Here is a 115,270-nt window from a genome sequence, read left to right on the forward strand (position 1 = left end):
ATGAAATTTGGCACACCGTGAGTTCTTTTATGTAAGTACAAAGAGTTTTTCAAAATAAAATTATGTACAAACAGTAAATGACCCCACTTAACGAAAATTAAATTGGGACTTGGGGAGGAACATGAATTTAATCTGGTTGGCATCAACTATGATCAATAGTCCATTTCACAAAATTTTGCTTTTTTCGTACAAACCAAACGCAGGCCATGACCAAGACTTTGAAACACAACAACCAAATACTGATCCATCAAAACACACATTTTTCTTTTCCAAATTCTCAGTTGAGATTAAATCTTGGATAATGATATTAATCTGAATATTCTAAATAATTCATATAATGACGAAGAACATTGATATAATATCGTTGCAAACCACACTCCTTTGGTTGTTTTGAAATAGTATATTATAAGATGTTTCATCAATAACAATAACTACATTATAAATTATTAGAAGACATATAATCAATCGAAGATGAGATGCTCAATAGTTTCGATTTCTCCTACAAAAGTACACCTATGCTATCATCTTCAATTCCACGATTCCTAAATCTGAAAAGCCTTCCCTTTTACAATGACTCTTTCACGAAATAAGCATTTATATACTCCCTCTGTTCAATAGTAATGGAGGCGTTTCTTAAACAACAATAATTCAGTCTGATAGACATTTTCTAATTCCAAAATAAGCATTTATATACTCCCTCCGTTCAATTGTAATGGAGACGTTTCTTTTCGGCATAGAGATTAAAAAAAATTGGGTTAGATAAGTTAAGTAAAAGATTAATAAAGTTGAAAATGAAGAAGGTAGAGGGATAAAGAGAGAAAAAAATAAGAGAGAGTAAAATAAGTGTAGAAAAATATATTGATTTTTACTAAAAAGGGGAAATAACTCTATTACAATGGAACATACCAAAATGTCAAAATGACTCTATTACGAAGAATATTTTATACAAATCTATACATACTAAATTATTCTGACAACCATATTTTATACAAATCTATACATACTAAATTATTCTGACAACCAATGACATGTGAGAATCATCAAAGTGGTTTTTCTTTTTAGTAAATTATTAACAACGTGACACGAAACGTTTTGGCGTTTATTACCAGGAAAAGGAATATCCAAATAACAATATTCTAAAAAGAGAATAGACAATCGTCCATTAAATTTCGATCTCCATAACTTTCATGTGTCTGCCCAAATTAATTATTTGGCCCACTATTTGCATTATTGATTCCGTATTGCCGTCTTTTTCAACTTCTGTTTTTTCCATGATCGGCGTCTCAACAATACTCCCTACGTCACAAATTTTTAACGATGGAACCACAATAAACTCAAACTCGTGATCTTTGGATCGAACATTAATCACTTTACTATTTGATCAACACATTCACATTATATATTTTTGTTACTAGTAATGAGTCATCTTACTTGACAAAAAGAAAAATAGTCATCTTGCTTCATTTACTTTCAAAATAAAATTTACTATTTACTTCCTTCCTCCTATAATAGGAGTCACATTTGATGTGAGCACGAATTTTAAGAAAGGTAAAAAATAGTGGGTTGAAAAAATTAATGAAATATGATGTCCACTTTTTTATATTGGTTTTTATAATAGAATGTGAGTGAAGTGAGTTAATGGAATGGGTGACCTACTCACTATTTATAATAAAAGTGAAATGTGATTTCTTATTGTTGACTGACTGAAATGACAAAATGTGATTCTTATTATGGGACTGGAAGAGTACTTTATTTTACTTTTCATTAAATTTCATGAAATTATCCAAACTCCCTAATTTAATGATTAGTAACCTTATGTAAAGAAAAGCAAAAATTGTTAGAAAATTTAAGAAAATTAGTCAAATTATGGCTCATCCTACAATTAAAGTACCGGTGAAAATAATAAAATTTAGATTTGTTCACAATTATATGGAGTATTCATCAGTGAAAGAATCTGGTCACCTATGTGGCTATGTGTAATATATTGTTGATGTTTTTCTACCATACAGTCTAATATTTTTTTGTAAATAGACTCCATCGTTTAATTCATAGATATTATATGATTTCTCAGCTTTCATATCAGTTACAAACTTACAATTCTACCAACGTTTTTCGTTGTCTAATGTAATTGCGAACAAATTCAAATTTCATAGTTTCTTGAGTAATTTTTAATTTTACATGGCAGACCCAAATTTAACTAAACTTCCTATTTAATTTTATTTTTGCAATTTATTATAAAGTAAATACCAGATTGTTTCCTAATCAATTAACATCTTACAAAAATTTAACCATCATTAAAATATTTACGCATTTTAATAGCTAACACTTGAATTAATACTCCACAAAAAGTTAGTACAAGTCAATTTTCCGCGTTGTGGAAATATTGAAATATTTAAGTTCACATGACAACGTTGGGTCGTGCGAGACTAAGTCTATGATGTAATGTCGTACTTGTAACGTATATAATTAAAAAACTATCTCGAATGCTTGAAATTAGTGGCCATAATATTTTTGGAGTTTTTTGCAATAAAGTTGGTTGCAATGGTGTGAATTAGACTAGTCACTAAGCAACTTGAACATGATTACATAAGTCTTAGAAACTACTCCTATTTGACCAGTATAATCAGACAAATATTTTGGGCTCATAAATGATAATGGGGTTACATTGATTACACACGAAATTCTTGGGCTTGAGACTAATACCCATGGGGTGGGGCTATTCAAGAATATAAAAATATTGGACTCAATCAAAATAAATTAAACCATAATATAGTAATTTAGTAGAAATGAAATGGGTCATCACTAACCTATATGCAATAAACAACAAAGCATTAAATAATGCTATCCTTTGCTTAAAATGAACTGAACTCTAAAAATGATCAAAAAGGACTGACTTTCCGGGCTAATCTCAACATACATTCAGGCACTAGGCGTCGCCGTGGAGGTGCTGTCACGTCTCTCTCCAGAGCTTCAGCATCGTCGCCGTGAATCAGTCTTATCAAATCTTCAAACAGATCATCATTTCCACCTCTCATAGGGTCCTACATTTTACAACGCAAATAGTCAGGAAATATTTTCCAACATGTATGTAGTAGTTTCAACTTTCAGAGCTTATAGTACTATTATTTTCTTGAATGTGGAATCTTTAGCTACCTGAAGAAACAGATCTGTGTGTGTCTTCTCCTCGTAGAGAATTGCCTCAGATTGAACTCCAGCATCTCGAAGAGCCGCAGCAAAACTTGTACTGCAAATATGCAATGTCAACATGAGTTTTTAGGCCTCTGCCCTATGCCAATGCTCTGTTACATTTCAATGTCACGACAAAATGAAAAAACAGTCTTCATTTATGTGATACATGAGAAACAGACCTGGCCTCAGGGGGGATTGAGAGGTCAGCAGTTCCATGGAATAGAATTATAGGAGGTAACAGAGAAACTGCATTCCTCCTGTTTGGATCCTTCACCACTACTTCTGGAGAATATTGATGTAGAGATTCTTCTCCCTCCATTATCCTGTGCAAGTGATATAAACCGGCTGTGAGATGCTAGACAGGAAGCATCTATGGTTGCAAGGAACGAGGCAAAGTTCATAGTTCATACCCTAGAAATAGTGAGCGGTATAAACCTCGGCTGTTGAAGTGGTCTACCAAATTGAATAGATTATACCTATCCATAAATGTTTCAAGCCACACAATTTTCAAGGAAAATGGATTGTAAGGTTAGAATGCACGCGTTAGTTGCATGAGTTACATGTTGCACTGATTCAAACTTCAAATCTTACCCTCCAGATAAACCAAAGTAGTATTTTATTTGAGATACGCTCCAAGTAATCGTCTCTCCAGCAGCCTCCTTGATTGCCTGCTGTAATATAGCACAAGAAGCAATGTGTGCACCAGCTGACTGCCCCATAATATAGATTCTAAGCAATGAGAGAACTAGGGATCAGTTTTTGTGGATCTGTAGCACACATCTAAGTGTGAGAAAAAGATTTTGATGAAAAACAAAACAACCTGTTGGGATCGCCTCCATAGTCAGCAATGTTTTTGCACACAAATGAGATGCCCTGAGCTGCATCTTGGACCATTTCACCAATTGTTCCTTGAGGAAAATTCCTGCATACAGGATAGCAATCAAATCATATTCTGTAGCATCTCCGGTAAACACAAGGAGCTTAGGAGAGGCAAGAATGTTAATTCCAGTAAAGAAATGCACTACCCAGTTGGATCTGCTGATTGTTATGCATTCGTGAAGCTTATCAATGCCATTTTTTTTGTTAAAGGAGATGATAATTCTTAACTAAACATGTTTTATCTGATTGAACAAGCATTAACAAAAAGATAACTGCACTCGTGTTACCTGTAATCTATGCAAGCGACTATGATACCTCTATCTGATAGCTGTAGGCCCAGAAGAGAACCCCATGCTTTATATCTGTATCAGAAGGCACAAGTGTTGGTCGGAAGTTAAGAAGACGTGATCTTATAACTCAATATTATGCATAGGTAGAAGTTCCTCCCTACATATTTAAGAAGGTCAACTATAATTCTTCTGTTACATACTTTCATGCAAATATGAGGACCTATGCAGTTCTTAGGCCTATGAAATTGTACATAATACTTCCTTAGAACCAAATTTCAGCAGTATATCACCATTTTTATAGTCGTTTCTGGTAAATAGAAAGATATAATTCATCTATGCCGGCAGATACATTAATTAGTTTACAAATGCGGAGAGAGCATACCCAATGATCCATGCACCACCAGTTACAAAGGCAACAACTGGCTTCGCCCCATCTTTGTTCTCTGGTAAATAGAGATCAAGCCTGCACTAGTAAACAAGGTAGCCATTACACAGTGAAATTAAACAGAATATAAAAAACATAGTAGTTGAATGCAGCGCATCAAACCTTACCTATTCCTAGGCTGATCTCCATAAACTATGCTTCTACGTACCCTACTCGAGTAGAAGTAATAGTATCCGACTGCAAGACAGAAGTAAATCTCATTTAGGAAACACCCCTTCCACCACAAGAATTTTAGAAACAGTCAAAATAGAGTGGCATAGAAACACAAGCGAACCTTGAATAAAACCAGGCATGAGCAGAAAAGCATAGAAACCAAGTGCCATGAATCTCATGATCCATCTGTAGCCTACCCTGAATAATCATAAACGATTAGAAACCATTTTACATCATATAGTACTTCTGAATTTATAACTGAGATTATATCCTTAAAAATGCACAAATTTCCCCCAAATTTCTAGGTTACAATCCAATTATAAGTAGAAATTACATTTCATATTGCAATTGCAAACAACAAATTATACACAAACACATTATCATTTAAAATCCGAAAGCATAGAGAAACATTTTACCCTAGAAGGGCCAACAGCTTGAAGGTGAGGCGAGTGATGAGAAAGGTTTCGGATGGCGCAATCGTCATCCGCCCGAACCTGCGGCGGGTGCCGCCGAGGGATAGGGTGACGACGGAGGTCTCGCTGAGGACGCGGCGCCGGCGCCGCTTCTTCTTCTGATCGGAAGTGGAATTCTGATTGGTGAAGCTCGGCGTTCTCGAAATGAGAGGCTTTGTCTCGATCTCGGACGAGGAGGGCATGAAAATCCTGGTGGAGTCGGAGGCCGAATCATGTTCTGATCTGAAGAGCAATGCCGCTGCATTTTTCATTATTCCAGACGATGATGATGATGATGATGATTGTGTGTGAAACGCTTTAGCTTTATGAGATGTGATGAGTTGGAATGTTGGATTGAGGATGCGATCTCAATAGACGTTAAGTTGGTTAAAATTGAACACAGATTTGGCAGAGAGAGAGAGAGAGAGTTGTGTACTCTTTAGCTTTCTTTTTTTATTGAAAAGGGATAAATAATGATTTTAGATTATTTACATAACTGATAATTCTATAGCATTTTGGCGGTTTTATCGACCCAGCTACTTCCACGTGTCGTGATAAAGATACTTGTTCTTTTCATAATGAAAACTTTGGAAATGGTCTAATTGCTAGATCTGTCTGCCTGCCGCTTTAGGTTTTTGTTTTTCAATAAAAAAGTGTTTTTTAACATAATACTCATATATCATCATGTCCTTTTTTTCATAATTGTATTATATTTAATTGCATATCTTATCTAAAAATTTAAATTAATTAAAAATAACAATAATTCTTAAGTTTGTAGGAGAATTAGATTCTAAGATCATCGCAATTTATTTTGACCAGATTCCAAGATCATCGCAATTATTTTGATCAGATTCTACGATCATCTCAATTTATTTATTAGATTCTAAGATAATCTAAAGAAGAGTTTCAAAATTAATAAAAAATATATAAAAATAATGCAAAACTACTAAATTTGTCTCTATTGTGACCAAGACTAGATCATTATCCTTTTTAGTACTGTAACTCAAAGTACCAGAATTTTCCTAAAAAGGCAATCAATATATATAAACGGTGTTACTTGTATGGAGTGGTCAGCCACACGGTGACATTTTTATAAATGATTATAATAGTTAATATAATAAAATAATAGTAATAGTTAATGCTAAGTTGATTTTACACGATAGCTCTTTTCACCTATTTCGATAAATATTAGGAGTAGTAATGACAAATATATACACCATTCTCTCTCCATATTAATGACAAATATTTATTTTCAAAAACAATCTTTAAATACTTTAAAACAAATATATATAGGGGAGGGGTCTTGTTAGGTTGACATTTATCAACCTAATTGAGAATTGAGATGCAATCTCAGCCACTCATCCAGAATATTTGTGAAATGTCAACAGCATGTAGTTTATGTCAACAGAGGGGCATAATTGTAATTTTATTAAATTTTTTTATTTTATTATTTTTATTATTTTTTTAAAAAAAAATTTAATTTTTTTTAATTTTTTTTAATTTTTTTATTATTTTTTATTTTTTTTTCAACTACATATACAATTCATGTCAACTACATATCAAATGACAACAACTTTATTCAATAAATACTACTCCCTCCGTCCCGGCTAAGATGACACATTCCTTAGCCGGCACGGGGTTTTAGGAGTAATTGGTTAATGTGTTTAATTGGAGAGAGAAGAGGTGGGTGGAAGTATTAAAATAGAGAGAGAAAGAAAGATGAATATTTTAATAGGGGTGGGAAAAAGTGGTTGAGTGTATTAATTGGAGAGAGAAAGTTCCCAAAAAAGGAAATGTGTCATCTTAGTTGGGACAAACTAAAAAGGAAAACGTGTCATCTTAAGCGGGACGAAGGGAGTATTTGACATGAATTGTACATATAGTTGACATTATATTGTGTAGTTAATATGAATTGTATATGTAGTTGACATGGATTGTACACATAGTTGACATTATATGTGTGTAGTTGACATGAATTGTGTGTGTGGTTGACATTATATGTGTATAGTTGACATTAATTGTATATGTAGATGAAAAATTAAAATTAAAAAATTAAAAATAAATTAAAAATAATTTTTAAAAAAAATTAAAATTAAAATTAAAAAAAATATTTATTGAATAAAATTTACCATGATATTACCATTCTGCCCTTTCATAATTAATTAATCTAAAGATATTTTCCATGTGGAAAAATCAGGACCACTCATTTAATAAAAATGAGTGGCTGATATTGCATCTCATTTCTCAATTAGCATAAAAAATCTCAATTGATCACAATCCTACAGGGGAGTGTTATATTGTTAACTCAATGTTTAATTGTTAATTACAATTCAATAATAGCCATTAGATATTCAAATTAAAAGCCTAGATCATTAACCACAAAATGTCAATACGATCAACAAAAAACGTCAATAAGACTATATGATTAATTCCAATAAAAATCAATAGGGGTATTAATGTCAAGTTAGTTATAACTAAATTTTTAAAGAAATCCCAAAACTTTAAATTCATATAACATATATCAAATTAAAGATAATTTTATAAGGATTCCAACGATATACTACATGCATATGTTCCGACGTCAAAATTTGAAAAAAAAAATCTAGAATTTTCGTATTTTTCGTACATAGGCTAATGTCAATACAGCTAAGATAATATGTCAATATAAAGCATATACAATGGCAATTCTAAATTTGTGTTGACATTCTCAAAGCATTGTGTTGATATTTTCGAAACACTATATTGACATTTTCATCCAAAATCCTAATTTGGCATTTTTTTTTATTTTTTTTATTTAATTAATTAAAACGAAAATTACACGTGGCAAATTGTAGACCACACGTTTTTTAAAATCATGTGGCCTTAAATGTTGTAGTTAGCAATTAAATGATGAGTTAGCAATTGATCACTCCCCTATATATAGATATATTAGAAATAAATCATATTGTACGCTTGCATATAGTTGATATATTTTACGCTACTAATCTTGTACACTATGTTACTCCTAGCTATTCTATTTTGTTAGCCATTTTTCATGAATATGCAATGATATTATATTGTATTGCATATCATAAAATTACTTAATATTATAATTGTATAAAATAATCGAAATTTTAATTTCATTTGTGTATGTCACATATTAATATTATAAATAACTGGTATATTTAAGATACTACTAGAATATTCCCACGATATATTATGTACTCCCTCCGTCCTCTATTAGGAGTCACTCTTTGACCGGACACGAGTTTTAAGAAATGTAAAGAAGAGTTGGTTGAAAAAGTTAGTAGAATGTGGGACCCGTTTTTTTTATATTGGTTTTATAATAAAATGTGAGTGAATTGAGTTAGTGGAATGTGGGCCTACTTACTATTTATGGTAAAAATTAAAAAAAAGCATGCTTTTGAGGGGAGAGTGTGACTCTTAATTGGGGACGGACAAAAATGGAAAAGTGTGATTCTTAATGGGGGACGGAGGGAGTAAAATATATAATATTATTACGTTACAAAAACTACTAGAATATTATATAACCATCATTATATACCAATAACTAAACTTGATAATAATATTAATAATAATAATAATAATAATAATAATAATAATAATAATAATAATAATAATAATAAAATAATAATAATAATAAAATAATAATAATAATAATAATAATAAAAATAAATAAATTAATTAAAAAATAATAATAATAATAAAAAAAAAAAACAACAACAACTTATGTAGATAACATGTAAATTTATATGCAACAACATCTAAAGGTCATGGTACTAATAGGGTGAGTTTGGCCATAAATCCGTAATGATATATTAGTAGCGTTATATCATTATTAAGTTTATTAGTTTCATATACTATTATTTTTATATTTTTTTTAGTAGCTATTATTATTATATACCATACCTTATTTGAATATTATGATATTACTTTCTATTGTTAGTTAACATTTTTATATGGTTACATTATCAATTATTTAGATAAAACTAAGATTAGTAAAAAATTACCATTAAATACAAAATCAAAATTAAATATTCAATCGAATGAAGTTTTTTAGTTTCATAAACCAATGGAGCATCTCAAATGGTAGATTTAATCTAAAATTTTAGAATGTTATTATAAAATTGTAATTATTTTAATATGAACATAAATATTTTATTTTAATGAATCTTGTGATTTTATTAAATTGAACATTTAATTTAATCATAATATATAAATATACATTGAAATAAAAAAATGAATAAAGTAGAAAAAAATACGATCCACGAATAGTCAAGGGCATAGATATGATAACTATGAACAGTTTTTATGATGTTGGTGTAAATGACCTATGGATAATAGTAAGACGTGGCATTGTAATATTAAACAATTGATGGCTATTATTAATTTTTTATATAATTAAACAGACATAGATTTAAAATTTAATTTATCAATTTTCTCTATAATTTCACAAATAAGTTGTGACTATGTGGCATTACTTTTTCTTTGTAGTGAGTAAGTAGGTTGTGATATAGTAACATCAAGGTTAAATATACAATATATTTAAAATTAGTTATAAAATTTAAAATTTAGTAAATAATTAAATTTGAATTATTTTGACAAATTATTAATATTGTATTATAGTATGTGTTTTGGTTAACATTAAATTATTTCACTATAATTAAACAGTAAATTAATATGTGGTATAACTAAAATTGAATTATTTTTATATCAATATATAGTTATATTTACATGTATTTTATTCACTAGTTACTTTAATAATGGGATAAGTTATAGTACAAACTAAATTAGTTTAAATTAAACAAGTGAAGCTAAACATAAATAATCACTAATAATAGAGATTGAAATATCATGAGTATATTTTATTAATACTTCAAATTTAATCGTATAGTACATATTAAATAATCTGAATAAGTAATTTTTAATACCTTATTTTGAATTATTAAAAATATGTACGTGTTTGATTACAAATAAATGCATGTTTGATTACTAAATAATTTTATAATAGTTAAAGATTAATATAGTTGAAATTGATCAAAATTATTAAATTACGTAACTAAAGTATATGGTTCAATGTTTTTTAAATGTAGGCATTGGAATATAATTAGGAAAAATATTTTTTTTCATCATGCCTTTGGATTTATTGATTTTCCAATCAAGTCGAGAATGAAGAATGGAATTTGAAGTCCAAATTGCCGTATTATTGATTGGATACAAATATACGATCGCTACTTATTTAAGTTACAAATATAATATATTCTACTACTACATATAACTATTACTAATATATGAGGGTATATTAGTCTTTAAAAAATTGTTACTCTCTAGATACATAAATTTCAACAATTGAGCATTACTTACACAGGATTTTAATAATTTTTTAATATTATGCCAGGCCATAACGTGGCCATTTAGCACTACTCTTATTATATTGAGTATTTTGATGATACCTAGGAATTGTTATTTTTGTTTTAAAAGAGGTTTATAATGATTGGAAAAGCGTGTGTTAAGTTGTGTAATTTAATTCTCAAAATGACTAGGAATCTGTTGTGTTAAAGTAACTGCTCTTTCAGAATCTTAGAGGCATATAATTTTTCTTGTTCTGTTGGAATTCTTTGATAACTGGAGAGAGCTATCTTTTTTCTTTAATATGAAGAAAATGACATGAAAAAAATTTCACCATTTTTGGTGATTATCTTATCGGTATATTAAAATGTCTTCCTTATTGGGCTTCAAGAATTATAAATAAAATATGGGCTCAAATATCTTCCTTATTTATTTCGAAGAAAATCGGCCCATCTCTGATGGGCCGCCTTATCATTGGGTCCTATTTGCAAGAGCTAGTGGCTCAAACTATCCTCTCCTTCAGCCCAATTATCATTTTCTTAAAAAAAGGAGTACTTATTATTGCGAAATAGTTTTAGGCTATATCATAAATTGAGCTTGCACAATTGGAATTCGACCTTCAATTCTAAATTCAATTTTAATAGCTCAAAATATTTGAATTTAAAATTAATTTATAATTCCAATTACAATTTGAATTTCATATTAAAACTGGAATTCCACGTCACAACTAAATATTGGAATTTCAAATTTATTAAATTGGGCACCTTGACACAGTATACGCACACACACAGTGCATACACGCACACACTCTGCACACACAATACACACTTGCGCGCACACTTCATATCAATACTATATCATTTTACCGAACAAATGATTTGGAATTAAATTATAATTCAATTCTTTTAAATTCAATTTTGTGGAATTCTAATTTCAATTCCAATCCCGTGTACGGAACGAATCCTTATTCATTTGTTTACAATTCTCATGTGATATTAGTATATAATACTCTCGCCGTCCCTAAAAAATAGACAACATTTGAAATGACACGAGTTAAAATGCACAATTGATAAAGTAAGAGAAAGATAGAATGAAAAAGTGATGGAAATATTGTTAGTGGAAAATAAGGCACACCTCCTTAGAGATAAAAAAGTTTCCTTAAATAGAATTGATCTATTTTAAAGGAACATCCTAAAATAGCAAATTTGGTCTATTTTTAAGGGACAGGGGAGTATTAATGAAAGCATAACGCAATACATAGTCGGGATCAAATAACTACACTACCCTAATGAGAGAAATATATTGAGCCTCTGCACAAGGAATTTGAACTCAAGACCTCTCGATTAAGAGTGTGTTATGAAGTCTCATAAGTAGGTATAGATAGAAACGTACATACACACAAGTAGATAATGGGAAATCATGAAATAGATCCATTATTTATAAGAAAATGATGGCCAATCATCGAACTTAGCCCTTTGGAGATGCGTGTGTATAACATGTGGATGCGATGTCAAAATAAGATGGCCTTAATCCACTTCATTTGATTTCATAAGACACCAAATCCATACGTTGCGTGATTTGTAGAATTAAGCAGATCCATCGCCGCATGCGTCTTTTGTTTTATTTTCTTTCCTTTTCCACTTTAAAAAAAGGGCAAGAGAAGTGACTGAGATATCTCAAAAGGCAAGATTTTATGTAACAAATAATCGCAAATGTGGACAAAAAAAATACTACAGTAGAACTTAAATTTGAATGTTATGAAAATGAAGCAAAAGTATAAATCTTGATTCCGACTAATGAATACGACAGAAACGAAATATTTTGTGACAGCTCAATCTTTTCTACCCACAATCATTATTCATATTTCATACTGTATAGAGTATTATCTAGTTTTAGTGATACGTTTTGAAATAGCATACGTCTTGATTATAAACGGCAATGACTAACGTATGTAGATTAAAAAAATAAATAAAGTATAGGAGTATTAAATGTATGAATCTAAGTTTTTGGCACATTAAGCAAGCATGGCTAATTTGCAGTTGCGTTTAACAAAGAAATAACATCGTGTAGTGGATGATAAGACTTCAACTATTTAAAGTGGCGATTTATAGTCATTGTAAGGATACGTACAACATCATTTAAGTCGAATTACAACGTGGTACAATCATCTAGCTAGATTGAATTTGAAATAGTACTAGTAGTTTTAAGATGATGGGTAACTATAATTAAATACAGTATACTTTTTGTATGGTAAATACACATCAACATCTAATTACAAATTACAACTTTCTCCATTTATATTTTGAATTGATGAATGAAATCAATTGCACGCTGATGAAGCATCTCCATTTTCAATTTCATGAGAGATTGCCATGTTTCTTGTCTGATGATGCATCATGCATGCTGCATGTCCAAATACAGAATAAAATATATTTAGTTCTCTTGAATCTAACATCATGGAACGACAAGAATCAAGTATAGATCAGGGGAAACACATATTTTATCCTGATTTTCAAATTTTTTATGGGGGAATTAATTGTCCTAGAAGTTGGCTTCAATCATAAATGACGTGTTAAGAATCCTAGTCTACAAATTATATTCCGATGTACTACTATGTGATTAAATGGTGCTACAGTTTCTTTTCATTTGATAAACTACACATGTTTAATCAATCAAATCTTGATTCATATTCATGTACACGTCCTGATTCACAGTTGGAACTTGTAAGATGGGTTTCAGAATATTTATGTCTTGGATCAGATTAGAATCCATATGAGTAGATATACGAATTTAAGAATATTTTTGTTCTCTTCTCATATCTTAATAGTACTATCATTTATTATATTTATTCGCCACACATACGTACCTATAGATATCCTTAACTATAAATGCAGGAATTTCAAGTATACTAGTACTACTTTAGTGCTTAGCTTATGCACGGTTAAATCGGAACTGTTAATTCGGCTCGAAACTGTATCAGCGGTTCCACACCTTCCAATTTAGAAGCCATCACTATGTCTCATGGGCGGAATCAAAACCGTTTCTATCGATCTGATTCCGGTTAGATAATTTGGAACCATACTCAACGCCGGCGGTTTCAATCCAAAATTTGGAAAAAGGAAGAATTTGTGAAAATCTATGAAAAAACGAGAACATTGATTAAAAAAACATTCCGACCCCACCGGTTTAATTTCTGGTTTAAAACCGGAACTACGGATTTTACTTAACCGGCAGGAACACTGAACATATAGTATATATCTTCAGTAGTGCTAAATAATTTTATAGAAATCCCATATATAAGAGTTAGGATACGTTGATTGAAAGAAACTGTATAGTAGACTTAATAAAATATGTCGAAACTTGTAACCATTATGGTGATTTGATTTGAGTTTTTTTTTTTTATGTTTAATTTTGCTACTTTAATGTTGTGTGGTTCTTGATACTTCTTCTGAATCAAATCTACACCAGCAATGTTCGCATCGTGGGATACAAACTGGAGAAGACACTCGTACGATTTTTTTATTTAAACTCCTTGCCATTTTCTTAGCTCGAATTTACAGTTATTTTGTTACTAGTAGTATAACTTTTTTTCCCGATAAACACAACACTATATATACTACGAAGCTTTAATTCTATCTTACATCTATCATACCAATTTGTGACACCTATTTGATCAGAGAAACTTCTTCCAGGGTCATGAAAAGATACAATTAATAACGAAGGAAAAAAAGAAAAGAATATATTGCATGTTGGCCACTATTTCATTTATTTGCATTATTATGATGAATCATGTCATCATGGCCACTATTTGAATGCATAATACAAAAGAATTTAGAATTACGCAAGAATTTTTACCGAATAGTTGTAAGCAGCATATATGCCTGAATGAATTACTAGATTTTGTGCATTGTATGATAATACTACTAATAATTATTAGGAATAATTTATAAAAAAACTTTTTAACTTCAGCATGTCTCAATAACTTTTGAAACTATAATATAAAGAGTGAACTACAAAATTATTCTAAACAATATGGTCTGCACATTTTCTATAAAACTTATATCATCAGAATTTCTAGACTAGCTACTTAAATTTCAAAAAAAAAAAAAAAACCTAAAATAATGCAAAAGTATCTCAAATCATGTATTTGAGGTACTTTTGTATTACTATCAATACATGATGAATATGAAATCAAACTTAATGTGAAAAAATCAAATATAATGTGAATATAAAACCATAACTTGTTATTACTACCATTGAAGAAATTTGATGCCACAATTTCCTGCTCATATGTACTTCATCGATCGAATTTGATTGCTTTTAGAGGATGAAACAAACGCACCATGTTTGCTGCAGGCGATGCACCTTACTATTGTTCATGTTATTTCTCTGAGATAAATATGCATATATACAGGGAGATGAATATATAACTAAAGTTACTATCAAGAATCCAAGATTATGACGAAAAAAAATAACTAAATTTTAATGCATATTCAAATAATCAATTGTACAGAAGTCTATTTTTTATCACAAGCATATCATTTCTAGTTCATACAAATACGAATGTCATTTTAAAATTGTTTTAGTTCATATTATGCAAACTATCATAACCCTATATATATTGGGCTTTTACTTAATCACAATAATAGTTACTAATTAAAACATGTATCTTTGAAATATGAATAGTAATAAAAAGATCAAACACAAAATAATAAAGGAATATGAAACGAAAAATAAAAATAACAATAACAAATCAATAAAAAGAAAAAATTAAGAAATGAGCAAAAGAATTATATACAATCTTCAGTTTAAGATGGATATTGCATATTTTATGATGAACAATATAATATAATTATTAAGTAACTAATAGAATAATGCTCAAGCGTATTTATTTTTTTTCAGAAATATAATGCTGACTTGATCGCAAAAAAACGTTACTAATGTTTCTTATCATGATTTTGCTTATATTATTATTATATGTATAATGTAGGAGTATATAATTAGTATAAATGTAGTAGGAGTACAATATAGATTATGCCAAGATTAATACTGAGAAAAGCAATTAATTAGGTATGCAAAAGTATGAGATAATTCTTCAATTAAAGTGGGATATTCTGAATTGATAATAATATTTTACCAATAATATAGGGGCATTTGCATGGAATCCTAATCCAGAATCATATGCTTAATATTGTTGACACGAGGAAGCTCAATGCACACATGGAGTATATATAACATCTCAGTATATTATATTTCGTCGTGGCATGAAGAATATTTTTATTAATTAATTATATACATCTAAGTATCTAACCATAGTTAGGAATAAATTAATTGTATTGCTATGTTTACTGTGGTTAAATATTCCGAAATTAGGGGAGGGTAAAAACGTAAAAGCCTAGGAGGCGAAGGGGCGGAATAAGTTTGGGCCCTGCTTACGTGGGCCGTGGGCGCAGTGCGCACCCACCAAAAGTTGACATCCTACTCAGACCATGATTCGCATAACTTTGTCATTGCATGTTTGGACTCAAAACTTAAAAAGTCTTAACTTTCGGGGTCTTTTTGTAATTCCCTTTTTTCTCTTTCCTTTTATTCGCAAATGCCATTGTACCAAACTTAGGCCACACAAAAACGAGATCAAGTTTTATGTTTCGTCCTTCATATTCAATTTATATCTTATTTCGTGTTTATAGATTTTCGTAATCATCATGCATTTTTCTGTATAAGATTCTTTATTTTTTTGTAAGAACTTCACACGTATTCCACACAACGCACATTACCTTATTAAATTGTGGAATAAAAAAATAAACTTTATAGTATAAACAATCAAAAGTAATATTAGACCTTCAACTATATAGTCTATATTGCATATATTGATTTGATTCTACGAGGGTTGTCAGGTTGTGTAACTAAGTTTATACTCACCTCACCCCAATAAATATGAAATATTTGGTTTTCGCCACGAGATTTTATGCAATGTTAATTTGTGAGTTAATGAAAAAAGAGTAAAGTGAGGGTGAGAGTGAGGAAAAAGTAAAGAGGTTAGATGATTTGTTTGTATTTTAGGAAACATTTCATTTTTAATGGGACAACAAAAAAAACGTTTCATTTTTAATGGGACAATCAAAAAAAAGAAAACGTTTCATTTTTAATGGGATATAAAGAATACTAAAATAATGCATGTGTAGTCACACGTGTGATGAAAAGAAACAAGAAAACAAGTTGGTCGCGCGTATCTTGAAGTCATCACCTCTGCAAAAATGGCGCTTTCAATTATCCACATATGTAACATCATTGCTATTGCAATTCCTTCTCAAGGGACAGAATAAATGGGTTCAGATTTTTTTTTATTTTAATTATAAGTGGAATTTTTTCATGTGAATAATTTGGTGGAATAGGTGGAATGAGTATTATTATACATAGGATAAGAATATAACTAATTCTCATTGTACTAACAGCATCTGTCACAAACAAGATTCTCAACTATTGCACTAATGTTACTATATATTGCATCTTTTTTAGTTTTAGCGTTTTTGAATTTGGACAAGAATGCAATGTCATTCTAATCTTTTCTTACATAAGAAAGGAAACCTTTTTCCTAAGTGAAAGTGGAGATTATTGCAAAGCTATCTCTCTTATTTTTTGTTATCTTCAATTTAGTGGATATCAGGCTGGTCTAATTAGAGGCATCCTTCGTGTGATTACAAATGATTTGACCAATAATCTTTCATTCCATAACAAGGAAATTATTGACCAAATGAACACAATCCAAATCCCGATTTTGCCCTCCACTCCATGCAGCCCCCATGCACATGCACAGGGACATGATAGGAAATTAGGAATTCCCATTACTACAAGGCACAACTTTAAATTCAGACCTCTTCAATAAAGGCTTTCATGCAGAAGGTTGTCTTAGAACCAAAAAATAAAAGAAAAAAGAAGCAGCAGTTTGGCAAGTCTGCTGCTGCAAAAGATTATAGTGGAATGAGCATAGGATAAAGATGCAAAGGATGTAAGAGAATGTGCTGTCGAGCATCCGCATCAATCAAAATTCCCTTCCTTCTCCATAAATAACACGATTTTAGTGCTCAATAGATATAACATTAGGCCATTTTTTTTCTTAATTTTTTTAAGTAGAAGTTATAAGCTTTGAGATGGTGAAGTTTTCAAAGCAGTTTGAAGGGCAATTAGTCCCTGAATGGAAAGAGGCCTTTGTGGATTATTGCAAGCTGAAGAAGGAGATCAAGAAAATCCATTTCCTAAACAATCTTGACACAAACAGCAAGCAACCCAAGGCCTCTTTTCCCCACACAATCATCTCGTCTTTGAGAAAATACGCGTTTCTTGAGCATAACCAGAGAGATCATGGGGTCATTCATGTATTTCCCCAGCCTCCATTTCAGTCAAAAAAAATTAGTATATTTCTGTCAATCTCACTGCATTGAATGTGAAATGTGTCGCGTCTCAATTTTCAGGTTCACCGGAAGCTTGCAGCATCGGATAGCAAGGGGGACATGTATGAGACAGAGCTGCTCGAACAGTTTGCTGATACTGATGCTGCAGTGGAGTTCTTTGCATGTTTGGATCATCAGCTTAACAAAGTGAACCAATTTTTTAGGACAAAGGAAAAGGAGTTTCTTGAGAGGGGTGATTCTTTGAGGAATCAAATGGAGATTCTCATTGAACTCAAAACCATGCTACAACAAAAGCGCGGTAAAGGCCCTTCTTCTGCAGAGGAATCTAAAGAGGATGATTCTGTTTCAGGCACCATATCATGTGGTAATCATCAGACAACTCTCTTTACCACATTCTTGATTATTTTTTAAGAATGATGATGTTGATTTTGTTGCGTTTGGCTGTAGATGAAGAGGTGTCAGAGCAAGGTTTGGAGAATTCTAGTGATGAAGTAGACAAACTTGGAGCTGAATTCTCGGACTCTCCGAGGTCAGGTGAAGTAGGGAAGCCATGTAAACTCAAGAAAAAGGACAGAAAAATGAGGTCTTTTTCAGACAGAACTGTGAGCTGCCGTGGAAAGAATCTGCGAATCCACATCCCTCTAACAAATCCAACACGCACGTTCTCAGCTATCTCGTACCTTCTCTGGGATGATTTGGTAAATCAGTCCTCCAAAAAATGTGGTGTGGACGGAAATAAGTTGCACATTAACAAAAAAAAGTTGCATCATGCAGAAAAAATGATCAGAGGAGCCTTCATTGAGCTCTATAAAGGATTAGGATACCTCAAAACCTATAGGTATAATTAACCATCTTTGGTAGTAGTATTACTTAAAATTTGTTTCTACTATTACACTTATAAAAAGAGAAAACTGTTGTGAAACATATCTTGTTTGTGACATTTCAGGAATTTGAACATGCTTGCGTTTGTAAAGATTTTAAAGAAATTCGACAAAGTAAGTATTTTAGCCAGTAGACGCGCATTATTTCCTTCGTTTAATCAGTATGGCCAACACTAGTTTTATGTGTTTCTCAGGTGACAAATAAACAAGTTCTCCCAATTTACCTAAAAGTGGTTGAGAGCTCTTATTTTAACAGCTCAGACAAGGTAAATCTCTAATCCTAAAAGTTGCAATATCTGGTAAAATATCGAGTGAACATAAACAACAATAACTTTTTATTCATAACTGGAAGATGATTGGATGTGTGAGTTGATAATTTTGGACAGTACCAAGTGTAATATGTTAGTTGAGGGCCTTTTATGTGTTTGTGTGTGTGTGCCTAGATTCCCATTTCATGTTGTCTGAGATATTCTTGTCTCACACTACAGCCAAAATCTGTCTGAAATCTAAACTAAGCTTCCACTAATATGACAGGTTTTAAAGCTAGCAGATGAAGTAGAGGAGCTTTTTGTGAAATATTTTGCTGATGATAACAAAAGAAAGGCCATGAAATACCTTAAACCGGCTCAGAAAGAAGAGTCGCATTCTGTCACATTTTTCATCGGTGAGTTTCTAGCAATACTCTACACCTAATGGAGAACAAACAAGAAATTGAAAAGATGAAGAAATGCAAGATAATGTTTAAAACTAATGGTTTCCTTTTATTTAAGTACTTTTTGTAGTGGAGATCTATCTTTAAGTAACAGCCGTTTTTCGTTTCAAAATTAAAGATTGATACATAAAATTTGTGACTATCAGACAAATTGATGACCATGAACCAGACATTGAATCCTCAATAAAAAATAATCATATAGGGTCCACTCTTTGGCAGTGGACAATAAAGAAAAGGTCATTTGAAGAAGCCATTATTGATTGAATGAAAAAAAATATATAGAAACTGTATGTGTTGCTATGGACAGATAACAGCAGAGTTCCATACTCTCTCTGTTCCTCAAAATTTGAAATGATAGTAATGAAAATCTAAGATAACATGATCTATGTCAAGAATATCAATATTGTAACTGATCTTTTGATTGTTCCTTTCACAAACCAGGGCTTTTCACTGGTTGTTTTATCGCGCTTTTTGTGGGATACATTATCATGGCACATATTACTGGGATGTATCGACCTCAATCCGATGCTATGTACATGGAAACAGTGTATCCAGTCCTTAGGCAAGTGATGAAAAAAAATCACTAATTTTGATTCATTACCAACTCAACTAATAAGAGATAACTGAACATTCAAATCTGATTTTTGCAGCATATTTAGCCTCCTGTTCCTTCATTTATTCCTCTACGGATGCAACATGGTCATGTGGAGAAAGACACGTATAAACTACAACTTCATCTTTGAACAGCCACAGACGAAAGAACTGAAGCACAACGACGTGTTCTTGATCTGCACAACATCAATGGCTGCTGTGATAGGTGTCATGTTTGTTCATCTCTCCCTTGTATCTAAAGGCTACTCATACGCTCAAGTTCAAGCCATTCCCGGCCTTCTGCTTCTGGTAACTTCTAGAACATCACGGTCAAATACCATGACGAAATTTTCCATTTTCTTTAAGTACTAATTATAGAAAATCATCTCATCTGGTGCAGGCATTCATCATAGTTTTAGTTTGCCCCTTGAACATAATGTACAAGTCAAGCCGCTACTGTTTCCTTTCTGTGATAAGAAACATCGTTTTATCGCCTCTCTACAAGGTTGTGATGCTGGACTTTTACATGGCAGATCAACTCTGCAGCCAGGTATAATTAGTACACATTACACCTTTCGAAACAAGAATTCTACACACTAAACATGGTACAATCCGTTCATTTCCTCAGGTACCGATGCTCAGAGATTTGGAAAACATCGCGTGCTACTACATAACAGGGAGCTACAAAACTCAAGACTACCAATACTGCATGAGAACCACCTACTACAGAGACCTCGCCTACGCGGTTTCATTCCTACCATACTACTGGAGAGCAATGCAGGTCCAGGCCTAATCCATCTTTCTCCAGCAAAAAAAACTAAACAAGAATCATACCAAAAACTCACTAAATCCCTTTTTTTATTGGTTTGGCAGTGTGCAAGAAGATGGTTCGACGAGGGGCACACAAGCCACCTGGTGAACCTAGGCAAATATGTGTCTGCAATGGTGGCTGCAGGAGCCAAAGTGGCGTACGAGAAGGAGAAGAGCGCGGGGTGGCTCTGCCTCGTTGTGGTGGTGTCAAGCGTTGCAACACTCTACCAACTGTATTGGGATTTTGTCAAAGATTGGGGCTTGCTGCAGCTCAACTCAAAGAATCCATGGCTCAGAGATGAACTCATGCTTAGGAAAAAGTTCATCTACTATATCTCAATGGTATATGCCTCTTCATCACAAGATTAACACCAACAAAAAATGATAATCTTTTCTTGACAAAATATGCATGTTTATTGATGAATGTAGGGATTGAACCTCATTTTGCGGCTAGCATGGCTGCAATCGGTGTTTCATTACAATTTTGGGAGAGTAGACTACAGAGTAACCATGCTGTTTTTAGCAGCACTTGAGGTTGTAAGAAGAGGGCAATGGAATTTTTACAGGTACAGAAATATCATCAAGATTTATCAATACATAAATGTATCAAGATTGTTACATATTTTGTGAAAAGAAATGATTGTTGTTGTGTTGAATTTTCAGATTGGAGAATGAGCATCTGAATAATGCAGGCAAATTTAGAGCGGTGAAGACAGTGCCACTTCCATTCCATGAAGTGGATGATCAAGATTGAATATTAGCTTATATTCCTACATTCTTAATTATCCAACTAGAAAAATCAGAATAAAACTTTCTTGCAAGTTGATGATGATTGATGAAGAATATTGTCTCAACTGTATTTCTTTTCTACTGTTGGATTATATTGAATAAATTTATACCTATAATTTTAGAGGATTTCGAACCTTATTAATCAACACGGTAATTATTTTCATATTTCGTTATGATATGTGTAACGTGTTCAATATTCTTGCCATTTTGCCAACTCCTTACATATGTCATAATTCGGAAATATAATGAGTATTTCTAACAAATAAAATAGAGTACTAAAACACCAAGCCCATTTCCCACTCTTCAGTTCAGGCCTATTTTACCGAATTCTTTGTTTTTTTTATCAATAGACAACAAGTACAGAAATACAAAGTCCAAAAAAACTATAAAAGCAAAATGGATATACGAGCAAAAATACAACACACAAGCAAACACACAAGTTTAAAACAAATCATCATTAAAACGGAACATCCGTCATCCACAAACCTGAAAAACCACTACTTACCGAGAATTGAAGGGAAAATACGGAAAATCGCCTTTACTTTATCTAGCAAGAAGATAATTGTCTTTGCAATTATGTTGGACCATCTTCTAATTATAGATAAACCCTCTCACACTTGTCCGGTAAATATGAAAATTTCAGACACCTTCTTTTAATCCATATCTCAAGCTTTCAAGTAATGCCATTTTTCTCGACACGTCAGTTTGCTACCTTTTCTTCCGAATATTACTTTATTTATGAGTGTCATTAGATGAACCATTTCACATACGTACATTTCTTTGATGTTATGGGTGTTTAAGAGTATTAATTGATTAATGTGTGTACTAAAGAGTCTAATATTATTGGATGTATTAAAAGGCAAAAGAAATATAATGTGATATTTTTAAGAGAGAAAAAGATAGTAATGAATATATTAAATGGAGAGAGAAAAGTGTTCAAAGTTGTTTTATTATTTCTAAAATAGTAATCCCTCCGTTCCATAGTAATAGAGACATTTCATTTTGCGCACTCGTTTTGAAAAAATAATTATAAATAGTTAAAATTGAGAAAAAGTAAAGTAAGAGAGAGAGTATTGTAGGTAAGACTCTTCTCTACATTATTCTTTCTCTTACTTACTCTCTCTCCACTTTAACTATTTATTATCATTTTTTTAAAATGAGTGTATAAAATGAAATGCCTCTGTTACTGTGGAACCGGGGAGTACTAACGAATAACAACGTTATTTTGTTGGAGATAAACTAGGTGGGTTTTAATATTTGGGCCCGAAAATTCGTCGGAAATAAACTATTTATATTTGACCGGAGTCAACATAATCTACAATTGCACGTTACGATAATTAATGATCATCTAATCAAAATTGATAATACTACTATTTTCACCAATTTTCCAATTTTTTAAAATCATTTATGTACCAATCAAAATCAATCCATATTCAGCCTTACAAAGGCATCGTTTGTTCCAAAAGAAATTTACGATTCAAATCACACGCACACACACATCTTTGAATTTGGGCACAATCATAATCTAAAAGTATGTTTTCGATGTACTCGGTACCTCCTAATTTATTACACGCTTGGAATAAAATCCAACTAAATATTTGACCAAGTAATATAAATACGAACTTAAAGATGCTATAACAAGTCCAACTGCCGAACATCTTATAAGTTAAAATGCAATCTTACATTATTTCAGCTAATTTATCGAATTAAAATAGAATGTTTGTACGTGCAGGCGAGATCAACCGATTCAGCATCTTTGAATGGTTCTAAACCCTCCTCTATGTAACCCCCAAATTCACAAAAAATATTATACATGTTCATTTATCACCTACACAAGAGAGATGGATAAATTTTGCACAATTCTACTTATTTCTTCATTTTTCATAGCAAGCACACATGCTACATCGAGCAAAGAGGCCGAAAAATGGTTCAAAAACATGCCTCATCGCAAAGAAAAATTCGTAAAACTCCATTTCTACATCCAGGACGCCCTAGGCGGGCCCAACGCCACCATTTGGGAGGTGGCGCGGGCTCAAGTGACGACCAACTCACCTACTTCATTTGGGCAAGTTAGAGTTTTGGATGACTTGATAACATCTGAGCCCGACCATAACTCAAAGAAGCTGGGACGGGCTCAGGGACTCATCGCATCTTCAGGCCTCCGCGAATCGTCTCTCACCATGAACATCAATTTTGTGTTCATGACGGGCCCGTACAATGGTAGCACGCTTTGTATTGCTGGCTCGAACCCTATCGAGAGGCTTAATCGGGAACTGCCAGTTATTGGTGGCACCGGAATTTTTCGGATGGCTAGAGGATTTTCCATCTCTAACACTTATTCGTATGATCCTATCAAAGATTTAGGGGTTTTGGAGTACACGGTTTATGTTTCTTACTTTTAGAGTTTTTATGTAAGAAAGAAGTGTGATTTAATTCATTATTTATAATTTTTGTACTACTAGTATGTATTATGCGTAAGTTATGTTTTGATTAATTTGTGGGATTTAAGGTATTTATGTTTATGTATGATTGTATGAGGAAACAGGGTTATATGTTTCTAATTGATCTTGAGTTATTAAAGATTTCTAGCAGCTACACTACATTGTGATTTAAAGATTTCATGTAGTTTTTCTACGTGGGGTATAATTTGAAAATAAATTTTAATATTTTATTTGCTCTCGATAGTAGGTATATACAATTTACATTGTTATACGAACGTAGAATACTATGAAACTAGTTCGGCTAATAAAGGCCCATTAAACGGCCCAATGTGGCCATAAACAGCACATGTTCTATTTCAATAAGTTACTACTTCTAACATCTAAACTATTCTATTAGGAGTAGTATTTAATCGTTTTATTTTACTTTCGCATAAAGAATATAATCCTAATTCTATCTTCCAAAATTGTTCTACATTTAATTGTCAATAAATTTCACTTTATATAATAAAAGATTGAATTTGATGGACAAATGACTAATTAATAAATACTAGTATACGTTAAAAACTGGACTAATTTTGTCAAGTCTAAAGTTGTAACAGATCCCAAGGTTTGTTCTGCAACATTCTAAATTCCAATATCAACTTTATTTAAAAGAAGACAGCCGGCGGTGGTGGCCGTGGCCGCAGTAGTCATGAATAAGCGTGCAGTTGATGGCGGAACAACATACAATATGTTTTAGGAGAGTGCAGTCAGCAGTGGTCCAATTGCTTTACTCACTTGTCTCACTCTCCCCTACCTCTCCACAATCACAACAAAATTGCATCAGACACTAAAAACCAAATACTATTATTCAAGATTTATAAATTCTTGTCTCTTCACCTTACCATTATTACTTAATTATCCCTTTCTTCACCACTGTCTAGTGTGTTTTGTTTTCTGAATACATTCTCATGTTTTCCTGATCCAGCTTGGTGGGGCTGAGATTACCTTCTTTTTGTCAGAATTCATTCTCCCACCATCAAAAATCAAATATATAAACCCATAAATTATTAGTACTTCAATGCACATTCTTCCTTTTTTCCATTTTACCAAGCTCACTTTCAACACAAAAAGAACCCATCTTTTCCTTTATAATTGTTTAATTGGTTGCTTTTAGCTAGTAGATGAAGCCAATCATGGCTAAAACCCCTCAAGACTCACTCTCTTCCTCCCGCAGATACTTCCACTGGACAAACAAAGCCTCCCAAGACGAAGACACCGAAATGGAAGAAATCTTGAATTTCACCCACAAATCCAAATCCAAACCCAAATCAGAAAACCCCAAGATTTTCCCAATTCACCAATCCCCACCCACCGCCACCGCCACCGCCGCGAGAGCGAATTACCGGAAAAGGGTATCAGTCAAGCTGCGGGCCGCCCTCGCATTCGGCCGGGCCCGAACGCCGTTTTCGTCGGGCCTAGGGGAGCGGGTGGTGGGAACCCTCTTCGGGCAGCGGCGCGGCCACGTCCGGTTCGCGTTCCAGGCGGATTTCAAGGCGGCGCCGGCGTTCCTGGTGGAGCTGGCGACGCCGACGAGCGCGCTGGTGAAGGAGATGTCGTCGGGCCTGGTGAGGATCGCGCTGGAGTGCGAGAAGCGGCAGCAGCAGGAGAAGAAGCTGCTTCTGGAAGAGCCCCTCTGGCGCACCGACTGCAACGGCAAGAAGTGCGGCTACGCCATGCGCCGCGACTGCGGGCCCGACGACTGGAAGCTGCTCAACGCCGTCGGCCCGGTCTCCATGGGCGCCGGCGTGCTCCCCGGCGACGGCGAGGTCATGTACATGAGAGCCAAATTCGAGAGGGTCGTCGGCTCCAGAGACTCTGAAGCTTTCTACATGATGAATCCGGATAGAAATGGAGGCCCTGAGCTCAGCATTTATTTACTCAGAGTTTGAGCATTTTCTTACCAATATGTAATGCCATTTTAGTTTTATTTTACTTTGTTTAAACATAGTGACGAATGGAGTGGTGAGATTGGTATAGTTAAGTTGTGAATATGTTGCTGTTTTTTGTCAATGGAAGAAGAAGCCATGACCGATTTCTAGTTTTTTTGTCTGAGTTTTTTAGATGAGGAATTCTGTCGAACACTTTGCATGCGTTTCTAATTTTGGATTAGTAAGGACAAGAGTGAACAATGATTTTTAAGGAAAAAAGAAGATGAAATGGCAATGATTAGGCATGATTTGGAGTCAGGGTAATGGTGACACACGTGAAGGAATGGATCAAATATGTTTCTTCAATTCTAAGTTTAGTCACCACTTTAATTATCATAGATCATGATGTATATTCAATTTTATCTTTCTTAAAAAATATTCTTACTAAGCAATTCAAACATCACCTTAAGATGTTATATAGGGTTATAACGGTTTAAGTGAGTGACAATTTGGGTTTGGAATTTATGAATTTGAAAATTTATTACTCCATCAGTTAAAAAAAATAGAGCAATTTGTGTATGACACGAGTTTTAATATAGAATTGGTAAAGCTAGAGAGAAAGGAAAAAAATAAGAGAGAAAGAGAAAAAGTAAGTGAGAAGTAATGTTAGTGAAATGATACGTACGATTATTATTTATTGAAAACTTTTCATAAATAAATGTGCTCTATTTTTTATGAATTGGATAAAAATGGTAATTGTGCTTTATTTTTTGTTGATCAAGAGAGTATTATTCTTGGTTGAAATTTAAAAAAAAAGGGACAAGTAACCTTCTTATCTGTCTCTCTCTAATGCAGGAAATGCTCACGAATGATGGTACTAATAATTAGTGATCGACACCATAAATTAGGGTCTTATAATTTAACCGAGTCATACAGACATTATAATACTTGCATTTAGTATTTTTTATGATATTTTTATAATTTAGTGAGTATAATTATTTAAAAGTCATATCTGTATAAATAGGTCAAAGTTATTTAAATTTAGCTTTACTCATAGTATAATTATTGCTAAAATTATTTGAAAGTTGTGTTGTTGGTAGTGTTATTTATCATGAAGTTTCTGCCCTATATTAATGAGTAATTGACTCCTGGCTCATATTAGTATACATATATCCTTTTAATTTATATGCAGAGATGATAATATATACTCATAATCATGTTATTACGGAGTACTACTTTTTTTAAGAGGATTAAATTATGTGGCGTTCGATTGTCATGACTAATAATCATGAGACTATCCATCTAGGATTAAGTTATAGGGTTCAATCTTATAAATCAAACATGATACATATTTAATCATGAGATTTAATCTTGGCAACCGAACACCCCTAATTAACTAATTAGTAAAACTTAATCGATTTTTACTTCAACTAAAATTAGAATGCATAGTCCTTGAAAAAAAGTAGGAGTACTAGTACTCCACTTGTTTTGTTGCCTTAAATTCCACACAATTCCCAATTTCAAGAAATTAAACAAATATTATAAGCACGCGGATCTTTAAAGTGGAACGTAGAAAATCAAATCAAGCCCGGCGGCTGCATATTAAACGTTCGATTTTTATAATGATCTCTCAAACAATTCTCGATTATTTAGAATGAGAGGGAGATTACTTTTGCCTAGTGTTTGATAGTCACAATTCATATGGCAGAATCTGAAACAATGAAACAAATTGTCAATTAGTATAATTGCTTGTTTTTGTCATGTAGTAATAATTTAAGGCAGCGAATGTATATCAGCGATTGTTGGTTGCAGCACTGGCAATTCTGCCTATTTGGATCCACTATTTTAGTCAAGTCTTATTTTCTTTCTTATTTTTATTGCACCACTCCAACACTACTTTTTCTTTAATTTTTTTTTTTTAAAGTTTTTGAGTCTTTTTATGCAACAAAGTCTGAAATTTTATCTTTACACAGCGATCATACCCTACTCTTGTGTCTTGCCTTCTCCATTTTCGTGATTTATCATATCTCAGTTTCAAAATTTATGATTTGGATGTGTACCTATTAACCTATAAGTATGATTTGTTACAAAGTTAAATCCTAGTATAGTAGTATTTGATATAGAAACTACTGTAAAAGTTATGTTACGACGGCTTTTAACACAAATGATTTTGCAATTTTTTTCCTCTAGTGGCGTCCTATAAATATGCCTCGTACGTTTTGTAACCGTAGTGTTCATTGAATGAAAAATCATAAAAGCACCAATAGGATGTGATCAAACGAGAACTCTAAATATTGTACAAACTCAAAACTATGATCTGGACCATTGAAAAATGTCAACAGATCACAAAAAAGCATCAATAGGAAAATGTCAACAGAATTTCAACGGTAGTCAATGATTGATGTTGTATTGATATTGTGTTGACATTATAATCTTAAAATTTTACACTGTGTTGATATTGTATTGAAACTGTGTTGAAGCTGTGTTGAAGAATTTTGAATTTGTACAATATATAAGTTTGCATTTTATCACTACCCAGCACCAATATTTATTTATTTACGCAAGCATAACTTTCTGCCTATAAGGTAGAGAATCTCATAGTATATTATAAATATATGGAAACTTTGTAAAAGAAAAATCTATATGGGAAGTTTGGGCCTATTCTTGTAAAAAAAGAATTATATGGCCCATAAGTTGGAATGAAATTCATAAACTAGTTTTCACCAGCTTTACTGAAAGACCAACTTTAATTAAGCCAGTAGGCCCATGATAGATTAGACCTATACGAGCAATTATATGTTCATTACACAGTAGAAGTACTATAAAAAAATATCATTAAAAAATCCAGAACTGTAATAACCAAATTTAATGTATACCAAAACAGCATATTTAATTTGAACTAACTACTAACTGGAAGCAGCTTTGTTTCGAACTACTAATTACTACAAAAAATAATAACTTTGCACCCTTTTGCTTTGTTTTTCTCTTCCCTCAGAGTTAGTGTTTTCAAATTTTTGTAGTACATTTTAATGACGTCAGCAAGCTTGTAGCACAAAAATGATGGCTAAGATTTTCTCTCTCAATTAGTGGCATCTAATAAATATGCCTCGTACGTTTTACGGCATATAGTTATTTCGAATAAAAACCATAAATATACTACGGCATATAGTTATTTATAATGCTATATGCAGAACTTTCTAAATGAAAAATCTATGGGAAGTTTGGGCCAATTCTAGTAAAAAGGCCATAAGTTGAAATGAAATAAAAACTAGCATTTCCTGGCTTTTTTACTTGAAGGCCCGATACAGTTGGGCCTAAAGCCAGAATAGATTGGCCCTGGATGAGCAATTATATGCTCATAATATAGATTGAAACAAGATATCAAAAAATGTAATTAATCAACAGGTAATCCACAACTAAATTTAATGTATCACAAGAAAAAAATAATAAACACGTGACTTTTGACCTATATATTCATCTGTAGAAAGCTAATGAAGACAACTTTTTACACGAACTCTTTGACTACGTACGAAAAATAAATATTCCACGACATTAAATATCCCAAGCTTTATTACATTTCCAATTAGGACCTATATATGAATTATGATATCACCCATTTGTGATGTTTTTTTCTTTTGAATAGAAGATGAAGAAGCAAAATGTAATTAAAAAAAAGTTTAAACAAGGATATCATCCTCTATATATATATTTTCAATCTTGAGGTAAAGAGTTGTGGTTCTTGGATGGACCAGAAGGAGGGATAGGTACCCCTTTTGGAAGCTTAGCAAAGTACAACTCCTCATTGCGTCGCTTTGCCTTTTCTTGAAAATAATTTGAAGCCATTGAAGAATGATCACTCTCCTTCACAATCAAGATGGATCTCCCCGGCCTAGTCGCAATGCAAGAACTCCATGTATTAATGAGAAGGAGAGCAATAATGATTAGAGTTTTGAACAACGAAGATGGAGAATAAGAAGAAAACGAAGCCATTGTAGAGTATCTTTTAAACATTTTTTTTTTTTTTTGCTTTTAGAGAATTTTTAGGAATGGTGTACAGCTTTTCTTGGTGATGAAGAAGATATGGATTTATATATACATATGTGGATGATTTATTGAGGATTTGTTTTTGCATGGGGAGGCCGAGAATAGGTTAGTTGGAAATGTGGTGTCAAGAGTTGAGAATTATCTAATAATTTTAGTAGTACTACATACATGAAAGTATTAAACACGCAAATGAGTGTTGAATTTTTTTAATTATGAAAGTATTAAACCGTGTATACAATGCATGGGTTCTATTGGATGCCGGCTTGAGTTTTTCATAATTTAAGTATATTTTTCGTGATAGGGTTTTCAATGTAGAATAATATTTCTTGTACGTCAAATATTGTTTCTCAATTATTTGTCTTATATAGGAATAAGTGTGAAATTGGTTTAGTTATAAATTTATACGTCTTATTGGATTAAAAGATTTTGTTGTATTTGTGGAGGTACCGATCACGTGACATATGGTAGTCTTATACTCATACTCTTACCCAATATGGTCATCAATTTTTAATGTGAACTACGTATTTACAGAAGATTAAGAGCATTACATAGCTACGCCTACGCTACGTATCTAAATCTTAAGCACTAATCTACCCAAGTGCTTATCTTTCTACATTCATATGTATTTAAAGGGAAATTTAATCTTAAGCACTTAACAATAATCATATTACTTTTTTTTAAATCTTGTTAAAATTATATTTTATGAATAATAAAATTAATAGTTTCATTAAATAAATAAAAGAACAATGCATAATTGAACTTACATAATTTCAATGAAAATGAAAATGAAACTTCAAAACCAAAAATGAAATAATACACTAATTAATTGAAGGTATATTAAGCATATGTATATGTGTGTGTGTGTGTGTATACCTCTGCCATTATGTGTATCTAACTACTTATACATGAGTTCCTTAAATTGCATGTTTGGTGCATTAGCATGAATTTATTGAAGGAAAAAGGGAAGATTAAAAATTTCAACAATGAACTTTTTTATAAATCTTTTGCGTGAGAAGCTACCAAAAGCTACACATGGGCCACTAATTACGATTAATAATCACTTTACTATTTTAAACTCGACAACGATAGTTATGTGCTATTATTGGTTCAAATCTTAGTACTATCAATCTAAATGAGACTTGTACGAATAATGAAATCAGTTCGGTTTGCAAGAATCGAAGTTGATTAGTTATAATTATTGTTTAGATTATGATACTTTAATTTGTTTGTTGTTATGCGGCAGCTTTATCGACCATATCATATTCATACAAAAACTCTCTTTTTTTTTAACTAAATACTTGTAATAAGTAGTGTTAAATTAGTATTTCAAAGACAATTAATGAACAACCTAAGTGAAAAATAGGGTGCCATATATATAAAGAGTAGTGATTTAGAGACATAATGTCTCCATGACATAATATCCTTATGTCTCTATGCCATAATTATATTTTATATGTGGACAAATATAACCAAATGCTATTTTTGGATAAAATCAATTAGCATGAATGCATGATCATTAGGGGGTGATCTAATTTCTATAATAAAGACTAATAAAGCTAACGGTGAAATTAATTCAATAGAGTATATTATATATTTTACATAGGAATAACATAAAAATAAATACTCAAAAATCAAACTAGAGTACTAATATTATAAAATACTTAAAATTAAAACAATAAATTTAATTAGTATTATATTTATTTTGACTAAAATTTAAAATTTGAATAAATTAAAATTTCAAAACTGAATAATTTAGAATAGTAAGTATGATATAAAAAAACCTACACCCAATTAGTATTAATATATTATACATATTTTCTTAATTTTATTTCATGATATAGTGAATTGAGCTAATAACTCAATTATTTATAAAGCAAAAGAGAAAATACCTTGTAATTATTTATTTGATTGAAGTTCGATGGTAATGTTCTAAAAATAAAAAATTTAAATAAATTAAAATTTTGGAAAGGAAAGAAGTAGTATAATAAAAATTACAAAATTCTTAAAATAAAAACTATAAAGTCAATTTACTATTATTCATTTTTAATTTATTTAATGATATACTGAATGGAGCTTAAAACATTAATATTTTATATAAGAAAAAAAGAAGAAAAATATAGGTATTAAATAGATTAGTTAGAAACATAAAGTATGATTTTGTTATCAAGGTTCAACTATAACATTCGAAAGAATAAGAACTTAAAGAAATTGAATTATGGAAGTAAAGAATTTAAATTTTTTGCAATCGAAATTGTTACTTAAAAAGAAATCTACTATATATTGCTTTTAGAGTAAGGTAAAAAGTGGTCATAAACATATGACCGAATTATGAATTTAGTAAAAAATATCCACCTTTTGAAAATCATGTCCTAAACAAATGAAATTGTCGTCGGATTGGTCCTTTTTTTAAGGTTGCGTAAAAAAACTGACGATCAACGCCCAATTAGTGATATTTTGACTAAATAATAAATATAAAATTTATAATTAAAATTTATTTTGAAAGTAAAAAGTTAAAATAAAAAATATGCAATTCATAAAAATATTAAATATAAAATTTATAATTAATAAATTTAACTATCAAAATGGCTTGTAACTAATTTTATTTTTGATCGAGGTTCAATTATTTTGTTAATGTTAAAAATTATAAATTTAATTGTCAAATGACTTGTTACTAAAAGGAGATAATTAATGATAAAATAAATATGTTGAACCTTAATCATAAAAAACTTATATAAAATACTAATAAAGAACATAAAATTATAATAACAGATATACTGTACTTAACAAACAAACCCAATATAGAAAACAATTGAGTTTAATAATCTTGACGTATAAAGACATTAAATCTTGAAAGAAATTAAAATGTTTAATATGCAGCATTCAAATCTCTAGAGATTAGTATGGTAATAATGGATTGAATTTGTTTTCTAAAAATATAATCATAATAGATAAAGGGTAAGAACGTCTAGTACAAAATGTGTATTTAAAATAATATATAGAAATAATAGAAATTGACATAATAGTCCCTATTATGTCTTAGACATTATCCAAAACATTTTTGATATATAAATTACAAATAGTTCTATTTATGCGATATCAAAATTCAGAAGTTACCATAAGTAAAAATAGAAATAGAATGATCCTTCTCATTTCATTAGTGATCTAATTGATGAAGCGTGAATTTTACTACTAATAGTTAATAGTCTTTTTTTAGTGTAGATATTTTGTGGGCGTTCAGGAATAGCTTGTTGTTGTCATTGTTTTTCAACTCTCTTTTTAAAAATTGAGATTTTTATGAGTGTTTAAAAATCTAAAAAGAAATTATTAATTATGAATTGGGGTTGTTTGTAAAGACTATAATAGACTACATCGTTAAAGCATTTTTTTGACGATTTGCTTAAGTTAAGATTAATTTGGTAATATTTGATCATTGCATGTAATTTTTGTGATTATTACTTTATTATTTCAATTAAATCTTGCAATGATGATCGAAGACGATGAAATTTCCTTACGTGCCCTTCTTATTAAAATTTGCAACCATTTTATTTATTTATCAGTTTTCTTACTTTAATTGTTATAAACCACACAACTACTAGCCACAACGTTTAATAAAAATTGAACGATCTTTATAGGTATTTAATGGAGTATATATTTCTTCATAAAAATGGAAACAATCGTCACCGAACAAAATATTCGCCAACCCAATTCAATATAATTGGTATAGTACATTAAATAAACCAATATTAGCTGTAAATTGTGGTAAAATGAATCACCCACCAATTTTGAGACAGCATATACATAGCCAGAACTGCCGGCCGGCCGGTAATGATTTTGGAAATAAATTCATGTCAGTGACATTGGAAGCAGCTATAATCTAAATTTCATGTAAAGTATAGAAAAATAAAATAGTTTATTTAGAATTAGTAAATCTTTGTGTTTTTGTGTAAAAAAATGGGATTATGCATAAACAGTTGTGACAGCTATGGGGTGGACCCTAGAGGCCAAAGAAATCCAAAACAGAACACTAAAATCTAAGTCACAATAGATACCTAGAGCAACAAACTCTGAATTAAATTTAACCACGTCTACAATTCTGACACCCTTGAATCACTCTGCATTACTGCCCTTTGTAATTTCTAGTATGATTTTTATCTTCAAATGGTCCGCCACCACTTCCCTCTCATCATCACCACAATCTCTATACTTTCATGGACCACATTTCTCTACAATCTATACATATACACATGCAATGCAATGGTGGATAGGGTCGTGGGGTCGAGCAACCCTATCACGAGCACTGTAGTTGTTGTTGACCTCACGGTGCGACGTCTCAGGGTTCCCTAACCCTTCATGGTATGATTCACTTTCGTTTTTCATCCAGTGACAGTTGCCGCACTACCTCTATCTTTCGACATTGGCAACAACCTTCGTTAATATGTGTATCCCTCGTGTATCCTGTTTTCTAGATCCGTCAGTGTTCACACGACTAAATTTAAGTGACCAGTGTGTGTGTGCAACAAATATTCTACCCATAGCACCAAAACATATCTACAGTTAGTTAGTTCCATTGCAATTGATATTTCGCTTTCGCAACATTAATTATCATCTCTACAATGACTGGATCAAGAAGGTGCTCTTGATAATTCCAATTTTATCTTTTCCCCTTTTGTCGTTTTTATTGGCTTTCAAAAGCCAAAAATTTATTTGGGATATTAATTAAAAGACTAATAGACAAAAAGGTAATGCAAGGAGTAAATATCGTTGGAAATATAATGAGTTTTTAATTAGCTTGATTACATATACAGAGTGACATTTAGCAAATTTTAAAATGTTGTTAAGCCAAGACTAAGAAGGCCTCAACAAGCAAAAGTAGCCCACTAACACTAAACACTTTGAATTCCAAAGAAGGCACTGATGATGCGGGGTGATGTGTCCAATTCTTGTCGAAATTTGAACTCGAATCGAGACCAATTTCGTACTTGATCACTTGAGGTCGACATAGCTTGACCCCAAAGGGCGCATAAGTGGGTGACTCGAGCTCAGCTTGATAGCAAAGGTTCGGGTTTCCCCACGCCCCGAAGCGCCGTCCCATCCGCCGGTAGAAGAGCTCCGAGAAATCGAGCTCGCCGGTGAGATTGTTGCCGTGGAGATAGATTGCACTAACATTAGGTAAAGTTGCAATCTTTGAGGGTATATCCCCTGTTAACTTGTTGTCATTGAGACCCAAAAACCTTAGACTTTTCAAATGTGTTAGAGACTCTGGGATGCCACCTGTCAAGCTCGTATTGGCCAGATCCATAGCAGTTATACAATTCAAATCTTGCCATCCAATACTCATTATGTCTCCACCAATGGGATTGTTTGAGAGGACTAATTCTTGCAATGACCCCAATTCTTGAATAGATTCAACCAATCCTCCACTTAACCTGTTGTTACTAAGGTCTAAAAGTGTGAGGTTCTTAAGATTCCGAATCTCACTCGGAATCTCGCCCTCTATTTGATTATCCCTCAAGTCGAGTTTTAACAGGGCCGTCAACCCTCCTAGAGTCACGGGCAGGGTGCCCGACAGCGCATTCCCACTCATATCAAGAATCAAGAGTCGGTTAAGCCCACCTATGCTGCTCGGGACCCTGCCCGTGAACGAATTCCTGGCAAGATTCAAACGCCTCAACGCCACCAAACTACCAATGCTCTCGGGCAGTTGCCCTATTAGGCCATTTTCCGTAATCACCAAAGATTGAAGATTCCCGAGCCCCCCAAAAGTCTCGGGAACTGTTCCGGTGAGGCCGGGATTTGACCGGAACTCGAGCGATTCCAAACTTCCAGAGAGAAACTCCCAATTCCCGGCCGGGATCGAGACGGCACGGCGGCGAGGCGCCACAAAGCAATTGAAGAAGGATAGTGATTTCAAATGCCTTAGTGCAAACAAATTGGGACTAAAATCCACATCTTGTCTACATGTTAAAGAGTTATCTTGAACAGGTCCAATGCTTAAATCAGTCACGTACCAAAATCCATCATACAAATCACAAGAAACTCCCTGCATTAAGAGTGATAGAAAAAATAAATTTCCATATGTAGACAATTTGTAGCAAGATTCATTTTTTAATACTTATTATAGCAGACAAATTGAGTCAGAGAATGAAGGAAGCTGCACAAGCGAAAGCTTTATTTTGTTTCAGTCTCTTACACAATGCAATGCATATAATAGAGAATAAAACTAGAAATAGAAAGTGGAAGTCTTGAATTTTAGAAAGCTTCTCCAAAACGACGTAGTTTTAGTCAGCAAGGAAGAGGAATCCACAGTATACCAAAAAAAGTTGCACAGTTCTGCACGGATTTGACTACTCTTGCAACTTAAAACGAGATCCTAAAATAAGATGGATATTCTACTTTCCAATACAACTTTAAAACTGGATAAAAGATTCAAAGAAAATTTATGGAAAGTTATTTTTTTTTGAGAGAGAGACCTGAATAGGGGTCCAACCGCAAGGATCTGGATAAAGATCAGAACCATTCCACCATTTTCCAACAAAATCTTGAATAGTATTATACAAAGCTTCTTGCTCAGCTCTCACCATCGGAGCTCCGACGCTCTCATCTTGTCCAATGCATGTCGCAGTGAAATGAATCAAACACACAACAAGAACTGAAAACCTCAAAGACTCGATTTTTATCATGGCTGTTTAAACCCCAGATTTAAAAAAAGCTAGCTAGAAACCAGCAACCAAGAAAATGCAAACAATGGATTCAAGAAATCAACAAATTTACAAGAATGCGAATGATAAAAGAGAAAAAGATTAGATTTTTATCGAAATGAAAGCGCAAGGATTAAACGCTGAGAGAATGAAATGCGGAAAGGTGGGATTTTTCGAAGAGGGATTGCAACACGAAAGTAGTGGAGGCTAGAGTTCGATTCTTGCATGAGTTTATAGCAAAAGCTAAGGTAGTAAATGGGGAGTAATGAAAAGGGAGCGTAGACTGTAAGAGCGGCAGAGTTCGCAGTAGTCTGAGGAAGCCTAAGGCATCTTTTCAGCTAATAAGTTCACAACCACAGTTGTCAGTTCGAAAAAGAGAAAACACATATAGCAGTTGTGGTAACTCCAATAATACCAAGATCTAACCAGTGGCAAAAGAGCTGATCAAGAAAAGGTTGCAGCTTCTAATTTGTACGAAGAAATCTATTTCCAAAAGCTTGAAAATACTTAACCCAAGTTGCTATAGTTTGAATTCTTGATTGGATTAATATCGATATGTGAAATCCAATGCTAGATAAGTGATGGTAGTTTAATGAGTGAGTAAACAGTTGGGAGATTTATTGTGGGATATAGGTATCTAGGCTTCTGATCAAAGGGTTTCAAGAGAGATGGGGGGTGGGGTGGGGTGGGTAGGGGGGGGGGGATTAGGGGACCATATTGAATCTTTGATGCTCAAATCAAAGTGAAATATGGGCTTGTAAATGCATGCAAGACAAAGGTAGTTTTTTGTCTAGAGGAAACTTGTTCTCACCTTTGGCTGTTGGGTTCAAAACTGATTTTGCTGTAATAAAAGAGGACAAAAGGAGTGGGCATGAATTCAGACATGGTGAAAGACTCTTCGAAATTTGGACACAACTTTTTTTTTTCTTTCTTCCTTGACAGTTCTAAACGCTTGTTTAGTAGTGGGCTTCAATTAATACATTTCAGTTCATTAGAGCCTTCACAGTAATGTCAATTCTCAACCCCAACAGCAACTAGAAAAATGGCAGAGCTAAATTATTGCTTGTTGGGACTGTTTAATGCACAATTTTGTGGTTAAACAACCGTAACATATGCAATGATGTGTGTTTTCACAAACAACACACTGTAGTGTGTGTACTATGATTTTTTTGTGAGGGGACCAAGGAGATAAATGCAATGTTGTAATGGAGAATTAATGAGGCTTTGGTGTTGGAGAAAGGGCAAAAAAAAAGGCTAGTAAAAGAGAGAGAGAGATGGGGCTAGCCCACTCTACAAATATCATTTTCCAGACCTAACAATGTGATAAGTCATTTTCTAGACTTTGTGGCTTTTTTTCCTCTAAGATCCTTTCTAAACAAGATTAATGCACCCTAATTTAGCATTTGATTTTCTTACTTCTTTGATGATATGTCACTTAATTGGGGAAAAGGATTGGCCATTGCTTTTCTGGATTTGTAACTGCTATGGGGTTGATGGAAGTAATTGGGGTCCTTTTCTTGCTTCTTTTCTTAAGGCCATTTCTTGGCATGTGCACGAACATGGGTCCCCTTTGGTATTAATTAGCTTCAATTGATATGAATAAGGGTGCCTTTGCCTCCACAAAAATATAGTTCAAGAATTATTGTCAATTATAGTGGAGCAGATACATAATTGCCACCTTTTAACGATAACAGATTGAATTATTAGAAATTTTCTCAAATTATTTGTGAAACAAACGGCTTAAGCCATAAATGAAGTTTCTCAACCTAAGTTGCTCACTACTGTCTTGATTAGTGGGTGTAATAATTTGGGCCACAATTATTAGCTTTAGGTGGTTTTATTCAGTGCAAAGATTTGACAAAATTCAGTTTCCCCAAGCTGATCACACTCGTTTGAAAAAATAAAATAAAGAAGAATAAGGTATTTTGAAATACAACCGGACTACAAAACCGAATATGCTGACGGATTCTCAACAAAAAAAATAGACCCCAACAATTCGGAATCCACTACTTACCTATGCATATTGCTACAACATTTTAACCTTGTGAAGTTCTAGTACGTAAAAAATGACATGTTACAAGAAATTAGCCATCAAGATGTGAAGAATTTCCAAAGCTTTCTGGGCACTGAAGCTTCACCGGGATTATCTTCTTCATCTTCATCTTCATCATCCTCTTCTTCATCTTCATCTTCATCTTCATCATCCTCTTCTTCTTTGGGATTACAGTGCAATGGACTGTTGTGCTCATCTTTGTGGTGGTTGTCGTGATCATCTTTGTCGTTGTATTCTGATGTGCCATTGACCTCCTCGCTGACTATTTCCACTTTATCCATGGACTTGACAGCATTCGAATTTTCTTCAATCTTGGCTTCTGATGGAACAAACTGCATTGCAAATTTGAAATACACAACTGATTTAAACAACAAAATACTTGAGGAAGAAACGTGATGCATTCATAATTTCAAGAGAGACTTACCCTGACTACTCTATCAACCATGATCGTTTGTTCGTGTTTATAAGCCACGACCTGGGCTGGATCCTCAGGGTTGTCGCTCTGACTGGCGACTTCAGCTGGTGTGGAAGTAATTTCTTTTGTGTTGCTGTCCATTTCAAACATGCAAAAGGAAATCAATTTGAAGAAAATTGATGCATCAACTCATAGTAACTATTTTCATGAATGTGTAGTGAGATTCAGGACTAACGCTTTATGACGTCGAAGGTTATAACGTGACTTTCCAGTATCTTGTGCCACTGGAGCAGCAGCCTGCCGCCTTTTCCTGCGGCCACCCACACTCACGCTTTCCGACTGACCATCACTTTCATCGCCATCACTCATTTTAGAAGACACTGCACGAGTTCGTTTTCTCCGAACAGAACCAACTCCTTTACCAGCAAGGCTAGAATCTCCTCGACTTTCCTCATTGACAGAAGCAGGGGCGTCCTTATTTTCTTCCTCATTTGGATGATCATCTTTTGATGTCCTCCTGAAGAAAGCTTCAGCATCTTCAACTACTGCTTTAACAGAACGTGTTCTGTGGATTACATCCCCTGGTTTTCTAGCATATTTTCGTCTACGATAAGTCATCTCAGAATGCTTTGAATCTTCTGAAACTTCTGGTACAGCTCGATCTATTTCGGTCGCATTGGATTGAGTGGCACCTCCAACTGGCATGCTGGGTTCTCCAACATTTTGAGCACTGACCAGTGTATCAGACAATGCTTGGTCCAAGTTTTGAGAAGGCACGTCTTGTTGAACTTTTGTAGTTGGAGACAACTTAAAGAGTCTGGGGGTGCACTTCCTAAGAAGCCAGGATAAACGCCCACCAGAGTCCGGAGATTTTGCATCATTCTCACCAGGAGTTCTCTGAGCCTTTACTTCATAAGAAGCGACTTTTTCCAGAAGTTGTTCACCAATTGCCTGAAGAGGAGAGGCTCCGCTTTCGTCCAGTTCAGTAATAAGATCAGCTAGCATGTAGTCGCTTGCCATGTCCCCACAGTTTTGACAACTCTTTATCCTCTCAAGAAAAGAAACCAACCGGCTTCTTTCTTTGACAAATTGCTGCCTCTCTGACTTGAGCTTTTTACTTAAAATGCCAAGTTCATTAATGTCATTTTGCATTTCTAGCTGCTGCTCTTCCAACTGCTGCTTATTCCGGGCAATATTTACTCTTTCCTTCTCCAATCTGCTTCTCTCTGACCTCATATTTTCCATTTCCTTGTCAGCAACGTCCTTCAAATGACTGATATTGCTACGTTCCTTCTCAGTCTTCTCCTCAAATGCCCTCTCTCTTTCCTGAAGAGATTTCTCGAAATCCTCTTGCTTATTTCGCATTTCTGCCTCAAGATCCCTCTTACGAGTCTCAAAATCACGAATTAACTGATTATGCTCGTTCTGAGCTTTTTCTGATAACATTAACTGCTCATGCTTCATTGTAGCAGCAAATGATTCTTTCTCAAGTCTAAGAGCCTCCATCTCCCTCTTAATGTAGTTTTCCAAGGCTATTTTATCTTCTTCCAATTTCCTTTCCAATGAGTGTTTGTATTTATCATTTGTTTTTTTGTCTTCGTCAAGTTGTTGCAACTCTCTAGTAACTTCAGCTCTTTTTTGATCAAGAACCTCCCACTCTTCCTCGAATCTCTTCCTGTCTAGCTTTAAATCATCCCGTTCCTTACAAAGCAAATCATTCTGCTGATTGTACCTCTGTATCTCCTGTTTCAATTCCAGTATCAAATGGTTATGATTCTCCCTCTCTTCTTCAGTAATTCTAAGCTTCTCTTTTTCATCATGCATCTGTAATTCTGTCCGACTAATCTCAGCTTTCATCTTCTCAAGCTCATCCCTGAGACTTTGTAATGTTTCTTTCTCTGAAATTATTTCTTGTCTAACCGAGTTTAGATTCTTCTCCTCCAATTTGAGGGCCTTATCTTTTTCCTTCACTCCCTTTAACTTTACATCAATATCCTTCTCTTTCTCCTTTACCCTTTCAGATTTCTTCTCCAGAGCCTGTTCCCGCTTTTTCAATTTTTCCATCATATGGCTGGTTTCGCTCTCCTTCTTAACCAATTCATCAGTTTTGACTCTAAGCTCATCCTCAAGCAACTTTCTCTTCTCTTCCATTTCTACTTCAAGGTCCTGCTTTTTTATCTCAAATGCAGCTTTGTGCTCATCAACAAGGTTCTGAATCTCCATCTGCAATATGACTTATCAACCTTCAGAGGGTTTCTATGAAAAATAAAAAGGACCCAAAGTTCCAACTATCCAACTAAATAGCTGATATATAATGAAATGAAATTGCATAATAGGAGGATTTAGCAACCATATAGTAATCTCATCTTTTGCACTACAGTCTACACACTCTATTTGTTTCTGTACAAGATAGGTAGATTGATTGCAGGAACAACACTGAACATTCTTACAAATATAATGAAAGCATATGATGGCCTCCCTAAACTTGAGTAGGAATATCAATTGAATATTTGAATATAAAGATGAATTTTTGGTTACCGAGATGATGCAAAATCAACAAGATATATTCCACAAATAAATTTCCCACAATCTATTGCAAATTTTCCAACACAAAGTAGTCATTATGCAAAACAGTTCTCGTCCGTGAAGAGAGGAAATGCAGAAAAAAGGCTACTAACAGATACCATTACTCAACACCCGCAAATTATTTGGATCATTAAGGAAGCTATAAACAAAATCAGAAAGTGCAGCATAAAAAATCAACAAATCTTCATGCAAAGTGCAAAGTAAGGAAAGCAACTCACTCTCTCCCTCTTGCTCAGCTTCTCAGTCAACACACTTAAATCTTTTTCCTTCGTCTCTAAACTAGATCTAAGAGCTTCAGCTTTCTGCACAGAAGTCAATCCAAAGTTAGACATAAAAAGTATAGAGTACAATTTTAAAACTAGATACAATCAGAGGCTTACTTCCTCTTTCTCGATCAGTTCAGAAAGTTTTTTGTCAACCTCTTCTTCTTTTTTCTTTAGATTCAAATTTAGCAACTCAGTCCTCTTCTGTTCTTCAGCAAATTCACTCTCTTTCTGCTTCAACATCCTATTTAGTTCGTTTAACTTCTCCTCTCTCTCATTAATATGTCTCCTATTCTGACAAAGTCTCTCTTCACCTTCTTGCAGTTTCCTTTCCCACTCCTGCATATCTTCTTTATGCTTTAGATAAGTTGCTTCGTGGGCATCCCGCCTGGTATAGAATTAGACAAAGATATTTATAAACAAAATCATGAGCTACAATCAAATAAGCAAAACGATTAAGTCATCACATTAATCATACTCGGAGATGAAGGACATGCGCTCCGTTTTAAGTACACTTTCACGTGTCTCAACCTCTTGCAATTTCCTCTCCATCTCTAAACTCTTTCTGCTGGCCTCAGCAAGCTTTGAATCAGCAGCAAGCAACTTCTGTTGCACCTCCAAAGACCGATCTTCAATTCCAGCCACCAAATGATTGGCATCAGCAAGCTTCGTATCAGATGTTATCTTAATTTTGTCATGCTCCGCGTATATCTCACGAAGAGACCTCTCGAGCTGCAGAAAGTAAGCTTTAGCATTTCACAATGACAAACACCACATATTGAATTTACAATGACAACATAATCACCTCTGCCACACATTGTCTCTCAACCTCAAGAGCCTTTCTCAAATTAGTTTCACGCTCCTCCACTTGATTAACTGCAGTCAAGTGTGTTGCCTTTTCACGTTTGAGAAGCTCCTGCGCTTCTAGAAGAGATTGATGAAGTTCTTCATACTTTGAAGTCCACTCTTTATTCTCAATTAGTAGCAAACCCATATTATATTGATAATCGTGAAGCTGCATGAGCACGACATAAGATTGAGTAAGCTTCAAATTGGTTCCACACTTCCAGGATATGCTGCATCTTAAGTCTTAACATAATCAATGATTCCATATACACCAACAATATATGCCAAATTCTAATCAAGTCCAGAAACAAAGAGTTTATACATCATTGGCAATAGTTCATTCACCTTATCGATGTCTCAGCTCATTATATTTATCATTCTCAGCATTATACACTGTTACTATGATTTAATTTCTGCTCTATTATCTCATAATGCTCTGGGCACCTTACATGAAGCAACTACTACTTTATTTCTCAATGAGATGGGCGAATTTCCAGCCGGCATTACACTTAAGCATATCAAAACCTAACCAAGAGTTCTTATGCTATGCGATCACCCATTCACCAGTCAAGTTAAAGACTCAAATGAAAAAACAATATAAATCAAATGAATAAACAAAGCAGTCAAGTTAAAGACTCAAACGTTCAAAATGAAACAAAGCCGCAAAAAGTAAGTACAAATTTGGCCATTCTAATCTAACCTCTCTTTCAAGCCTCTGGGCTTTCTCCAGCAATGCTTCTCGATCACGTCTCTCCAACGACGCCTCATCCAGCAGCCCCACCTCCCGAAACCTTCTCCAATCGTCCATATTCTCCGTCTCAGCTCTATCCCCATTGTCATTCAACAAGCCCCTCGGTGGAGGCGGCGGAGGTCCGTCAATAAATGTCACCAATTTGTCCTTGCCGGTAGTAGGGTTTGGCGTACGCACTTCATTCCTAGGTGTTCTCGACTGCCCCTGCCACTGCCGCTTGGGGGTGAACATTGCAGCTTTGATTTAAGATATAAGCTTCAAAATTTTAGTTCCAATTCTTGAAAAACTGGATAAAATCATAAAACCCCAATTGAGATAATTGAACAATGGCCTGAAAAAAAAGATAGGGTTTTCACGGTAACTAGAAGTTAGCAGGTGCCAGTAGTCAATGGAAGACGGAGAAGTTACTAGTGGACGGAATATTCTGGCTCCGGCGACGGAATATTCAGAAAACTGTGTGCTTGGAAACCTTGATGAAAGAGAAAGAAGAAGAACACATTGCGATGCGGAAATTTCCTCTGATTTTCTGTTATAGCGGTGCCAATATTACATTTATGCCCTTAGCGGTTGGGTACGGTACCAACCTTCTTAATTACTCTGAACTCCATCACACATAACGGCTGCAATATGTCTCGGCCAAGCGAGAGACAAATTAATACTCAGGTTAAAAAAAATAATGAATAATTTTATTGGAAGATTAGTACTAGAACTAAACAATTTTTCATTTCTAAGAGCACTCCCAATGGCGACGGCGAAAATCCGGCGATTTTTTGGCGATGATCAATTTTTTTTTTTTTTTTTCCTCAACGGTCATATTCTAATTTCCACCTCTATAAATATTTCATCCTCTTCCTCCATTCATCACCCACAAACTTCATTCACACAAATTTTCAATCTTTTTTCTCTCCATCTTTATTAAATGAGTTCTGATTCATCGTCTCGTGCTCACCGCCCTTGAATTTTTTTTTCTTTGAATTTTTTTTTGATTTTTTTTTCCATTCGTGTACTTTTTTTTTTTTAAAATTTTCTTCGTTGTAATGTGTACCCGTGTTTAATACAACGAACTTTATTACTATTATTTTTTTTATCTTATAAATTAAATAAGCTAGCTTTATTATATATAAAAATAAAACAATTAAATTAGTGATGATGTAAAAATGAAATGTTGAGTTAGGGAGAAATAAGGGAGAAATAAGGGAGAAACCATTGCAGAGGTTGGCTAAAAGTTGGCTAAAAACTGGGGATAAATTTTGGTGCTGATGTGGCGCTGATGTGGCAGGAGTTAGGGAGAAATAAGGGAGTTTATCCCCAAACCATTGGGAGTGCTCTAAGACCATCTTCAATGTACACTAAAATTCAGAACGGATCGACGATTAGTTCTAAGACCATCCGCATCTTTGTCTCTTATCCGTCTACTGTCTCATCTCTTCACTATTCATGGGTCCTACTGTACTTCTCAGCTCATCTCTTAACTAAAAGACAGCACCTGCATCCCTCCATTTCTTAACCATCTCATCCCTTAACTATTCATTCAATTTCATTTTTAATTTTTATTTCCAACAAATTCAATTAATAAAAACACGCTTCATTAAATAAAATAAAAATTACAATTTAAAGGCCTAAAAAAAAAATACATGATTAAAATCCTAAAGAAAAACTAAAAATACATAATTAAAATCCTAAACAAATTAAGAATACAATAATTAAAATACTCTAAATTAAATTATAAAAACTACTCCGCCGGCGAATCATCCCCCGAAGTCGGCGGTGTACCCAAGTTAGATCGAGTCTGAATACCAAGTTGAGCTTTCAAATGCGCAATTCCGTCCATATGGGCTTCAAATTGGGGAGGACTCATTTTTGAAGTGTCAGCCATCGTGGCGACCAGGTACATGGACATTAGGGTGTTCGAGCCCGAGCCCGCCTGGCTTGATTCATCGCGGCCCCTCCGCCTCCCTCTCCCTCTCCCCCTCGCTCTAGCCGCCTTCGCCGCCTTGGTCCCTTGCGGCCGACGCCGTGAACCGGAAGAAGACCCCCCTGCATCATCGGTTGGCGTGCCCTCTTGTGAGGTGTTGCCTTCGCCGCCATCACTAGACGAGTAGTGGCCACGCGCCGTGTGCTTCGTGCATTTTGAGCCCGAGCACGACTCGACACCTCCAGCCCACCTTTCAAGGTGGTGGACGTGCGACCAAACTTCGACATACTTGAAATCTTTACCGATGTCGTCTTTGAAGACCCGCAACGCCGCTCTCAGAATGTCGGCTCCACTGGCTCCGCTTTGGTAATTCGCCTCTTCTGCCATGTATATCGCGCAAAAAATTTTGACATCTTTGTCGCATCGGTCCCAGTGACTGCGGAGCATCTTCACGTTGCGGGCAAAGGTCTTCTTCGGCCTTCGTGCGTTGTAAACTTCGGTGACTTTTTTCCAGAAGCACAAGTGGGTTTGTTGATTCCCGACGACGGGATCGTACGAGACGCTGATCCAAGCGTCGTACAACGCCAACTCTCTTTTTCGCTGTATGGATGACGCCCGCCGTCCCCCACAACCTCGTGCTGGTCGCCCTCTTCCTCCTCGGCATTGACGCCGATCCTGCCGGAGCCTCCACCTATTGGCCAGTCGGGCAAAGTGCGTTCAGGCGGCAAAAAATTCTCTGGAATTTGGGATAATCCCGGCGATTGCCCATACCTCTGGGGGGGAGGGACGATAGTATGCATCCACATCAAAATGTGGTGTTTGGTACGCCGGCAGAGTCGTCGAGGCTTGGGTGCCCGGCGACGAACCGGGAGTACCCAAAAAGTTGTACATGCTCGCCCAATCGTCGAAAGAGTTCAAGTCTAACCCGCCAGAGCGCCGCCTGCCGCCGCCGCTGGAGTTTCCATCGCCGGACATTTTTTCAACAATTGGAGAGAAAGGAATAGATGAGTGTAGTCTTTGTGTGTAAAATGGTGAATGGAAGAGGAATAAGAGTAGTGTTTGTGTGTAAAATGGTGAATGGAGTATTTATAGAATAATAAAAGAAAAAAATATTAAAAAATCGACCGTTTGCTGCAACGGTCCTTTGATCATTTAAAAATAATTATTTTTTCGAATTTTTTGAATTTAAAAAAAATTAAATTATTACGTCATAATTCCGACGCCCACTCGCGGGGCGGCGAGAGGGCGTCACGCCATCGCATAGCGCGCGCCACGTGACCCGCGCGCGTGGCTCACCAGCTCGAGGCCGACCTCTTCCGGACGCGTTGCGCGACGAGATGTCGCGTCTCGTCGAGACGAGACCGAGACAACATCGAGCCGCGATGCGCATGCTCTAATAGTACTTCAAAACCAATCTCATTGTTGATTTTTGAGTAAAATATAGCTCTACAGAATTGCTCAAAGTTTAGTGAACCAACGGTTAATTGTGAAACCGAAACTGCCAGTTATGGTTCCAAACTGATATCATGACATTTTGAGCCGCATGCCGGTTCTGGTTCAAAAAATCTGGGCCTGAAGCCGTGACGGAACCGCCTGTTCCGAGCAATTTCGAACCGGAACTGCGAAAAACTGCCGAAAAATCGGTTGTTCGGAACTGGAACCGGGACCGCAAAATACGCTCAAGGCTCGGTTCCGATTTGATATTTTTCGGAACCGTAATCGTCGGCTCCTGAACCTTGGGCATGTCTATACCTATCTTTAGCATACACTAAAACAAACCTAAATCACTTTTTCAAATTTTGTGAGTGAAAAAGATATTATAACATAGAGATATTCTTTTACGTTTTACTAGTTTAGTATAAATGATAAAAGTAAAAACATTATTTAATGTAACACTTACACTAAAGTACTACTATGTTTTAGTTTAGTATAAATAGTTGAAGATGCTCTAAGTTCTAACTTTAAACTTTTAGGTAGGGATGTCAATCGGTCAAATTCAGCGGATTTCAGACCAACCCTACTTGGACTATAAGTTTATCAGGTGCAGGCTTATCGGGCTTAAATTTTATCAGGGTAAAAATTACAATTTTAACCCTAAGTACTCAAGTTGCAAGTTAGTCCAGTGGGCTACTCGGGCTACAAACTATTAGTTATACCATTATCTTCAAATTTTTTCATTTTTTTTAAAACAGAGTGTTTAAAACGAAACGCCTCTACTATAATGGGACATAGGTTATAGTAGGACAGACGGAGTATATTTTTCATATAAAAATGTAGAAAAGTGATTTGAATAAAAAGGTGCGACATAGCATAAAATATGGAACATAAATAAAAAAGATTATTTTTGTGGGTTGACCCGCTTAACCAGTTAGCCCGAACGACCGCGGAAGGGATCAGCTAAGACATTTCATAAGACATTTGGTGCTACACCAATAATAAATTTACATGTGTATACTCTTTGAAAAAATGAAAAATAAATTAAATCCTACCTGGCATCTCTTCTTCCTCTCACTCAGGAATTCAACATTCATTTCATCTTCCCCTGCAACTCCCTATGCATCTTCCTTACAAAGTCTTTCCCAATTGAACTTCACAAACTCATATTTGCTGTAGAAATTCTTCGAAAAGTCGAAGCTTTTATCCAAACCCGCCCCCCTTTCCACCTCCTTCCCCTCCGGTATCGCCGCCTCATTCGGCTTCACGAAGCTGTGCCACCGCACCAACACGGCTTTGATGTGCTTTGCCGGAGACGGCGGCGGAAACGGCCTCTTGAAAAACCTCCTCGGCGTGCCGCTCCCTGGCGCCGGAGATCTCGCTGGAGACTTCTTGGAGAAGAGGTAATGAGCCGGGCTCGGGCTGTAGAAGGGGAAAAACGGAGACCTTTTTCCTGCTTTGACTTTTTCCTCGCTCTTGTTCTTCTCGAAGCTTCCAGAAGTTCTCCCATTCTCGAGCCTGTTCTTCGCCGGAGCTTGGTGCTAATCGTTATTATGATTTGGGGCATAATTATCGCCAATTTCACCTGATGAATGGCAATTGAGCTCTCTTGAGAGGGTTTGGGTCTAGAAGTGCAAACTCCCATTTCCGTTTATACATACAAAATCTCAACTTTTTTTTCTCTCTCTCTTTTTATTTGTCCGCAGAGAGAGGCAGAGGTGGTGCTTTAGCTTTCTACCGGCGGCAATATGATGTTCAAAAGGTGGAGAGTTGTGGGGAAGATGAAATGAATGTTGAATTCTGAGTGAGAGGAAGAAGAGATGTCAGGTAGGATTTAATTTATTTTTCATTTTTTCAAAGAGTATACACATGTAAATTTATTATTGGTGTAGCACTAAATGTCTTATGAAATGCCTTAGCTGATCCCTTCCGGAACGACTGCCCCATGAACCCGATTTTTAGTTAAGTTGTAATTTTTCTGCTTTAATCTTCTGATTCTAGCGGACTCATTTAACCCTAGTAGGAGTACTTCATTTCTTTTTCGATAAAACTAAAAAACACGACTCAAATTGCACTACAATTCAGATTACCAACATATTGGGCCCAAATTTTGAACACGGAGTATATAATATTTCGAAAACCAAATCAATCAAACGCCATATTCCCACAATTATTTAACCACCACTTTATTTTCTATATAGAATATGACTATACACTATTTCGTTCACATGATATATTAATACAGTGAATTACATTACATAATTTCTGAATTTTGTTGTTTGCATATTTGTGATCCTTGAAAAGAATATTATGGAAAGTCCTTGAATTATGTAATTTGCACATTTCAAATACTTTTCCTTTTTTATAACACTAAAATGTCCTCTAAGCTGTGAAAAGTATTTTGATTTTTTTTTTTCATATTCTAATAGTACTAATTAATTAGATGTATAAAGACGTAATAGTAAATATAATACTAATACATATTTGTAATATAAAATAAAAATCGTACATATACTATATGAATATCTATGTATTACATAAATATATTTGTTTGGAGTTAATAATAATTACATATATTAATTAAATCAATCTAACCAATTTGTGAAGTGTTACAAGGGATTAGTTAAATCAATTTTACCTATACGTGCTTAATTGATAACATCTCACAAATTGGTTAAATTTAACAAATCAATATAATTTTAATTAACTTTCAACAAGTATATTTTTGTAATACTTATATAGAATTATTTACAGGATAGATTTAATCACTAGCATTAATTATTAAAATATATTGAATTATAAATATTAAGATGAAACGCATAATATTATATGCATGATTTTTATATTATTAAGGATGAAAGGCATATAAAATATATATAATTTTTATATTACGAATTGCTATTAAAATTCAATAATATGTTTACCTACTTGATATTCTATTTAAATATTCTATTTTTTAAAATGTGGAAATTTATTAATAAAATGCTTTTTGTAGCTATGGCGACATCTTAGTTCAAAAAATTTGAAAAAGTGCAAAAATATTTTAAATGTACACGTGCAAAGTTAGAGCACCATTGCGTGCGGCTAGGGAAGGACGAAAAAAAAGCCTTAGAGCCAGGGCGTGGACAAGCGCGCTAGCCGATCACCAGTCCACTATTGCGTGGACGAGCGATCGGCTAACCGATTTTTTTTCTCATTTTACTTTTTCTATGCTTTTTTTCCCTCCAATTCACTTCGTTGTTGTCATTTTTGGTGTTTTTTTTTTGTTTTTTTTTTCTCGAGATGGCTAGGGCATTGGTTGAGCTATTGCTAGGTAGCTATTGTTAGAGTTTAGTATACTGAAAGCATCTTTCGAATGCTTGTATATGTAATAACTCTTATCCATTTTTACCATTTAATGAGAAAGAGTATTTTGTTACAATGTGTTTTGCTTATGGGTTGTTTATGTATTTATGAGATGTTGAAATATATTTTCCATTTAAATACATAGTTTAAGCAAAATGAGTCTAAGTCTTCTGCATAGTAGACAAGTTGTGAGCGACGTTCACAGTAGGTAACTTGGCGGTTCTTGCAGAAGGAAAACTGTTTCACAATCTATATAGGCTTTGACTACCTATCGTGAAAGGTTGTGACGTCAGTCCGAAAGTTACCTTACCTAAGGAAATGAACGACGTCGGTGTGGTATAGCACTGAAATGATCAAACAGTGAGATAAGTCTTTCTTGGCTATTTACTGAAAGACGAGATCTCGGTGATTGTCATTTCTTAATCATTGTTGACATAATATTGAGCATAGATATTAATTGAAAACTAGTTTGATTTATCAAATGGTGAGGGTATTTCGTTGCCCAAGAATCCTGATAGATTGGGTAGTGATCATCAATGTCTAAGTGGTGCTAGTATTGTTATTGCAATGAATCGTGTGCTGGGAGAGGCCAGTCTGATAATATCCTCAAGTGGTGTTTAGAAAAGGGTTTTATTATTCAGAAAGCTGGTCAGTTGGAATTTATTTCATGAATAATAAATAATGTTTATGAACTAGACCACTCTTGAAAAAAGAAATTAAGTAATAAAAGTCGGATAGCAGACTTGATATTAATTAATGGATATTTATATCTTTAACACGAGAAATGATTTAATTAAAGAGGAAGTCCCGGAATACTCGTAATTTCGGTTTGGACGGGCAGTCAATACTATATCTATAGTGGATGATAATAATATTTAAGTTTGAACTTGAATTAAATTAGTTTTAATTTAATTAGTGAAAGACTGAACTGTGGCCCAATCCAATCCTCCATAGATCCCTGGTCTGGCCTAAAATAATTAACTTAATGTAAAAGGGAGAAGAAGAGAAGACATATTAAATAATTCTACCGATATTTTTCGTTCTCTGCAATCTGTGAGAGAGAGTGAATTTTTTAGATTTAGGGTTCTTCAAACCAGATCTTCAATTCTTCTCCGACTTTTGAGGATTTGACAAGCTTTGCCCACACAAAGGTCGATTTCAAGTTAAAGGGAACAGATCAGAAGATCCGTGGTTGAGATCAATTGAAGAAGATGATAGAATTCAACCCTTGAATTCTTACGTTATGTTTTTATTAATTGCATATATTCAGTATGATCTGTAATTACATGCTTATGAACATGTTTCTAGTTTACCATCTGAAAAAACATGTTTAGATGTAAATCTTTCAATCAATCTAAATAGATTTCCGCCTGCAAAACCAACAGCTATTTGGCTATGGCATTTGACTAAGCTATTGCTAGTCCATGATGATATCGCATGAGGAGTTTTAGGTTGGGTTATTGCTAGTCCACGCCGTTGTGGATGATCTTACAGGAACAACGAACGTTCAGATAGAAAAGCTTAAGGACCAATAATTTGATTCGATTGATTTAATTTATACTTTTAATATTTTCATTATAAAAAAATCCGACCATATGCATATCATATCAATTCAAATTAAAATTATTAAATTTTTTTAAAGTCCAAAATTAGTCTCATGCATTTAGAAATAAAGATTTTTTGATTCTCCACGTTATATATGTTAGCTTTTTGTCATAGAAAATATTTTTGATTTATATTTAATAGTTCCATACAAAATTAATATGATTAACCACATTTTTAATAGTTAACCACATTTTAATATGATTAATGAGTTAAATTAATGGACTTAAACATATTTTTTGTGAAGTGTGTAGAACCAAATAATATTTTTGTGCAAATTTTTGAATTTTAAAATGCGTTTAACTGCTTAATTTTTATGAATAGTTAAATATAGATGAACAAATTATTTAAGAGTTAAGAGTAGAAATTAACACAGTTAATATGTAAGAAAAAAAAGTTTTTTTTAGCAAATCTGTGTTTAGTATTTAAAATATCCTCATTTCTTGTGTATATCCAAGTTAAAAAATTGTGTAATCAATGATTAACAAAAGATAAATGCACCGAAAACCCTAATATATGGATTATTTCACAACATTACGATTTGCCCCACAAGGAAAGAAGAAAGCGATAGAAAAGAGTAAAATTTCTCTCTGATAAATACTCATCTCACACCACTGGAGCTGTCCAATTTCCTCTTTCTACAAAATTTGCATATATGCGCCAATAATTTTATCTTTTCTGTATAGTTAAACGCCCAAAATCAGAGTAGCAGCTGAAGATTTCGAACATGGCTGCGGAGCCTTCGACGGCCGCGTCAAGCGGTAGATCTGGCGCCGGCGGGGCATCGGCGGACTCGTACATCGGCAGCTTGATAAGTTTGACTTCGAAGAGCGAGATCAGATACGAAGGTATACTGTACAACATCAACACAGAGGAGTCCAGCATCGGCCTACGCAACGGTGAGACCGAATCGAGCAGTTTTTATCTGTATAGAAATGGTCAAACTCTTTAATTTTCTGTGTGTTTCCAGAATTCTCGTTCACCGGTGATTTGGATTCGGCTTAATCGTCTTTTGTTTTAAGTTTCAATCGCTGTATTGTCCGTTCGTTTAATTTTCGGAATTTTTATAATTTTGTGTGCCACATATTCAGTACTCCATATTTGGGTTAGGGTTTCCACTGCATTTCTCTATTCTAATACTTATTTTTTCCCGAAAGTGCTTGCTTTTGTTAGATGTGTTCAATGTCAATAGATGTTTATCGCTTCGTAGCTTATTACTCATATTTCTCTATTTATTGCTTATAATGAGTATTCGGTATCGTCAAATAGTGAATGTGTTGTCAATAAAACTTTGATGCACTAACTTGTCTAACCTTTCATTCTTGTGTGCATATAACTAACTAATTAGCTGGATTTTGTGTTCTGTTTTCACGAAATGTGTATTTTTGAGATACTTGTCAGAAATCAAGGATGCTTTATGTTTCAAACTAGAAAATCACTAACTTTTGTGTGCAACCGAGATCGTTAGGGATGCGTTTTCAATTGATAATGGTGTTTTTGTTTGTTACTTTTAGAATGGTTTTTATTATTTCGGCTGATTGGTTCACGCCATAGTAATTTTCATGTTAGGCTTCATTTACATGGCTGTTAGACGAGAAATGTAATGTACTTGAACTTGTTTATTGGTTGTTATTCTTCATGTAGAATTAATTGATTATCGTAATTTGTTGCAGTGAGATCATTTGGAACTGAAGGACGGAAAAAGGATGGACCCCAAGTCCCTCCTGGCGACAAAATTTATGAATACATACTGTTTAGAGGAACTGATATTAAGGTACTAATTTGATTTGATGCTTGTTTGTCTCTTCAGGATGTCAATGCTCAGCAAAACCTTTGTTCATGTTGATTGCTTTTCTAATTTCATCTTAACTTGTTTGTATCAACCTTTAGTTTCACAGATTTTGTCAACACTCATTTTTATTTATGTCCTTATCCATTTTATGCTGCATGTGGGATCGGCATTTCCTCATTCAATTCATCAGACCCAAGTTTTTAGTACTTGTCTATTTTCCACAGGATTTGCAGGTCAAAGCTTCCCCTCCTCCAGTTCAGACCACACCTCCCATCAATAGTGATCCTGCAATTATTCAGGCAAGTAGATTTGCAGCTTCTTTCATAATATGATGCATGAAATAATTTAATCTAACAATCTGAGTTCTGATGCAGTCACATTATCAACGTCCGGCCGCCCCACCTACAAGCTTGCCTACAGGTCCTCCTGGGTCTTTAGCAGATCTTGGTCCCCATTCTGCTCCAATGGGACTCCCTGGGCCAAATTTCCAAACTGGTCCGCCTTCATATCAACAACCTGGAGGGAACTTGAATTCTTGGGGCCCAACTCCGCCGAATGCAAATGGTAGTGGCTTACCTATGCCAATGTATTGGCAGGGATTCTATGGCGCACCTAATGTTCTTCCACAACTACCTCAACAGTCCTTGCTTCGGCCTCCTCTTGGCATGTCAATTACTCCACCCATGCAACAGATGCAATTTTCTGGCTTCAATTCATCTTTACCAACAGCTGCATCTAGCCTGCCGAGTTCTAGTTTACCTGATCATCATTCTTCGTTTATTCCTAACAGCACTAGTTCTTCTAGTTTACCATCTAGTAGTTTTCCTGCTTCGACTTTGTCTTTGAATCTGCCCCCTATGCAACCTGTTTCTTCATCATCTGAAATAATGACCAATCTGCTGCCAAACAAGGCTCCAGTTTCTACCATCCCTTCATCAATACCGAGTTCTGGATTGCCATCACTAGCTCCATTTTCAGCTCCTGATAATGCAGGAACATCTTCCATCACTAGCAAGAGCATAGGAAATGTCCCAACAGCCGTGCCCCAGCAGACCCTATCTCAGCCTGTAACATCTAATGTTGGGACATCTGGTTCTGGTCTTACAGAAACTCCAACACCTTCTTTAATAACCCCAGGGCATCTGCTGCAGTCTGGACCATCTACTGCTTCTGCACCTCAATCTTTACAAACAACACATAAGGATGTGGAAGTAGTCCAAGTGTCATCAAAGCCTGTGAAAGAACCATCAGCTCCTGTGGCAGCGGAAGCTCAACCACCTATATTACCATTGCCACCAAATGCTCGCGCACATAAGGTTATCTTCTTTTTCCTATACATCACATGGACTTATTCTAGAATGTTCCCCTAATTTAATTTGTTTTAGTTTTGAGCTAATACATCACATAAGGTTATCTTTCTCCTATATTTGTTTAACATGGATACTCTAACCCTTTTATTAGACTTTATGAGCTAATGATCTTCTTGTTGTCCATTAGCCCAATGGAGGCCCTCATTACATGCGTAACAATTACAGAGGGCGTGGTGGTCCTGGTGGAAGAGGATCTGGGGTAAGATCTTTGTCTATATTATGGCACATCGTGGGTTTCCTGCATATGTATATACCCAGACATAGTTATACATCAATTTTTTCTATGCATGGCTGGTTACTGGATTTCCTTTGTAAAATGTTATCCAAATTGTTTATGGAGCTTTAACTTTGCCTTGCAGAATCAGCGACCAATTATGAAATTTACTGAAGATTTTGATTTTATGGCAATGAATGAGAAATTCAATAAGGACGAAGTTTGGGGTCATCTGGGAAAAGGTAATAGATCACAATCCAATGATAATGAAGGAAATGGTAATGGCAGTGATGAGGAAGATCGAGAGGACGAGGATAATGTTGAACTGCCTAATGTTGAAGTGAAGGTTGTTAATATAGTCAATGCTTAACTTGATGCTCAGCAATTCATAAAAGATTTCATGCTAATGCTGAATTATTTCTCTTGTTGTTTCAGCCTATTTACAATAAGGATGACTTCTTCGACTCCCTTTCTTCCAATGCTTTGAACAATGATGGAAGGACAAGATATTCTGAGCAAATAAAGTTAGACACAGAGGTATGCCTAACCCTTATACACCAATCTCCTAGTTTTTGCTTTATGAGATTGCTCATGGTAATTTGATTGCTGTGCGCAGACGTTTGGAGAATATTCAAGGTATCGAGGTGGTAGAGGTGGTCGGGGACCATATCGTGGTGGCGGTCGTTATCGCGGGTCCTCCTATGGAAGAGGAGGTTATGGTGGTTATGGATATGTAAATAGGGGACGTGGACGCGGGCGTGGCATGCAGAGTCCAGCGCCCCAGTGACCGGGATCAGCGTATAAACTTTCATGTAATGTGTTTGTATCTTGATTGTGATTTGAGTACTAAACTTAGGGTATGGGACAGGAGTTGTTGATCTTCCTCTTATATTCAATTTCCCTTTTTCATCGATGTGAAGTTGAAGTAGAGGCTCCGAGTTGAGTGAGCCTTGTAGAGGAGGTGAAGTTGCTGATATTTTGTTTTTCGAAGATGTACTTGAACTGCAAGGTAATGAAGACTTGAAGTGGATTCTCTTCGGTGTTGATTGATTCAATCATTTGAAATAAATCTTTTCATGTGTCAATATATATATATGTATCTATATATGTAGATAATTATATTAATACAACATGTAAATTTTTAATATCAACACAAAGACATAAGTTTATCATTACAAGAATATTGATAAATTTATATCTTTGTGTTGATATTTTTAACATACAAGATTGATATTAGTTATTAATTATTACTATAAAGTAGTTAGTATTTCATCACACACCTATATATATATAGCATAGCATGAGAATGAAATTAAATTAAGAATTTTGTGTTTTGTTGTGAACGAAACAACTCATCACTCTAAAGATTAGATATTTTTTCTAATTAATAGAGAAATCAAGTCATGGCATTGACACATCAACTACTTTAACTGTAGTAATTGCAGTATTAGTATATCCTCAATTGATGCCGACAAGTCTAGAACATTTGTAAGTTGTAACGGCACCAACATCGTTGTGGTCAATATGCTACCTTTGTCCCATAAAAATATGTCATAGTTTATTTTTCATCCGGTCCCGTAGAAATAGTTCATATACATTTATGATAATAATTTTTTTTTTTTTTTCTTTATCATTTGTGGTCCAACAATCTACTACACAATTTCAATTACTTGTTCTCATTCTTTCGTACTTTACCAATTACATATTAAACCTCATGTCAACCCTAAAGGTCTATTTCTATGGTCGGAGTCACGGAGTGAGTATATACGATCGGATTTGTCGATTTGTGTGTGTTACTACTTTGTTTCGGTTTGATGTACTACATTCATAAAGCCAAAATTAGTAAACTGAAATTCATGGATGGTTATTCTTTTTTGTTTAGACAATCTGAATTAATAGTTATTTGGCGACCCACGCTGCTTCACTAAAATAGCAGAATGATACTCCAAAAGAAAAGTAGGACCCCAATAATAAAGATGCTTCTTTTTCCGTACCCTACTTAAAAAGTTGGGATTGTAAATTAAAATTGATGCCACATTATCATTATTGCGTCGGTGGCTCACTGTTTCTCATCACTGGACACTACCACTATGGCCAAGAAAGTGCTCTGAAAATCAAGGTTACTTTGAGGCCATGGCCGCAGCTTTGACTTCTTCATTTCCTGTCCTGTTCTTTGCAAGATTTTCAGCTTGTCTAGTTGCACTGCTTGTAGTAATATGGGCTCTTCATTTCAAGGATAGCTTCATTCCTCAGTCCCCAATCCAAGAAGAACACATTTACGCTGTAAAAACTGAACCCATTTTTCTAATTTCTTGATCTATGGTTTTTCTTGAATGGAAGGTGCATGCATGTTTACATTGAATTTCTGTGGATTTTTTTGTGAGCAGGTTATGCACCCTTTGTTAATGGTGATTGGCTTCATCCTCATCAGTGGAGAAGGTAGATTTTTCCCCTTTCTGAAAACTGAAAAGTGTGAAATTGGGGGAAAGGGTTAAGTATTCGAAGATTCAAACTTTCATAGTGAAAGTTGGTGAGAAACAAAATTTGTGGCAAACTGGGGAGGAAAATTCTGATTGATTTCGAATTGGGTTTTTTAAAACAAAATACGTAACTTTTTTTTTATTGTGGTTGTTTCAGCCATTTTGGTGTACAAATGGTTGCCTGGTTCAAGAAATTTGAAGAAATTAGTGCACCTCTGCCTCCAAGGTGTGGCTTTGGCTTGTGGGATTTTTGGGATTTGGACAAAATTTCAAGGCCAAGATGGAATTGTTGCTAATTTTTACAGTTTACATTCATGGATGGGAATAGTCTGTATGTTCCTGTTTGGGGCTCAGGTTTGTTCTAGCTAGATCCTTTTTATACAGCATTGCTTGCATAAATGTTAGATTTCGTGAGTGATGAAATCAAGAAACTGGTATTCCCATCATCTCATTGACTCTACACAGAGTGAAACACACTTGCTAAGGCTGATTTCACATAGATACTGCTGCACACGGTGAAATACACGCGCATTAGTGCCTATAGGGCGAGTTTTCGCATAGTGAAATGCAAGGACTCTAGTGCTTAGTGGAAAGAGAGTTTCGCATAGATGCTACACATGGTGAAATATACGGGCTTTAGTGCATAGTAGATAGAACATGGGGTGAGTTTCACATAGATGCTACGCGTAATGAAACATACGAGCACTAACACACATTAGATACTAGTTAGTACTTAAAAGCGTGCATCTTCTCAAACACTTGCCACATTTATCATGAAATTGAGTGATTCTCTCCGCATAATGGTGCAGTGGTTGTTTGGATTCATGAGCTTTTGGCACAAGGGCGAGGTGCGAACGACGAGGCTAAAGGTACTTCCTTGGCATGTCTTCCTAGGTTTGTACACATATGGTTTAGCAGTGGTAACAGCTGAGACAGGGCTTCTTGAGAAGCTCACTTTCTTGCAAACCTTGGGAAACGTGTCTAAGCGTTGCCCAGAGACGGCGGTTGTCAACGGTTTAGGACTAAGTTTGGCCCTGCTGAGCAGTGTTGTGATTGTAGCAGCGGTTACACCACCAATGCGCCAAACTTCAGACAGGAAGCTTTCTTCTCTCTAGTTGAAAAGAGTTCTGTTACATTGTACATATTGACATAGTACATGCTTTGTAATGTGAAGTGTTACTTCTAAAACACTCTTTACTTTTGTATCACTTTGCATTATTGCCTAGTTGACTTATGTTGTTTTGCATGATCTTATGTGATGAGGGAAACCTGGATTAATAATAGTAGAACTGTTTTTTTAGTTTTTGTGGTAAATTTGCACAGTTATTTTAACAACCTTAAAACTGTCTGACATTAGTTGACCCAATTCCAGGACCACACGGTTGTGGTCTAGATCATGATGATCATTCCTGGCCCAGGCCCAGATTCATCAGTCTGGACTTAATTTGAATTTGAATTTCAACTAATCATTTAAATTGGAAAATTCCGGAATATAGTTTACGTACCCCCTCTGTTCCCTCATAGTTGAGTCATTTTTCCATTTCGAAAAATTTCCTCATAGTTGAGTCATTTCCATATATAATAGTAACACTTTTTCTTACTCTTACTTTATTGTCTCTATCTTTTTCACTTTCTACTTTATTTCTCTTTTACTTATTTATCTATTTATTAAACACACTCAACATCCATTTCTTAAATTTCATGCTGAAAAGTTTTGCCTCGAAAGGAGGGAATATGAGTATCAATTTGTGAAATAATTATAAATCAAAATTTTACAGTAAATTATCTTCATACAGTGGAAAATGAGTGTGCCTAGTTAAGATGCGTATGTAGAGGTATTAATTAAAGCATTTAGGGCCTATGAGAATATTAGGTCAAAGGCCCAACTAGACAACTCTTTTGGGACTCACGGGCTAATGGGCCGCTCTTTAAGGCCTTACCCCGCCAACCAAGATCGCGAGAGTATGATGTCAGTGACTTTAGATCGACGGCGGTGTCGAGAGGTAGAGGCGAGACAATAATTAGGGTTTAGGGTTCAGGGACCAACCAAATTGGTTTGGCACCAATTCTAAAATGTCAAATTCAATGAAGCTTTTATAGGCCTTTAAGGCCTTTTTGGAGGAGAGGACTCCGACCTCTAACTTAAATTATGGGATGACCAGTAGACCACAATTAGAAAATGGCAATGTTTTAAAATTCGGATCAGCCGGTGTACCAGCGAGATTACTGGTTTACGGTTCAACCGGTTCAATCACTGGTCCAACCGTTTTACCTTGCAAATATAAAATTAAATATATTCTTATAAAATATATTAAATTTAGTGAGTAATATATTACAATTAATAGTAACATATAACAAAAACATATATTAAACATTTTAAGTAAATTAAATATTAAGAGTATTTAAAATAAGTGAATTGTAAAATTTAAATATTTATGAAATGCATAAATTTTTAAATAATGTAGCCAAAAAATGTACTCCCTCTGTTCCACTTAAAATGAAATATTTGGGAATTGACACGAGATTTTATGTAGTGTTGTTTTGTGAGTTGATGAGGAGAGAGTAAAGTAAGAGAGATGAAAAAGTAGAGATAGATAGAGTTGTTTCCATTTTAGGAAACGTTTCATTTTTAATGGGACAAACAAAAAAAGAAAACGTTTTATTTTTAATGGGACAGAGGGAGTACATATTTTACATATAATAAATAGATAAAATTCATATTATCTCAAAATATTTATGTGGTGAAATAGTATTATAGAAAATATATAAAACTAAACATCAATTTTTAGTTAATTTGGATAAATATATACTATAATAGTATTATTAGTTAACACATAAAATTAAACTTGAATTATTAGTAAGTTTGGAGTAATATTTAGTAAATATGGAGTAATAAACTATATTAATAGTATATATAATATTAAATCTTAGGTAAAATTATTTTTTTCATATATATAGATATATATATTACACCAATAAAAATAAAATTTAGTGGCTTATAATTAAAATTAAACATATCACAACTAAAAATTATTTAAAAGTATAAAACTAAATACAAATTATTAATTTGTGTGACAAAAAATAATAATTGATGTTCACAATATTTCATTCAAGACCATGTGGTGGAGTGATAGAGGTGTTGGTTTCTTCCCTAGAGGTCTAGGGTTCAATCCCTTCTAGTCTCATATTTTAACCATAAAAACCGGTTTCCGATTCAGGGTTTAGGGTTTAGACAATGTAGACAATATTTGATTGAGGGAGGGAGTATATAACCCTCACGTTATAAGGTTAAATTTGTAAATGGTAACATTTCATGGGAATATTATTTATTTAAACGAGAGTGATGATTATTAAAAATGAGGTTATGAGCAAAATTGTACCTATCAAGAACGTTTAGTCTTTGCCTGGATCCACTTGAACCTTGAAATGAATTAAGATCCACTTGAAATGTTTTGTTGGATTTTAGTGGGAGCGAAGCACCCATACTATGTAGCCTATCATTTTGTCACATTTATACAGAATAATTACAAATGCAGCCAAAAAAAATGTGCCACCATATTATTAGCAAAATTTTGTTTTAATCTACTTATGTTATGGATAAATCAATGTATATGCACAAATCCAATCACACAAAGCCACCAATTAAATTCCAATATTACCTTTTTCAACCTAATGAAATTTAACTCCTCATTTTCTTTTACCAAACACATAAATCCAACAAATTCTACTTTTGTTATCTTTCCCACGATTCGTAATTAGCATATTTAATTTCATACACGAGAGCAGTCTCACTAATTTGAGCCTGAGGTGTTGCCAACTTGAAGAATAAAATCCCACTGGTCGGCCGCCTTATTTATGACAATCCAAAAAAAGACATTTTTTTTTAGTTGTAAGTTGTAACTAACAAGTAACAACAATTGCTCAATGAAACTGGAGCTGGATTCAGACAAGTCGCTTAATTCTTGTCCAGGAATAGGATCACCTCTTTCATTTACTGTTGTCATTGTCAGTCATTTATTTGCCAGTTTTATTATTTTATTTTCAGTTCTCATCAGGTTAGCTAATCAGACCCACCACATGTTTGTAGAATTGCAATCCTCTTGGTCTTGGAGGATAATTGGCCACTCGAAAATTGGTGGCTCCTGTAGCTCGATTGTGCTGCAAAATCCTATTTATCAGAAACTTTGTTTGCAAGCAAGTTTCTGCTTTTATCTCGTTTTTATGTGAAGATAATGCCATTGAGGAATAAAAATCCTGTCTTGTGTCATTTCATATCCTAGGAAAGGAAAAACCTTTTTACTTGTGATTGTATGGATTCTTGGACTGAAGCATGAGATATGGGGTTGAAGGGAGATGAGGGAAAGCCTTCTGTTTTTATTAGTCTATGAGTGGAAAACACAGTATTTTCCATCAACAGTGCCTACATGATTGTCAGGTTAGGCTTTGTTGTTGCTGCTTCTATTGCAGCATATGCAGTTAAGCAGGTTAGTGTCAAGAACTCGAGGCCACCGGACAATTCTAAGAAGCGCCAAGGTATGCTTATAATTCTAGATTATGTGTATATTGTAATGAATCAAAGGCAGATTCGTTTGTTGAGTCTTGTGATTTTGCATGCTTAGTTTGTGTTATTCATTTTGAAATTTGGTTGCTTTGAGTAGTAGAAAATGATGAAGCATCCCTTGACAAGTCTTGGAATGAAGGGGGAGAAAAGGAGCATGTTGTGTATTCAGACAGAGATTTTAAAGAGGTGGTTATGGATATATGTGTACATGTGATTTCATGATTTTTTCGTTGTAAATTCGACATATATGTAACGTATCTGAGACGCTGTAGGGAGAAGAGGAAGAAGAAGAGGATAAAGAGGAGGTGAAGTTGATCAACAGCATTATAAATCCTGCTTTAAGCAGCCCTCCTGATTTTGAGGATGAGTATTTGCCAGAGTTTGATAGTCTTTTGTCTGGAGAGATTGATTTCCCATTGCCTACAGACAAGTATGACACGGCTGCTAATCTCAAGGCAGAGAAAGACAGGGTCTACGAGAGTGAGATGGCGAACAATGCCACTGAGCTGGAGAGATTGCGTGATCTGGTGAAAGAGTTGGAGGAGAGGGAGGTGAAGCTCGAAGGGGAGCTGCTCGAGTACTACGGACTGAAGGAGCAAGAGTCGAGCATCTCTGAGCTGCAGAAGCAGCTCAAGATCAAGACAGTGGAGATTGACATGCTCAATATAACCATAAACTCTTTGCAGGCTGAGAGGAAGAAACTCCAAGAGGAGCTGTCTCAGGGAGTGGCTGCTCGGAAAGAGCTGGATATGGCGAGGAGGAAGATAAAGGAACTGCAGAAGCAGATTCAGCTTGAAGCCAACCAGACAAAAGGCCAGCTCTTGCTGCTGAAGCAGCAAGTTAGCAGCCTTCAAAGCAAAGAGCAGGAAAGTGCAGAAGTCGATAAGAAGCTTAAAGCTGTCAAGGAGTTGGAGGTCGAGGTGATGGAGCTTAAGAGGAAGAACAAAGAGCTTCAGCATGAAAAGAGGGAACTAATAGTTAAACTGGATTCTGCTGAATCCAAAGTTAGAACTCTTTCCAACATTACTGAGGTAATTGTTTTATGCAAACTGCATAATTTTGTAGCCAAGGACGTCCCAAAAGAACATTGGTTGAGGTGATAGCATCGATGACGTGAAATGTGACATAAGTCATCATATCTTCGATCATTAACCGTAATCGGATGGTGCCTAGGGCTTGGATCTAAACATAATTACATATGTGACTATGTGAGTCAAGAAAATGCATATGAAAATGGTATTCAAATTTTGATTATTTTTTATTTTGATTCGATTTGTTCCTAACTACATTAAAGCTGAAATAATGTGTATCCGTATTCTTATGATTTCACCGGCATCAAGTTCCGCTCAAGTATACTTTGCTAGCAGATTCTTGATATGATCTAGTTTTGTGCTGCTTCAGACAGAAATGGTGGCCAAGGTGAGAGAAGAGGTGAATGAAATGAAGCATGCAAATGAGGACCTTGTTAGGCAAGTGGAAGGGCTTCAAATGAATAGGTTCAGTGAAGTTGAAGAGCTGGTGTATCTTCGTTGGGTGAACGCTTGTCTAAGGTTTGAGCTGCGAAACTACCAAACACCTTCTGGGAAAGTGTCAGCTCGTGATCTTAGTAAAAGTTTGAGCCCTAGATCCCAAGAGAAAGCTAAACAGCTCATGTTGGAGTATGCAGGATCAGAGCGAGGAGGAGGGGACACGGATATGGAGAGCAACTTCGACAATACCTCTGTTGACAGTGAGGATTTCGATAATATGTCTATTGATAGTTCCACGAGCAGATTCAGCAGTATTAGCAAGAAGCCTGGTTTGATCCAGAAGCTGAAGAGGTGGGGAAAGAGAGACGACTCAAGTGCTCTCTCCTCTCCTGCTCGATCTTTTGCAGGTGGATCACCGGGCAGGAGCCTCAAACCTAGGGGGCCCCTTGAAGCTCTAATGCTAAGAAATGCAGGAGATGGCATTGCCATCACTAGCTTTGGTACTGGGGAGAATGATGAGTTCGATTCCCCTGAAACCACAAAACTGCCTCCTAGTGATTCACTCAACAATGTAGCATCATCTTTCCATTTGATGTCCAAATCAGTTGAAGGCGTGCTAGACGAGAAGTACCCTGCATACAAGGACCGGCACAAGCTGGCATTGGAGAGAGAGAAACACATCAAAGAGAAAGCTCAGCAAGCAAGAGCTGTGAAATTTGGTGACCCTTTGAGGGTGGATAGTAAATCTGTGTCTCTGCCCCCAAAACTTGCGCTTATAAAAGAGAAACCTATTATCTCTGCAAGCTCAAATGATCAGTCCAGTGATGGCAAAACCGATTCTCCGATAGTCAGCAAAATGCAGCTTGTGGAGATTGAGAAACGCCCTGCAAGAACTCCTCGACCACCCCCTAAGGCATCAGGAGGGGCCTCAGGTAACACTAACACTAATGTTCCAAGTCGGGCCCCAGGTGGTCCCCCTCCACCACCTCCCACTCCGGGTGCACCTCTGCCTCCACCCCCACCCGGTGGGGCTCCTCGCCCTCCGCCTCCACCAGGAAGTCTGCCCCCAAGAGGAGCCAGTGATAAAGTTCACCGGGCTCCTGAGCTAGTTGAGTTCTACCAGTCATTGATGAAACGTGAGGCGAAGAATACAAACGCCTTGATCTCTACATCATCAAACACCTCAGAAGCAAGAAGCAACATGATTGGGGAGATTGAGAACAGATCATCCTTCCTGCTAGCTGTATGCTAAACCTTAACTTATTTTCTTCAGTAATAATATCATCTAACAATGCAACAAATCTTGCAAACAGGTTAAAGCTGATGTGGAAACCCAAGGTGAATTTGTTCAGTCATTGGCTTCTGAAGTCAGAGCAGCTTCTTTTACAAACGTAGATGATTTGCTGGCATTCGTGAACTGGCTAGACGAGGAGCTCTCCTTCTTGGTAAAGTTTTGTTTTTGATGGAAATGATTTGAGCCTTTCATGCTTAAAAACAATTTTGTTAACTCTTTTGTGCTCATGTCTGTGCTAGGTTGATGAGCGCGCAGTCCTCAAGCACTTCGACTGGCCAGAGGGGAAAGCAGACGCGTTAAGAGAGGCAGCCTTCGAGTATCAGGACCTCAATAAACTGGAGAGGCTCGTTGCAACATTCACAGATGATGAGAATCTTCCTTGTGACGCTGCTCTGAAGAAGATGTATAAGTTGCTCGAAAAGTAAGTTCTCTCTAGCAAGGAGCTATTGAATAACAAAAATTCGGTTCAAATGGTCAATCAAACTCTACAAAATAAATTTATTTACAAACTATTTTGGCTTGATTTCTGTAACTTTACCCTTCTCACAGAGTGGAGAATGGTGTCTATGCCTTGCTACGAACACGAGACATGGCCGTTTCACGATACAAAGAATTTGGCATTCCAGTGGACTGGCTTCTTGATTCCGGAGTAGTAGGCAAGGTATGTAATGTTACAAAACACCATGCAACAAGCAGTGATAAATGCAAGTTGATTAGCATGTTTTTTCATGATAAGTAACACAAATTACCATTCATTTATGCAGATCAAGCTGTCATCTGTTCAACTAGCTCGGAAATACATGAAGCGCGTTGCAACAGAGCTCGATGCAATGAATGAACCAGAGAAAGAGCCTAACAAGGAATTCTTGCTCCTACAAGGAGTCCGGTTTGCTTTCAGAGTGCATCAGGTACACACCTCTCCACAATTTTGTACATTACTGAAAAATGATAGTCCAAAAATATGAAATTTGAGCTCATGACCTTTCAAATAACTCTTTCAGTTTGCGGGAGGGTTCGATGCAGAGAGCATGAAGGCTTTTGAAGAGCTGAGAAGCCGCGCTAATACTACCACAGCAGAGAATAAACAAGAAGAATAAATCTACTTTTTTTTAAAAAAAAAAAAGCTCATTGTACATTAATTTAACATCTGTAAGAACACAATTTTTTAGTTAGATCAGTTATATAAAGATTATAGCCTGTTTCATGCATATATGAAGAAGAGGAAGAACAATGAGGCATGATATTATGTGAATTTTGCGTATTTACGTAAGTATGATTTCTAGTCAACTTCTGCACTTGTTTTTATTATCTTTGATGAATAGCGATGAGTTCGTATGCTGTCATGAAATAATATAAAACTACAACATGGTCACCATATATACTAAGATGTTACATTTGATTATTTTTGCCGTGTCATTGAACAACTTGAATACAAAATCATATTCTGTCAACTATTGAAATATTTTATTCTATGCAAGGGGCGTCTAAAATAATGGAGTGAAAAAATCGAATAGGCAGCTTGATAGTTGATGTAGTGAACGATTTTATGATGAAATATCTTCAAAAAAAACAAAATATATCCACAATAGTTTCTAATAAAAAAAATACGGAGTAAAAAGCTAGGGCCTAGGTGCACGCTGTTTTCATGACGATGCATCCCAAGCATTTTTCAATTTTTTTATTCATTTAAATTTATAAATAGCATTATTCAATTTATACACAAAAGACTTTCGTTAAAAAGGCTTCCAGAGTAGAAGGTTTTACGAAATATTAGTAAATTTAGGTTAGGTCACCTAGAGTTAATATTAATTGAATTGACCACGTAAGCAATTAATCCTACACGAAATCAACTCTTTAGAAAGACCAAGTCAATTTCAAAAGGCAGCAACTAGTTTACCATAAAAAAAGAGGAGAATATGAAACAAATTAACTTTCCTCTAAAAATATAAAATAAAAATTCAGGACCACAAACCACTGAAATTAATAAAAAGCGAAAAAGATAAAAAAAGAAAATAGAAACACTACACCAAAATTTCATAATTCATATAAATACTAAAGAAAAGGAAAGGAAAAAAAAAGAAAAGCTCCAAATTATTACAGGATAGTATCAGTAAACAGAGGCCTCATTTTTGTGCTGCGGAAAACTAATATTCTTCAACGGCGTCATGGAGCCGTGGCGCGGCGACTTGGGCATCTCCGGGATCCTCTTTCCGTCGTAATCGTAGTAGATGACGCCGGAGAATTCCGGCGGCTGGCACTTCTCCCCCATCAAGATCGCCTTCTGCCACACCCCATTCTCCTCGCCGGAATCCGCCGCCGCCGCCGCCTTCTTGCCGTGGATCAACGGTGACATGGCCTTCTGGCTTATCGCCGCCATCAGCTGCTTCGGCGACGGCAGCGGATGCCCGCTTTTCGGGCTCTCCTTCCGACCAATTTGCTTTGCATGCTTCGCACACAAACCTACCAAAACAGACACCGAAACAAACAGCCCCAACGCTACCGCGATCGCCGAGAAGCTCTCACTTTCATGGAATATTGGAATTGGACGAACCATTTTTTTTTTCTTCTTCTTGAATTCTTGAAATTTTGAAGGTGGTGAATGGATTGTGTGTATATATATAAGTGTGTGTGTGTGTGTGTGGTTGGGTGGAGGTTGGGGGGGTGGGAAGGGACGTAGTCAACTTGGATTACTTGTGGGATTAATAAATGGTGGGCAATTAGTGCTTTGATGGAAATTGAGGTGTGTTTGGGTCATTTCATGATTAGGCAAAGTGTTGATAACAAAATTAAGGGGATATGGAAAAAATGGGCCACTATAGATTTATCATGCTTTTGGAAGTTTGACTTGGGGGATATTGAAATTAAATTGAGCTAGAGTAGTAAAATATTGATGGTTGTTATTGGGAGAATATTTTTGGTGGACAAATGGATGGTTCTTGGACACATGACATAAAGTGATGAGTAGATATATCATATTGCAATTGTATGTATTGTATAAAGTGTTTTTGTATAGATTATTAATGAAAATAATTAGATGGAAGGTATAGATAACAAGATAAGTAACAGACATGAATAATTAGGCGAAAACTAGGTGAGCAAAATGTCAGCTAGTGCAGTTGGGTCAACTGCAACTATGCAAGAAGTGGCATAGACCAAGTCTACCTATATACGTATCATATGGGAAATATACAGCCAAAAAACAGAGTTGACCGAACAAGTATTTTGTCAATGACTATGCGAAATTAGTTCGTAATTTTGTTAATAGTTGCATATTCAGGATATAATTTTTAGTAAAAGTACATATGAATTACTAATAAAAAAAAGAAACAAGAAAATTGTTAGCCATGGCATAAGATATAGTTAATATAGATATTCATCAATAAATGAAAGAAAAGAAAGTCATGAGATAAGAATATGAATTGACAAAAAAAAAAAAAAAACCCGCTAGGAGTTTAAAAACCTGACCAAATTAATATATGTACTCATTATTTTATCCATCAGTGATTTAATTTTGTTTAGATTGATAAAGTGTTTACCGATTGATGTGTCTATCAATGATACTTACGATGCCAAATTAATTAATCGGTGAATTCGACAGTGATTTTGGTGCATAGCAAGTTTTTGCACCGAAATCCATTGGCCATCCGTCGGGGAATCTCGTCAAAAAGTTGTCGGAAAATCCATCGGTAAACATACTTTTTTTTGCAGTGGTTGACATTTGTTGTATGTCATTAGTCTCATTAATCAAATTGCAACTTGGCAGGTTGACTATCAGATATGTATGGTGACTAAGTCATATTAGTTTGCAAGTTGGAAGTTTGGGGGTTTATCACTTTGCACTTTGTAGAATCTGCCTAACACTAATTAATTATATATTGATTTCAGCAGTTCTTTTATTTTTTTAGATATATGCAATACTATAAGTCGAATTAGAAAATTGTGAAGAACCGAGACCATAGTTTTTTAGTGATATGACTCATATAGTATTAGTAAAGGCCACATATGTAGTTAATCTATTAATTAGGTCTCGTGCTTTTCATTTTAACACCGATCGACTCGACTTAATTTGTTTGTTTTGTGTGAGAAGAAATATAAAACAGAATTTGGAAAAAATGTAAATTAATGATATAGTCCATTCGCATTTGCTTCTTTAGGTATTTCAGCAGTAATTTGCGTTTATCTATTTGACAAATTCAACGATTAATTGAAGTATACATACAGCAGTTGTTCAGTGTCTATGCAATAATTGCAGTATGAAGGCGTTGACGGCTTGACGCCTATGAAATTAATTTACATGATGTAGATATACCTATATATGTCGACATATATATGTATCGTGCGTCCATGATTTATAGTAACTACTAACTACACATGAATCTGTGATTATGTGCTTCCATTGCCATATCATTTATGTTCTGTCTTCTTTGAGAAAACATTTACATGATTAGTTTATTTTATTTGAAAATAAGATAGCTTTTTTTTTGGAGTGGATATAGATTAAATTCCATGATTAGTTTATTTTATTTAATCAAAATGTTATGGTAATGGGCCAACGAAGAAGTACAACAAGGCCTAAAAAACCTTAGGCCCAAATACGAAACAGAGAAGCCCAATCTAACCTTGTTTTAATTTAGCATCTAAACTTCATAGGCCCAAATACGAAACAGAGAAGCCCAATCTAACCTTATTTTAATTTAGCATCTAAACTTCATAGGCTCATTATGCCTAACATTTCTATTTATTTTTTATTTTTTTATTTTTTAACATTTCTATTTACTTGGAATGCAACCAATTACTTTATCATAAAAAGTTTTTTTTTTTTAAAGTACTAGAATAGTCGAACATAAGGGGTGAGCCCATAATCGATCCTTTATCTTCATTTTAATATGTCATTATTTTCCAGTAAGAAGTTTCACTATCTAAAAAATGATAAAAATAAATAGACTAAAAAGATGTAAACAAACACTTAAAAATATTTAATGCATGACAAATAGACAATATAGAAAATTAATATATCAAAAGAATTAAGTTTTATAAAAAAATAATGAAAAGATAAAAAAAAATATTATATGAATAGAATATTTAATAAATTGATAAAATAAAAAAATTCGGCATTATATATTTTAATTGAATTAGTAATGGGTTAAAAAATTAGATTAATCTCAATAAAGTAAGAAATTATAAAATGTTCTCTAGGAGGTCGAACCCACACCCAGAAGTAGAGAGGCTAGTACTCTACCATTGGGCCATTAGTGAATTGGATAAAATTGGATCCTCTTTGTTATTATTGGAAGGTTTGGGGGTACGGTTGTACCCCTAGTTCTATTCTTCCTCCGTTACTATTGCCATATAATCAACATTATCTAATTAGAAGTAAAAAAAAAAACAACAAATAATAAGGACAAAAAAAAAGCACGAGCCACAAGAAAAAACAAAAGGAATAAGAGATAAATAAGGTTGTAACAAGAGAACATCGACGAGACCAGAGATGGTCAGAAAGCATTACAATCAACAAGATAAACAGTATTAGATTACCTAGAAAGTGAATCGGTCTTTTAGCGTGGACTAGCGTTTAGAGGATTTTTATGAACTCTTTTACTTTTTGATTTCTTTAAAACTTTGAAGTATGATTCAAATGAATAAGAAAGTTGAAACGCCATCCACCCATTCACTTGCTAACTAACTAAAAAAAGTCTCTTTTTCAAACTCGGGATTGGATTTGAAGTTTTAAAATTGTTTTGTATATCTCAAATGGACCACTGATAAGACTAATTTCATGCATTGGTTATAGGGATAAATTTTGTGATTTCCTGGGTCTAACAAGGTTTTATAAGCCAGGTGTGTAGATAAATCGCCAGCCCCAGGAAGAAGACGAAGATTGCCTGGAAAAAGAAGCTGGCGGGAAAAGTGAGCAGAAGAAGGAAGAGTTACTAGACTAAGGACCATCCAATTGGAGGGCGAAATGGGAATCACAAGAACAGTCTAGAAGCTCTACCTCCTATAAATAAGAGCACGCGATCAATATGAAGGGAGATATCTCTTTTTCCACTTCGGCTCTTAGCTTAGCTTTTTCACTTTTCTCTACACACACTTGAGGGGAATCATTCTGGGGAGTTCACGTTTCGGATCTAGTTGTGGTGTAACACCGTCTCTACGGAGGCGAAGATACAATCCTTTACTGCTTTTCGGTTACATTCCGTATTTTCCCGAGTCTTTGCTGTTCGAAGCTCGGTTATGCTTTGTTATTGTTCCGTTGGATATTTTGTATTGTGCTATGGAGACTGCTATTTGTTTTCAGTTATGATATTGTCCTTTTATTTGTTTGCTTTGGTGGATATTGTTGGTTGATTTGAGTTTGGAGTTTGAATTGCTTGGAGATTGTGGTTGATCGGTTGAATCTAGTTAAATCTGTGAAGATCGGAGGTGGAAATGGTGTTTGATTGTTGTGGATGGCTTGGATCCGGAGTGGATGAAGCATCCGACGTGTAGATCTGTTCGCATTTGCATGGTTATGATGTTTTGAATTCTATTTACTTGCTTGCCTTGTCTAGTCGTCATGGATCTGTGTTAGTTTCAGTGGTTCTTTGAGTCAATCGGTTTAATTTTGTTCACCCTGAATCGATCTTTGTTTGCTTTGTTTTTCACCGGTTGTTTCGTAATAAAAGTTAGAGAAGATGATGTCGCTGTTAGTTAGTCCTTTAGTTAGTTGATTTGCAGCTTTTTTCCGTCGTACTATGCCGTTTTAGGAAATGGTCCCCATGTTTCGCTTTTCGTCTGTCTAGGCTAGCTTAGGAAGACGTTTACCCAGTCTAGTAGTCATTTCAAATACTTTCAGTCATCATGCATGTCCCTACCTAGATCTGGCTGTTAGAATAGAGTATTATATTTACCCAGTCTAGGAATTAACGCTCAACCCCGAAGATTGCGTGGCAGCAGCCAAAAATAGCTTCCAGGTCTTTAAGCATGTTTACTTACACATCTGTCTCTGTGGATTCGATCCCTGCTTCCCTGTACTAATCTTTTTAGCTATAGCGGGTTGAGGGTTTTGAAGGGCGAAGAAAGTGATTGTGTATCCAACGACAGGTTACCCAAGGATTCTCTGAGTTCCTAGACCCGGTGTCTAGTGGATTATCTGGATCGAGAGATTTAATTTCAAACACACCTCGCTGACTTTTCGCGACTCTTCAACCACAAATAATACTCGTATAGAGAGAGTATTTTTTTTCAAAGCCTCCAAATGGACCACCGAGCTAGGGGAGAAAGCTCTTATTTATTTCTTTGGGGGAGAAACTTTATTAAAAGTGTCACGGTTTGTGCTATCCTTGTTTTTTGGTAACAGTTGAAATTTTTTTACAATTAAGAACAGATCACTTTAAGAATTAGCCGATTATAGAATATTTACGTGGATATAAATTGTAGAGGCAAAACAAGGAGAGGTAAATCAAGGAGGACGAGCTATCAAAAAATTCATTAAATTTAATTAGTTAAATTTTATTTAATCTTGCAATTTAAGAAATGATAGTTTATTAGTATAACTTTGACAATTTTTTTTCAATATTCTATAATCTTGGATTAAAATTTCAAAGTATAATATGTATGATGTGTATATTGATAAAACGCTTGCTAGTTAACGAAACCGTTTAATACACTTAGTCTGTTACGTCTTTAATTAAGTGTACAATATATGTGAACACCACTTTGTTGTTAATTTGTTGTTTTTCCGACAATTTGCTCAAACAAGAAATAGCTTAAAACTTTCGATGACTGTAGCGAAATTTTCACGTAAATATAGTAGACTAATAGAGTATTACAGAACGTGTCTTAAATTAGCCAAATTATACATCAACCTAGTGTGTGTGAGAGAGAGAGAGCATAGTAATTAGTTATTTGAGTTGAAATCAAGACCTTGCTGTGTGAAATCATGTACACCAAAGCCACGACACACCGTGTAATTGAATAGGTATATTATATCAGCTGGTCCCTCCATCTATAATAAAATATGAGGTCAAATATTTCACAAAAATCCCCCTTTAACTGGATACCCCAAAGATCTAAAGTTTCTGGTTTTATGCAACTTTCCTTTTTAAAACTATAATTACAATCTATATACATAGCTTGGATAACCTACACGTTGCTTTCATTATGTTGTTTAACAAAGGTGTTAATTCTATCATGATTAATTAAGTATCTATTTTTTTTTGGTTATTTCAACACTGGATAAATTTAGCGTGATGATTAATTCTGAAGTATAGTAGTAGAATTTGACCTTATAGAATATGCTAATTAGTACTTAGTACTCTAGTACACTGTCAATTAATAAGCTCTGGATCTCAAAGTACTTCAACATAAGCTCTGGATTTGAAGCCAACAGAAAGAAAACAAGAATCCCAGAAATTAATCTGTCACATGACTTTCATCAATATCTAAACATCCAATCAAATTAAGTACTACTACTATAGATTATAATAACATTCATTTTAAACATTAATTTTGCAAGAATTTAAGGGACAACCGGAGAAAAGGATTTCTCCATGTCGATATCCAGCTCATCACGTGCAGTGCACACCCCAAAAATTAAATATTTTTAATGTAATCATTTCACTATTTTTGACTAAACAACATTAATTGTACGGTAATCTAATTAATGGTGTATAAATTAAAGAAAAAAACCGATTTTCCCCTAAACTGCTGCCGTGCCGTCACAACTACTCATCTTTCTTGAAATTTCATTCATCGTTACATACATAGCGGCGATTAAAATGCCCATAAAACTTTATTCATCAAATTCAAATTCATGCATTATTAATAATAAAATATCTACAGATCATAAACGAAACATAAAAAATGTAAGAAAAAAACAATCATTCAGATATCCTATCTTCTATATCCAATAAACTCTAAGCTTAATTCTCATCATCATACAAATATACAACACTCACGATCCCCAAAAACTCAAATATATTGTGACCAATAAAAATTAATTTCGTAACATATCATGACACTAACCATGGAACCATATAACACATCAAATATTAGCACATAATATATGTACCAACGCCTTCGAGCTCGAGCTTAATGGTGCAACGGGTTGGGACCGGTCGGTACCAAGCGCTTCTCGACCCCATAACGAGGGTCGATTTCACTTTTGTCACGTCCTTCCCGGTGGCGTTGACGTTGGCGTTTGAGGAATGGAGTGAAATCAAATTTAGTGCGAGCTAGTGCTCTCCGATGAGGGAGTGATCCGGCCACCGGCATGGCCTTCTCGAGGTGGTGGAACTCACGTGAGAGAAGCAAGAAGAGGAGGAGAGAGAAGCAAAAGGAGTATAAAAGGAGAGGGATTTTCATGATCATAATAATGTGGGGAGTGTTGTTGGTGAAGGAGGAGAAGGGATTGATGAAGAGGAAGCATGGGGCAATGAAATAATAAGGAGAAAAATGATGGCAAAATTTGTATAGTGAGATTGAGAAATTTTGAAGGCTTGACAGCTTGAATCTTATGGAGAAGAGGGTTGAAATTTAGAGGGTTTTGTGCTTGCTTCCATGTGTGAATTAAGCTAGTTAATATTGTAGTAATTTAATGAGGGAGGGAGAATTATTTGGGGGTGGGGAGCAGTTTCCAATAAATGTTGCTTAGAAATCAAGGAAGTAGAAAAAGGGTCATTATGTGGATTGTCAAAACCTGAATTATATATTGTTTGATTATGTTTGTGAATTGAATGTTACTACTATATATATCTTGAAAGTGGGGAGCATATATATGATAGTCACATTTCCTTCTCTCTTTTTGTGTAAATAAATAAATTGCTTTGGAAATATGTTGTACGAATATAGGCTCTTGGTCAAATCCAATAATTAAATTAGGAATCGAGAATCGAAGGTCAACATCGGTTCAGGTCACGGTATGTATTTATTTTATGATGAATTATAATCCATAAAATAAAATGGTAAGTCATAAGTGCTCGTGTTATTATGTTAATTATTTACATTTTTGAAGATAGCTATACATACCTAATTTTATAACACGATTTTATGTGCCGACAAGTATAAATAAATTTCCATAATTCTTAGACCAAGAAATGCATCATGAACTGTTTGAGAAAGGTGAAGAATCATTAGCATTAATGGAAGAAAAAGAAAAGGTGAAGATTGACGAAGAAGAATAGCAAAATGAATATTGATCGATGGTCATATATATATAGTGTTCATGTCATCTCTCTCTTTCTCTGTCACACACACACACACTCACTTACACACACTCTATTTGAGTGATCATCTTTGGCTCCTAAAATAATTTACAATCATGAAAGATCATGCACAAAGCAGAAATTATATACTATACGTTTGTGCGTATTCCATTGGTCTAATAATATCTATTTTTGCTTACTTTTCAGATAATGAGGTGGATAATTATTTAAACCTAATAATAACACGTGAGTTCTTATTAACTGATATTATTATTATTATTATTAAATCGTTTGAAACTTTTCAAAACTTTTTGAGAAAACATCAAATGGGAGTAAGATGATATATAATCTTAAATAAATAAAAAACTTAATTAAATCAACATTGGTCTAGAACATACTAATAATTTTTTTTTTGAAATTCAATAACTTTACTAAACACGCAATATTCTTTTGAGTTGTTCACTTTTTCATGATACTAGCTCCTTATTATTGATTTTGGAGACTTGGAGTAGTATTTTCTCTTAAAATTAAACCATGAAGCTGGGCTTTAAATATAATGAGTAACAAATTCATAGGCCCAATAGTAGACCCTTACCCAGTTACAGTAGTGGGCTTGCAGGCGGTGACTTGGCCCAAGTCATCAATTGTCAAAACGGCGTCGTAATTTTATTTTTTCATGAACTGTGAAATAAAAGGGAAGAAAAGTACCCTGGGTTGATTACTTTGATTCAGAGCTATTATCAAAATCAATCAAAGCGTAAGGGATCGGTGGAAAAACCTCCAAGTTTCTTTCGACGATATAACCAGATCGCAAGATGGTATGGAATTCTCTCTCTGATCTTCCTATTAGCCATATGATTATTGAGGGGTTAGGGTTTGTGCCATGGTTTTGTGGTTGATTTATGAATAACAATGTCATGCTACGTGAACCGGGGAAGTATTTGATTGTGCTGTGTAAAATTGAACTTTTTAGATTGATTGGAAGAATTAATTCATCATCCGGGATCAGTTTTAGCTGTTAATATCTTTTACAATGATTCGAGTTAGGTCTTCGAAGTCGAACGTGTTTTTCTTAGATTCAGGATTCAATTACTCGTAGGTGAACAGGAAAGATGAGTTTTTGTTTTCCCCTTGGTTTAAACGGTTTTTGATATTTTTAGATTCTGGGCATCTTAAAATTTTCATATGCAGATCGCCAAACTGACTATGTCTAATTGATGTATTGTAAAATTTTATTTATTGATGCTACTTTTATTCGAATGAAAAGGTTGTTTTCTGGGTGGTTAAATTTTTTATTTTTGTTTCCTGCAGTCGACTCTTGCAGCAGCTCGGGCAGATAACTTTTACTACCCACCAGAATGGGAGCCAAAGAAGGTATGTTTGTGTTTGAACTTCCTCACAAGCATTGCTACAAGCATTTCTATTTGTTTATATGCTAAGAATCTTTTGTTGCATTTGTTTGCAGGGTGGGTTGAACAAGTTCAATGGTCAGCATGCTTTGAGGGAGAGAGCAAGAAAAATAGATCAAGGCATATTGATTATAAGGTACTGAACCAAGCTAGACTAGACTCTAGTTAACCTCTGTTGGCCCCTTGACTATGAATTTTGAAGAGCATGTTTATTTGATTCTGGGTGCTGGACAGAGGAAAGTGATGTAGAGATTCGGACTGGATATGGGTTTTGAGTATTTATGTTGATTATGAGTCTTTTGAACACCAGGCTATACTCCGCTAGTTTTCCAGAGATTAGGTTTTACATTTTCATAAACTTTACAAGCAATAGTGAAGAGATTCGGACTGGATATGGGTTTTGAGTATTTATGTTGATTATGAGTCTTTTGAACACCAGGCTATACTCCGCTAGTTTTCCAGAGATTAGGTTTTACATTTTCATAAACTTTACAAGCAATAGTGATTCAATGAATGCTTTCATACTTATTTTCTTCATCATTTAAGTTTTGATGTGCATGTTTGATCCCAATATGTAGTCTAGCATTCACAAATGGAAGACATGATTTCTTTTAAATTCCTATCATGTGAATTTGATGTGATAAAGAATTTGGCTGCTTAGTATTATGGTTACTGTGACTGTTTGTAGAACAATTCAATTGATGTTCATAGTTACTTGCTGAAGGAGCACCACACTTATGTGAAAATGATGCTGTTATATAAAGTTTGTGCAGTCATTACATTTTGAGATTTGAATGTGTTTATCATTTGCTTTGATTTTCACAGGTTTGAGATGCCTTATAATATTTGGTGTGGTGGTTGTGAGTCCATGATTGCAAAAGGTGTAAGGTTCAATGCAGAGAAAAAGCAAGTGGGGAATTACTACTCTACGAAGGTATTATGTTTGCTTCGAACTGGATGCTGAACTTATTTGTAATTCTATCAGTTCTGCTTGTTATGAATACCTTCTTTTCTTGCAGATATGGAGCTTTAGTATGAAATCCCCATGCTGCAAACATGAGATTGTTATTCAAACCGATCCACAAAATTGTGCTTATGTGATAATGAGTGGAGCCAGACAAAAGGTTGAGGAATATGATGCTGAAGATGCTGAGACTTTGGTACTCCCTGTGGATGATGGTGAGTGTTGTGTATATACAAATAAATGCACCTGGATACATGATCCCCCCAAACTAACCCTTACTCTCCTCTGCTTCAGATAAGAGTAAGCTAGCGGATCCATTTAAGCGGCTTGAACACCAGGAAGGAGATATTAAGAAAAAGAAAGAAGCCGAGCCTGTACTGGTACGCCTGCAGAGAATATCAGACTCCAGGCATTTAGATGATTATGCATTAAACAAATCGCTGCGTGCAAGGCTTAGGAATCAAAAGAAAAGAGTAGCTGAAGAAGAAGCTAGTGCCCGGAAATCAGGATTTGGTTTAAGACTTCTCCCAAGTTCTGAAGAGGATGCAAGAGCTGCTAAACGTATTAAATTTGGTACGAAGTTTGAGAAGAATAGAAAAGACAAGAGAGCTCTAATTCAAGCAGCCTCGATATTTTCTGGATCATCATCTTCTCCCTCTGATAAAAGGCGTTTGGAGCTAGAAGCTAAGAGGAGAAAAATTAATGCTGCCACTGCATCAAAGCTGTTAGCTGGAGGAGTCAAACCATCTTCATGGGCTCGTGACTCTCTCCCATCTCGGAAATCCATCAGATCCTAGTGTGATAACATCTTTGTCGGCAACCTATCATAGATGATTTGAACTCTGGCCAGCAGAGAGATGGATGGGTCGATATCCGTATCAGTTGATATTTCCCAAATTTACTTTCTCAGTTTGTAAATATTGTGTACACTGGAGCCTATGTTTCTTTGACCTCAAATACGCTTTCTTTGTATTTTCGTGTATTGTTGGATTGAGATGCCATTTTTGCTTGCCACTTTCCTCATTGCTAATACCATAATATGTATAGTAGAATTCATAAATTGCATTGTTCCTAATCTTGCGGTACTTTTCTCATTTTTGGATTTGTCTCTTTATAACCAGCGCAAATGTCACGATCCACCTAAAAATTTGATGTGTGTATCAGACAAGAACATCCTTGATGTTGTTCAAATAGTTATCCGAGTGCAACACATGCTTCATTTTATTACCATCTACAGATAATTTAACTTCATACGAAGCTCAGGTTGCATCCATTTTAAAAAATGTGGTGTACAATTATCGAGATGAAGACTTCAAACATTAATATTCCGGACTGAGATGAAATAAAATAAGCGTGGCTACAGTATAAAGAGTAGTTTTGTTTTGCGCAAAAATTTTGGTTACTTTTGGAGTACTTTTTTTAATTTTTTTTTTATTTTAGTATATTGCTATTACTTTTGTTATACTCCCTCCGTCGCACAAAGATTGTCCCATTTTTTTCATTTTGGTCCGTCCCACAAAGTTTGTCCCATTTCACTTTTTACCATTTTTGGTAGTGGACCCTATATTCCACTAACTCATTCATACCCACATTTTATTATAAAACTAATATGTAAAAGTAGGACCCACATCCCACTAACTTTTTCAACTCACTTTCTATTATATTTCTTAAAACCCGTGCTCGGTCAAAGTGGGACAATCTTTGTGGGACGGAGGGAGTAATTGATAGTATAAAACTAAAGAGTGGTTTTGTAATTGTAATTTCTCCTAAATTTTGTTGATGTCTGAGCAATTTTTTAGGATATAGTAGTAAAACATTTCGAATATATTTATTTTATTATATAGAACTACTAAAAAAGTATACTAAATATAACCTATAAACAGAAATATAGTCCTCATTATTAGATCAAAAGAGAAGAAAAATGCCTTAATTTTGATTTTTTACGAATAAATATTTATTAAACAATCGGCTTCATGATCATGGAAAAAGGGCCTCCAAGAAATTAGGGCTCCGCTACAAAGCAAAATTACGACAAGCATATAGTATTTGTTAATTGTTTAAACATACTATTTCCTCAACTTTTAAATTTATAAGTAGTACACTAGAATGCACTACATTGTAAAACATAGGTGCTATACAACATTGAGATATGAAATTTGAAGCGTATAATAAGTTACCTAACACACTCCCTTCTCACGCAATAACCCACAATTCAACTGCTACAGCTCTCCGATGGTAGGCTACACAACTACTACTGTATATCTTGCCAAAAAAATGAGTTCAAGATTTACTTTTTCTAAGTGCAAGATTCACCTTTTCAGCTATATCTTTTCTTTTCGGCTATGATCCAAGGATATAATATAATTGTCCCAATCACATATCGGTATGATCATGAAGTTGTACAAAAAAATATGACTCAGACATGTATGTGTGTGTAAATCTATAGGCAGATTCTATAATCTTGAAATTGGTTGCCTATTATTGGACACAGATTCCACTTTAAACATCTTACACTGAACCATGCATTAAGAGACAAAATTTAGCAACATTACTCTTGTTTCTTTTTCTACCAAAATCTGCATACGCATGCCTTAATTTCCTGTGTGTGTTTCACAAAACAAAATTGCAGGATATGAGGATTTCTACTTCCAAATTTATCAGCCTGCCCTATATCTAACATTTTCTGCAACATTCACATAGCTAAAAACTTCTCACAATCTGCACTCAGTTGAAGACACTATGAAATTGTTAGAGATTTCAAGATCCATCTTCCTAATCAGGTGAGTTTTTAATTCAAGAATTGGAGTCTTTCAAGAATTTTAGCTACTTCAGATTTGATTAGCATTTCTTAGGTTAATTTGGTGCTAATTCTTAAGCTGATAAAAAAAAATACCCAATTTGGGCTCTCTCTTAGAATTAACAAACAAGGGTTAGGATTAATCTTGTTTATTTCAGTTTGATGTGTGTGTGCCGGCATTCATTGCCTTGATGGTTCGAATATTGGGGTGATCAGTGATCACGATTCCATGGTAGTAATAAATCAAACATAAAGTTATGTAGCTACTGAAATTTAATTGAATTTATTCTTTTCTTGGTAATTTATAATGGGGATCAGAGATTTGAAGAAATAATGAAAGGGGTTAATTGCTCACTTGCTCTATTTGACCAGATTTTGCTGAGTTTTAATCTTATACCAATAACCAATCTTATTATATAGTACTACGGCTTAGCCACATTTAAATAGATTTATTTCTCATCAAAATTTTGTTGTTTAGTGTTTTATATATGGTTGTCATTATCATCTTTATTTCTGGTGTCACAACTCACAACCCCCAATTTAAAGATGATTCGTCTCTGTCATGTGGTCCGGTGTATGAATAGATCGCAGTACATATTCATTCAACATTTCTGCATGTAAACTTTTTTTTTTTTTTTTTTGTGGGAGTTTTGCTCTATTTACAAGTATTTTGCTAAATGCCAAGTCGTGGCTTGACTACATTATTGCTGCAGCAGAAAAATACAAAGAATGTGTTCAATGATTCAACTTTATCTCATCTAAAGATATTTGGGAAGTAGATTTGGATTTTCCACTCCAAATGAAAAAGACTGATGAAGGCGAAATAAGATATTATTATCGAATTAATTAATTAAAGGACAGATAGGATCATAGGATGTTTGACTGTTAACTTTACATTATTTTTTACTAGTCCGTATATATTCATATGTGAAATATGTGTGTGTGTGTATCTCTTATAATAACATTCCATTTTGCAGTGAGAATGAAAGGAAAATACAAATCTGGGTTTTTGCAGTGAGATGCAAATGAGGTATGTATAAGAAATGATTGCTGTACAAAACTCTCGGATACTAACATAGAATGTCTTATGCCTTGTTGTTTTCTCCCACCATTATTTTGTCTCTATAGTTGACTGCATTTATTACAAATATTTAAACCCTTTCCAAAACTCTGAAAATCGATAACCCTAACACATATCAAGCACAATTTTCAGCACTATTGTTTAGGGTCAAGAATTGCAGAGTGGATTTGGTATTTATAATTAAATTATTTAATACTAATACATACTAACATACTGCACATATAAAAAGACATTTCTTCTAATGGAGTATATCCTTAAAGGATAAAAACCTAGATTCGTTTCTTAATTACTACTAGTATTTAACAGAATTTTTCAAACTATAACTTCTAAGTCGCCCGTCCAAGCACACCCTAAGAATAAGCAGTGTTGTTAGACAATGCAATAAAGGAATATTAATCTCATTGAAAACTAGAAATACATCAGTAGTTGAAACTTTAAAACCTTGAGGTAGAGCGATTGATGATCAAATCTTAAATTTTATTTCAAAACGGGTGTTTTGGGCTAACTTCCTCGCATTCATTTACATACTATTATTAGAAATCTTGCATTCATGTTAAAAATCTAGCTACCGATTCTTAATACTACTACTATTACTATAATTCCCTTTTTTATGGATCAGTCTTTAATGTTTCTGATATAGTGCCTGACAATTTTGTAGTTATTATTATTATTATTGTTATTATTATTAATATTATTATTGTTATTATTATTATTATTATTATGTATAAAGATGTGCTTTAGGTCAATTCGAGCCGTATGAACGCGAATCACACAAGATTGCAATCGACTTACTTCACTTAGCAAAATTTTGTGAGACAATCAAACTTACAAAATTTTACTACTCCACCAAAGTTACTAAGTTTCTCATTGATCAATTAACTTCGCAAACTACATTAAACAAGGCGTGAAAGCTTTGCCAACAACTTTATTGATAGTGGTTGTGTGTTTATATGCTGAAATAAATAATACAACTAATTACCTACTCATGGTTTATGAGTATTTAGCAAGGCTTTTTTTCAGCAAAATAACATACACGCGATAAAACATCTGTAATATAAATAGAAGCGTTTAATAGTTATAATATGATATACTTGTGTCATCATAAGTATATAGTAGTACACTAGTACTAATTATTTTGCTTTTGTTTGATTATTCCTATTAGTACCTAATTGTACATTTCTGATGTCCTCCCACCAGTTACTCCAAAATTACAAGTTACTCCAACATTATTCATAAACTAAGCCTCTCAAAGAGCTTCAATGAAACACTTATACTTCGTTTCTACTAGCATATACTCCCTCCCTCCCAGTATAATTAATTCGTATTCATTTTCAAGCCGTTGCAAGATAGCTGAGTCGTTTCATTTTCTTGACAAAAGACTTCATTTTTTCATTTGATGTACTCTCTCCTTCTCCCTCATACTTTATTCTCTCTCAATTTTAATCTTTAAACACCAATTTCTTAAATTTCGTGCACAAGATAAACGTCTCAATTAATTTGAGAATGAGAGAATATATATGGAAAAAACCTCCCTAAAAACAAAAAACTCGTGAAGTTGCCTTAGTCGGAGCATAAGTGTTATGAATAATATTTACTAGTACATGCTTTACCTGAGCATCATTCGTAGGCATCGTTCACATTTAGTCTATGTTAACGCTATTTGTTTTATTTATATAGGAGTATTTATTTTTATTCTAATACGTCAAAGTTATTATTCACATCATTAGTTTTATAAATTACATATATATAAAATCTCAATTTATTTATTTTCTTTATAGATCCAAAAACACGTATAAAAGAACAAATTGAGCTTTAATTTTTGTAATTTGTAAACTGGTGATATAAGTAACAATTTTGAAGTGCTATAATCATTAACAAAATATGGATTAAACGGGAGTGGTATTCCTAGATGATGTTGGCATAAAGTATACTAACATAGTAGGAGTAATATTTGTAGATATAGGACTAAAGACAAATTTTAGTCAGTCTCTAATTATGGTCTTCAATAAGGGTGTGGTTGAATACATCCCAGGTTAAACTTAAATTTTAACTTACAATAATGCTGCAGGGATTAGATAGATCATATCTACATTTGAAATATTCCAGAAAATAAGGGAAAATAACAAAGAAAGAACACCAGTGAATATAAAAGTGAACTGTCAGTGCAGATCAGATCGATTTCGCAGCTAGCCCAAGTAATTAAAATATCATACATAGGTTGCTGTAAATAATCAGCTGAATCATACTATATGTATAGCTTCTCACACACAGACTCAGTGGCAGACCAAGATTACCAAATGAATGAAGAAAAATAAATGTATGATCAATCCCATCTCTACCTCAACCAATCTATTTATAACAAATAGTCATAGTAGTTGTTTACATTGTAGTAGTTTTTACTACTCCCCAATTCCAGTTGTTCATCAGAATAATTGAACTTTATTGCTTATAATTTATGCATGGAATGCAATGTTCCTATATAAATTCAAATCTGCCTAACGTAAATGACAAATTGAATTACAGGAAAGCTAACTCTAGAAACAAAGATGCTTCAAAAATTCATCTTTCAAAAATAGCTTCATCTGGCACCTCAGGTACTAAATTTTCAAGTGTTTTTTTTTGACCTCACATATATAGTTTTATATTCCATCACCTTATCGCAAGATATCATTATCCGTTCAACATTTCTTTGGATTTTTGTAAACTGCCATCTTATAGCTTAAAAAAATCATGCCTTGAAACAATATAAGTTTGAATTGGATGCTTGATTTCAATATAACACATAACCCCAACACATGGCCCCAACAGATTTTGCTTAATTAGCTGCCAATTTCAAAATATATCACACAAGAAGGATTAAAAAACACACACTTCACACATTCATTGTGGTCGTGAAAATTAGCAGTTAGTGTGTTGAATTAGATGTAAGCAGTTGGAATAATTGGATTATGATTATAAATTCATATATTTATTTAACCCTATCGGCAAAGGATTATTACATTCAAAAGCTAGGGATTGAAAAGAGTCAAACCGAATCATAAATATTTTACAGATAAAGCCCTCAAAATTATTGATGAAACAGTGGAAAATCCGGGGTGGTGGCTGAGTAAATTGAGTTGTGATTACCTGCATAATTTAGTCTGTCCAGGTCCCAGTTTTCGAGAAATCCCATGAAACTGGTAGTGGGATCGGTGCAGCAAGAGACAGCAGCAGCAGAGCTTGAATTCCCCAGAAGCTTCTCGATTGTTCCGGCATCGGACGGCGGCTGCACGAAAGGGGCGTAATCCTCTAGGCTAGGGTTTGATTCGATGCGCTTCCCCATCATCTTCTCCTCTGTTCTGCTGCGCGCCCTCTCCCTCGCCTTCTCCCTCGACTCCCTCGTGTTTCCTGTTGTTTTCCTTCCCTTTTTCTCCTCCAATCCCCCGTTGTTCGAGCAGTTCTCCTCGATCCCGGAGATTACCTCGCATTCCGACACGAACGATTCGGTCTTTCCATCGCTCATTGTGATGGAAACATTGTTCTCTCTCTCTCCAACCTCCATGGCCAGCTCCTTGATGGCCTTCTTCGATTTGGTGAAGAGCCACTCGATGGTCTTGCTGGCTTTGTCGTACCCCAACATGTCTTGGAGATCGAAGAATTTCCTTGCCACTTGAAGGGAGAGCCTCATTCTCCGGTCTCGGATCCCCTGCGCCGTGCAGATCTTGCTGTGCCGGTCTTTTTTCCCGGTTCGCTTCCTTGGAGGGGCGGCCGCGATGGCTTTGGGGTCTTTTTTGGTGATTTTTTTAGGGTGATCTGATGAAGAGGATGGTATTGGTAGGGTTGTGGGGATTGAGGGTTTCGGGAGGATTTGGTGCAAGGGAAGCTCGTGTTCGTCGAAGAATGGGGAGGGGAAGTTGGAGAAGAATGGGGATTCATCGTGTTTGGAGAGGATAGGGTTGTGAATTTGATCGTAAAGCTGAAAAGGAGGCTTTTTGAAAGAGGGGTTTTCTCCAAATGGGAACATTGCTGTGGGTGTCTTGGGCGTTGCTAGCTACTACTTGTTTTTGTGTCCTTTTTTCATTACTTTGTTGGTGGAGAAAGAATGCACAAACTCATTAGAGAGAGAGAGAGGTGGTGCTGGTGCTGCAACTTAGTAGTGAATGTTAGGGCAAGAGCGTGGCTAAAGTGATGCAAGTACATAACATGACTAGGTAGGGATGGAGGAAGTGGGGTCGATTTAGCATGATTAAATCTTTTGTTTTTGTTTAATTTTTAGTTTAGGGATCGATAGTGGCATGTAATAGCCCCACGTAAGTAGTAATAGATTAGATTGGAAATTAAGCTAAACATGATGTAATTTGACCATGTGTAGTACTCCATATATCTAGAAAGAAAAACCTAACACTTTTTGCACCCGGTTGTAGTTAGACGTAGTTTGTTCCCCTTTCTCATTTTCCCAAATGCAAGTCCAAGGTTCTTGCAGTTTTTGTGAATCATAAAACCCAAGAATAGGATTCTATTCGTATGAAAAAAAAAGAATTAAAAAAGACCAAACTGATATAGACCAAACATGAGAACTCATCCCAAAAGACTAGACTGTTAGGAGAGAGTCCATTTAGTCTATATAACATTCGACCCTCTTGGGAATTGAGTCCGTAACATTCGACCCTCCTTTAAGGGCCAACGTCCTCGTTGGTAACGGCCACGACGGAATATTTGCCCGGCCACCACTCCGTGTGTCACCACTCCGAGTCGGCCCCAAACGTACTCGTTGGTCGTGGCGAATTCGTTGCCCGGCCACCACTCCGAGCCGTTTGGGCTCTCAATGAAAGAGCCAATTGATACAGACCAAACAGGAGAACTCATCCCAAAAGACTAGCCTGCTAGGAAGGAGAGCCCATTTAGTCTATATACCCCACACTAGTTGTTCTCACAACCGATGTGGGAATTGAGTCCGTAACACAAACTGAATGCTACACATATATTATTAGGCATGTGTTAATTCACAAGCGAAACAAAAATTTTGACTTATGTAGTTAATTGTTCATTGGAGAGGAGAGTGATGAAAGAAAATAGGTTTTACTCTTTTAATATCCTTATTCACAAGATTTTCTATCATATAATTTAAGGTTGTTGATTCTTGAAACCTTTTTTATGGAAGGTAAAATATCTGATGAAGATTAAGTATCCAAACATATATATCCAATTTTGTTTATAATTTCCCTTCCATTTTGTGTGTTCTTCATCTTATTTTTGTTATCATCGGGCATAACAATTTCAAAAAATATTGCACATGGTTGTATGAAATCTTGGAAAAGGATTGAAAAGAATTTCCCACTCTATATATAAACATGTTTGGATCATATAATATGCACACTGGTTCGACATAAAATTGCATTTGAGACTTGGTCGGCTGGGATTTTATCTAAAGAAAGCGATGCCTATATATAGGTATATTATTGATGCATGGGTAGATTGTCAAATATTATTAATTATAGAGTACTATTTTTTAATTTATGGCCTTATCTTTTGTCTTTATTAACTTCCTTTTTCACTAAACTCCCTATTTATACAATTTTTGTTTTTTCTGTCTCTTAAAAGAATTCTTGGATCCTTCATATCAGTTCCCTCTAATTTATAGAATTTCGACTCACATTATAATTTTTTTTATTACTACTATGTTTAACATGTGAAGTTTCCTAATTACTACTCCTACTGCACCTTTTTAGAGATAGATCTTCAAAGGGTTGTTCAATTAGTATTCATATATGTTGTGATTAACTCACATGGGAGCAGGTGAGGATAGGGCTACTCGTAGGTAATGGACGAAGACTGATCTTAGCTGCTTTAATTTATTAAAAGATTTTTACTCATATTTAATTAACAAATGGAGATCAAAACAACATATATAGTGGTAATTTGCCTCCAAAATCCCAACTTAATTACCCAAGATTAATATTAATGACTTAATTATATTTTATTTTATGATGTATTTTGTTGTTTAGACATGTAGGTAGGTGTCCTCATAAGCTAAAACACATAGGGACTATATGGGTGGGAGGACAATTATTAGAAGCTGTATTTAAAACTGCTTTATTTCCATTGAAGGCCTTGTTTCTTTGACCATATGACTATATGTCTCTTTCACTACTAAGTCTAAAGTTGATCTGAAACCCTATCTTCCTTTTAATTTCATTTTCATCCACCACTTGCTAACTCAGTAACAGGAGTGAGAGAGAAAATTGAAAATAATTTACAAGAAGGGAAATCAAAATCAATTTTATTACACACTCAGTCTAAAGAAGTTTGTAATTGTGAGAATCTCACAGTTGGCTGCAACTAAAATTACGAATTCTTTCTATGTTAATTCCTCCTTTGATCAGTTAATTAGCGGATGGAAATAATCCCTCACGCTAAAATTAAGTAAATTAATTAAATAGTTAATGTGAATATATGATATCAATTAGTTATACATATAAAACAATAATCATCAACTAAGTAGTGTAAATCGATTAGCATATAAAACAATAATAAATAAACTAACCAATTTAAGAACAATTCTTGTCGATCAATCAGAAATTACATTTACTTACTATATATTTCGTGCTTAACTAATTAACTAGCTATTGCATAAAGCTTAAATAGAATCACGAAATAAACTCAAATTAATTTTCAGCGTGATATACTCCCTCCGTCCCATTTTTTTGTTCACTTTTGCTATTTTTATCCGTCCCCCATTTATTGTCCACTTTCTCTGTTTACCATAAATGATAAATAGATTCACATTCTACTAACTCATTTCACACGCATTTTATTATACAACTAATATTTAAAAATGAGACTCACATTTCAATAGCTTTTCAAACTCACTCTTCTTAAAATTCGTGCCGAATACAAAATGGACTAAAAATGGGGAGCGAAGGGAGCATCATTCTATATCTTTATTTTCATTTATATTTTCTTAATTGTCATTCAACTATATACTGTCACCACATATGTAGCAAGCACGAAGAATCTTTGCTGCATTGACTCGATGTTGGCTTAATACTTGCTGAATTTCTCGTTCCAAAAGAATTTTTCAAAGTCACAATATATCTGAAAAGGAAAGGAACTGCATACCACATCAAGCTAAACCCCTCTTTCTTGGGGTTACATTACGTGTATAGATAGTACTCATCTACTACTACAAGTACATATTGTCCCCAAAACAATAATTCGAATTATTGAGATCAATTAGGAATCATCATTCGAACGCTAGTTAAAATCATAGTAATCTTTAATTATACATAATCACAAATTTGATTTCCAATTTAATCATCCAATCGTGAGACGTCGATCGAGGTATATAGCTTCTTTTCACCATATGTTTTGAAGTTCAATTGAGCAGTCTGATTATATTGATATTTAATTAAATTTGTGTAACTATTAGTATTTGTCTTGTGTTCCTAAATTTTCAGGCAGTGGTATTCTAAGTTGAGCTCAAGTTGGAAAGACTTGAGTTTGATTTGATACAAGTCTGTCAAATTTGAGGCGTCCCACTTCAACACATATTGCAACAACTAGAAACCCTATTTACTAGATACTCTCTCCCTATATTTTTTTAAAATAATTTTATATCCTTCATATTTTGAAGTGATGATCGATCATTTACAAGTCACCTAGAAATTAAAAAAAAAAAAAAAAGAAGATGCATTTGTCCGATTAATGGGGTATATGAAGTACTATAAGTCACCTAAATAGCATCTCAACTACCGTATCCAAAATCTCTGCATAATTAATTAAGACCAATTATAGGTGATTGTTTGAGAATGTCAATTGGGTCGGATTCGTTTTAATTATCGGATCTTTTATGTAGATGAATATTGTGTTAATCTTTTAATTACTGTATAAAAAAATCAGTTGTTTGAAAAATGAAATGGTGAAGTAGAAAATACACGTGTATAATGAAATGACATCGAAGTCCACGTGATTTGATGAATGATAGAAACAACACAACATTTATGGTCATCAAAATACACATGTTTTGACACCTCACCTATCGCTGCAGAACTCGGACCACAACACTGTATAACTGGCTTCATCTCTATTTTCTTGATATTTCTAATTTCTGACCTTCAAAAACATTCAATGCACCAATTATTATAGTATCACGGAATTTTATTATGCTTGCTTATTTAAGCAATGAAATCATTTCTATTAAGACACATGGACAAAGAAGAAATTACGTAAAATAAATTAATCATTTTCTTAATAATATCCAATTAATTTAATTATTTAAATGATTTTCTAAAATTAAATAAATGATTAAAAATTAAGTGAAATGGATAGTTAGGTTAATGCTCAGACCAAATTCTAACCTAAACTTGTGAAGCCCATATCCAAACTATAATTAAGTGAAACTAAAATTGTGATAGTAGATAATGGCTCTTGCACACTATATTCAGAATATCAAATGGACAATGTGAACCGTAACTCTGGACATGTATCAATCACGTTCGGCCCATTAAAAGAGCTGGACTTACATTCTCTTAATAATGAATGGGAGGGGGGAGGGCTCACAATTTTTTATCCGACAAAAACACGCACGTTTAGAGTTTGGTTTCTTATAGGATCCACCTAATTAATAAGAACCTGAAGATTTTGGACTGGGTTGGGTCGGGTTAGGGTCGGGTTTGTGTTATCTATTAAGAAAAAAAATATCATTATTAATTAAATAGATATTAAACTTTAATTTTAATTATTTCTATTAATTAAAAAATTCAAATGAAAACTCTCGTGCATATTAGAAATGTATACTTTATCCGTCCCATCAAAATAAACACTTTTGAAAAGACACAATTTGTAAGTGAGAGATAATTAAAAAGAAAAAATAATTAAATTATTGTTAGTGAAGAATGAAATCCGTGTATATTTGCTGAAAATTTTTTTAGAGAGATATATTTGCGGAAAATCAAAATAATATATTTAGTAAAAAAGTATTGTAATTCATTGACGTCGTTTTGACATGAGTCCAATAAAGTGTAATCTTAGAGTGTCCACTATAGTTGGCCGGGCCAAGCCACAAAGTGTGGCCAGGCCACAAAATCGTGGTCGGGCCACCAATGCCCATGTTTCCCACTATAGTGGACATGGCCAAGCCACCAAAAAGTTTAATTTTTTTCATTTTATTTATATTTTAATTAAAAATGGGTATATTTATAGAATTTGTGCAGGAATGAGGTAAAAAAATGTGTATACTTATAGAATTAAAAAAAAAAATCAGAAAATAGAGAGAGCCGCGGCCCGTGGCCGCTGCAATAGGAGAGCCACGGCTCCCGCCCAAGAGCCGCGGCCGGGCCACGATCTTGGCGCTCTCATGGGCGCACCCCCCCCCCCCCCCCCCCCCCCGCGCCATGGCCGCCCATCCCTGCATCCCCGTCACTGTAGGGAGCCGCGGCTCGCGGCTCTGGCGTGGCCCGGCCGTGGCTCCCCTATAGTGGATGCTCTTATGCAGTCTGGGCTTGAAGACTTTATTAGAGTTGCAGCTCTACTTTCGGTCAAGGCAAGAATGGGAAAACTGAAAAGATATAAAGACAGCATGTTTTGCCATGATATAAGCGAAGCCTTATAGTTCTACTGTTCTAAAGAGAAAAAAAAAAGGAAGTCTAATTACTTTTCACATTGGCTACTTAAAAATAATAATTATGTTTCAATAAAGTTTAGAACATAATTTATGTTTATGTATTAAGTAAAAAATTAACAAGACCAAATCATGGTTGACGTGCATATGGTTGAAACTGAGTTCAAAATTATGTATCCAAATTTAATAAACTTGACGCTTAGTTTCCTAATGAATTACTCACTTCATTCCACCGTAGTAGAATCATTTTGTCATTTTAATACGTTTCATATTAGTGAAGTCATTTCCCTTTTTGGTACAAGTCAATACATTTTTTGCATCTATTTTATTTTCTCTTCGTCTTTCTACTTGTTTTATTTTCCTAATTTATTTTTCTTTTACTTAATTCATTTAATACAATTTTTTTAAAAATTGTGTGTCGAAAATAAATATTTCTACTACTACGAAACGGCAGGAGTATGAAATTGTATGTTAGATTCTAGCAATTATTTAATCAGTTTTTATCATGAGGCCTGCAATTGCCGTTGATCGATTCTGACTTTTCATTTTTAGACTACCTGGACTTATTCAACAATATTGCTACGTGGCCACGTTATGGCCAACCATAAACTGGTTTAATAGCAAAAAAAACCGGTTTACTACAAATTTCCGGTTTAGTACTACTTGATTTTACTTTTATATATATCCTTTCAATATTTGGAAGAGAAATTGGCGGTCTCGCTTCTTCTTCTCCCGCCAGCATTAACACAAAATGGAGCCAATAGCCATTTTTAGTTTCTGTCAGTCTCACCCATTTTCTTTTCGCAATGATTTGTGCACAAAATCCTTAATATACAAAACTTAAGTTTTTCGTATGAGTTTAGCTGTATGTCAAGCATAGAAATAAGTGTTGATTTTTTTACTTAAGCTGGAGCTGAGAGAGTTGTCGAGCAGGATGATGAGAAGCTGGCCGTCGTTGAGTATCCGGGCGCGTGGTCGCCCTGCATAACTTTGACGTTTTGGTTGAAATTCACGATCGATGCAGCTGCTGATGTTTTAATTCTCTGGAAATTTCCGATAGATTTCTTAAATGTTTTTCGTGAAATTGTTTTTCATTATCTTTAAACTTCGATAAATCAATAGAATGACTTTTGATTCTTTTTGAAGAAGTGTTGTTGCAGAAAAATGGATATGGCGTACGTAAAACATTGGAACAAGAGACAAGGAGGATGTGTGAATAAATTGATTTTATGGTCAATTCTAATTTTCAATTTTGATAAATTTAGTCATCTTGATAAATGTAGATGTTGTGGATAATTAATTAAAGCAACATGCTTGTATTTAATCAAGCACGATTAATCATGCCATTAATGAAGCATGCTAACAAGAGAGTTCGAGGATATTATTTCAAATTTAAATTTAAAACTATTCTCTCCCCGTGAGAGCTACTACTAATTAGTTAGTTCAATGTTAAATCAATACAATCAGTAACTCAATCACAATGTAAACAATAAAATTTAATTCTCAATTGAATTTAAAATTCAACTCAATTGTCTAATTTTGCAAAAGGTAATATATTATCATTTTATTTGTTTAAAATAATAGTAATAAATTTTAAGAAAAATGCAGAATACAACATAATACTTATTATTTAAAAATTATCGATTACAATTAAAAATAGCTATAAAAATAAAACAACAAATAATCCTTAAATAAATTTGGTCCAATATAATAATCTAATAAATTAAGAAGGTTAATGGGACTTTGAATTTATATTAATCAACTAAAATCAATCAAGTAACTGAAATAATAACAAAATAGTAATATTTGACATTATAATAATTCAAAATTTATTAACAAAATAACAATAATAATAATAATAATAATAATAATAATAATATAAACAAATGAACACATTGATTTAAAAATTAAGAAAACAGATTACTCAACCGAATATAGATTAGTTTGATATTAAATTAAAGCTATATCGAAATGAACAAAATTCAATAGTGGTTAGTTTCGCTTAAATATAAGATGAAACTAAATTATTCAGTTAATTTAGTTAAAATTGAACAATTTAGTAGTGATTCACTTAAATATAATGCAACTAAACTATTCAATTGAATTTAGAAACAATTAGAACAATTCAATAATACTTAGATCCACATAAACACACGACATAACTAAATAATTCAATTAAACTTGTAAGTAATTGAACACATAATCAATTGAACAATTCAAAAGTGATTAGATTCTTCAAAATATACGACGTAACTAAATAATTCAATTGAACTTAGTGTAAAGTGTAAACTGAACAAATATTTAATTGAAATTTTCAATAGTGCTTAGATTCACTCGATTATAAAATGCAACTAAACAATTCAACTGGACTAGGAGTTAATTGAACATAGAATTAGTTGAGTTCAGTTAGATTCATTCGGTTGTAAGATGTCACTAAAAAGTTCAATTGAACTTAGAGTTATTTGAATATATAATCAGTTAAATAATTCAATAGTGTTTAGATTCTATCGATTGTAAGATTTAACTAAATAATTCGATTGAACATAATAAATTGAACAATTCAATAGTGATAAGATTCACTTGAATTGTGCTGAATCTAAAATTCACCTTAATTGTCCATTTACATCTAAAACTAGAATATAAAAGGCAAATAGATTAAATTGATATACTTGAGATTTTTTAATTGATACTACTCGATTCAATTAAAATTTAGATAAAAATAGAACAATTTAATATAGTGTTTAGATTCATATCAATACTATACCATAATATAGTGAATTTGTTTAAATTGGGATGAAGTTATACATTAATCGATTGTTCATTTTAATCTAACAATCACCTTAATAGTTCAATTACATTTAATAAATAAAATACAAAAAGTAGTAGATTAATTTCTTCAATTATAATTTCCAATAGGATTGATTTTCTTTAATGAGTTCACTAATACAATTATAAAATTTTATTTTAAGAGTTACAACTAAGATTCACAGTTATATATTTTAATTTTATAAATAGATTTTGTTAACTTCTAATTTAATTTCATAGTACTAAGAAAGAAAAATCTTAGTACTAAAATGACAGCCGTCGTACCTTTACTAACATGTACAAAAAATAATGAGGATAGAAAAGGTTTGTGAGTTTATTCTCTTTAATTTTCAATCACTATTGAGTACTAATGAATCTGCTATTAAATGGAGTAGTAATTAATGAGGATAGGAGTTAAATTTGTTATTAAGTCGAGTAGTATTTAATGAAATCTTTAATTCAAATTTAAAATTTAAAAGAGGCTGAATTATCTATTAATGATGATTTGGGGGAAACAAAGACTAAAATTGAGGGAAGGACATTTAAATAATTTTAATTTTCGCATATTTTTAAATTGACTAAATTAATCCTGTGGCTGGCCTTAATGTGGTCATTTAACGTCACTCCTGGTTCAATATGGAAAATAATTGGATTCGTGAATCAAGCGTCATAATATGTCTTGTTCCACCCAAAAAGAAAAAAATGATTTTGGATACTAATTAATTTGCTGGCCACAATTGATCACATTACTTTCCGACAAATAGACAAGGTTAGTTTTTATAATACATGACACTTAGACCACTTAGATTTTTCACGGTCCACTAACACGAACCATCCCTTTCATCAAATTCTCTTTTTTTTAAACAAAAATAAAAATAAAAAAAAAATAAAAATTGACACCCCAAACGTATGAGCTTCAAGATTTTCATTTAAATTTTGGGATTATTTAAATACATTGAATGGCTATATTTAATTAGATAGTTGTTAGAAGTATGGAAAAAATTGTAAAAAATTGTAATCCAGGTTTGAGGTATGAGGTAGGTATACACATGGTAAAACATTGTCATCCAGGTTATAGGAAATATGGTGTTTTTGAATTCTCCAAGTATCAGGAGAGATTTGAGTTCACGACGCATTAATTTCTTTCTTTTCTTATATTTCCGCCTAAATTTCAGCTAGCTTTGACTGCACTGCGCAATATTTATAGTATAGGGATAACTTTCTCCACAAAACTCCGATTGAGACGTGCTAGATATCCACGCAAAGCTATTTAGATGACGAAGAGAATGGTATGCATTAAGTACTTATTGGACTTCAAAATTGCCGAAAAAATCGGCTTGAACTGACGATACTGCACCTTGGCCTTTTTGCACCTTTTAAAGTATTTTTCCGTTATTTTTCAATAAAAACGTCAAAATACTAAAATGTATAAATATATGAAATAATGAACATAATATACATGATCAAATTTTAAACGAGCCAAATCTAGGCCTTACAAAAATATGCAAAATCCATATTTATCAACTAATTACTGCCCCTTTAATTACTCTGTATTTTTGAAAATGTGTACTCAATTGCAGTTTTTGGATTGAAAACCTAAAGCCGAAAGGCACTTTGCAAGATTTTGTTTTTTCTTGCAGAAAAAAGCAGAAAGCTACATATATTTTTATTATCAATTCTAACTTAGAAAGCGTTCAACGGTAATAGAAAGAAGATTATCTTTTTCTGCAAAAGAATGATTTTAGTATAAAAAACTTTATGGCTTGTGAAAAACTCTAAAGGACTATAAATACACACACTCACACATTTGATGCTAAATTAATCTGGTGCTTTATCTTGGAAGGAACCATTGTAAAATTAATCAGATTCCACTAGCTTACTCAGATTTCAGCTTTTTATTTATTTACCCACTTTGTGGGGAATTTTCTTGAATATGGACCACTTCTTGTACTAATCATTCAAACCATGGATTTTATTCGATCGTTTGCATTTTATCTCAATTAATTGTGCATCATTAGCACATAAATTAGTAATGATTGACTCAACACCCAAAACCCTTTGAGCACTTGAAAAAAATAGCATGTCATGTTTCACTCTCATGTCTTGCTTCATAAATGATACATATCGATTCTCAAATTAGCATGTGGCAAGCACCGTTGCACTCTTATAATCAAAAAAATTAAACAATTAATAGTAGGAGAATAGAATAATAAGGAGGCCGTACCCAAATTCCAACTTTTTGAACCAACCAAACACACTAAACATGCAATACTAAAGAAATGTGTTTTAGTTACTAAAAAGGCGAAGAATGCACATTTAATTATGATTAAAGCCATGAGGTTAGGATTAATAATTTATAATTAGCACTACTAAATGTGCTTAGTGGAGAGGGGACATACGTCATGCAAGCGTGAGACTGATGTCATCATAAACCCCACAAACAAGCTTACTTTATCGTGGCCTATTGTAATAGTGGCCAGTGGGGGTTGGAGCTATCATCAAATCTTTGAAAATATCATTAAAATGACAACTTATATATGATGATAAATAAACATTATTAACACTATCATTGTAATTTATAATATGAAAAACCCTCCTCTAGAAAAATTGATGATAAAGTATGGGTTAAAAGGTTATGGAAAATGGGACCAAAGCAGCCATGCGTGTGACCATTTTCCAGAACTAGCTAGGGTTTGTCTTCTATAACCATTGTCTACTTTGTCGGACTTCTGACATTCGAAATGATTAGTCTAGATTAAGTGAAATGTAAAATTAACAAATTAATTCACCAAATAATTTGGAAACGACAAATTAATTTTGGTATAGAAAAAAAGCATATGGCTAGATAAATTTGGTGTGGTCTGGATGCAAAGCCGAAAATCTCTCTCACGTTCACTCTCCCAAATAAGGATGAGAGAGGTAGGAACAGTGAATTAAATAATGGTGCTTAAAAAAGGAAAGAGAGAGAATGAAAAGTTTAGTAGGGTTAATGATATTTTTGTTCGACTTTTGTTTTTGTCAGCTACAAAGCCTTCTTATTAGCTGTGTAATTACTCAGACTTTGTTGGTCATGACTCCTAACAATGGTGAAACACTTTTTCTTGTTTTAGTAGTAGCATCTTTGTTTTTAATGATCTTGTCTATTGTTCCTTTTTCTTTTCCTAGAATGCAGATCCCTCTAGTTTGAATTTTGCCACTTTGATGGAAATAATAAAATTAAATTTAGCAATTAATGTAGTACTATTTCTTTAAATAAAACTCAAGTAACAACAAAAAACTATATTTGAGAAACCCTAAATTTGAAAAACTTAGGTCGCTTTCACATTATCTCATTCCTTAGTAACAAACTTTCAAATCTCAGTTAAATTAATGACCAATATTAATACTCCATTTAGTATAAACTTGCATACACATAAAAATGAGAAAAGGGACAGCTACATTAATTCATTAAAGTTGAGAAGCAACCTAGCTAGTGTTCAAAATCCAAATCATAAGAGGGCATAACCAGACAAGAAGAAGCTGCATTTAACTGTACTGTTTTCTTACAAATGCCATTTTACTATATTCATCATTATTCAAACTTCCCAATAAAGCTTACTCAAATATGATCAGTACCCTTTCTTCCGCTACACCTCTGTTTATGTATCGACAAAAATGAGATAGATGCATTATGCATATAATTTCTTTATTTAATGCATTTCTAAATGCAGTTTGTTCTGCAAGAAATTTTTAATCCGAAAAGGGACAGTAAGCATCAAATAGTAAATGTCATGAATACATGCAACTGAAACCGAGGTAGGCTAAACCTATAGAGACACAAACTGTATGCAAGAGTAAAGAGAGAACCTGGAGACGAGGAGGGTGGGTGGGTGAGTGTGTTCCAAGACACAATGATTGCATGGGGCCTAGGGAAGCACAAAGGCTTGGCGTGGAAATAGCCATTATATTGAAGAACGTGGGATACTTGTTTAATTAATACTACTATAATTCCTTTTTTCCGTCTTAATTACCATCATCAATCACACACACTAATTACTAATTAGGCTTCATTTGTCTTTGGTAAGTCTCTCTCTTTGAAAATCTAGTTTGTTTGTGCCGCAGGAGAGTGTAATTAAGTTACATCCCTATGCACCTAAATAATGTTCTCTGGTGTGATAGCTACAGAAGTGGATATGTGGTAAGAGAGAGAAAAGAGAGTGCCGTAAGAAGAAAGGAAACAAGATTATCACCACTTTCATCCCCTCCCTCTATATAGCTTGGGAGAGTGGGGAGGTGGTGGGGATACACACAGAGAGAGACCAAAAATTGAAAGGTTTTATTTTTTTTTGAGTGTATTATAAAAAGGGTGTCTCTTCACTCATCAACTTTCCTCAGAAACCACACCCCTATATGTATAAAGGCTGATGCCATAGAGGAGAAGATTTTCAAAGAAAAGTCCAAAACTCCATCAAAGAGAGGTCTGTTTTTCTTCCATCCCTCCTTTTTCCTATCTTGTTTCCTTTTCTACATCAACAAGTAAAATCCATGTTCTTGATCATATATATATTCTCTCTTTTCATCTTTATGTGAAAGAAAGATGGTATGATTATCAAACAACACTAAAGTCCACTTGATTTCATACCTCTTTCTCCACCACAACTCAAAACACAGATATCTTCAAGTGGGGTTTTAATTTTCTTCAAATTTCAACACCAATCACACATAGATACATACTCAATATTATGTGTGACAACAACAAAGAGAATGAAGAAAACATCCATATCATAACTGACAACATTGAGGGTTTCCAAATTCAGGATCAAAATCTCAACACTAGCCCTCCAAATATGCAGCACCAGCACAACACTAGCACAGATGCATACCTAAATGGAGCTGCCGACGTCTCACAGATCCTACCGTGGACCCTCAACCCGGCCCACGACCCCTTCCTCCTCCCGCAGGCCCGGGGACTGCAGTACGGATACGACGGTGACCACCACCTGAGGTTCCTCACTGAGTCGTTCAGCCAGGTTGTGCATCCCGGCGGTGGTGGCGGCATCCCTTTCGGCCTCCACGCCGAGCTGCAGAAGATGACGGCACAAGAAATCATGGATGCCAAAGCTCTCGCGGCGTCGAAAAGCCACAGCGAGGCTGAGAGAAGAAGAAGAGAGAGAATCAACAACCATCTTGCTAAGCTCCGAAGCTTGCTCCCTAGCACCACCAAAGTAAGCATCTCTAACATTTCATTTTTATTTAACTTATTTCATATTTAAAATATTTCAATTATATTACCTAAAGTTATCAAGATTAATTTTAGCATGAGTGGTATTTTAGGTAGGAGAGAGTGAGTCTCAAAGGCGCCTCAGTTTTCGTAGTACATTAAAAAGCCTCTAAAATTTGTTTGATTTTTCAATATTTCTGAACAAGCGTAAATATCGGTAAGTTTGATATGTTAAAGAGAAACCACAAAGCTTCCATGGAAATCCTTGCCGGATTCGCAGTCAAAAAAATTCAAGTATGAGAGATAATCCCAAAAAGAATAAAAGACTCTAAAAAAGCCAGACAAAGAAGCATTCTTGTCAGTCTATTTTCACACATTATTAAGCACACTTGGTTTCAAATTCCACCCTTAAAAACTCCCTTTTCATGATTATTTTAGGAAAATGCATCCCTTTTGTACATTGTGCACAAGTCTCACACCACTCCTTTAAATTCAATGAACAAAGCATTGTATGTAACTTTCTGTTCGCAGACAGACAAAGCTTCATTGCTGGCTGAAGTGATCCACCACGTGAAGGAGCTGAAGCGGCAGACATCCCTCATCGCAGAGACGAGTCCGGTCCCTACCGAGATAGACGAGGTAAACGTGGATAACGAAGCGGACGAGGAGGGTAGAGCGGTGATCAAGGCGTCCATATGCTGCGAGGATCGGTCGGATCTGTTGCCGGATCTCATCAAGGCGCTGAAATCCCTCCGCCTGCGAACACTCAAAGCGGAGATCACCACGCTCGGTGGAAGAGTGAAGAATGTGCTCTTCGTAACCGGAGATGATGAATGTGAGCACTCCATGAGCTCCATTGAAGAAGCGCTTAGAGCAGTGATGGACAAAACTAGTGATCAATCCGGTTCGGGGAGTGTGAAGAGGCAGAGAACCAATAGCAATATCCTTGATCAACAGGCTTCTCTTTCAAATTCAATTCATCATTTTATGACCTAATTTAATCTGTCTTTATTGGAGGTTTTTTAACTGACACGTGCAGCGCCACCGTATGCCGTTTTCCTCCGCCGCCGCATGGTGGGAATGTATATAGGCCAAATCATTGGTATATTTCTCTTTTTGGGTGTTGACTGTTGAAGGTTTGGATTAAGTTGTGGTTAAGACTTAAGTATATAGGTATGTTGACTTGGGCCTTAATTGGTTAGGCTTGTAATCTAAGTGCAACATTTTTTCATTGCACTGCTTCTGAAAAACCATGCTTTTATCTTTTTAATTTGTGTTTTATATATCTTCATTAATTTTTATTTTCTATGTGATGCGGGATATATTATATTTAAATATTTGCAAATAGGCATTTCATTGGTTAATAATAACAACAATATTCTTTATAATAGAGCACCTAATTAATTATTTAAGCTAAATTCAGCTTGTGATAATTTGATAAAAGGATACTACTCTACTACATGTGTTTTAAAATCTGGTTTGATGTGTAAATGAGTAGTGGAGTACATTAGTTTTCAAAAATGATAATGCAAATTAAATAAGAAATATAAGTATTCAACAAAATATCATATAGAGGAATATCTTTGGATTGTTCACAATATATATATATATATATATATATATATAAAGGTTATAAAAACCAAATACAGAACAGCATATATGCGGTCAAAAAAACATTTGCGTCAGCCAATTTAAGTGATGAACTATATCTTTTATTCTTAAACGGATCGAGTTTATTCCTAATTAAATAGAGTTTTCCTTTATTAGTATTTTGTAAGATTTTAATGTATAGAAGTACTTGTATTGAAATATAGGCATTTATTCCTTTAAAAGGTCTTCAAAGATGGGAGATTGATTACTCATAAATAAAAGAGACATGATTACTAGTGTAACATTGAATTAAGACAATAACTGAAAGTGCCCCCCATATATACATGTGAGCCGGAATGCGTATTGAACTTCGATACGTACTTGAAATAATGAGAGAGGAAAAAAAAAATCCATTGTCAACTTAATTATGCACTAAACTTATAATACTATAGTATATAGAAATGACTAATGAGTAAATCATAATCCCTTAGAAGGTCATAATACTTGTACAATGTACAAAACTTAAGTAATGTTTGAATCTTGTACAAATAAAATGTAAGTATATACATACATATGAATGATGTACAAGTGCACAACAACAACAAATATTAACTCTATATACATATTTCTGGGGAAAAAAAAATCATAAGCACACAATGGCATAATCATAATTGTAATATACATTCACTGGAACAAATTAAAATGAACACCCTGGCCCTGCGCCTCTAACTATTTATTTTGAAAATACTGTAGTACCCATGCCTAGATTTTTTACTTCCTTATTTTTGGATCTTTGTTTGAGATGCAATAAGATATAGTATGGTTTTAATTAAATGAATAATAAAAAAAAATCGTTTAGTTTTAAATTGTACACTGCGCGAATCAAAAAGTGGAGGCCCTCAACTGCAAATGAGTGCAGGAAAATAAAGTTAAAATTGAAAAAGTGGAGGTCCACAACTTAAATATACGAAGTAAAAATTAATTGGCCCATGCAGGTTTCGAACCCGCGACCTTCGCGTTATTAGCACGACAATCTAACTAACTGAGCTAATAGGCCTTCATGCCTATAGGTTTATTATAATTTTGTATTAATGCATAAATAAACTAAAGTTCTTTACAAATATTACTCCCTCCGTCCCGGATAATTCGGGTCACTTTGACCGGACACGGGTTTTAAGAATTGTAATGAGAAGTGGGTTGAAAAAGTGAATTGTAATGAAAAGTGGGTTGAAAAGTTAGTGGAATGTGGGTCCTACCTTTATATATTAGTTTTATAATAAAATGTGAGTATAATGAGTTAGTAGAATATGAGGTTCACTACCAAAAATGGTAAAAGTGAAATGGAACAAATTATGTGGGACATACCGAAATAGAATATTGGGACGAATTATCCGGGACTGGCGGAGTAAAAGTTAGTAACAAAAAGTACTAATTCTCTTACCAGCTCTCACTGGTTTCGTGTCGTAATTCTCTTCTGACACATAATCTATTATTTATCACTTTGATAGTAGTATAAACCTTATCGTGGGCTATTGTATATCTATATTTCAAATGGTTATATTTTACTAGGATATTTCTCTGTAAATAAAATGGTGGCGGCGACTATGGAGGTTGAAGAAGTATTGATTAGGTGGATTTTTGTTTGTAGGTCTTATAATATTCAAAAAATACCATTTAACAAGTTTTAAGAGCATCTCCAATGACAATAGGCCGGCAATAGTCTAGCCAAAAAATTCCTTTTGTCACATTATTTAGGACTAGAAACTGGCTGCCACATCATCAGGACAAGAAACTGGACAAGCAATAGTCTAGCCATAGGCTAACAAAATTATAAAAAACAAATAAATTACAATCTCACGCAAAATACAGAATTAATTTTACGACACAAATACGAGAAAATGCAATAATTTTATTTAAATTAAAAAAAAGTACATTAAAAAAAATTTCATTAAAAAATATAAGCATGCCCTGCACCCCCCCCGCCACCCCGACATCATCCGCGGCAAAGGGTACATATTGTAGTACCCGCCCATCAGACCCCATCCACCTCCCACGGGTACCGTGCTAGTTTGCAACCCACTCGTCACTGGAGTAGAGTCGTTGTTGTTCTCCATTTCGCGATATTGCTTTTGTACAAAAATTAAGAGAGAGAGAGAAACTGTTAAATGGTGCGAATGAAAATGACGATAAAATCGCGTATATATAGAGTTTCGAAATTTTTTTTAAAAAAAGGAGGGCTGGCCGATCGCTAGCCGATTCGCTCGCTGATTTCGCGCTCGCCGGTCCTAATGGTCAGTTAGCGGACAGGCCAGTGCTCGCGGAGCGGCTAGCCGATTCGCTAGCCACCATTGAAGATGCTCTAATTTTGTACCATTGATTTTAGCAAAATTTAATTCTAGAGGAGTTACGGGAAAACTTATTGATTTTTATAAATTATTTGAAAGAAAGTCTGTGTACAAACTACAAAATCATGAAAGGCTTAAAATTCAAGATATAGATTTTTCGGCGGTCATATGTATTCCACGATCCCTCCCCCACCAACGCCTCCCTGAAATGACAATAATATCCCCATATGACGCTCCTTTCCTCGAAAAGACAGTGGGCAAATTGGGGTTTTCTGCAGCTTTAATCCACCCATACCCAGTTACGCAAAAGCGACATTTCCCTCAAATAAAAATAATGGAAAAGCAAAAGCGACATTCGTCTGAAAATCCAAAGACCTCCTCAGCGATTTACGTTGTTGTCTGAAAGATTGGTTTCCTATTCCCCCCAATTCAGCTTTCAACATATTCTTCTCTAAATCGGTCGTTTCTTAACAATGGTTAGATTGCATACAAACATTGACCAAGTGTAATTGTGTGCATATTTGGTGAAACGATGAGCTGGAGGAGAGTTTTCAAGTCTTTTCAAGTGGTGGTGGCGCATGGCTTGCTTTTCTCCTTCTCTGTTATTCTCTCTCTCAAGCTCGATCATGCTGTTAACTACTCTTGGTGGTATGTTTCTTCTTCTTCTTCTTATTCTTTATCTCTCTGTTTTTTTGGTGTTGATCATGCCCTGTTTGCTTGATTAAAATTGGAAATTGAGCTGTGGGGAGTTATATAGGTTTAATTTGAGGGCTTTTGAATTAGGGTTTGGGTTGACTGTTGTTTGGCAGCCAATAATTTTCCCTCAATTCAGGTTTACTGCCTATTTATATGCTATTTTGATTTAGGGTTATGATTTGGTGAAATTGGTGCAAAAGTTGCATCTAAATGCGGAATTTCGAATGCTCCATTATCTTAATTAGAATTGAAGGTTGAAACTTTTGAGGTAGTTTGGCGAATGCAGCATCAAGTGATGGTATTTTGAGTTGCATATCTGTAATAAGTTTTCCACAATGTTTTTGCAAGAGGTTTATGTGCAGATGAAAGTGTAAATGCTCCCAATTATCACTTAAATTATCATTTACCAGACGTTTCTGTATTAGTTCAGAGGTAGAGAGAAGGGTTTTCTTTAGCTAGAGAAAGTTCCCCAAAAAATATTTGTATGAAAAGTGATGGAATATATATCCCATGTTCCATCTCCAAATGTTGAGGTGGTTTGGATTGGAAAAAAAAATTTATTGATTAGAAATTGTTTTTGTCGATTGAGAGCTTTTTTTCTTTTGTTTCAATATAGCTCCACTTGAACAAGGCAACATTTTTCATGAATAGTATACTATTGTACATTTTGGAATAAATTGTTTGCATTTCATGTTTAAACTCCATGTTTATACGATTTTTAGTTAATTCTGTATTTTTACAATTTTTTGTAGGTTGGTTTTCTCTCCTATCTGGTTATTTCATGCAGTTGTGGCAAGAGGCAGATTCTCCCTACCTGCCCCATCTATGCCTCACGGTCGCAATGTATGACGAATATACTCTACTGATCTAATGTCTCCTTTGATATTCTCTTCCAACTTCATTTTTTTACTCGTTCTCCTCCAACTTCATGATCCCTACTTATTACTTGAAAACTTTTATGGACAGTGGGCGCCTTTTCATGCCGTTGCGGCGGCTCCGTTGCTTATTGCTTTCGAACTTCTCCTCTGTGTACATCTTGAGGAAAGATATGGTAAGCTTCCTCATTGCTCCGATGTTTACAATATTTGCAAAAACATTCAAGAGTTCTTCTTCATGCATAGGCTATCTCCATAATGAACTTATCCTGTTTCTATCTGTAATGTGATAAATGACAGCTGTAAATTTGAAGATTGTGTTTCTGCCTCTGCTAGCTCTAGAGGTTGCAATTTTGGTTGATAACATTAGGTAATACTTTTTCCATCCTAGTATACACAGTGATATTCTTAAGTCTTGATTTGGTCATTGCCTTCTATCTGAAAGATTGTCTATATATTAATTCCTTCATTTGTTGTTTTGCTGCTCAGGATGTGTAGGGCCCTTATGCCTGGAGACGATGATAATATAAGTGATGAAGCTATATGGGAGACTCTCCCAGTAAGTTATGAGTAAAGCATCTATTAAGATGTGCTTTTGAATCTGCAATGTCTGTGCTTTTGACTAGCATACAAAACATTATGCAATGGAAGCTAGATGTTCTTATAGATTAATCAAATATATGGAATTTCTAAGGGAATACATTTACATGTGATGTTGTTACTGTTGCTCCGAATTAATCATTAGGAGGATTAAGGTATAGATTGTATATGCTAAAGCTAGATGTTGTTACTGTTGCCACTAATATCTATGACCAGTTACACTGAAATCTATATATATATACTGTTTAAAATGTTTTTTTTTTGTCTTCAGCACTTTTGGGTTTCCATCTCAATGGTCTTCTTCATTGCCGCAACAACATTTACGCTTCTGAAACTATGTGGTAAATTCAGCTCACGATTAAGAAATCTCATTGATTATGTTCTGTCATACACTATCCATTTTAGGAACATTGAAGGCATCACCTTGTTTGGCAGAAAATCATAAGATAGGAGTAATTTTTTGTTTTACTTTGTGTTGTGAAACATTATCATTAATTTGTAAGTTGTACTCAACTTCTACTCCATGTGAGATGATATGCAGGTGATGTCGATGCTCTTGGTTGGTGGGATCTGTTCATAAATTACGGGTACATGATATATTCTAGCTTCATTTATGCTATTGACTGTCCTATCTGTTGCATGGTTAAATAGTTATATTTCTGTCTTTGGTTCTCAGGGTTGCAGAGTGCTTTGCATTCCTTATTTGCACCAAGTGGTATAATCCTGCAATTCATAGACGTTCACATCTTACAGCAGCAGCAGCATCAGCATCTTCGTCAAGTATCAGGTCTTATACCTGGAGTAACGGTGTCTTGGTACCCCCCGACGAAGAAAATCAAGAAACCACGATGTGCAGCTTTCAAGACATTGGTGGGCATATCATGAAAATTCCTTTGATTGGTTTCCAAGTCATACTCTTCATGTACTTGGAGGTATGTCGGGCTAAGAAATTTCTTTCCAGACAAGTATCGAGTTCTTTATGAGTCAAATCTTACTATTACAAGTTTTCAATTATAGGGAACTCCTCCTGGTGTTAGAAATATCCCCATTCTGCTTTTGTTTTCTCCTCTTCTTTTGCTGCAAGGAGCTGGATTTTTCTTCGCCGTGTATAGATTCTTTGAGAAAATCTCCCTCTTACTTAATGATGAAGCTGTAACGGGAAGCAGCTTCAGATTACCCGCTACTGCTTATGACTATATGGGCTTTCTGCATCGTGGATCAAGGTAATGACTCTTAAATCATTAAAAGATCTAAATTTTCCAAAACCATAATTTGTTGTTAACCTTGTGGATTTTTCTCAATTTAGATTACTGGGATGGTGGTCGATTGATGAAGGAAGCCGTGAAGAGCAAGCTCGGTTGTATTCTTCATGGGATTCAGGGTATTTTTCTGCGGTGAAAGTTTCATGTTCTTCTATAGCAGAATTTCACAATAATTTTTTATGCATATTGATCGCATTCGATAGGCCATAAAAATATTTCTTTGTTCCTAACAGGTACGATACCTTCTCACCTGATACTGTCAAGAAAATGCCCAAGTCTGAGCTTGCTAAGGAGGTGATTACCTATTGATTTTGTTTGAAATTTTTGTAGAATCTTGGATCATTCCTTAAATTATTTGTTTTATTTTACTATCTTAAATTTTTAAACCTATATACTCCATGACTATGGCTTAATGGCAGTGTGATATTGCTACTTCTTTCTCAGATATGGAGGCTTCAATCAGCACTCGTTTCACAAACAGAAATCACAAATATCAGCCAGGAGGAGTTTGAAAGACTTTTAAATGTGAGCCTAACTTCTGTTTGTTCTCATCTAGGGAGTACAAAATTCCTCTCATCTTTTTTGTGGAATGCTACTTTAATTCAGGCACGAGTCCCGTATTTTAAGAGAGATATAAGCATATGAATAATTTGACTACAATGCATTTCTAATTCTCTTATATGGCTTAACACCCATTGATACTAATTTTTCGTCTACTTTCTCAGGAAAAAATCCTGTGTCGAGTTTGCTTTGATGATCAAATAAACGTAGTCCTGCTACCTTGCAGGCATTACGTTCTTTGCAGGTATCACTATTTACCTGTCAATCCATTCTCGTATTTGCCTAAATGCTTGAAAACCTAAAAAACATAGGATAGAAGGGTTGGCATGAGCAATGCTTGCCTCCTCACTTGACATCATCGTTAATAATTGTGACCATATATGCAGCTCCTGCTGCGAGAAGTGCAAGAGATGCCCTATCTGCCGCGTGTACATTGAAGAGCGGCTACATGTATATGACGATGTATAGCTACTTACACCACAGGCAAGCCAGGTATAGTCTAATGTCCTGTGAAATCACATTTGTTCGAAGGTGACTGCAATTTTATCAAGTCATTTCACCATCACAAAAAAAGAAAAAGCTCAAATTGTTGATTCTGTGTATAGCGTTACATAACTTTTGAACGATTTGTTTGTGTTCAAAGTGATGATTTCTTTTTCTTGTATTTAACATCTTCGGTTCGAGTTATGAGAATAACTTGTGTTGTAGTATTTGTAAGAAGTTGAGCTTAGAAACAAGTTGAATGAAAGGGATCTTTTTGAAGCCGAAGGAGCTGATGTTTTAATCCTGAATTGCATTTTTTTCCTGTAGTTGTCAAAAGTGGGATCCCTTGTAATAATGTGTTGTCAAAGTCGAAGACAACTGGTTCAAGTACATGAACCTGGAGAGTGTTACAGATCATTAAGGTTGTCTTCAAGGCAGCTGGGGCTGTGGAGAAAACTAACTTTTTAGTCGAGAGAAAAGGACATATTTAGGTGTAGTACCTAAACTAGATAGGGAGCACAGATATCTTAGTTCAATAACATGAAAATGGGCCATACTTTGTGTCCAAAAAGGGCTTTCCAAAACGAGGGCTGTTATTTTTTTGTTGCATTGAGGGCCTCCACAACCTGGGCAATTATTAATACAGGTGGGGAAAATTGTGTAAAAAAAATCAAGAAATTGTGAGGTTTATCTCATTTCAAAACAAACACCGCTGTGTGCACACTTGCATCGGGTTTGATCCGCATTCTCTCTGTGCGCGCACGCAGGGCAGGTGTGTTCCTCTATTTTCAGTCGATAAAACAACAGAATGGTGGTCAAGAAAGTTGGGATATGTTGAACATATAATAGGTATTTTTTAATTGTAAATATGGGTATAGATATTATCTTAATTGCATAAGAGTGACAGATTTGTCCTATATATTTATTCCACTATGGGTTTTGATGTGGATGCTGGGATGCCAAATTAGTACTTATATGAAATTAACTAAATTTTCTAATGACTGGGTTATCTAGCAGCCTAACTTCGGTAGCCCAAATTAAAGCTTCTAGAACTGGAAGTAGTCAAAACAAGAACTCAAATTGAACTCTGTTGAAGAAGGGTCTATAATCTGTAGAATTTTCAGAAACATATTTACTCTTTTTTATTTTTAATTGTTGCAATAAAAGAATTTGCATTGAGAACAGGGATAAAATAGGGAATTTGATATTATTCTATCATAAAATTGTGAAACTATTGGAAGACAAGATTCATTTCCATTTATGTAATGTAAACTGAAACTTGAACAAATTAAATACTGCCAACGGCTTCTTGTTCAGATCAAAGGCCAACAAATCAAGAAACAGATTACGTTGTCAAAACAAAATCTTACTCAACTGTCAATCATGGTTTGTGACGAAGTCACAAATATTCCACCATCATTTGCTTGTTTCCAAACTGATAGTTATTCTTAATCTTAATTAGTTAAGAAGAGTTGGTAATGATGTTTAGGCACTAAGTCATGTTGAGGTGGGCAAAAATATTATTCCCTCAAAAAGCAATAAACAAAATAAAATTAGAACGAATTGGCCCGAGGGTGGTACTATTGGAGTACTATATATATATATATAGATAAACACATACCACCAAAATTCAAGGCATAATTTTTGTAGCAATAATTGTGCAAGTGACTATATCATTATATGTGCCGATAAAATTCTTGGAGTAAGATGATAGTGTAAAATTGAGTGGCCCTCAACTCAACTTGTGAAACCATCCAAATTAAAATTTTGAAGCTACATATATGTATAGGTGCTAGACCAGTCCTCTCTATATATGGGCGTGGGGGATGCGTGTAAAATTGTCATGTACTATAAATGATTGTAATAGTGGCTATATCAATATGCATATTTAAAACTTGGGATATTTTGAATTATTAGCTTAGAATGTGACATCTCAATCATATGAGGAGAAACAAATTTACCATGACGATGACTAGTTTAATTACCCTATGGTTGAGTACCATATACCAAAATGGCTACATAAATATAGTTGTACGTAAACGATTCACTTTATAATTAATCGACTATGTACTACATGTATTTTATTTAGGTGGGCAAATTTTTGGTGGTAAAAAAAGACAGTAAAAAATAAAGAAAGTGAAAAAAGAGAATTATTGAGAGGGGCATTGGGTCAAGTAGATAAGAATTGCACGTGGAAGAGATAAGGTGACAAAATGAGTCAGCACATATTGTCGGCTGAATTTTGGCTTTATTTTGTGAAGCTATTTTCTCTCCGCTCATCACATTTATTGTCTTTTTCCGCCTCTTTTTTTAGTTCTAACACTTTTTTTATGTTTTTGTTTATATTGAGTTCAAAGAATTAGACATTAAAAGACAGATTAATGAAGCAACTTATCAAGCTGACAAATGCAATTTGCACACTTTTGAATATTTTCTTCTAGAATATATGATACAAATCAAATAGTTTTGATTGTTGGTGTAAATATTAATTTTAAAATGAATAAAAAAAATATGGGCTTGGAAGGCCCACAAAACGAGTACCATGCTGACCAAACTCTAGCTATAGTGTTTTCCATATTATGCCTGTGTTCAATGCTTTGATCACTTTTTGTTTGTATCACTATTTATTTTTTATTTGTTAGGATATTATAAGCTACACATACCCCTTATTATTATTCTTATCATTTGATAAAATAATAATACTAACAGAAGATCTTATTATTACGTGACACGAAGACACATGTACGTGTCTTTTGGATTAAATAAATCTCTCCATTATACACACTTAATGAAACAAACCTAATTTTAATGTCAACTCACATAGTTTGTATGTTTCATCCATTTTGTTTGGGGGTAAATTTTTTTTTTTTTTTAAAAACACTTTTGAACTCGTCTATTCGTTTTGTATCAAAATTACACGTCATTAGAAATCAAATTGAATGATTATCAAATTGATAGTTTTCAAAGATTGGGACATTTTTACTAATGAGTCCAAAACTTATGTTAAAATCACATATAATTGCCGTCCATATATATTCACGGCTGATTTTGCTTAGTTGGATAGCTTTGTTGATGCCGACAAACAAAATTAAACAAAAATTAAATGAGATTTGTTTCTAATGATCATGAATCAAGGTAAGTTTAGGCAATCATCAAAAGACGTTTTATGTTTCTGATAATATTCAATAATCAGTAATGGACAAACTAACTAAAATAAAAACAGCCAAACCTAACAACGATTTTTCTCTCGTAATTAATAGTACTATAATCGAGTGGTTGATTAGCATGCCTTTGTTGCTAAAGCTATAGGCACCCAAAAAAAGACGAATAAGCATATGATTATTTTTGTATCTAGAAGATTTAATTAATTATCACTCTTTTTTTACGTGCTTATTGGATGACTGCGAAAAAGTTAAGCAAAATTTATTTTTAATTGAAAAAGCGTGTTTGATTTGCAATCATAGTATAAGTCGCTCTAATGATTTATGGTAGGATAATCATGAGAAATAATTACCAAAATCTTGCCTTTTGGATTGTTGGTTATCTAGTTAATCACTTTTGTAATGTATATATAAATGTTTCAAGACATTTTCTAAGTAGAATTAATTAATCAAAAACTATTTTGATTGAAAAGGCGTGGTTGAATTTGCAATCATAGTATAAGTCGCTCTCACAAATTTATGATATTATATCACCGGATACTCATAAGAAATAATGATTAAAATCTTGCCTTTTGGATTGTTGGTTATCTAATTAATCACTTTTAAATGGAATGTATAATAAGTCTGAAGAATTTTTCTAAAGTAGAATTAAAGCGTGACAGTGAAGTGTTAGAAAATTCATAGCACATATTTTCGTGAGAAAACGTGCTATATTGCTAATAATGTCTGTAGATATTTCTACTCTACCTAAAAAAATTGACATTTTTAATTCCTTGGTATTTAGAGCTTCGGATTTGTGATATAACCATATTAAAGAAGCTCTTTTTATGTAAAAAAAAAAAAAAAGTTAGCTACGTGCTTTGATTGTAATTCTTTGAATATTCAATCTATATACATTATTTAAATCTTAATTTACCGGTAATAGTGAAAAATTATTTTATTTGTAAATGAATTCGGACGATCCCTCCAAAAATAACACACCCTATATTTATAAATCATACTAGTAATCCATAAAAAGGGACGTCGAGAAATGATCAAACTAACACGTCCACAAAAAAAAAGTAAAAAATAAAAATAATGAGAATCAACCCTAAACTCGAAAAATAAGAAGACACACATAAACGCACACTTCTCAGAGGATTGATCTGCATAAATTATATTCTACTATCACTTTAAAGAATAAAAAATCTATTTTTCTTCTGACACATATTTGGGATTTTTTCTGCAAACCAAAAAATTCAGAAGAAGAAAAAAAGGAAAAATATCACACGAACTGAGCTACCCATCCTTCATCTTGTCAGACATAACTAATCTGCTCCAAAAATAAGAAAAAATATAAATAATTTGTTGTTGAATTGAATCTGATCCACATCTACTGATTTTCACAAGCCGCCTCATTAGACTAGAGTTGCAAGAATGAATAAAGTAAAGAAATGCAAGCCAAAATGATGAATCAAAGCAATCTTTCATATTTGATGATAATAATTGTATACAACAAGGCACATATATGTAAATGCCAAGATCAAGATTAGTAGATTACACTACTCCAAAACTGTGCCGATTAAGTAATTATATGGTCTCCCTCTTTTGGCGCTAGCTAGCTTCTCTATTTATTTACACTCTAATTAACCAAAAAAAGAAGGAAAAGGGGCATGAATTAATCATGATAGCAAAGCAGCATGACAACGCAGCGTCGGATGATGTAGAGTCGAGCTCTTTGCTCTCTCAACACTCCTGCAATTCCTCTGCTCGAAATTCTTCTCTTGCTATTGCTGCTGCTGCTGCTGCTCATTTTCATTTTCTTGCTTTAATTCTTGCTAGAGAGAGAGAGGGTTGGGTTGGGTTGGGTTTGGTTGATTGAAGAGAAGGGGTTGATTTATAGTGGTGTAAGAAATTGAGAATTAAGATATTGGTCGAGTAAAGAAGCAACTGTGGGGGTACAAAAGTGCGTGCAGTGCTCCCTACCGCACCGGACATTTCCTCCCTTGGGCCCACCTCCACTTGGGATTCCTTGCCTACTTTCATTTTATTATTTATATATTCATATCTTGCGTTATCGACATTGGAAAATCGTTTTATTTAATTGCTTGTGCAAAATGGTATGTGTATTTGTGGCGCTTTAATTTGTAGATTAAAGTCAAGATTAAATTTTGATTTTTTTATTTATTTTTCATTCACTCGAATGTAGATTTTAGTAATAGGTCAACTTGTTCCCCCATGATTCGATATCAATTTCAATGCTCAATTGATAGCTCGGTGAATTAGTATAAATTTATGACCTAATGTAAGAGATTAGTTGTAGTACTAATAATTAAAACACGACTTTGTCATTAATTTGTCAATTTAAACAGATTAATTCAATCTTGAAGTCCGATAAAATTCATTTACGATTACGAAACTAGTTTCGTTTTGATACTCTAACAAAGTAGCTCCAACTTTATTATAGAGTACTTCTTTCTAGTGCCAAATTGGAGTTCTAATCATGCGATAGTGACTCAATGCCCAAGTAGCGTTGCATGATTTGAAGTGTGAGATAGTACTTAATTAGTACGGATAAGGTGTTTATACAATTTAAACTCATCATAAATTCCGATCATTAGTTGTAATATTTTCAGTTTTGTCAGACAAGATGTGCATAAAACAATTGGCTTCTTGAATCTTTGCCATTTTAAGGTATGGACATTTTTTGTGGCCACTAATTTATACTAGCTATAAATCAGCCTACACTTATCCTAATATCAGCGTAGACTCCACCCACCAACATAATGTGTGGCCTTGCAATTCAATCAGCCTACATATTTCCATAATTTGCGAACTGCCTTGCAATTTGCAAATATGCTGATGATAGGATAATGATTAATCGTTTTGGAACCAATCATATATACGTATTAATTTAATAGGAGTACTCTCTTTTTCCTATTTTAGAATAAAAATCGTCATTTTCCGAATTTATTAATATGTCGAAACCAACTAAACCGGCAATAAAACAACTGGGGCTTAATTCCATTGAGTCCTACTTAGTGTTCCACATCTTAACTACTTTTTGTTCAAGGTTGATGACAACAATTATTCACTAAAATTGCTTTTGACTAGACATCACACTCACTTACAATCATGGTAGTCAACTTGAAATAAAAGCAAGATGGATAATTAAGGGCGTCGTAATCATAGATAGCCGTTTTAGGTATGTCGATCGGAGTCGGACCAACTATCTCAAGTGCCTAAGTTGGGACACCGCAAGATTCTACTTAGCGATAGATCACGGATTTTGTTGTGACAGAATAAAACAATGTGTAATCGAGACAAACAGAAACGTAAAGAGACACAAATTTACGTGGTTCACCAACATTGTGTTGACTACGTACACGAGCAGGAAACAGAGAACGGATTGTATTCAGATTGTTCACCAGTGAGACCTTGTTTGGCTAGCAGCAAACTATACAGATTCAAGGCATACTAATAGATGCAATTCACACCCGTCTGTACCAGTACAGTATGTAGTTTGTTGCAAAATTTTCACCCAAAAGAGTCTTCACAATGACGATATTTACAAATGAAAATTCAAACATAATCATATTAATTAGAATATAATAAAATAAATCCAAATAAGCTAAAGCAACGTTGTACATATTTGGTAGGATAATTGCACAAATATCTCCACTTGGTGGAAATCGAACATGGACATATTATAATATTCCATGTATACTTGTAAATTGCAAAAGATTCTTATGGAATGTGTTCAAATAGATAGAAATTCATCCCATTTGGGAAATACTAAAGTCGGTACGACATATTTTTGTGAAAGACGAGGTTCGAAGTTGAAGAATATAACTAGTATAGAATTGAAGTACTTCTTCTTTGGTGATCTAGGAATAGAAAGAACTTTTAAATGTATAATTAAAAATGGAGTATATATATAGTTTCCCCCCTTATCAATATAGTGCGAAAAATCGAACAACTAAAGAATATGTGGAAATTAGTGAGGACATGATCAAATGGGAAATCAAACATCATATTTGTATAGCATTCTAAAATATGATACTCCACTTTTTAGGGGTTGGGAGAAGTTTTTTTTCAAAATGATAAATTTATACGTGAATAACCGAGCATATATTGTATTGGTCATGAGTCGTGAGTCCTTATAATATCAGTAATCATTCAAATGAAATTAGCTAGAAGGTGATGAAACTATATTATACTACTATTTCACATAAACCACTTCAA

At 34.3% G+C, this 115,270-nt stretch overlaps 12 protein-coding genes, 1 non-coding gene and 3 pseudogenes across 15 annotated transcripts; 9 read left to right on the forward strand and 7 right to left on the reverse strand.

The window, feature by feature from the left end:
* Positions 1-2,753: 2,753 nt before the first annotated feature.
* On the reverse strand, positions 2,754-5,862 carry LOC125205340 (putative isoprenylcysteine alpha-carbonyl methylesterase ICMEL2). The gene is made up of 11 exons (XM_048104209.2): positions 5,373-5,862; positions 5,078-5,154; positions 4,911-4,980; positions 4,741-4,821; positions 4,356-4,430; positions 4,010-4,111; positions 3,781-3,918; positions 3,600-3,665; positions 3,369-3,512; positions 3,154-3,244; positions 2,754-3,041 (listed from the first exon to the last, which is right to left on the reverse strand). The coding sequence occupies exons 1-11, from the start codon at positions 5,678-5,680 to the stop codon at positions 2,880-2,882; spliced, it is 1,314 nt and encodes a 437-aa protein (XP_047960166.1). The 5' UTR covers positions 5,681-5,862; the 3' UTR covers positions 2,754-2,879.
* An 11,804-nt stretch (positions 5,863-17,666) lies between these two features.
* On the forward strand, positions 17,667-22,078 carry LOC125204286 (phosphate transporter PHO1 homolog 1-like). Its single transcript, XM_048102890.2, has 13 exons — positions 17,667-18,133; positions 18,230-18,533; positions 18,617-19,007; positions 19,116-19,164; positions 19,245-19,316; positions 19,585-19,714; positions 20,204-20,324; positions 20,413-20,662; positions 20,754-20,903; positions 20,982-21,134; positions 21,227-21,505; positions 21,593-21,729; positions 21,827-22,078. The coding sequence occupies exons 1-13, from the start codon at positions 17,909-17,911 to the stop codon at positions 21,915-21,917; spliced, it is 2,352 nt and encodes a 783-aa protein (XP_047958847.1). The 5' UTR covers positions 17,667-17,908; the 3' UTR covers positions 21,918-22,078.
* Positions 22,079-23,793: 1,715 nt separating this feature from the next.
* Positions 23,794-24,354, forward strand: LOC125206436 (dirigent protein 22 pseudogene; annotated as a pseudogene).
* A 919-nt stretch (positions 24,355-25,273) lies between these two features.
* On the forward strand, positions 25,274-26,477 carry LOC125204715 (protein MIZU-KUSSEI 1 pseudogene; annotated as a pseudogene).
* Positions 26,478-35,087: 8,610 nt separating this feature from the next.
* LOC125204353 (piriformospora indica-insensitive protein 2-like) lies at positions 35,088-37,667 on the reverse strand. The gene is made up of 2 exons (XM_048102986.2): positions 36,818-37,667; positions 35,088-36,387 (listed from the first exon to the last, which is right to left on the reverse strand). Exons 1-2 carry the CDS (start codon positions 37,025-37,027, stop codon positions 35,182-35,184), a joined length of 1,416 nt encoding a protein of 471 aa, XP_047958943.1. The 5' UTR covers positions 37,028-37,667; the 3' UTR covers positions 35,088-35,181.
* Positions 37,668-38,936: 1,269 nt separating this feature from the next.
* LOC125205440 (nuclear matrix constituent protein 1-like) lies at positions 38,937-44,535 on the reverse strand. Its single transcript, XM_048104367.2, has 8 exons — positions 43,909-44,535; positions 43,168-43,377; positions 42,841-43,094; positions 42,480-42,750; positions 42,318-42,401; positions 39,749-41,736; positions 39,523-39,646; positions 38,937-39,430 (listed from the first exon to the last, which is right to left on the reverse strand). Exons 1-8 carry the CDS (start codon positions 44,188-44,190, stop codon positions 39,137-39,139), a joined length of 3,507 nt encoding a protein of 1,168 aa, XP_047960324.2. The 5' UTR covers positions 44,191-44,535; the 3' UTR covers positions 38,937-39,136.
* An 8,333-nt stretch (positions 44,536-52,868) lies between these two features.
* LOC125205084 (protein decapping 5-like) lies at positions 52,869-56,700 on the forward strand. The gene is made up of 8 exons (XM_048103898.2): positions 52,869-53,154; positions 53,929-54,029; positions 54,272-54,346; positions 54,422-55,363; positions 55,545-55,616; positions 55,777-55,977; positions 56,067-56,168; positions 56,248-56,700. The coding sequence occupies exons 1-8, from the start codon at positions 52,983-52,985 to the stop codon at positions 56,416-56,418; spliced, it is 1,836 nt and encodes a 611-aa protein (XP_047959855.1). The 5' UTR covers positions 52,869-52,982; the 3' UTR covers positions 56,419-56,700.
* A 585-nt stretch (positions 56,701-57,285) lies between these two features.
* LOC125195932 (Cytochrome b561/ferric reductase transmembrane protein family) lies at positions 57,286-59,411 on the forward strand. The gene is made up of 4 exons (XM_048094220.2): positions 57,286-57,914; positions 58,019-58,070; positions 58,269-58,465; positions 58,921-59,411. The coding sequence occupies exons 1-4, from the start codon at positions 57,765-57,767 to the stop codon at positions 59,224-59,226; spliced, it is 705 nt and encodes a 234-aa protein (XP_047950177.1). The 5' UTR covers positions 57,286-57,764; the 3' UTR covers positions 59,227-59,411.
* Positions 59,412-62,185: 2,774 nt separating this feature from the next.
* LOC125195928 (protein CHUP1, chloroplastic-like) lies at positions 62,186-66,722 on the forward strand. 2 transcript variants are annotated; one of them, XM_048094217.2, is made up of 9 exons: positions 62,186-62,644; positions 62,773-62,858; positions 62,945-63,703; positions 64,074-65,384; positions 65,455-65,586; positions 65,675-65,856; positions 65,985-66,096; positions 66,200-66,343; positions 66,437-66,722. In XM_048094217.2, the coding sequence occupies exons 1-9, from the start codon at positions 62,536-62,538 to the stop codon at positions 66,530-66,532; spliced, it is 2,931 nt and encodes a 976-aa protein (XP_047950174.2). In that variant the 5' UTR covers positions 62,186-62,535; the 3' UTR covers positions 66,533-66,722. The 2 variants fall into 2 exon arrangements, with proteins under 2 accessions (XP_047950174.2, XP_047950173.2); XM_048094216.2 differs by having other exon boundaries at positions 62,187-62,644; positions 62,770-62,858.
* Positions 66,723-67,352: 630 nt separating this feature from the next.
* On the reverse strand, positions 67,353-68,034 carry LOC125199140 (uncharacterized). The gene has a single exon (XM_048097271.2). It carries the CDS (start codon positions 67,987-67,989, stop codon positions 67,543-67,545), a length of 447 nt encoding a protein of 148 aa, XP_047953228.2. The 5' UTR covers positions 67,990-68,034; the 3' UTR covers positions 67,353-67,542.
* Positions 68,035-76,310: 8,276 nt separating this feature from the next.
* Positions 76,311-78,964, forward strand: LOC125203108 (uncharacterized). The gene is made up of 6 exons (XM_048101396.1): positions 76,311-76,437; positions 76,931-76,993; positions 77,085-77,164; positions 77,854-77,962; positions 78,048-78,207; positions 78,287-78,964. Exons 1-6 carry the CDS (start codon positions 76,435-76,437, stop codon positions 78,787-78,789), a joined length of 918 nt encoding a protein of 305 aa, XP_047957353.1. The 5' UTR covers positions 76,311-76,434; the 3' UTR covers positions 78,790-78,964.
* Positions 78,965-84,802: 5,838 nt separating this feature from the next.
* Positions 84,803-86,121, reverse strand: LOC125208116 (uncharacterized). Its single transcript, XM_048107674.2, has one exon. It carries the CDS (start codon positions 85,871-85,873, stop codon positions 84,938-84,940), a length of 936 nt encoding a protein of 311 aa, XP_047963631.1. The 5' UTR covers positions 85,874-86,121; the 3' UTR covers positions 84,803-84,937.
* Positions 86,122-98,572: 12,451 nt separating this feature from the next.
* On the forward strand, positions 98,573-100,743 carry LOC125204060 (transcription factor bHLH30-like). 2 transcript variants are annotated; one of them, XM_048102603.2, is made up of 3 exons: positions 98,573-98,730; positions 99,070-99,477; positions 100,005-100,743. In XM_048102603.2, the coding sequence occupies exons 2-3, from the start codon at positions 99,100-99,102 to the stop codon at positions 100,467-100,469; spliced, it is 843 nt and encodes a 280-aa protein (XP_047958560.1). In that variant the 5' UTR covers positions 98,573-98,730; positions 99,070-99,099; the 3' UTR covers positions 100,470-100,743. The 2 variants fall into 2 exon arrangements, with proteins under 2 accessions (XP_047958560.1, XP_047958559.1); XM_048102602.1 differs by lacking the exon at positions 98,573-98,730 and having other exon boundaries at positions 98,737-99,477.
* A 1,303-nt stretch (positions 100,744-102,046) lies between these two features.
* On the reverse strand, positions 102,047-102,120 carry TRNAI-AAU (transfer RNA isoleucine (anticodon AAU)). Its single transcript has one exon. It is a non-coding gene; the product is annotated as a tRNA-Ile (tRNA).
* A 1,618-nt stretch (positions 102,121-103,738) lies between these two features.
* On the forward strand, positions 103,739-108,170 carry LOC125208548 (uncharacterized). Its single transcript, XM_048108182.2, has 14 exons — positions 103,739-104,056; positions 104,857-104,947; positions 105,071-105,155; positions 105,280-105,349; positions 105,469-105,538; positions 105,851-105,920; positions 106,121-106,166; positions 106,256-106,511; positions 106,597-106,802; positions 106,886-106,960; positions 107,075-107,135; positions 107,286-107,366; positions 107,567-107,646; positions 107,789-108,170. The coding sequence occupies exons 1-14, from the start codon at positions 103,941-103,943 to the stop codon at positions 107,868-107,870; spliced, it is 1,389 nt and encodes a 462-aa protein (XP_047964139.1). The 5' UTR covers positions 103,739-103,940; the 3' UTR covers positions 107,871-108,170.
* Positions 108,171-112,492: 4,322 nt separating this feature from the next.
* On the reverse strand, positions 112,493-112,906 carry LOC125205838 (small polypeptide DEVIL 4 pseudogene; annotated as a pseudogene).
* Positions 112,907-115,270: the final 2,364 nt, after the last annotated feature.

Source organism: Salvia hispanica, chromosome 6, assembly GCF_029641045.1.
Source record: "Salvia hispanica isolate PSC_SH4W2 chromosome 6, Shi_PSC_v1, whole genome shotgun sequence".
NCBI classification, from domain to species: Eukaryota; Viridiplantae; Streptophyta; class Magnoliopsida; order Lamiales; family Lamiaceae; genus Salvia; species Salvia hispanica.

Excerpts from the sequence above, each read along its gene's own strand:
- LOC125195932 (XM_048094220.2), top strand. The coding sequence starts at position 57,765 with ATGGCCGCAGCTTTGACTTCTTCATTTCCTGTCCTGTTCTTTGCAAGA. Across the intron at positions 57,915-58,018 it reads AAGAAGAACACATTTACGCT|GTTATGCACCCTTTGTTAAT; the intron begins GTAAAAACTGAA and ends TTTTGTGAGCAG. Across the intron at positions 58,071-58,268 it reads CATCCTCATCAGTGGAGAAG|CCATTTTGGTGTACAAATGG; the intron begins GTAGATTTTTCC and ends TGGTTGTTTCAG.
- LOC125205440 (XM_048104367.2), bottom strand. The coding sequence starts at position 44,190 with ATGTTCACCCCCAAGCGGCAGTGGCAGGGGCAGTCGAGAACACCTAGG. Across the intron at positions 41,737-42,317 it reads AGCTGAGCAAGAGGGAGAGA|ATGGAGATTCAGAACCTTGT; the intron begins GTGAGTTGCTTT and ends GTCATATTGCAG. Across the intron at positions 39,647-39,748 it reads AACCTTCGACGTCATAAAGC|CAACACAAAAGAAATTACTT; the intron begins GTTAGTCCTGAA and ends TGAAATGGACAG.
- LOC125204353 (XM_048102986.2), bottom strand. The coding sequence starts at position 37,027 with ATGATAAAAATCGAGTCTTTGAGGTTTTCAGTTCTTGTTGTGTGTTTG. Across the intron at positions 36,388-36,817 it reads GCGGTTGGACCCCTATTCAG|GGAGTTTCTTGTGATTTGTA; the intron begins GTCTCTCTCTCA and ends CTCTTAATGCAG.
- LOC125208548 (XM_048108182.2), top strand. The coding sequence starts at position 103,941 with ATGAGCTGGAGGAGAGTTTTCAAGTCTTTTCAAGTGGTGGTGGCGCAT. Across the intron at positions 106,167-106,255 it reads GATCTGTTCATAAATTACGG|GGTTGCAGAGTGCTTTGCAT; the intron begins GTACATGATATA and ends TTTGGTTCTCAG. Across the intron at positions 107,367-107,566 it reads AGTTTGAAAGACTTTTAAAT|GAAAAAATCCTGTGTCGAGT; the intron begins GTGAGCCTAACT and ends CTACTTTCTCAG.
- LOC125205340 (XM_048104209.2), bottom strand. The coding sequence starts at position 5,680 with ATGAAAAATGCAGCGGCATTGCTCTTCAGATCAGAACATGATTCGGCC. Across the intron at positions 4,822-4,910 it reads GGAGATCAGCCTAGGAATAG|GCTTGATCTCTATTTACCAG; the intron begins GTAAGGTTTGAT and ends TTACTAGTGCAG. Across the intron at positions 3,666-3,780 it reads TACTTTGGTTTATCTGGAGG|GTATAATCTATTCAATTTGG; the intron begins GTAAGATTTGAA and ends ATTTATGGATAG.
- LOC125208116 (XM_048107674.2), bottom strand. The coding sequence starts at position 85,873 with ATGTTCCCATTTGGAGAAAACCCCTCTTTCAAAAAGCCTCCTTTTCAG.
- LOC125195928 (XM_048094216.2), top strand. The coding sequence starts at position 62,536 with ATGATTGTCAGGTTAGGCTTTGTTGTTGCTGCTTCTATTGCAGCATAT. Across the intron at positions 62,645-62,769 it reads CAATTCTAAGAAGCGCCAAG|TAGAAAATGATGAAGCATCC; the intron begins GTATGCTTATAA and ends TGCTTTGAGTAG. Across the intron at positions 66,344-66,436 it reads TTGCTTTCAGAGTGCATCAG|TTTGCGGGAGGGTTCGATGC; the intron begins GTACACACCTCT and ends TAACTCTTTCAG.
- LOC125205084 (XM_048103898.2), top strand. The coding sequence starts at position 52,983 with ATGGCTGCGGAGCCTTCGACGGCCGCGTCAAGCGGTAGATCTGGCGCC. Across the intron at positions 53,155-53,928 it reads CAGCATCGGCCTACGCAACG|TGAGATCATTTGGAACTGAA; the intron begins GTGAGACCGAAT and ends AATTTGTTGCAG. Across the intron at positions 55,617-55,776 it reads CTGGTGGAAGAGGATCTGGG|AATCAGCGACCAATTATGAA; the intron begins GTAAGATCTTTG and ends TTTGCCTTGCAG.
- LOC125204286 (XM_048102890.2), top strand. The coding sequence starts at position 17,909 with ATGGTGAAGTTTTCAAAGCAGTTTGAAGGGCAATTAGTCCCTGAATGG. Across the intron at positions 20,663-20,753 it reads TTCCCGGCCTTCTGCTTCTG|GCATTCATCATAGTTTTAGT; the intron begins GTAACTTCTAGA and ends CATCTGGTGCAG. Across the intron at positions 21,506-21,592 it reads TCATCTACTATATCTCAATG|GGATTGAACCTCATTTTGCG; the intron begins GTATATGCCTCT and ends TGATGAATGTAG.
- LOC125199140 (XM_048097271.2), bottom strand. The coding sequence starts at position 67,989 with ATGGTTCGTCCAATTCCAATATTCCATGAAAGTGAGAGCTTCTCGGCG.
- LOC125203108 (XM_048101396.1), top strand. Across the intron at positions 77,963-78,047 it reads GGAATTACTACTCTACGAAG|ATATGGAGCTTTAGTATGAA; the intron begins GTATTATGTTTG and ends CTTTTCTTGCAG. Across the intron at positions 78,208-78,286 it reads GGTACTCCCTGTGGATGATG|ATAAGAGTAAGCTAGCGGAT; the intron begins GTGAGTGTTGTG and ends CCTCTGCTTCAG.
- LOC125204060 (XM_048102602.1), top strand. The coding sequence starts at position 98,995 with ATGTGTGACAACAACAAAGAGAATGAAGAAAACATCCATATCATAACT. Across the intron at positions 99,478-100,004 it reads TGCTCCCTAGCACCACCAAA|ACAGACAAAGCTTCATTGCT; the intron begins GTAAGCATCTCT and ends TTCTGTTCGCAG.